This window comes from Hyaena hyaena, unplaced genomic scaffold (assembly GCF_003009895.1).
Source record: "Hyaena hyaena isolate Hyena2069 unplaced genomic scaffold, ASM300989v1 scaffold_814, whole genome shotgun sequence".
In the NCBI taxonomy this organism is placed as follows: domain Eukaryota; kingdom Metazoa; phylum Chordata; class Mammalia; order Carnivora; family Hyaenidae; genus Hyaena; species Hyaena hyaena.
The window spans coordinates 563,708-697,091 of record NW_024081445.1 but is presented as its reverse complement, the minus strand read 5'-3'; the positions used below and the strand labels follow the sequence as shown (position 1 = coordinate 697,091).

The window sequence follows — 133,384 nt, the reverse complement described above, 5'->3', positions numbered from 1 at the left end:
GAATGCTGACAAAAACTGAGGACTGATGGATGTGGGGGGGAGGGGGGATGGGCATAGAGGAGAACACTTATGGGGATGAGCACTTAGTGTTATGTGGAAACTAATTTGACAATAAACTATTTGTAAAAAAAAAAAACAAAAATAGATAATCAGCATAATAATAACTCTTGAATGCTGACAAAAACTGAGGACTGATGGATGTGGGGGGGAGGGGGGATGGGCATAGAGGAGAACACTTATGGGGATGAGCACTTAGTGTTATGTGGAAACTAATTTGACAATAAACTATTTGTAAAAAAAAAAAACAAAAATAGATAATCAGCATAATAATAACTCTTTATTACATATGCACCATGCACCAAGAACAGTGCTAAGTGGTTTTATGAATGATCCTTGGTCTACACAGCACCATAAAAAATACGGTAAGATCATTCCCTCAATTTTTCATTGAGGGGACTTGGCACTATAAGAATTTAGTAATTTAAAAAGACCTGCTACTAATAAATGGCAGAGCCAGGCTTATGCTTTGGTCTGTTTGGAGACTTGAATGGTTATAAATAGAAGAAATGTATCATGAGTATAATAGAGCTTTTGTTTATAACTAATTAAGAGAATGTGAGCACAGAAGGACACATAAAGTTTCAACGGTGTTAGTAATGGTGTTCTTAAGCTATAAGAGGTTCTTATATTTTAAGATGCAAAATCTGACAGTGCTTGAAATAAAAATGCCTCAGTCTAGAATAAGTAAGATTAGACACAAAATAAATTAGATGTGTAATAATATTTAGTGACTTTTAACTATTTCTAATTCTTAATTAAAGAAAATTAGAGACCAAGTAAAATGTATAGTATGATGCTTTCAATCCATCATGAGTAGGGAATAAGAGGTATATAAAATGTGACCCCACCATTTTATTCCTACTCATTTGACCCAGAACCATTTAAGTCTCAGTTTATTAGAGAACAAGTTAACCAAATTATACCAATATTAATGAATTTTTATCAAAAGGTGTTTTCTGATATTAACACATTTAGTCAAATGTAATCCTATGATCAATATTATGAGTTGGACAATTTAGGCTTAAATGTTAAGAGGAATAGTTATTTTCAGATATTTTACAATGAAGATTTACTTAATTTCCTGAATTTTTATTTATTTTGAATCTTGCTAACTATAATTTCTTTGGTTTTGTTTCTTTTCAGGTCTTTGTATCATATATTCTAAAAATGAAATTGATAGGACAATCATCGGATAAGGAAACAAACCATAGAAAAGTCATGTTTTCAGATATAAGTTTTGTCAGCAAGATTCAAATCTTGATCCAATTTTAGGCAACAAAAATTTTACCAAATAATTTTAGAAACTAAGTTTTAGTCCCTAATTTCTTCTACAAGTTAATAACAAGCAAAAAATAGTTAATTTTTGCTATTAGTATAACTTCTAAGACATATTGAAATTTCTCATTTATATCAAATTGTAACTGCCTGCAGTGCTAGCTACTCTTTATTTTATTTTAGGTTGATGGTCTTATATAATTTTATGGCATTTGAACTGAGTAAAAGACTTATGAGTGGGATTTTCTTAGCTAATTTATAACATTTTGAGCAAATTATTTCAGTATTGAGATATGATTAAAGATAGATAAGTATTATAACTGTGATAACACTAACCTCATTCAGAGGGCCCTGCTTTCATGATGTCATCTAAACCTAACTATCTCTCAAAGGTCTCAACTCCAAATCCAATCATCTTAAGGGTTAGGGAGAGAGGCCGAGGGAAAGAGTGAGAGAATCCTAAGCAGGTTCCACACTCAACACAGAGCCTGACATGGGACTCTATCCCATGACCTTGGGATCTTGCCCTGAGCCAAAATCAACTTGAATGACACATTGGACCAGATGGGTTTGACAGATATATTTAGAACTCTAAATCCTGGGGCTATGAAATTCACCTTCTTCTCAAGTGTGCATGGCACATTCTCCAAGATAGATCACATACTGGGTCATAAAGCAGCCCCCTATAAATATAAACAAATCGAGATCATACCATGCACACTTTCAGATTACAGTGCTATGAAACTTGAAATCAATCACAGGAAAAAGTCTGGAAAACCTCCAAAAACATGGAGGTTAAAGAACACCCTACTAAAGAATGAATGGGCCAATCAGGCAATTAGAGAAGAAATTGAAAAATACAACAATCTACACTCTCTGGGATGCGGCAAAGGCAGTCCTAGGAGGAAAGTACATTGTACTCCAGGCCTATTACAAGAAATTAGAAAAAATGCAAGTACAAAATCTAACAACGCACCTAAAGGAACTAGAAGGAGAACAACCAGAACACCCAAAACCCAGTAAGAGAAGAGAAATAATAAAAATCAGGGCAGAAATAAACAATATAGAATCCAAAAACCCCCCAAAAAACAGTTGAACAGATCAATGAAACTCAATGTTGATTTAAAAAAAAAATAAAGAAAATTGATAAACCTCTAGCCAGACTTCTCAAAAAGAAAAGAGAGAGCACCCAAATAGACAAAATCATGAATGAAAAATGGATTTATTACTACCAATCCCTCAGAAATACAAACAATTATCAGGGAATACTATTAAAAATTATATGCCAACAAACTGGACAACTTAGAAGAAATGGACAAATTCCTAAACACACACACACTACCAAAATTCACAGGGGAAGAGATAGAAAATCTGAACAGACCCATAACTAGTGAAGAAATTGAATCGGTTATCAAAAATCTCCCAACAAATAAGAGCCCTGGGCCAGATGGCTTCCCTGGGGAATTCTACCAGACATTTAAATTAGATTTCATACACACTCTTAAGCTATTCCAAAAAAATAGAAATAGAAGAAAAACTTCCAGACTCATTCTACAAAGCCAGCATCACTTTGATTCCAAAGGCAGACAGAGACCAGGCAAAAACAAAAAAAAAAAACAAAAAAACCCTATAGGCCAATCGCCTTGATGAATACGGATGCAAAAATCCTCAACAAGATACTTGCAAATTGAATTCAACAGCACATAAACAGGATTATCCTCCATGATCAAGTTGAATTCATTCCTGGGTTACAGGGCTGGTTCCATATTCGCAAATCAATCAATGTGATACATCACATTAACGAAAGAAAAGATAAAAACCATATGATCTTGTCTATAGATGGAGAAAAAGCAATTGACAAAATATAGCATCCCTTCTTAATAAAGACCCTCGAGAAAGTCAGGACAGAAGGAACTTACTTAAACATCATAAAAGCCATTTCTGAGAAGCCCTCAGCTAACATTATCCTCAATGAGGAAAAACGGAGGACTTTCCCCCTGAGATCAGGAACACGACAGGGATATTCACTCTCACCAATGTTGTTTAACATAGTGCTGGAAGTTCTAGAATCAGCAATCAGACAACAAAAGGAAGTAAAAGACATCAGAATTGGCAAAGAAGTCAAACTTTTACTTTTTGCAAATGACATGATACTCTACATAGAAAACCTGACAGTCTCCAGGAGTCTACTAGAACTGATCCATGAATTCAGCAAAGTCGCAGGGTACAAAATCAACGTACAGAAATCAGTTGCATTCTTATACACCAATAATGAAGCAACAGAAAGAGAAATCAAGAAATGGATCCCATTCACAATTGCACAAAAAACTGTAAAATACCTTAGGAATAAACCTAATCAAGGATGCAAAAGATTTGTATGATGAAAATTATAGAAAACTTATGAAGGACATTGAAGAAGACACAAAGAATGGAAAAACATTCCATGCTCATGGAGCAGAAGAATAAATACTGTTAAAATGTCATTACTACCCAAAGCCATCTACATATTCAATGCGATCCCAATCAAAATTGTACCAGCATTCTTCTCAAAGGTAGAACAAACTATCCTAAAATTTTATGGAACCACAAAAGACCCCGAATAACCAAAGTAATATTGAAGAAGAAAACCAAAACAGGAGGCATCACCATCCCAGACTTTAGCCTCTACTACAAAGCTGTCATCATCAAGACAGTATGGTATTGGCACAAAAACAGATACATAGATCAGTGGAATAGAATTGAGAACACAGAATTAGACCCAAAAGTATACAGCTAACTAATCTTTGACAAAGCAGGAAAGAGGATCCAATGGAAAAAAGACAGCCTATTTAACAGATGGTGCTGGGAGAACTGGAAAGTAACATGCAGAAGGATGAAACTAGATCACTTTCTCATATCATACACAAACATAAACTCAAAATGGATAAAGGACCTAAATATGAGACAGGAAACCATCAAAACCCTAAAGGAGAAAGCAAGAAACAACCTCCTTGACCTCAACCACAATAATTTCTTACTTGACACATCCCCAAAGGCAAGGGAATCAACAGCAAAAATGAACTATTGGGACCTCTTCAAGATAAAAAGCTTCTGAATGGCAAAGGAAACAATTAACAAAACTAATAGGCAACTGACGGAATGGGAAAAGATAGCTGCAAATGACATATCAGATAAAGGGCTAGTATTCAAAATCTATAAACAACTCACCAAAGTCCACACCTGAAAGACAAATAATCCAGTGAAGAAATGGGCAAGAAGACATGAACAGACACTTCTCCAAAGAGGACATCCAGATGGCCAACAGACACATGAAACGATGCTCAGCATCCCTCATCATCAGGGAAATGCTGATCAAAACTACACTGAGATATCACCTCTCGCCAGTCAGAATGGCTAAAATGAACAAATCAGGAGGCTATAGATGTTGGTGAGGATATGGAGAAACAGGCATCCTCCTACACTGTTGGTGGAAATGTAAACTGGTGGAGCTCCTCTGGAAAACAGTGTAGAGGTTCCTCAAAAACTTAGCAATAGAACTCCCCTATGACACTGCTAGGAATTTACCCAAGGGATATAGGAGTGCTGATGCAGAGGGGCACATGTACCCCAATGTTCATAGCAGCACTCTCAACAATAGCCAAAATATGGAAACAGCCTAAGTGTCGATCACCTGATGAATGGATCAAGAAGATGTGGTTTATCTATACAATGGAATACTACATGGCAATGAAAAAGAATGAAATCTGGCCATTTGTAGCAATGTGGATGGAACTTGAGGGTGTTATGCTGAGCTAAATAAGTCAGGCAGAGAAAGACAGATACCATATGTTTTCACTTATGAGTGGGTCAGGAGAAACTTGACAGAGGACCATAGGGGAGGAGAAGGGGAAAAAATCGTTGGGGAGAGGGAGGGAGGCAAACCATGAGAGACTCTTGAATACTGAGAACAAACTGAGGGCTGATGGTGGTTGAGGAGAGAGGAAAGGGGGTGATGGGCATGGAGGAGGGCATTTGTTGGGATGAGCACTGGGTGTTATATGGACACCAACTTGTCAATAAACTATGAAAGAAAAAAAAAAGAGTCTTTTGCTCAACCAACTGAGCCACCCAGCTGCCCCAAGACTAAAAACTTTAATATCTTCCTTTAGAAGATTAGGAAATTTTTGAGAGAGAAAGAGAAAGACAGAGAGAGAGAGAGAGAGAGAGAGAGAGGGAGAGACGGAGAATCCCAAGCTAGCTCCATACTCAGTGCAGAGGCTGACAAAGGCTCCAACCCATGACCCCGGGATCATGACTTGAGTTGAGATCAAGAGTCAGACGCTCAGCCAACTGGGTCACTCTGGCATCCCAGAAAATGAGAAAACTGAGACAAAGAAAAGTGTAGTAATTCACCCTAGGTCAACCCAGTAGGAAAATGTGTATTCAAAAATGCAAATTACAGAACTCACATTATTAACCACTGTGCTATACAGTTGTGATTGATTATATGTTGCAGCTACTCAGAAAAAAAGTTAAATCTGTATCTTTCACATTAGGATTGTACTGTTTTATTCAATTTAGCAATTGGCTAATTTCTGGGACTAGACTGTTCCTAGATGTAGAGTATGTCGTGACCATAAAATCTAATTCTTACCCTATGTTTTGTGCTTTTCTGAGATACTCAGATAAATTTTTAACAATAACATTTTACAAAAGCAATATTTGTTATATGAGAACATCAAGCTCAAAAATGATAAATATCACCTCTAATGCCACCATTTAGGAGAAAAATCACTGTAATTAATTGTGTATTAAAAATAAATAAACAAATGACATCCTACTAGCTAAAAAGCATTTAATCTTTTTGCACTTTAGGAAATATCAACAAACAGATTTTTTATTTTAAATCTATTTAGTAAATATTTGTTCTTGTTTCTTACTGCATCCATCGCTTATTTTAGTGGTAGATCTAAATACTCCAAACCTCAGCTTCATGAGAGTCTGTATTAGAAAAACCTTTTATTATTAACTAATATTTTATTAGTTTCATTCTATTATTTCTCTTTCCCACCTTTTTTTCACTTGCTGTTGCTCTCTACATATCTCTTTGTCTGTCTTTCCCTCTTTTTCCCCAAGAATATTTTTAATGGTATTTTATTAATTCCCAGATCATTCAGCCTGACAACATTTTCTTCTAAGGAAAGTGTTGAAATTACATAATTTTATCCACTGATTTCTAGAAAATATTCAGAAATAACTTATAAGTATAAAATGTTCTTTCGAAACATTATAACTAATAATGGAATCTGAGGCCCTAGAGTAAGATCTTGATGATAATATAAGCAATGAGGAGTCAACATTTAAGCTCATAATAAAGCAACTTGTCTTCAGATTCTTGAGTCTAGGCTCTCCATCTTTAAACCTGTATAGAATATAGAGGAATTAAACAAAATAAAGTTTTCAAAAAATAATGAAGGCAAAATCTTAGTAAAAGAAATTATGTTAGATAATTTGATAAGAACTGAACATTTTATATTAATATGTAGTAATGTAATTTGGTTTTAGTATCCATATCTGGTAAAACTACAAGGATATGTGTTCATGGCTAGAAAGGGAGTCTGTAAATGTGAAATATGCTTGAAACCTATGCTGGTAATAAGTCTTATTACTTTAGAGGTGGAACTATAAACATGATTGCTGCTGGGCTTGGCAGATACAATGAGCAAATGAATTAGGTCCACTGTAAGAAAAACTGTAAGTTTATATGCTTATCGTTTGTTTTTTTTTTTTTACTTTTCATTAAGACATGAAGAATTACAATTTTAAGATAAAACCCCAGTATACTGAACCATTAAAATAAAATAACATAAACATCTGTGACTCAACACATCGTTTACAAAATGTGACATTATCCAATGTACTTCAAAGGTATGTCAAAGATAAAAGCAAAAATAAATGTTGAAAATTAAAATTCCCTGCATAACTTTCCCAGTTATATCAAACCAGGCATTGTTCTAAGACTTTACATATATTACATATATTAACTGATCTAATGCTATTGTTTTTATGAAGTAGCTTTATTCATTATCCTCACCTTACAATAAGGACACAAATGTTTATAATAATTAGATAAGAAGGATTTGAACCCAGCCTATCTAACTGTGTCACTGTGTGCATAGGTCACTGGGGTCAGCATACCCTAAATCTACCAGATATTGTCAACAGCTGTTGTATCAATTGACACTCCTACATCCTATGTACAAAATATGATTCTCCACATCCTTGTCTACAGTTGGTATTTTCAGACATTTTAATTTTTGCAAATTTGATTATGGCATATTATTGCATTTCCTCTAAATCCCAGTAAAGTTTAAATTTTTTTTTCATATGCATATCTGCTATATAATATTTCTCTAGTTTTTTCATCATTGCATTTTAATTAACTATATTAAGGTATAGCTTAAAAACAACAGAAGTATGTGGTTTCAACACATTATGAAACAATTTGCCTGTTTAACCTCAATGAAGCTCATTTTCTATCAATGTCTCACATACTTGGACCCAGGCAAATACTAATCTGCTTTCTGTCACTCTTAATTAGATTTTTTCTTCTAGAATTTCATGTAACTGAAATCACACAGTACCCTGTCTATCTTTTTTCACTCAGCATATCTTTGACTTTTATTCATGATGTTATGTACATTAGTACTTTGTTCCATTTATTTGTAAATAATACTGTATTGAATAAATATGTTACAACTATTTATCCATTCATTGTACAACATTTGGGTTGTTTCTATTTTTTATGATTACAAAGAAAGCTTCTATAAAGTCGTGTACAAGTCTTTACGTGGACATGTTTTCATTTTTCTTGGGTAAATACCTAGGAGGGTAATTGCTAGATCATATGGTAAGTCCACATCCTTCAATATTTCTATTATTTTTAAAAAGCATTTTAAAATTTAGTTACCTATTTTGAGAAAGAGAGAGAGAATGTGAGAGAGGGTCAGAGAGACAGGGAGAAAGAGAATCCCAAGCAGGTCCCTCAATGTCAGTGGAGAGCCCAATGTTGGACTCAATTTCACCAGCTGTGAGATCATGACCTGAGCCACTCAGACTCTCATTCAATATTTTTAATTTTAGCCACGTTGGTGGGTGTGTAGTGGTTGGTATTTGATGTGGTCATAATATGCATTTTCCTGGTCATTAATCATGTTGAGCATCACTTCAGCTCAGTGAGGCCACCATGCTTGCTGCACTTAGCATCACCCTTGCTGAAACATTAGGATATTGCACCTAGACCAACATCTGGGATGATCACAGGACTCACAGGGCTCACCTCACCTTTTCTCTGTGATCATAGTCCCTTTTGTCTGTCCTTTAATGTCTGAACACTGAATACTGAATACTGAATACTATTCCAGTTTTCCAATTGTTTGCAATGAGAGGGTAAGTTTGATCTCAGCTACTCCATTATAGCCAGAAGCTGACTATTGTCCTTTTACAAAATAAATCTAAAAATATTATTTTTAAACAATTTGGAGTTTATTGAACTTAGCTTTGCTAATGAAAGTAAATTGAATTAAGTAGAGTTTAGGAGTTTCTGTTTGTTCATTCCTTATATTCTGGATTCTGGATTACAATGATTAATCACTACTTTAGTAAAGTTAATTTGGTGGTAAACTCCCACATTCTTTATAAGTGTGAAATGTCTTTAATTTTTCTCTCACTTCAAAATGATAATTTAGGTGCACACTAAATTCTAGTCTGTCGGTATTTTTTTTTTCAGTGTTTCACAGATAATAATAGTTTCCTGTCTTATATTTATTTCTGCTGATACCTGTTTTATCTTTTTCTTAGGTTTTAATCATTTCATTAGCCTCAATATTGAGTAGACTGAGAGCAGAGCACAGAATGGTAGCTTTTTATAATATATAACATATAGCTCAATAATAAAAAAAAGAGAAGAGGAGAGACTAACAGGGGAAGAAAAGGAGAGGTTTACTGGCAGATTGATCAGTGAGATTCTTTTAAATTTGAAGTGTTCATTTGAATTGCAACATTGTGCCAAAACTGCCCTTACAATCATATTCCCTTAATCAAGAGTAAGCCCGGGTTATGAGAACAGATCATTTTTTCCCCTTTTGAGGTCAACTTGTTACAGATGGAACAGCATGGCACTGTGTTTATACTGAAATGGGTTTTTGAGCTGTGCAAGAGCAGAGGTGGTAATACATGGCATGATTACATTTAATTTATATTTCAATTCTAACTCTCTTGAGCCTTGGCTCTGCTTTCTCATTTTCCTCTTTTTGTGACAGTGGTGAATATGGTGATGACTATAGATTTTCATCAGTAACTCCCAAATCCCTACTGGAGTCAGTGTGCTACAGCAAATTTCTCTCTAGAATGGTTTCCTTTTGTTTTGTTTTGGAACTTTGGAGACTTTCTTTTTCCTTTGCTCATCTCTCTGTTCCAGAAACATAAAATTATCTTCAGTTTGGGCTGCCATTATACCAACTTAATAAGTAAAACTCTTTAATTAATTTATATCAGATTATATCAAAACATTAACATCCATATCTTCCAATTAATTGCTGTTAATTTCCATGTGCAAAGTCTGTTATGTTTAGGGTATATTTACTATCTTAAATTTCTAGAATATTTATCACAATTATTCTTACATGTCCTCTGACTAAGGTTTTCTACTTTCTTGCATTTTAAGCAATGCCCACAGTTTAGGAATACGATTTTTTCCTAAATGTTCCTTTTTCTTCGCAAATGAGATTCTCATTCAAATGAGATAATTGTATTCTCCCCATGAACAAGTATATATTTACTTATCAGTCAGCAAAACTATAAAATGGTGGAATTAAAAATAATTATTGTAAGTGATGTGAGAAATGAAGAACACTTTGGAAAAATATAGATATTGTGATGCATAGAATGTGTATAAACGCACAGAGTTCTGCATTGAAGTCACATCGGTAGATATTTGCTGAGCTCCTGCTTTGTTCCTGGAAATATGCTAGCTTTCAATACATATAATACCCTCTTGCCCTTTACATTCTATAGGATTAATGTCTCTTGAACCAATTTTCCTCTCTCTGTCCTTCCCACGTCTTTGTACAAATTTCCTTCAAATCTCCTGTACGAATTTCCTGTACAAATCTCCATACATCATCTCACACACAGATGTCTGTAGTCCCAAGGACTGTCCACCCCTGCTCCATTCTTCTTTATGCTTATCCTTGATACAGCCCTGCTCATATTAATCTCCTGTATTAACTGTTCAGTGTCACCCTTTTGCCCTCAGTTTAGCATTCACACTTGATACAGTGAATGCATCATGATATAAAAAGCATCCCTTCAGTTTGTTGCCTTTTATCTATTGCAGCCCCTTTTGCCAACATGGCGCCCCCCAACCATGCATCCTTGTTTTGGAAAACACTGCCTCCAATTTCACTGTTAGAACTGGCAACTACACAGTGTCTCTTAAAGGAGTAAGTACGTGACTCAGGCTAGACCAATCAAATTCTCCCAAGCATTGAATTCACAGTTGAATGCCTATAAGAACCTGAGGTGGTTGGAGTTGAGTTAACGCAGTGACTGAGTCTTAAAGAAAATACCATGAATTGCTGCCACCGAGTTTCCTGGGAATCTCTTAATTCCTGTACTTCTTAAGATCTAGCTAAACAGCTCCTCCAACAATTATGTGATTTAACCAGTTCAATGAGCTTCCTTTCTAAAAAGTTATCCACTATTGATTTTGATTGCTTTCAAAATCGTTTATTAGGAGCACCTTGGTGGCTTAGTCCTTAAGCAGCCAACTTTGGCTTAGGTCATGATCTCGCGATTTGTGGGTTCAAGCCCCACATCTGGCTCTGTGTTGACACCTCAGAGCCTAAAGCCTGCTTCCAATTCTGTGTCTCCCTCTCTCTCTGAGCCTCCCCCATTTGCACTTTGTCTCTCGCTTTCAAAATAATAAATAAACATCTAAAAGAACTTTTAAAAAATAGCATTTATTAATAGACCCTTTCAAAACCTTCAACCCTGTCTTTTACAATGGTCCACCTTGCGTCTGAAACTCATTGAATTCTCTTTCCTTTATTAATTCCCCAGCCTGTTTTCCCCATTGTTTTTATAAAGTGTCCCAGTTGTTTTTCATCTGGCTCTAGATATTTGCTCCCCTTCCCCCCCTTTTTTGGTGGAAACTCAATTCCTCTTATCTATACTTTTCTATTTCCTACATATCCTCTATATTCAACTTGCATTTTGTCCAGAAATTCTTCTTTTATATCCTAGGTGTTTCTACTCTATGCTTCTAGGACCTATTTATTATGCTTTTCAGTTGCTGCTTATCTGCTGTGAAAGAGGAAGTTCCATAAGTAGAGAATCTGTGTCTATCTTCTTCATATTTTATTCATAGTGCCTAGATCAGTGTGTAGCACATAAAAAGTAGTAAATATTTGTTGAATAATGAGTGAATGGATGAATGTAATAAAAACTTATTATGTTTCCAACTGAATATAATCAAGGTCCAGGCAGTAAGTTTTCTGGCTACTAGGGAGAGGGAGAGAGAGAGAGAGAGAGAGAGAGAATATCTGTGCTAGGTCAGGTTACTGGGGAAGGATGAGAGAAGTTCATGGGGAGAATATTTTGGCCCTAGCATTGCAACCTTTCATTCAAAATGGTGCTTGTAAAATACGCAGCTTTTTGTAAGTTAGCATTTCAGTGCCATGTAGATATGTTGACAGATAAGTTTTATCTCACATGTCAGTCTGGTTTTTTGTAAAAATGAGGTCTCATCCAGTCTTGCTTGTCATGAATGAATATGGTGATTGATTAGCAATATCTGCCTTAGGAAGAGGAATGAGAAAGTTTGAACAGGAGTGATACTATTTTCCATTCATAGGCTGGTATGATCCATTATTCTCTTCTTGCGTTTTTGAATTAAATGATTCCAAGAATTTCTTAGGGTGATGTATAAAATGTCAGTTTGAGCAATCTATTGAGGGCTCATATAAAATTATAGAAACATAAAATTGTTTAAGATGTCTCAAATGTATGTATTCATATTACAGATTTGGACGTTAATGGCTGGAGAGAAGAGTGCTTGCCCAAGAACACACACCAACCGATCAGCAAGAAACTTATTTTTTCTATTTTCTGGTTTGGAGTTTTCAGTTTACATAACTGAATTTAAGGGTTTGTTTGTTATCAAATACTCTGAATTAATAAAAGTTGTGATGACACTCCCAGTTTACTTCAGTGCCTCCATCTTTATGTAAGATATAGTTAACGGTTGAATCACGTCATACTATATGCAAAGTTGTTAGCCAATACTTGTCACATACTAACAAATAAAGTGTTATCTGATTTTTCTATTGTGACATTTTAGTTCAAAAATAACATTTAAATGACTCAACTTACAAATTTCTTGAAGAAACTTTGTGTCAGTTTTCAAACCTTGATAAAATTAGCTGTGGGGTCCCATATCAGAAAGGGCTACCCATTCCATTGTGACTTCTTTTTTAAGTTTATTTCCTTATTTTGAGAGAGAGAGGGAGAAAGAGAGAGACAGAGCTATTAGGGGAAAGGCAGAGAGAGGGAGAGAGAGAATCTCAAGCAGTTTCTTGAAGACAATCTTAACCTGAAGCATGACTCAATCACAGAAATTGTGAGATCACGACCTGAGCAGAAATTAAGAGTCAGGGACATAACAGACTGAGCCACCCAGGTGCTCCCCCCTCATTGTGTCTTCTTTATATGACCTTTTCCTGTACTTCATACAGTACAGGGATGAAGACAGCCTAGAAAATTGTGAGCAGGACGTGGATCCTGAAAGAAAGTGGAGAGGAGAACTGCGTTGCAGAAACAAGTCTAGAGAAGGAAACATGGAAGAAAAACCAAAGTATCATGCATGATCTTTTAAGCAAAGTTTTCTACAATTCCATCTCTTTTATAATCTGGTGTTCTATTTTCAGCGTTAAATTCTCCTTTTTTCAATATAAATTTCATGAATTATTACATTTCATTTACATAAGCAGAGGTGGTGACAGCAGCAGGCATGGCTTTGGAACTCTGCCTGACACTCTTAACTCAAAGTTATTATCATTAATAAAATAATCAGCTATCAGCAGAGCTAGCAAACATAGTCTTTGTTATATACTAGCCCCTGGGCTAACTGCTTACACACAATACCTCAGTTAACCACCATAGCAACTCTATGAGAAGAATTGTCCCCATCTTATGGATAAGGAAAATGAGGTTTGCAGCAGTTAAGGTGCTCAGAGTCACAAAAGTAACAGCCAAGTACAAAAATACAAAACCTTAGTGTTTCTAAAGTCTGTGCCTTTAGCAGTTACAGCAAACTAAATGAAATACTCACCTACCTCTTTCTCTTTGTGATTTTCACACAGGAGGCAACATAGTCCACCATCTGCATTTGCATTAATGTGAATAAAAGGTAGATCCTTGGGGGACACCTGGGTGGTTCAGTCTGTTGAGGCACTACTCTTGATTTCAGCTTAGGTCATGACTTCAGGGTTGTGGGATCAAGCCCCACATTGGGCTCCACACTGAGCATGGGCCCTGCTTAAGATTCTCTCTCTCCCTTTGCCTCTCTCCTCTGCTTGTGTGCGCTGTCTCTCTCTCTCTCTCTCTCAAATAAAAAAAAAAAAGCAGATCCTTGGGAAACCCTCCAGCCCCATCTGCCTGGCTGGGTGTGCTCCAGCTAAATTGTTTGGCGGGCTTCTCTGAACTCTGTGAGGCCTCTGCACCTGCTGTTGCCTCGGCTTGGAAGATCCTTCCTGGATCTTATTAGCTCATCACTTTTAAATCTTGGAAATCTTACCTGACCTCCCAAGTATGAATCAGGTATTCTCTTCAACTGCTCAGACCAAGTGGCTGCTCACTCCACAGCAGGAGACCCAGAGTTTTTGTACTTACCTGAATCACATTGTGTATTATATGGTATTGAAACTGTTGGTTGAATTTCCATTTCCTTCAATAGATAATAAGGTGAGAACAGAAAATCAGTTTTACTCATTCTTCTATGCTTAGTGCCCAACAAAGCAAATGGAGCCCAATAGGTGCTCCAAAAACAGTATTGGATAAAGTGAATAACTAAAATAATATGCATTAATTATTAATATAACATACATTAATATAGTTCCTGAAAAAAATCTTTGTGCTTGGTGTTGTACTTAGTATTTCCTTGCATCATCTCATTTGATTTTTCTAGTCAATCTGGTAGCTAAATAATATTATTCTCACTCTAAATTAGGAAAACAAGGCCTAAAGAGGATATGGAATTTACCCTTGTTCACACAGATAGTGCCAGGGGAAATTTGAATTTTGATCTTTCAAAGGGGAATCTGTACTCATAAGCACTGCACTTTAGTAGATCCCATCATGAATGAAAATAAATCAAACATCAAGACACGTGATTTGAGAAGATGGTCTTACAATCTCTTACATGGTCTTACGATGCAAGCTTCCATTATTTTTCTCCCATTTAAAATGAAAATAGCCTAAAAACAGCCTGTTTTCTCACTGCTCTTGTAATATGCCTCAGATGTTGCTGGATTGGCACCTTTGTCCTGTAATACTCTCTTGTGATGTTCCCTACCTCTGGTCTGTTAATTCAGACACTATCCATTTGGGGTGGTTGAAGTCACATTCTTCCCTAATTTTCTGAACTCAAACTGATACACTCACCTCTGAACTCACAGTGCATTTTGTCCCTTCCCTTCATTCATTCTTTTTCTCGTGGTTTTAGTGAAATTCTGCTAAGGTTAAGAACACAGTCTTTGGAGTCAATCAGGGCTGAATTTGTGGGTGATTCAACAGTATGCTAACTTTACCTTTGGTGTAATGCTGATTTTGCATGTTGGATGCTTCCACAGTAGGCCGATTGGCCAGTAAGTCTCGGGATCTACCGACAGACAGAGCCTGAGGCTGTGACCACTGGGCAAGTCAAATGGAAGCTGCGTTACCAGTGAAGAGAATAAGGAGAATTAGGAAGGGAAAACCTGCTATTCAATGGGAGGAAATAAGACCTAGAAATTGATCTAAAACCAAGTTCCACCACAGAGGTTGGAGAAGACTTTGCAGGGGTTGAGGTATACCCTGTAAGGTAAATATTCCCAGGGAGGTTATGTTTTTGGTCTAGGAAATTGACCAAGCTCATGCAGGAGATAATCCTCTTGAGGACAGGGAAAGGTTAAAACGACACATTCTATCTGTAGAAATCTTTGACCTTGTGGTTATCTCTGCCCTTTCCCTCCTTTTTCTGACAAATAAGATTTTTTCGTTGTTACAGTTTTATTTTGCTTTTCCTTAGGTTTGCATTTATTTTTTATTCTTATGGATAAAAAGGGAGGATATTTGACCTCTCTTTTAAAGCAGGTCCTCTTTGCTCCTGAGGATATTTGTATCGAATGAAGAGCCAAATGGAACAGGTGGAAGGAAATATTCACTATTTCTTCTGCATTATACGAGGGTGTCCTGATCTCCAGGCCACCTGCATCCTCCAGCAGTCCTGATGAAGGAAAGAGCACAGGGCCTGGCAGTCTGTTGAAGGTTTGCTCCCTGGTGCTGTCTGGACTGCCGTGGGCTGCTATCAGCCTTATGGTCTCCAGACAATCTGTCATTTCTGCTTTGTCCCAATAACCTTTGGCAACAACAAAAGCAAACAGGTACCCGAAAGCCAGAGATGCCAATATAGAGAATTTGCCCTTTCTTTATTTAAAAAATGTAGGTGTCATTGGCAGTGTAAGAAGTCATTAGCTCTTAAGAAGGTTCATTTAGAATCAAGGTCACCTATGGGCTTGTTATAATTCTAGACCAAAAAACCATGTGGTCATCATCTTTGTTATGCATTGTATGCTCTTTATATCAGGTTTTGCAAATAGGAGGAAATATGTGAAGAGATAATAATTATGTATGTATACATGTGTTATTATCCTTTATTTATTTATCTATTGAGAGAGAGATACAGATACACACATATCACTCACACACACACACACACACACACACACAAAGAGCTATTGTTTTCCCAAATATAAGAAAGAGAGGGAGAGTGAAATACCCAGATATATGAAGAAAGTACTGTATCAGAGAGTCTAACAGCTCATTTTCCACTGAAATTTCAGTGTTATAGAGTAGGAGCCTCCAAATGCCTACATTGAGTATGATAATATCAATGAGTGAAATAACGTGTGTGTGCTGGTTACACACAACATAGTAGAGGGTGTTGGGGTTGTAAAGGACTGGAAGGTCCAGGCCCAATTGGGAAGGGGCACAGACACTCACCTTTAGTTCACTGTTTCCTTGCACGATGCAGTTCTACTGTTGGCAGATTTTCATATCTCAATAAAACTGTAAAAACGTATATACAAAAATTTTTACAAATTAAAACCACACTGAGATACCACCTCATGCCGGTCACAGTGGCTACAATGAAGAAATCAGGAGATTCTAGATGCTGGCGAAGATGTGGAGAAATGGGCACCCTCCTACACTGTTGGTGGGAATGTAAACTGGTGCAGACCCTCTGGAAAACAGGGTAGAGATTCCTCAATAAATTAACAATAGAACTCCCCTATGACCCAGCAATAGCACTGCTAGGAATTTACCCAAGGGATACAGGAGTGGTGATGCATAGGGGCACATGTACCCCAATGTTCATAGCAGCACTCTCNCCCATCTAGCCTTTAAAGTGGGCCCACAGAATGCAAACTGGTGCAGCCACTCTGGAAAACAGTGTGGAGGTTCCCCAAAAAACTAACAATAGAACTCCCCTAGGACCCAGCAATAGCACTGCTAGGAATTTACCCAAGGGATACAGGAGTGGTGATGCATAGGGGCACATGTACCCCAATGTTCATAGCAGCACTCTCCACAATAGCTAAAACATGGAAAGAGCCTAAGTGTCCATCAACTGACAATGGATCAAGAAGATGTGGTTTATCTATACAATGGAATACTCCATGGCAATGAGAAAGAATGAAATTTGGCCATGTGTAGAAACATGGATGGACCTTGAGGGTGTTATGCTGAGCGAAATAAGTCAGGCAGACAAAGACAGACACCATATGTTTTCACTTATAGGAGGATTAGGAGAAACATAATGGAGGGCCATGGGAGAGAAGAAGGGGGAAAATAGTTGGGGAGAGGGAGGCAGGCAAACCATGAGAGACTCTTGAATACTGAGAACAAACTGATGGAGGGGGGAGAAGGAATAGGGTGTGATGGGCATGGAGGAGGGCACTTTTTGGGATAAGTACTGGGTTAAATGGAATCCAACTTGACAGTAAACTACAAAAAAATTTAAAAAACGTATATACAAAAAATTTTAAATTCTTTTATTTTTTATGTTTATTTTTGAGAAAGAGCATGAGCAAGCAAGAGAGAGAGTGAGCACACAAGTGGGCGAAGGGCAAATAGGGGGTACAGAGTCTCCAAAGCAGGCTCTTCTCTGACAGTAGTGAGTCCAATGTATAGCTCGAACTCACAAACTGTGAGGTCATGACCTGAGCCAAAGTCAGATGCTTAAGGACCTGAGCCACCCAGGTGCCCCTAATTTTTTTTAATTTAAAAATAATTGTGGATGTTGAATTTTCCTATCCCAACCTCGGCTTCATCTGTTGCTCATTATTCAATTGGCCCTTTCTCATTTACTGTTGGCAGGCTTCCTTTACATGTCTAACTTTACAACAAATTCCAACCTGTACCTACTATTTTTCGTATTTCCTTTCTTTTTGTGCATTACCTGATCAATAAAAACATAAATAAAATGCATATATAAATACATACCCAAGCAGAAGACATACTGTTTAAATCTGTAAACAATTTAAAGGCCTAATAATCTCATTGCTAGGTTTTCTAACCTTCTCAACTGGAGAAACATGCTTTCTTTTCCTTCTTTCTTTTTTTAAAATCTTTTTGTCCCCCAAAATCTATGTGACATGTGATAATGCATTTTTTCCGGAAGCAATTCTTATCTATTTTCTTTTTTTTTTTTAATTTTAATGTGCATTTATTTTTCAGAGAAAGGTAATGCACGCACAAGGCAGAGAATGGCAGAGAGAGAGACAGAGAGACAGAGGATCCAAAGTGGGCTCCACACTGTTAACATAGAGCCCGATGTAGGGCTCCAATTCATGGAACCACAGGATCTTGATCTGATCTCTATATGAACTCTATATGGTATCTCTATCTAATCAACCCTATATCCTTTTTTTCTGGCTCTCTTATGAAAAAGGTGTGGAGGTATAATATTGTTAGAGTTGAAAGGACTGGAATTTTTAATTCAGACAAAGCAGACTGACCACTATCATTTGATTAACTGCAATAGCTTCTCATAAACTTAAAATTAATTCAGCCTCTTATTAACGGTCTACAGCACACTCCAAGGTATGGTCCCTGCATACCTGTCCACCGTCTCCTACTCTTGAGCAAATATACTTTATCTATCCTCTAGAATTTTTCCCAGTGTATCCCAGCCATACAGCCTTCTGTCTGGCTTGGGTAGATTATCAGTTTCTGGCTTCTCCTTGTCACTCATTTCTCAGAACGTATGTTGACTTCCCACAGAGATCAACCACAGGTGTTATCTATACTGGTTTATGTTCTTCATTGTATTTATTATCGTAATAAGTACAATTAATGATTTCACTTTATTGAGGTATGATTGACATGCAAAATGCTGTACATATTTAATGTATAAACTTGATGAGTTTGGAGATAAGTATATATCTGTTAAATCATCATACTCAAGTCCATAAACAATCTCATTATTTTGTGTGTAAATATCAGTTAGGGGTTTTTGTTTGTTTGTTTTGTTTTGTGTGTAGAGAAGAGAGGATGTTTGGTGTTAGTTACATAAAACTTAACTATTTGCAAGGCTGCTTTAGAAGCTTACCTAGATCATCCCCCTTTCTAAAAGAAAATAGTAATTTTTTTTTTCAGATCCATCCTGCCCTCTGCTCTAGTAAACTGACTTTTCACAAGAAAAAATGGCATAAAAGTTTTTACTGATGGGTGTAATATTTGTATTCTTAGAAGTATAGTTTGAGTAATTATTTTCATGTTAAGGATATTGCTAGCATTGTAATTCTTACTTTTGACAGAATGTATAAAAGAATCAAACCTCTATATGACTTGACAAGGATGTGTAGTTCAAATAAATAATACCATAATAGCCTGGTAGGCATTAGGAGATAAGACCTGTGTTTTGACTAGAAACCCTTCTATGTGTTTTCGATGGGTCAGTAAGAGAATTTAGTAATATCCTAATGCCATCTATTAGAAAATACTGCTATTAAGACATCGTATTATTTTTAACCCATCAAAATAATTTTCAGATATCCATGATTGCTAAATATAATTTGGGCCACTCTTTGCATGTGAATTTTATTGTAATTAGATGACATTTGTTGACACTTAGAATAGAAGGCTCTTCTCTAGCTTCTTCTCCCTAAACCAATACCTGCAATAAACTTTCAGTTGTCTATGTAACACTGATACTGCAATAGTTTACACAGGAACATAAAAATAGGGCATCTTCGAAACAGTATTGGCCAGGGAGTTGAAATAACATTTCAGATATTGCCTCTGCTATAAACTGCGCAAATTGGGTAATTCATGTCTCTGTGCTTTAGTGACTTTGTCTATGAAATGAGGCTATTGGCCAAGATGTAGCTTTCAAGTTTCACATCCTGCATTTTCATTCTTAAAGTAAGTGGATCTAATTTCTGGTATTTCAATGTTTAAAAATAACCAATTCAAGTTTATTTATAATCTTTGGGTTTTTTTCCTTCATTTTTTTCTTACAATTTAATGGTACTTCTGTGTTTTGTAATTTTTTAAATGCTTATTTATTTTTGAGAGAGTATAAGTGGAGAAGGGGTAGAAAGAGGGACAGAGGATCCTAAGTAGACTCTGCACTAACAAGCTGACAGCAGCGAGCCTGATGTGGGGCTAAGTAATACTTGCTTGTGTGGTTTAGGATATTAATTATATGGCTTCAAATGGTGGCATATGGAAGAGCTACTATACACCATTAAATAGGTTATTAAACCATTGTATATTACTGTGATAAAATTTTGGAAATATATTATGGTTCATAGTCAATAGTAGTCAAACTTCAAGAATCTGTCCTGGGGCTTCTGGGTAGCTCAGTTGACTAAGTGTCACTCTTGCTTGAGACTCAGGTCATAGTGTATCAGTTTTGTGAGTTTGAGCCCCACGTCGGGCTCTGTACTGACTGCAAAATGTCTCCATAAGATTCTCCCTTTCTCTTTCTGTCCCTTCCCCACTCCCCTCCATGTTCTCTCTGTCTCTCTCAAAATAAATAAACTTAAAAAAAAAAAAAAGACTCAGTCACTTGCATCATAGATAATTGGGAAAATTTATCAAATTGGAAGCTTTAAATATTGCTTGATATAAGGAAGGTCTCTATCTGTTCTGTTTAGGAGCTTAATGACAAATGTATTTTTTAAAATGTTGCTTAGGGGCTCCTGGGTGGCTCATTAGGTTAAGTGTTCGACTTTGGTTCAGGTCATGATCTCATGGTGTGTGAGTTCGAGCCCCACATCAGGCTCTGTGCTGACAGCTCAGAGCCTGGATCCTGCTTCAGATTGTGCGTCTCCCTTTCTCTCTCTGCCCCTCCCTGCTTGTTCTCTGTCTCTCTGAAAAATAAACATTAAAAAAATGAGATTATAATCATTGAATCTAGGACCAGATAATCCAGAATGACCTCATCTTGAGATCCTTAACTTAATTACATCTGCAAAGACCCTTTTTCCAAATAAGATCATATTCACAGGTTCCAGGGATTAGGAAGTGGACATATCTTTTTGGAGATCATCATTCAACCCATTACAGTTCCCCTCATATATGTTCATACAAAATCCTCTTTATTCTATTACTGTGTATGCTATGCCTATTTCTTAAAGCAGAAATGTTTTGGGAGAACACTTTTGTGATCTCAGTGTCTAGAGCAGTTCCTGTCACATAACAACTCATACGTGTATCTGCTTAAAGATGTATCTCTGAATACCCACAGCCTTCAACATCTTGATTGAACTAAACATTTTATGGTATCATTTTGGTTAAATATCTCTCTTCTCTTTAAATATAATAGATAAAGGTTAAGACAATAATACAGTGGGGTGGCTGGGTGGCTCAGTCAGTTAAGTGGCCAACTTCATCTCAGGTCATGGTCACACGTTCGTGGGTTCGAGCCCCGCATCGGGCTCTGTTCTGACAGCTGGCACAGAGCCTGGAGTCTGTTTCAGATTCTGTGTTTCCCTCTCTCTCTGACCCTTTCCCACTCTCACTTTCTCTCTTTCAAAAATGAATAAATGTTAAAAATTTTTTAAAGAGACAGTAGTACAGTGGAAAGCCCAACAGAGAAGAACAAGTTTATATTTTCATTTCTTATTAGAAAGCAAGAAATGTAGGGGCACCTTGGTGGCTCAGTCGGTTGAGCTTCTGACTTCAACTCAGGTCATGATCTCGTGGTTCAGGAGTTCAAGCCCCATGTCAGCTCTGTGCTGACAGCTCAGAGCCTGGAGCCTGCTTGGGATTCTGTGTCTTCCTCTCTCTCTGCCCTTCCCCTGCTCGTGCTCTGTCTCTGTCTCTCTCAAAAATAAAGAAACATTAAAAAATTTAAAAAAAGAAATGTGTATTATAGTCTTGAATCTGCCTTAAATAGGAAGCTTATCCATTAAGACTTCCATATTTTGGGGGTGCCTGGGTGGCTCAGTTGGTTAAGCATCTGACTTTGGCTCAGGTCACGATCTCATAGTTCATGGGTTTAAGCCCCACATCAGGCTCTGTGCTGACGGCTCGGCTTCAGATTCTGTGTCTCCCTCTCTCTCTGCCCTTTACTACTCACACTCTGTCTCTCTCTCTCTCAAAGATGAATAAACATTTTTTTAAAAAAAGACTTCCCTATTTTTATTTATAAAATAAAGAAATTAATTTAGATTACCTTACAAGACTTTTTAAACTCAAAAAAAGTGACCTAGTTCTAATGCTGATTTGGCATTTTATAGTTTCAAAACAATTGGTGAATTCAATAATCTTTTTGAGCCTTAGTTTTCTCATCTGTAAAATGAGAATTGTCATAAGTTCATCACAGGAATATGAGAATTAAATGAAAATAATATAGTGTAATCTCTGACACTTAGAAAGCAATACATTATTGGAAACTATTAATTAGTGATTATTATCCCTGTCATACCATACAATGGCTTATTTTCCTATGGGAGTTTTGTTTAGGGTCCATGGAATATACAGATATGACTGAACATCAAGATTTAACTTTCTCCTGGGGCACTGGCTAAAACTTGTTGAAAAGAAAAAATCTCTCCTTTTTGGGCCACATAACACTTTGAATAATCTCTTACTCAAGGGAATTGTTTTTGAATAAAGAATGCTCCTGAGAGCACTTCTTTACTGGCTACTACCTAAGGCTTGAATTTAAAAACAGTTTTGGTATGTTATTTCTGTTTCTTCTATTTTTGCAGTGGCCATGAAGGGAAGAAGCAGAACATATGTGGACAGCTGACCTCCAAATACATGGATTCAGTTTCCACATGTCAACTCCAACTCTCAGTGGTAATCTGTGCAGAAATAGTACTGCTGAGGAAGAGACAGTGACCAATTTTAATAAAACTAAATTCAAATATTTAACCTTTTAGTACTTGAGTAACTTTTTAAGGTGTTTATTTATTTATTTGGAGAAAGAAAGAATGGGGGAGGGCCAGAGAGAGAGAGAGAGAGAGAAGAAGGGAATCCCAAGCAGGTTCCACACTGTCAGCACAGAACCTGATGCAGGACTCAGTGTCACCAACAGGGAGATCATGACCTGAGCTGAAATCAAGAGTCTGATGCTTAACCAACTGAGCCACCCAGGAGCCCCATGTACTTGAATAATTTTGTTAAAGAGAAGTGCTCAACAATATTTTGAAGAGACCCTTAATGAACCCCTCACCTTGAGATCATTGTGATGCCAGAAAATTCTAATTATATTCAACAATGTGGTTTCACAAACTTCAGTGTTGGGAATATCTAGGCAGTGTGTCATTATCACGTGCAAGTTTGCAACCCTCTAAAACTGTATCATTCTGGAGTAAATTATATTTCACCTCTCAAGATTATAAAAATTTATCGTAATTATAATAGCCACGGACAGTTCCCTGCACTTACATCAGTTGAAAACTTCAGCTGGGCAAGTGGATACAGCTACCAACGGGAGGAGCAAATGTTACTGAATGACCTACAAACAGCTGTACTACAATGAAGAGATGAAAATATCATCTCATTTATAATGTCTGAAATTGAATTTTTTCGTTAAAGGACAAAGTAATTTAATTTTCAAAAATACTTGAATTGTATTACTGAGAAAAAAAACCCTTTATTTTAACAGGTTCATTGAATTTTATTTCTTCATTTTAATTGTACTCACTTTTCCATGTGTAGGTGGAATTTATTAAAGTTTCCAGTTTTATACCGAATGAGACAAAAATTTCTAAGACTTATCTCAATAAAATTTTTAAGGTCTCATTTACAGTAAAATGTATATGCTTTCCCTAGTAAAGCCATGCTTTATTGTTTAAACATCAGTCTCCCCTCCTTCTTTACCTCCAGGTATTGTTACTTTAGTTTCTGGACTAAACCCAATGAACCCATAAACATAGGCTGTTGGTAATGTGGATACCACATGCAAATAATAAAATAATAGCTCACATTTGTTTTTGAGCTCCTCTGGTAACTGTACTACTTCAGTTATTCTTATTTCCAAGACCTGATTTTCCTTTTAGGTTTACCTTTTTAATTGACTTATCACTTTATTGAGATTCTCTATGCAATGTGTTATTGTCCTAATACTTTCACTACTTGAACATAGCTTTTTGATCCTTCAAACACACTGATTATATTGCTTTGAAGTCAGCTCACTCTGGATGCCTTATTATCCTCATCTTCCTGTGAAATTTTTGTTTCTGGTCCTCTGCCAGTCTTTGGTCTTCTCTAACCAGGATTGTAATTTCTGGTTACCTTCAGAATTAGTTTTCTTTTCCATTGGCTTATAAAATTGCTACTCTTTCTAACAGTATTCATGGGTTTGGAATTTTTGCATATGTTGCCCTAAATTAAATAAGAACCTCTTCACGTGGGAAGGTGTTTATTAACACAGCCTGTCCTTCTCTGGTCGCATTTTTGCAGAGATGTAGGCAAAGAGATCATGAGTGTAATTCTGGGTTAAAACATGACATTGTATACATTCTTACAAAAGTTTCAGCCCTATTATGCTTTTGCTTTTGTTTAATTCCTTACTTTGTTGTGTGGCTTTGGTTGGTTTCTAGAATCCTGAAATTATTGTTTTAGAAAACCTGTCAAATTTCATTTGTCTAGGGAAAGTCGATTTGCTTGGTCCTTCCTCGACCATTCTAGCAACGTTCACATTTATTATCATTATTCTTGTTTCCTGCATAAATAAGGCTCAGCAAGAACTGCCCAATGGGCAGTGTCAATATTAAATGTGAGATCTCTGACTTCAGTGGCTCTTTATGCTATGATGGATTCCAAAGTGCCCAGTATAAGCCACCCTCATCATCTCTAGCTTACTTAAAATGACCTTTCCTTTCAATATGAAATGACTATTTGTGGTATTTGTAATATTTTATAAGATATTAATTTTGGGGGCACCTGGATGGCTCAGTCAGTTGAGTGTCCGACTTCAGCTCAGGTCATGATCTCACGGTTCGTGGGTTCGAGCCTCGCGTTGGGCTCTGTGCTGACAGCTAGCTCAGAGCCTGGAGCCTGCTTCATATTCTGTACCTCCCTCTCTCTCTGACCATCCCCTGCTCACGTTATCTCTCTCTCTCTCTCTCTCTCTCTCAGAAATAAATAAAACATTACAAAATTTTTAAAAAATATTAATTTTTCAAACAAGCAGACCATTAGTCAAGGAGATCCAGTGTAAATTTGTTTTTAAAAGATTAGTTTTCAAAATATCAGCTTTATAATGAAGGCAATATTACTTACACAGCAAATCAACAGACCTATACAAATTTCTTAATTTATAACTACACTGTTTATGGTAAGAATAAAAAAAAGTAATATCCATAATATTACTTTGATGGACTATTAAAGAAGAAATCATACCTTCCAAAATAAAATGTGCTACATGATACAGTTAGAGAAAGACAGGTAAATTACCAATGAAAACCAGAAAGGACCTTACTATTTACAGTCCCATGCAGATATTGATTTTTCTTTACACCATAAAATATTTTGTTGAAAAATAATATGACTTTAGAAAATGTCGGTAATTAGCATTCTTTTAAAAAATATTTTTAATGTTTTATTTATTTCTGAGAGAGAGAGAGGCAGCGTGAACAGGGAATAGTCAGAGAGAGAGGGAGATACAGAATCTGAAACAGGCTCCAGGTTCAGAGCTAGCTGTCAGCACAGAGCCCAATGCGGGGCTCGAACCCACGAACCATGTGATCATGACCTGAGCCCAAGTCAGACGCTTAACCGACTGAGCCACCCAGGTACCCTGGTAATTAGCATTCTTTCAAATACGATTTTAAAGCTTGCTCACTAATAATGAGGAACACCTTCCCTTTCTCTGTGAAATAATTCTCACACCATAGTATAAGCTGCTCAATTAATGATTATCAAATGAATGTATTAATCTGCATAGATTTTCTGAAAAACAGAGATTACACTGATCAGTTGAAGTAGCCAAATTCAACTGGCTCATATTTGACAAATGTAGTCGTTTCAAAATTGGAGTTAAAAAGAATTTCAGTATTGTTTTTGTGTAAATTGGAATATATGCAGCAATACACAGACTCTTTCCCCACATGGCACAAAATAACTGGGTCTGAGGCTAAATAAAATGGGCATGTGGATTGTTTTTCATAGTCTTGAGTGCTTCCTTCAGTGTCATTTTTGGTATACTTCACACACATGTGTCAGTTCCCTGGCAATAGACTTTGCAACTCTCTAAGTTTTAATGTGTTACTATCATCTTTGAATGAAAGGTCTGTCCCTCATTACCATTGGCCATCCAATGAATCATCTTTTAAAAACCAGCTCAGCTAACACTTTGATTTGAAGCCTCCCTCATACACTTCCCAAGTATAAATGCCCTATAGTGTGTACATTTAATGGTAGATGTATATCTTGTTTAAAGTGTTGTAACTTTAGGTTCCCTTGGATTCTCTGTGAATTACGAACTTTCCAAGATCCCACAATCATCTTCATTTTTGTAATCTCAGTACTTACCATAGTAGCTGAAGGTTTGTAAGAGGTCTGAAATGTTAAATGGTGGTTAAATGGCTAACAATGCATACAGCTGCCATTATATCCCTATTCCACTGACAAACTGTCCAGGACCACTAAAATTCTTCTTACATCTTAAGTTTTATCTGGGATATTATTAGTTCCACTAGATACAACTATGTAACTTATGAAGAGTGCCCTGCTATTTGCTTAGCACCCTCTACTTTTCTCACAGCATTTATATTATTATTTTTGCCTGATTCTCTGTCTTCCTCCCCTATCATACTTGCAATTTCCTACAGGAAAAAGTCATGAAATATTTATGCCTCCCTCCCTATCATGTAGCACAATACTTAACACAGGTTAGAGACTCAGCAAATGTTAGAGAATTTAGTTTAATTAAATTAACATTTGGAGTTTATTTGACTGAAACGTGGCTATAATGTACTGAGTCAGATGATTGTTCTTCTGGTCATCAGAGTTGGATACGTTTTAGAAAACTCCAACAGAAGGTATTAACAAACAGGTATAATGAAATTCAAACAGATGGCCAACTATTATGCCAAGTTCATTCTTCTCTTGATACCTTAGATAATTATTATGGTGAGCCCTGACATGGATGTTTTTTGATAGCCAAAATTGTCATCATTCACTACATTCATTTTTGTGAGAGAGAGCCAAGAAATCAATGAATGTAAAGGTTTACTTTGTACATTTGGATTGAATAAGTAATTTGACTGGAGGATTTAAAAATGATTAATTTTTGCTAAACCCTGAATCATTTTTAGGAAGATTATTTATAAAAATACAATTTATTTTGTTTTTGCCTGGCCACTACCTGACACAGAAAGATTGTGCCTCACATGGTCTTGTCGGTAGAAACCAAGGATAGTTTTATGCCTATCAATGATATAATTTTTCTATTGTCTTTCAAGTGGTTTTATTTTGTACTTTAATCTGATTTTGTGGTTAGAGAAATATTGAGGAATGTAATAGCTCCAGGACAGATTTAAAAATACAATGCTCAGACTCCTCCCTCCAAAAACTGAAACCAGTCTCTATGCAGCAGATTAGAAAACAAATGTGCTGTATTGACAATCGATACTCCACTATCAGTTCACCATTTTGATTCTGTTCTATTTATGTTTTATAAATTTTAAATTGAAGGGCAACTGGAAGCACCAGATTCCAGGTGTTTAATAATTCCTCTTTGTAAAAGTGATTCATTTAAAATCATAGTTTAGGGTCATACTATTGATACATCTTCAAAAATCTTCTCTGTACCCTAGATTTTTGCTAGCACTTGGCACTTTTAGGTGCTCCTATGTAAAAATGTTTAAAACGAGTCAATGGTAGGTCCTATTGCTAATACGAAAAGAGAGTCAAGTATTCCATTTTGTTATTGAATAATGTTAGCTTTATTATTATAATAGAATACAGTATGACATAAAATTAAGAGCTTTTGCTAAACTCTGTAAAGCAATACATGCATCTGCCATAAACAACCTCGATTCATGTTAGGTTTTATTGCCACTTCACTGCACTAAGGTGCAATAAACATTCAGTGTCATCTTTTAAAAAATGTTCCTGGGAGTAAACAGGAACTGTCCTCTATAAGAGTGTATCTTTATTTTCAAGGAAGACTTAACTAGTATTACATGGTTTAGCAAAGCACTGTAGAAAAGCTACATAGAATAATTTGTCTTTGATAAATTGTGCAATCAACTTATACAATAGAATACTATCCACACACACTAACAAACTAAGAAATGATAGAAATGCAATCATTGCATAGCAGAAAGCAGACTAATAAGAAATATTCACATCTAATGAGCAAAATACAGACCAAATGTTAGGCATGAGGAGTCTGGAAGATAAAATGCTCTTAATAAACACATTAAGTTAACGCCGAAAAATAACAGATATAAACAGCAACACAGAGGTTAGAGCCATATTTTATTTTATTTTCTATACATGATATCTACACATGATACCAGAGGATGAAACGTCCTTGGTTCAGTCTTTATTATTGGCCTAGCTCATTGAATTTAGGCAGGACCAAATCAAACAATAAAGCACATTTAAAAAGAAAACCAGAGTTTGCTTAGGAAAACACAAACTGTGTTTTTTCCTACATCATTGGATAGCAGCTTTTTGAAAGAAACATTGCTCAAAAGTTGGATATGGATCCCAACGGACTTATTTGGCAATTATGCTGATAGGTTTATGTCATAGCATTTTAAGTGTGGTTAAACTATGACCTGTGGATTCTGGATGCTAATTTTAAACATCTCTGAAATTCTATTAGACAAAAGGAGACTTCAAAAATACCTTCTGCATAAATATTCATCTCTAAAACTTCTGGGAAGTAATGAAACAGACCAGAATTTTTATAGGGAGTATTAATGGACCTCCTGTAGTTAAAGCCCTTACATAGTATACCTACAAATATATTGCTACAGTATAAATGAAATGTAGTAACATTACTCAATAAAAGCTATTTCCTGTACATTCTTTCATGTATTTTTATATTTAATGCTACATATGGTACAACACTTATTGAAATAATTGGTATCAGCAAATATAGTGATAATATACAGTTGATCTTCTAGCTCCAACTAATGCTTTTCCATTTTCTTTCTATTTTATAAGAGCCTAAAATAGGGAAATGTGGCATGACTTGAGCAGATAGCAACTGATTTACTACCATACACCAGACAATAGCTTGAAATTATAAGCTTTCTCTATATAAGTGGACTTTATATTTTAAATTCCATCTGATTCCCACAGGCTGTTCTGTTTTTAACGCAGGCTCTAAAGGTATTTCCATATAGCACTTAACAACATTCTAACAGCTAAGAGCGGTGAGTCCTACACAATATTTTAAGAACACAACTTTAAAAAAGTAAAAAATGTACAATCTCATGCTGTATATTTACATATATAATTTGTTTATATATTCTATATTTGTTTACTAGTCATAAATTTCAGTCTAAAGCTTTTGATGTACTGTTATATAAAATAATACATTCAACAATTCTAGAGCTTGCAAAATATGTTTGCCTCTCTAAAAACATCTTCATAATGAGAATCAAGTGATTATTGGACCCATGTGCTATCTGGATATAGACAAAGTGGCAAAGGGAATATTTTTAAATGTTTTATTTCGTTTTTATTATTTTTTTAAATTTTTAGTTTTTACTGAGTGTATGTCTCTGTTAAAATGATTTCTCATTGAACCAAGTGGTAGAAGCTCAGATGATGATGAAGTAGCCTATTTAAAGCATTTCTCTCTTTTGGATTAAATGTGCTTAAGGAACTGTACGTTTGCTTATGCAATCTCCATGGATTCTAAAATAGCATCTAACAGCAAAATAATGCACTAGCCATTTCTAAAAGGAGGAAAAAATGGGGATCTTTAGCTTTGGAAACAAAGTGTTAAAGCTATACATCCGTTTAAAAAATAAAACAAAATGTAAGCACACTGTGGTTTGTGCAATAAAGACATAGATTTTTAAAATTGTTGTCCTTAAACATTTATAATGTACTCTTTGAAACACCTCCACATAAAAATATTTTTGACATATACAATATCTTTTTTTAGAATATTTGGAAATAAATATCTACACATGACCTGGAGTTATAGAGTTACATTTTATTCCTTCTACTTTCCCTCATAGCTTGGATCTCATCCCCTACCTTCCCTCTCTCTTTCATTCTGTCTCCTTCTGTCATGATTTTTCTCTTGCTTCCTTTCTCAGAATCCTGTCTCTCAGCTGTATGCTCTGCTTTGCTCTGGACTGCTGGACAGGGGTCTGTTGTTCTTGTATGAATAATGGAAATAAGGAAACCTTCAAATTCTTTAAGACAGAGGCAAGAAAGCAGATGGGAATCACCACATTGAGAACAGAAAGCAATTCCCAGTGCAGAAGACTGAACAACAGAATGTGAATAGAAGGACTTATTGATGTGGGGTAGGGGCTTTCAGCTGAGGCTCTCTGTTTAAATATGTAGCCCAGTAGACCAAGTTAAAGATTCCGAATAGCAGCGGGAAGGCTATTCTTGACAGTCGGTCAATTTTGCTGACACTGTTAAAGGTTTTCTTGGGTTCTGGTGGTTTTGTTTCCGGCTTGACTTCTTTGGGTTCTATGGTTGCACTTTTAGCAATTGTGGCTAAGCCGGGGTCACCCCTGGCCAAATTCGGAGTATAGCTGGTTGCTGTTGGAGCATAAGTGTTGTTTTTCTTAATGAGAGGATCCTTCACTTTCTTTGGCTGTTGAAGGAAAGAGTAAAAGCAGTTTGTTCAGTAAACTGTGGGAAGGAAGTTTATAAGTTGCTGAGCAAAACCTATGCTTTGCTTAACATGTAAAAAATGGAATGTATACCTGCTTTATTGAGACAAATTAAAAAATGCAGACACAAATGCCCAGTTATGCAGTTGACAAATTTGGGCATCTACAGCACAGGATGGTGATTACACCTAAATACATATATATACTTGTACATATCATATACTATGATATAGTAAATACATATCATATACATGAATGTTGCTAAGGCTGTCTTAAATGTTCTCACCACAAAAAAACAGAAATGGTAATTTTGTGATGGGACGGCGATAGTAACTAATGCTAGGGTAGTAATCACTTCACAATATATGAACATATCATATCAGCCACAGAGTGTACCTTAAAAGTTACACAATATCATATGTCATATATCTCAATAAAGCTGGGAAAAAAATGCCAGACATGGTATTTTCCAGGCTTCCCCATCAAGAGGTAGAGCGATGTTATACCAGGTTAAGAGCCTATCCTCAAGAAGGTTTGTAGCCTCAGCCCTTACCCCGTAGAAACATATCACTGCCTCATGAACTAGCTTGGACTAGACAACTGAGTGACCAGAGATCATGCACAGTGAGAGGCCCAGGCCCAGTGTCAGGTCCCAGACAAGTGAGAGGCCACTGTGGACCCTCTGCCCCTGATGGAGCCTCCAGTTTACTGCAACCATGTTAGTGAGCCCATATCCTCCCAATAGAAGTACCACCAGGCTGCTCCCAGTCCCAAATGACAGGTGGTTGTTGCAGGGCACTAAGTCTTGGAGTGGTTCATTTTGCAGCAATGAGTTGCTGAGACAACTATTATTTGCTTTTTTCCCCCAGGTTGCAAGTGGGCAAATGATAAAGCAGAGGTATCTGGGGAATAATGATGCGAATTTCTTGTTTAATGTCAACTGCTTGTCAATGTTACCTGCACAGTGAGTCACAACTGCTGCACTTCTTGGGGTTTCAATCATAGAGACATTTCCAAAACATGACATGGATCACTGTTTACAGTTATGTGGTCTGATACGCTTGCCACTAGCCACTCGTGTCTATTGAGCACTTGAAACATTACTACTCTGAGATGCGTGTAAGTATAAAAATGCATACATAACATTAAAAATTAAAAAAAAAAGGGGGGGGCGCCTAGGTGGCTCAGTCGGCTAAGTGTCTGACTTTGGCTCAGGTCATGATTTCATGGTTCGTGGGTTCAAGACCTGCGTTGGGCTCTGTGATGACACCTAGCTCAGAGCCTGGAGCCTGCTTCTGATTCTGTGTCTCCCTCTCTCTCTGACCTTCTCCTGCTCATGCTGCCTATCTCTCTCTCTCTCAGAAATAAACAAAACATTTTAAAAAATCTAAATAAATAAATAAGTAAATAAAAATGCATACAAGATTTTGAAGGCCTAGTATAAAAAAGAAAAAGAATGCAATATATCTCCTTAAAAATGTTTTTATTGTTTTTACATTATAAAGATACTACACTATTTTTGATATATTTGTATAAACATATTACTAAATCACTAAATTCTACAACTCAAACTAGTATTACACTATTACACTATATGTTAACTAACTGGAAATTAAATAGAAACTTGAAAAAGACAACAGAAAGAAAAAAATTAATTTCCATGGTTTGTACTTTTGAAACAAAGATAGTAAAATATTTTAAATTATATACATCATTCACATTTGTGACTCACATGTTTCTGCTGGACAGCACTAGTCTAGAAGAGTATTTCTCATTCTTTTGTGCAAACTAAATCACTAGTTAAAAACTTTTAAAGGGCAAATATCTTGGGCACAATCTCCTATTTTGAATCAAAATTCATCAGAAGTGGAGTCTGGTTACTGATGTTGCAAGAGTATACAGAGAATACTGATGAGCAGCTAAACTTGACCAGACTCAATGCTCTCTGAATAATCTGTATTTTTATTATTGAATCAGAATAAAATTTCACTATCAAAAGACCTGATGCTTTTCACAAGGAATACTAGTTAAGAATTTTAACACGTTAATTTCTTTATTATTCAGCCCTGTGCCCTCTCTGTTACCTTTTTCCCTCCTCCAAATCCGTGAGCATTACATTAGGATAACAACAGAAAGCCCTGAAAATTTTTCTTTCTAGTATTACATCATAAGAAATAAGACCTTTCACTCTAATTGTACTCCTGTTTTATAGTGAAGGCAGATTTGGTTAAGCTTTATGAAGAACAATAGAAATTTCCATAATTATTAGTACAAAAGTAAAGCAAGTAAAAGTAATTCTCTCTTTCAATGTCAAAATAACTACAGGTCATGCATAAACAAACACAAAGCAAAAACAGACCCATAAATACAGAGTAGGGTAGGCAAATACAGAGGGGGGTAGGCGAAATGGGGCAAGGGGAGTAGGAGATACATGCTTCCACTTATGGAATGAGTAAGTCATGGAAATAAAAGGCACAGCATAGGAAATATGGTCAATGGTATGATAATGGCATTGTATGGTGACATGGTAGCTACACATGTGGTGAGCATAGGATTAAGGTATAGAGTTGCTAAATCACTACTTGTGCACCTGAAACTAATGTAAAATTTTGTGTCAACATACTGGAATAAAAAAAAAAAAGATATGGTTTGTTTCAACACAGTTAAACAGCCAAACTGAACATGTGATAGTTCATTTCTCAAAAAATAAGAGTTCTAATATTATAGGATACAACCATGCAAGTCCTTTAGAGAAAATGTATATGTACTCTGATCTTGAAGAGAAGCAATTGGTTCCAATCTAACCAAAACTTGTCAAATGACAGAGACCCTATTAGATAAGCTGAAATGAATAATCAGCAACAAGAATATTTCTTGGAAGAGAGTTTATATTATTGATAGGCTTCATTTCTCCCAATGCCAAATTATTATAGTACTGCAGCCCTAGAATACTAAAATTTCTCAAGTTAAGTGCTTTTATTTGCAACATCAAGTTGAATAACATATTGAGAAATATCTGATTGGCTTATCAAGAAAGAATACTTAACAATTTTTTTTTAATTTTTGAGAACATTGAGCTCTCCATATTCTCTAAGAAGTTAGTATTTCTTTCAGCAATTTACTATATGAGAATGGATCTTAAGCAGGCTACTGAATCTCGACTTGATAATGTGATGATTTATGGAAATTTTATTTTTATTTTCAAGTTATACCATGTTAGAGATTGAAATTTAACTCTCTTGATCATAGAATACACTCATCTGGTCATACAAAAAATATTTTACTCATCCTCTCTGAATGTCAAAATGAGACTGGATCAAACTGTGATCACACTCCCTGTAATAAGCAAATCGAACTATCAAATTCCTGTGGAAGATTTTACAGAGGCATAGATAATTTACAGAAAATATTGTCTTCTCATTAGGATGACAGATGTAGATCTGTTGCTGATAAGTATATATGTGCATATTTATAGGTAAGATACAACTATACCTATATCTTTATTTGTATACTGAATAACATAGACTGTAGATTGATAGAGATTAGAATATCTCCGTTAAGACACAGGACTTGAAAAACGAATACAGCATCAGACTGAGAGAAATATAAAGTTAACTGTGAGCTCAACCAATGCTGCAACCTAAATTCTGTTTTCCAGGCCAAATTCATATAACAAGTTGCTAACAACCAATACTGAAGAGCCAGAATCAGGGAGACACTGGTCTTGTGCAACAAAGTATTGAGATAGAAAAGCAATTTTTCCCAATGTTTGAACATCACTTCAGTTGCATATCACCCACGTATGCATATCATTAATTCTGAAAAACTTGAGTAGACGATTCCAGTGATTCTAAGATGTGCATTTAAAAATTGTTCACATTTATGACTGGGCTACGTCTTAGGCTTGGTAGTGTCTTATGAACCCATTTCCATGTCTGGCTCTCTCTCATTCGAGCTGCCCTTCTTTTCTAAGACAAGTGGAGGCCATCAGTGACTAAAGTGACAATTCCTCTGTCTTCACTCTTTCACTCCTCTTCCCAACTAGTAAATGCAATCCCTTTGTATTATCTCCTCTCTTTACTGAATGTGAGCCAAGGTTCTTGGTTTGAAAATTTAGAAAAAAATTTTTTTATACTTGCCAAGAATGTTTCAAGGCAAGGTGAATACTGAGGGTGTGGTTCAGGTACTGTTGGCCGCCATAGTGCATTCTACACAGAACCTCCATTTGCTTTTACCTGTAGGAGATCATTGGGGTGTTCAGTTGATTCATCTGAGGTAGATCTAACAGGGCTTTTACTTGGCAGCATATTTTCTAGTATGCAGATATTAATGACTCATAACCAATACACTTTAAATTCATTTAAGTATGGTAGTTTTTTCCAAACACAAAGGATTCCTTTTTTAGTATATCTGTGGAGCTATGAGGAAAATACCATTAAATTAATTTCTTTACTATTGACCCTTTCAGGTTCTTGAATATACTGTGACTCTGTGATATAGTATGCAGCATTATTCAAGTGTGTTCAACCACACGACTTTATTTTTAGGACTATCTCATGAGACTAGTACTCTGAGGAACAGAATTTTGGGAAAACTGCTATTGAGTGATTTCTTCTAAATTATTTCTAGATGTCTTACAATCTCTGTATCTCTGACTTTGACCTTCTTTACACCATTTGAAGGTCCACCTGCATTTTGACATACTTTTATTTCAAGCCACAGAAGCAGAAATATCCTCCTCACATGTGCTTTACAGTATACTCTAAAATAAGTTCTAATTTAGAAAAACAGTAATGAGCTTGACTAATAATTTTCTACAATGGAGAATTTTTCTGTGTTTTCTGTGTCTGATCCTTAAAGCAAACCTCTAGTTTGGGAAAGAAATATATTTACTGCCCTTTGCTTCACTGAAAATTGGAGACAATGCATTTTACAAACTCAATTCCACTAAGGCATTATAGTCATAATATTTATAAACAAAGTGATTAGGCTCAGAAAACAAGCAAAAGGCTATGATTTTCAAAACTCTATAAATTATAATGGCATAGCTTTATTTGCTCCTAATATCAAGTTGATTAAAACTATTCTCAAATCGATGGAGAGCACAGGAAAGCATATTTGAGCAGAAATGTTTTCCTTCATCTCTCTGTGATCTCCTTTCTTTGCTCTGTACATCTGCACACTCAAGCAACCTCTCTCTTTAGCACTACCAAAATTACCATAGTACATAGTCATTGATGACTTAAGAAACAAAGAATCCTCATCACCCTGTGTCTGCATTCTTCAGCCATTTCTCGAAGTCCAAACATGCCATCTCAAAGGGGTTAATAAGACATACCAGTGATGCATCACAAGGGAGGTTAAAGCATTTACCTTTTCTGGAACCACACTTTTGCCATCCCATGCATAGCCTCTCTTGGTGAAATAGTTTACTGTGGCAAACTCGATCAGAGCTGAGAACACGAAGGCATAGCACACTGCAATGAACCAATCCATAGCAGTTGCATAAGCTACCTTCGGGAGGGAATTTCTGGCACTGATACTCAAAGTTGTCATGGTGAGCACAGTTGTTACTCCTGTAAAGAGAGAAATTAAGTGAATTTGTTGGTTCACACTACAAAATCTGATCACTGGAGGCCAGCCTACTCGTGCAAAGGGAAACCAACAGTGCCATAGATACAGTGGGTTATTGTTGTTGTTGTTGTTAATCATCTTGTGTTGGTCTGGGATGAATGAGTTTTCATATAACCCCAGTGTAGTGTGCAGTTCATGGTATGGCAGTATTGAGGAGGCTCTCTTGGAGAGATAAACTGCTTTGCTGCTGAGAAGCTGTTAATAAGATCATGAATTCCCTTAAATGGGCACCTTGAACAAAGTGTCCTCAGCAGGGAAGGAAATAATAGTGTCTCACTACCCCCACTCTTTGAAACAGAAAGTACAGATCTTCATTGTCTCTGATCCACAGAAATTGTTGGATCCTCGGCTCTGTTTAATATTCCATCTGTGTATCCTAAATGTATAAACCAAGAAGCTAGTAGCTTCTTGTTAATCAGTAATTGATAGATAACTGAATTATTTTACAATAATATTTTGTTGCATTATTAACTCTTCTGCCTCTATAGATTTCCCCCTAATTCTAAAATAGCTACTCTTTGGGGAGCCTGGGTAGCTCAGTTTGTTGAGCATCCTACCCTTGATTTTGGTTTGGGTCATGATAAAACGGTTCGTGATTTCAAGTTCCACACTGGGCTCTGTGCTGACAGTGTGGAGTCTACTTGGGATTCTCTGTCTCCCTCTTTCTCCCTCTCCTACCCACTCTCTCTCTCAAAAATAAATAAACATTAATAAAACAAAATAAAATGTCTCCTCTTTTGAAGAGATTCCTGAAATAAGTGCATGTCATCTTCTTGATGTTACATAGCTGAGAAGTGGCAAAACAAATATTTAATCACAAGTTTGTCTGATTCAAATGTCCACAATCTCCCCCCCCCTTTTTTTGTTAATGCTGCCTTATCTGCCTCAGTCTGTGAATCCATTCCTAATGATTAAAGTCACCTATATTCAAAGCGGTCTTCAAGCCAGTTGTTGTTAGCTTATTTAGATAATTATGATTTGGTATATGAATGATATCCATTAATGCTCATTTAATAAATTCATGCAATCAACCTACTACATGTAATGTAATGCACTATATAACAGAAGCATTGTAATATGCCTTTTAAGCCATTTGAAAATGTATTACAAATTCACAGTAGTCCCACAGGGGTGGCTCAGGCTGCATGGTATGGAAAGACTTCTAACCTCATTCAGTGTCTAGTCCCAACCTTACCACTTACTACTTCTGTGGCCTCAAGTAGGCAAATTCACTTGTAGGGACCTCAGTCTCTACTTCTGTAAAAGGGGTGATTTAGATCTCATTCTCTCAACTCTCTCTCATTGTTAAAATTATCAGAGAAGCTTCTGTACAGGTTTTCACAAGATTATTTGAGGATTAAATGTAATAATATGTAAAATAATTTTAAAGATGATATTATTTCCATGGAAAATACTGTCATCTCATGTGTCTGAAACTCATATCTATGATTATCCCTTTTGATTAATATTTGGAGAATCAGCTGTGTCACACAGTTGGTAGGTGGCTCATTTTCTAAGCTGCTTTAAACCATCCAGTATTCCCTAGTTCCAATGAACTTTAAGGTAGATTATCTTTGTAACTATGTTAGGGAGTGATAAGATTAAAAAGAAATATTGAGACTTTTATGAAATCATTTTTTTTTTTGATACATGGTCACAGATGTAGGGAATAGACTTACTTTAAACTTTGGAGGTGTTACAGAAAGTTCTGGGACATTATCTGTATTATATAACCAACAAATGGTTTAAGAAATATTGGCTGGTAAACAGCTCTTAAATTTACATATCAATATTAACTTGCTCTAAGAGCAAAGTAATTAAATGTCAGTATTTGAGGAACTGAACAACCCAATTTCAAATCCCAACTCTATAATTGCTGAATAACCTTGAGAAAACTGCCCAATTCTGAACTTCTATTTTTTAAAAAAAATTAATGCTTATTAATTTTTGAGAGAGAGACAGAGCACAGTGGTGGAGGGGCAGAAAGACAGAGAGAGGGAGACACAGAATCTGAAGCAGGCTCCACGTTCTGAGCTGTCAGCACAGAACTCGATGCGGTGCTCGAACTCACAGAGAGCAAGATCATGACCTGAGCTGAAGTCAGACACTTAACAGACTGAGCCACCAGATGCCCCTGTTGTCTTTTTTTTTTTTTTTTTAATTATCTCTTTGTGGAGCACCTTGGGTGGTTCAGTCTGTTGGGCATCTGACTTTGGTTCAAGATGTGATCTCAGACTTCATGAGTTCAAGTCCCACATCAGTCTGGCTGCTGTCAGCATGGGGCCTGTTTGGATCCTCTGTACCCCCTCTTCCTTTGTTCCTCCCCCATTCGTGCTCTCTCTCTCTCTCAAAAATAATAAATACACATTAAAAATTATGTCTTTGTAAAGTAATTTAAATAAGTCTAACTCAGAGGGTTATTATGAGTATTAAATAAAATACTGTAATAAAATGTTAGCATTGAGCCTGATGCCAAGAACAAAGTTAATGACTATTAAAATTGACTTCACTCCTGTTAGTAAATCTCTGCTGCAGTGAATTCCATTATTTTTTTCAAATTTTGGTTCATGTAAGCAACTGTCAGAAGTAATTTGGGAATGGGTGTTCTTAAACTAAATGTATCTATAAATTAAAAGTGAAGACTAGCATAAAGACAAGTGTGTGTATGTGTGTGTGTGTGTGTCTGTGTGTGTGTGTCTGTGTGTGTGTCTGTGTCTGTGTGGCCTTACAGTACTTGCTACTGGGGCAGAGACTGGAACAAAAATGTGTTAAGCATCTATTAAGTTCCAAGAACTCAATCTGACAATGTACATATTTTATTTTTTTCAATCTTTTAAACAGCAGTATTTTACCTTAATTGCATTCTCATTTTACAGGCAACTGAGTCTTTGAAAAATGAAGATTGGATCTAAAACTTGGATCTATCTGGCAGCAAAATTACATGACCACACTGCCTCTAAATGACAGAGAGCATGGACCATCAAGAAGATGATATTTTCAGACATAAAACAGGCTTTAGATTTGCTGCATTCTTCAACCTCATACTAAACTGTTAGAAAGAACGACTTTTATTTTATTTTTTTTTCTCTTTCCTTTGTGTATTTTTTCTTTAAATATCCATCACCCTCTCTGGCATCTGACACAGCACAGAGGAATGTGCTGAGTTGAGACTAAAAACAATAGAAACATGTGTATTAAGTAAATGTTAAAAGGCTAAAGGTCTTGGGATATTGTATTTGTGATTGTACTGAACTTAAAACGTTAGAAACATATAACTTGATGCATGGAAATACTTGCCACAGCTGAATTTACAGATACGTAGTTATGTTCACCCAAAGGGCATGAGTTGGTTGAGATATCACCTTGTTGAAAATGTTAAGAGCAAGGGTTTTGACTTATAAAACATCCCAAAATGCTTTAGAGAATTTCCAAAAAGGAAGGGTAGGATTTATTAGGGTGAAAAGGAGGGAGAATGAGCATTAAAAAATTTCACTATACTGCTGGGTTCATTCTACAAAAATAAACATAAATATTAAAATATTTTCTCTATTTTTTTCAATTTGCAGTGAATAAAGGGCTCAAACTAAGTATGCATATAGAAATAAGCATGAATCTTGACAAGAGTTCAATCTTCAGTTCTAGTAAATGGCTCCAACTCTAGTTAATATTAACAAATGGTAATAAATGAAAGAATTTGAAATGAGTTACTCTTGTGTTCTGGAGCTGGAATCTTCTGGGATCTTTTTTTTAATGTTTCTTTATTTATTTTTAGAGAGTAGAGAGGGGCAGAGAAAGGGAGAGAGAGAGAATCCTAAGCAGGCTCTGCACTGTCAGCACAGAGCCTGACATGGGGCTCTGGGCTCAAGCCCACAAACAGCAAGATCACAAACTGAACTGAAGCCAAGACTCAGACGCTCAACTGACTGAACCACCCAGGCGCTTCCATCCCAGACTTGAATACAGCCCCATTCCTAGGCTATAATCAGAGCAAAGATTTGGTCATTTGCAGCCTGGAAGCACTTCACTGAGTTCAGAAGAAAAGACCCTTTTCTGGGCACTTGTAGCCCAGTCTCTTTTTTTGTGAGATAACAGATTTTTCATCCCTTGCCTGTTATTGAAGATTGATACCATATGGATCTCTGCACATGAATAATCCTCAGTTTAGATTAAAGCTTCTTAAATCTTTTTATTCTGTAGTAAAGATTCTTAAATATAGCACGTGCCTAAGTTGATAGGTTTAGAATAAACCTTGATAATTTCACATTTCACCAATAAATGTGTGATTGTTATTTCCAAATGAATGATGTTGCCCACAACAACCTGATTTCATGTCTTATCATTGCATCTATATAATATATTGGTAATGGTACAGAATGGTCATTAAGGGCACTGACTCTACAGCAAAAAGCGTCTGGATCTTACTACAGACACCTTTACCTAATAGCTTCTGGCCTTGGGCAGGTTACCCAATTTCTTATTCTTTAACTTTCTCTTCTATAACACAGGGATAATTTAGCATTAAATAAGAGAATGTATATAGGTTTATATAAGAATTCCACTGAATCAATGTATGAATCAATCAATAAGTTTTTTGAAATCATATATTTTGTTTTCATCAGTCTTAAAAGTAAAATTAATACAGTGTACTACAATATAGGCAGGAAATCTCTCTTCATATGAAGTTTCTAAAATAATAAGTTAGGGGGTAAGTTTTCCTATAAGTAAAAAGGTTGTTACCATTTAAACAATATTGCAATTAGATCCTCTTAACTTGCAGCACATAGAGAATTAAAACATATTAATAGGAACAAAAAAGTGTATTTGGAACTCTTCAGAATTCACATGGGGTAAAATGAGGTATTTCTGTACTGATGATGGTCATTCATGAGCTCTCCCTGCCTAAGGAATCTCTGCTTTCATAAATGTGAGGAAATACTTCTGCTGATATTTTCTCAGATTCTCCAAAAATACACTGATACATGATTATACATTCTAAGTATATGATCTAAATATTAATATTCCTATATTTGTTTTTAATCTATCACAATGTATTTTATGCTTGCTTCATTCCACATCTCTCCCAAAACATCAGATCAAATGTTCATTAATTCCATCTATCTACATGCACTAAAAACAGTTTGCTATTTAAAGGAAAAGTTTTTAAAAGTCACACTAGAATGAGAATGGTAATCCTTTGAATGTTTATATTGTGCTAACTTCATATTTTAATGTACAATTATTTTTCATTCCATTAGCAATGTCACCAGTATGATACAACTGGCCCTCTAGACCCTTGCATGCATGTCTTGATTGGCACTCACCAAAGACGGTCCTTGCTGGTACAGACTCTCTGTTGAGCCAGAAGGAAACTTGGGAAAGAATAACTGTCATTATACATGGCAGGTATGTTTGAATAACAAAATAGCCAATCTTTCTCTTCAGGTGGAAATGAGTGGTCATAACAACATATTCTCCTGGAGGGTAAAGTAGAGAGTAAGGTGAAGAAATTTGACCTTGAAAATAAGTTATCTTTAAATTTTCCATCCTGTTCTTCAGACCTATCCTGTCTCCAGGTGACATTTGGTTCCCAAAGAGAAAAGCTTTTATCCAAGAAAGAAAAGGGATATTACAAAAACACACCAAGATGGGTCTCAAGAGGAGACTGAGGTGCCAGAGATGTCATGGATGTTGTCACAACCTTATCCCGGTACCTCACACATTTCAAATACATATCTGATCAGCTATTTACAGATTGGCTTTAATGACCATGAAGGTAATGTGCAAGATCCTGATGACACATACTAATGGGTTAGAACAGATCAGATCCCCCGTTTACCACTGTAGAAGACATTCAGGATGTCTAATGAAGACGCTTTGGTGTCCAACTTGGACGACTTCCTTGTAGCACCAGCACTTCCTTTCAGCAGCTCTGTGACCTTGGGTAAGTCATTTAGCTTAGCCTGATATTTGAAATAGGAGAGTGGGCTATCTCCTGGATTCTATACCCAGGGTTTCTCAATATTTATTTTGAGGAATACATTCATTAGAATCACGTGGGAAGGTTTTGACATTCAGTTCTTCAGTTCCTAACTAGATACACAAACCACTCTTAAAAAATATTTTTTAATGTTTATTTTTGAGAGAGAGAGAGGGAGGGAGAGGGAGAGAGACAGAGTATGAGTGGGGGAGAAGCAGAGAGAGAGGACCACAGAATCTGAAGCAGGCTCCAGTCTCTGAGCTGTCAGCACAGAGCCTGATGCAGGGCTCAAACCCATGAAATGTGAGATCATGACCTGAGAGAAAATCAGATGCTTAACAGACTGAACCCCCACAAACCATTCTTTAGGGAAGCCCAGGAAGATCCATTCCAATATAGCTTTTGAACTTGTCCCAGTTCCTAGCCTAGACTAGGAAACAGTAGAATAGGTAGGCACAATTCATGGTCTTGGTATACATCAAAATCTGATTTCAATTAGAGATTGAAAGCGATAGACATAAAACCCAAATTGTAGGATATATTCTCAAGTATTAACCTTTAAAATCCATTCTGAATATATATACTTAGCTATCTGTCACTGGGTAGAAGAGAACTAGATGTATTCTTACCAAGAAACCATCACTTCCTTTGGTATTCACATTTCTCCAATTTTCTCCTTCCCTTCAACTCCAAATTTTCCCATGGCGGAGAAGAAGGGGAAAAATAGTGGGACAAATCATGAGAGACTCTTGAATGCTGACTGAGAACAAACTGAGGGCTGATGGGGGGGGAGGTCAAGGGGGGTGATGGGCATGGAGGAGGGCACTTGTGCGGATGAGCACTGGTGTTATATGGAAACCAACTTGACAATAAACTATTTTTTAAAAAATAAAATAAAATCAACCTGTATCCCCAAATATCTACTAGACATCTCAGAGATTCTGATGTTTTATTGACTACACCAAATAAATACATTTAAAAAACCAGACATTAGTTACTCTTTCTGTAAAAAATAATGACCAGCATATAGCTGTGTTGAATTCCCACTTAGAGTCCATCTTTAAATTCATGGCACTCTCATCTGTCTACTCATTCACGCTAAACCCCTGGAATTGATCCATGAATGTGAAGTAGGGTTTCAGAGGGAGAGAGAAAGGAATAAGTTAAACATCACAATTTTAATTTCTCCTGTGCAGTATCTCAGTCTATCTTTTACCCCATGGTCACAGCTCTTATCTCTTTGTAGATCTATTAATTGCATTCATCATCTCCAGTCACTCCAGTTTTCCCTAAATTTTGATCAGAGTAATCTTTTTAAAGCGTATGTAGGTGTACCTGGGTGGCTCAGTTGGTTGAGCGTCCAACTCTTGATTTCAGCTTAGGTCATGATCTCATGGTTGGGAGATCAAGTCCCATGTCAGACTCTGCACTGTGCATGGAGTAATCTTAAGATTCTCTTTCCCTCTGCCCCCTCCCCTCCTTGTGATCTCTCTTTCTCTAAAATGATAATAAAAAAGGATATGTAAAATCTTAAAATACCTTAATGGATTCCCATTGTCTATATTAAGGTTTCTCAGTCTCAGCACTATTAACATTTCTGACCAGATAATTGTTTGTCATGAGGGCTGTCCTATATGTTGCTGGATAGTCAGCCTGACCTCTAGCCACTATATGCCACTAGCAAACACTCCACTCTTCCCCTGTGTCACAGTCAATGGTGTCTCCAGTATTACATACAGACAAGCAAACTCCCTAATCTGTATTTAAGACTCTCCCTGTCACATCATGTCTCATTTCTCAGCACTCATTCTCACATCTCAATATATTGAGATACTGACACAAAATTCTCCACTTCACATATATTACTGCTGAATATTCTCTTCATCTATGGGTTGGGCTGAATCCATAGCAGAATAGGAAGAAATATACTGTAAAGAAAAGTTTATTAGCTTTGGAAGCAAATGGATTTGGGTTCAAAACCTAGACACCCTATTTTCTTTCTGTATAGCTTTGGGCAACTCACAGTCTCCGATCTTCAGTTTCCTAATCTACAAAATAGTGAGAAGTACATTGTGGGGAGAATGAAGACAAATGGCTCTAATTAAGATCGTGCTGTGTAAGAGTTTTAAAATAAATTTTAGTCCCTTTCCCCACTTTCTTCTCTTTTCCCTCCAATCAGAATTGGTAAAAGTATTAGTAAAATAAATGCACTTATTCTTCATAGTAGGAAATCATTAAAAGTTCAAGTATGCATTCACTAATTGTTAATAATGATACAATTGCCATTTACTGATCATTAGTAATTTCAAATTTATTTACAGCTTCTGTTTACATTTATAATAATATCTTATACTTTTTATTTTGTCAAATTTATACACTTATATCTCTCTCAACAAACTGAAAGCTAATTGGAAGAGGGATAGTTCTTTGAATATACCATGGTTTTACATATTTTAAGTATTCAAATATCTGTGTATGGTGAAAAGGGACATACTACGATTTAAGGGCACTCACTCAAAATCCATCAGAATCTCTCTTTGGAAGGGTAAATACAATGCTTACTAATTTCTTTTCATTTTTCTATAGATACATTGGGTGACATCTCCAAGGTCATCTGAAAGAATTAAATGATTCAAATTTGAGAAACATGCAGAAAACCAGTTTTTCCAGCGCCACTAAAATGTAGTCTTATATGGACATGGCCATGTTACATTTTACCCTCCCAGGAGCATGCATTATTATTCCTAACCATTTATTCAACTGCAGTTTACAAAATGTTGTCAGCCCAAAGAAAAAATTCCATCTTTCATATAATACAGAAAGATGAGTATCTATACATATTCCATTATCATCTTTTGTTGTTCACAATGTAACATTTTAGGAAGATTCTGAAGATAGTATTATTTTGGAGGAACTATTATTTGACATATTTGTTATATAAACTATTTTCTCACTAACAAATTAGAATAAGAGGATTTCAAATCTTTTGAAATAATTTTCCTAAATTGAACAAAATCTGAGAAGTTTTGGCACAAAACATTAAGTAAGGAACAGAAAAGGCAGGAAAATTGGAATCATGTTGTAACAGTTTAAAAATAAAAGAAAAATACAACAACAAAAAATCAGTCTCCTAAATCAAGTGCTTATGCACTTAGCATGTCAAATTCTTTTCCTCTAATTCAACAATCTAGAAGAATTGTAATTCAAATATCCTTGCATATCATGTAACCCTCAGGGAAGCTTGTAAATTAGATGTGACAATATTTCTGATACATTAGCATACAAAATTAAGGGGAATGAAGAAAAGAAGCAGGGATATAAGTCTATAAAGCAGCTTTGAGGGTTTGTTTAAAACTGGCTTCCATTTATTTGAAAAGCAAATTCCTTGCTTAACCATATTTGACTTCAGTTTCCTCATTTGTTCAATTAAACTGATAGTGCTTTACTTATTTCCTAGGATGCTTTGAGGATAAAATGAAATGGTAGATATGGAAGTTATTTTTAAAAATTGAGTCAGATGAATATTTATAGTGTGCAGACAAAAAGGATAGAAAGGTATTCTTTCCAGATCTAGAAAGCAACCATTCACTTCAATAAAGTTGTAGTGAACATTAGGTCCATATAAAGCTGTCCCTTTCCTCCCAAGTACTCTAAAATTTGTGTTTTCTAAGCTGTGTGTTTCCTAAGTTTCCATGATACCTTTTTAATGGGAATGAAGAATGAAAAATATCATTGAGGGAAGAATTGGTATTTTAATATCTGCTTCAAAGAGTAATGAAATAGAAATAAGGAAAAAAGTGGTTAGAGTTCTAGGCCACTTAGCCTCTCTAGACCTGTCTCTTCATCTGAAATAAGAATAGGTTGATCAGATGACTATAGAAGTCTTTGTTCCCCATCCCCAACTCCCAGGCTTTACATTTTATGGCTACAATTATTCCTCTGGACATCATGTACTAGGCTTCATAAATGGGAGCCTTGAGGCTCCTTGGGTGAAGGTTGATCACCACTGTTGCCTCCGGTCTGGGAAAATGGTTGCTTTCCTCATTCATTTTGACCCTGCAGGGTCATCCTAAAATCAACTCATCCAGAGAAGACTTTCAGAATCTCACAATTTCTTTTGTTCAGATGTTTTAGAAACAAGAGATAGTCATTCATAAAGAAGAAATATTCATATTCAGCAATGCTAACTTAAATTTCCTTTGATCAAATCTGTTTGGTGACTTAGGTAAATATGAAAGTTTTAGTCATCACTGTGTACTTTAAAAAGGCATTACATATTATTTTATCCTTGTTTTCTGGCCATGATATTATCATTACACCTATGACTAATTTAACTATTATACTTCTCTGTATAAGTCATATTTCTATGCCCTTTAATTGCTACTGTAATTTTTGCATGGGCTCTTCTTAAAGAATTTCTTGGGAAACATAATGTGGTAAAGTAGATTGAGATAAGGGGCCATGTCTGTGGTCCAGTTCCAAACTGCCTTCCCTGATATGTCAAACAGAAATGACCTCTTCTTCATGGCATGTGACTCTCTTGCACTAACTCTGCCATTACTATTAATAGCAATATCTAATATTTATTACACAGTTTTTACATGTCTGATACTCTGCTAAGGAGGTTGCATGAGGTTTTCTCATTTCAATCTCAGAGTAGCTCATGAAGTATATCCTCTTATTATCTCCAAATAGCACAAGAGAAAAATGAACAGAGAAATGCTTTGCCAAAGGTCAGGAAGTTAATAAGTGGTAAAAGCAGCATTCAAAACTTCACAGTATAATCCCTGAGCCCACACTCTTAAATCCATGCTGCACCACATAATTGCATTTCACACATGTCTACATTGCCTGTTGCTAGTCATGTGGTTGAGAGTGCTCTGCAGCTAGACTACCCACGTTCGAATCCCAACTCTGTAACTGCCTTGCTGTATGACCTAAGAAGACTAATTAAGTCTCCCTTAATTCAATTATCTCCCATCTGTAAAGCAGATATAATAATACTAATACCTATATCCTGGGATTGCCATGAGGATTTAAACAATGCCAAGTTCATGTTAGTTACTTATTATCAATCAACTATGAGTTTCTTGAAGGCAGGAATTATGTATCCTTCATCTATCTTTTCCAGGCCCAATTACAATGTCAAACACACTAAGTGAGCAAATGGTTGAAGGAATTAGTGGATAAATAAATGAATAACATAGAATTGTATTGGATTTGAGAGCTCACTGGTCTTATCCGTCAATGAGCCTTTGAAGGTTTTTCTCTGCCAGGTGAATAGGTGCACTTCAAACTAAATCTAAACTAAATTAAAACTTCAAACTTCAAACTAAACTTCAACATACTTTCTTCTCCCAAATTTTATGACAGACTCCAAGAAAGAGATTGTGCCTTTAGTGTTTTTGTACTGAATTTAAAAATCCAGGCAATGAATTGAACCTCATATTTACCCCTCCTAGGTTACTGAAGTGATCTGGATGTATTTGACCTGAAAGAGATCACTAGTAGTATGTATGAAGGTCTGTTCACATGTAAGTTGGCTCAGGCAAGTGGGGCAACCCCTTCTAAGAGGTGATTTGAATAGCTTCTCTCCATACAGAGAAATTTAACGTAGAAGATTGTTTTTATCTAATCATTCTCAATGTGCGTGCTCTTTCTTGCTATCATTCCTAGTTTTTTGGCAAAAACAGGGAGATAATAGCACTCAATGCCATTTAACTTAATGTTTTTAGGGTTCCACAAGGATATGTGAAATGTGAGATAGAAGACCTTAAAAAAGATCTTTGTTTCTTCCCCAGAAATCAGTCAAGGTGAGATTTTTTTTATGAGCTCAAGTGGACCCAGAAGGAGCATAGTTCAGTGTCTTACTGTGGAGATGAAAATGTACACAAACTGAGTTCCTACATTGAAGAATTTGCACACTATTTTCCTTGCCTCCCATTCCCTCATCCCCCAAACTATATCCAACATGGGAATAACAAGAAAAAGCTTTTATTTGTGCAGATAAACTTGCTGCTCTAGCACAGAGTGAGTACTTTTAATGCACTCAACTTAAGAGGTCCAGCCAGCTTGGTGATGGTGGGTTGGGCCACTGATCTCATCTCCTAGCCCTAATTTGTGCATGTGTATCATTTCTGAATAAATAGAATCTACATAGGCTAAATCCTGATGAAGCCAGAGAAGTCTCCAAGTTCATCAGACTAAGCCTCATAAAGAGGGATGCAGAGACAAGTCTAGGTCACTAGCATTACAAGTAGAGTGGAGACACACCTTTCTCTGAGTAATCCTCATGCCTTGTATATACTTCTACTATTGAAGACCTGCATGTCATTGCATTTCAATTATTGTTTCCTTCACATCTCTCAGCCTCCATTCCAATGATATCAGATGAAGAATTTCTAGAAGGAAATTTCTGTGTCTGTTATTTTCAATGTTCTGGGCTTAAAACAGTGATTATTTGGTTTCCAGTAAATACAGATTAACAACATGGAAGTCAAACCTTGCAGTTGTTCTTTCTTGATTATTCTAGGCTGGATATGCTTCTTTTCTTATTCATTAATTCAAAATATTTAGTGTCTCCTCTGTTTCAGCTACTATAGTAAATAATAGGGATACAGAAGACAGATATGGTCCCTGCCTTCACAAAAATGTTAATCACAGCACTTACTACCCATTTTGATAATTACAGTTTATGTGTTTGTCTTCCTTTAGATTTCAGATTCCATGACAGCAAGATCTATGCCTTGTCTATCATTGACTCTCCAGGGCTTGCCACAATATCCAGGTAGCATTCGAGTTTTAAAAGTAAACACTGCTCATTTTAGTATATTTTCCCACTTAACTTGTGAGGAAGAAACATTTTCAGTATTTTCAGTATTTTTCCTATTCTGGAATATCTTCAGGACTATCACAACAACTACTACATACCATTTTGAGTATTTACTGTAGGTAACACTCTGTTTAGTGTTTTGTATTATCTCATATATTATCTCATTATCTCATATAGTGCAAAATTATAGAATCACCACTTCTTGGAAGCCACCAGAGCTTCTAACTGGATAGAGGACTTTCCCAAAGTCACAAGGCTTCTATGTGGCAGGGCCAGGACTTGAGTTTACATATTTCTCACTGCAAAGTTGAAAACTTTATATGATGCCACATGTATTTTTAATATGGACAAAACTGAGGAACAATTTTCTCCATTTTTCAAAACAAGAAACCTAAATATTTGAATTTACAGAGTCGCCATGGTTACTATAAACTAAGCCAAAGACAGATCACATTAAGCAGGAATTTTCCAAAAACCAGAGTAAGATATATTGACCTATTCCTTGAACAAGGCTAGAATTATCAGGGTCCTAATATAAAGCCTGAAATATAAGGAAGAATTTTTTTCTTAGAAAAATAGTGCTCCTACCCTTATTAATTACCAAACTATACCTTTTTAGAAATTACAAATCCAAGTGAATGAGTTAATTTAAAACTTTAAAGACAATTATAAACTTGTTAAGCTTTCAATAGTTGAACATAATTAAAAGTATTGGGATTGAAGGAAGGTTAAAATCCAAATTTTATTTATAATTTTCCAGCCTGATGATCACATTACATTGTCACAAAATGGCTCTTTATATAAATAAACTAATTTCTTGAAGCAACTTCAAAAGTTTAAAATTTAGGGTCCAGCTCCTTAATAGTATCTCACCTAGTTCTCAGTATTCTGTTGGTAAAGCAATTACAACATTAAGAAGAATGGCACCTCACCTATTTTTAATTCCAAGTGAAGTGGTCAGTATGTAATTATGTTTCTGTAGGATTTAGCTGTGGAAGACCCATCCTTGGAGATACGAATGGGTACATTTATGTTGATGGAACTGGCTTTTGGTATCATTATGTATAATAATCACTGCTACAAATTCACCAAGATTCATTGAATCATGGCAATAAATTGGGTCTAGATGATATTAATAACTAACATTTATGAAGAAGTTTTTTATGAGGCGCCTGGGTAGCTCAGTCAGTTAAGAGTCCAATGTTGGCTCAGGTCATGATTTCATGGTTCGTGAGTTCGAGCCTCAAGTTGGGGTCTGTGCTGACTGCTCAGGGTCTGGAGCCTGCTTCAGATTCTGTGACTCCTTCTCACCCTGTGACCCTAACCTGCTCTCAAAAAATAAACATACATTAAAAATTTTTTTTTTAATTTATGTGCCAGAAACTATCATAAGCACTTTTCATGGTTTTAATTTATTTCTTCCACAATCAACAGATAAGGTAGAGGAGTAATAATTTACTCTATATATTCTTCCCTAGAAGTTCACATTCTTAAATACTATGCTACCCTGATCACATAAGACCTGTACCTCATTTTGCAAACAAAGAAACAGAGACCAAAAGACATTAAATGATGAATCCAAGGGCACAACTCCATAGAGTTTACACTAGTTCCTAGCTGAATCTAGCTCAGTTTAGCAAAATTTTCTTTTTCTACTTGTTATTGAAGATCTTACTGATTCTCATATTCTCATAAAAACTGCTTATATTTCTTCTGAAATATCTGGAATAATAAAATGGCACTTACCTGTACTAGACTGAACAATTCCAGAATCTACTGTTTGCCCAAGAAGATCATACTGATTTAGGCGTGACCCATCTTCTGCCACAACCACTGAGCGTGCTGGCTCTCTGGTCCACTCATAAACAACTTCTGCTCTGGTGTAGGCATCTGAAAGGAGAGAAAGGAAAATGGTCCATGTGTTACACTACTTTGATTTTCCTAATTAGTTGATGAGTCCTATCAGTTTTATATTTTCTATTGCATGGTTCCAGAGGCAGGCCAGGAAAGGAGAGCGTATATCCCTTAGTGTAGAAAACTAAAATACATTTTCCTGATTTGTTCAGTCATTTGTTCACTCTTACACCAAATGGTCATTAAGCATCTACAAAAGCCAAAGTGTCTTGCTGAAAATATGCTAGTGAACATAATTAACAAGGTTCCCTACTGCTGTGACAGTAATGGGGACAAAAACAGATAAGCTAATAAACATTTAATTTCAAGTAGTGTTAAATGCAATAAAGCCATTCATGATAGGTAAGAGGGTAGAGAATGAAGGACATCAGCTTATTTTAAGTGAAGGATTCAGAGAGGATCATTGTGGAAATGACAATTATATGCATGACAGAAATGAGAGTAGGCTATATACATCTTGGGGAAGAGTTTGATAGATAAATGAACAATCACATTTTTTCCTCCAGTGTAGATAAAAGCTTGATATATTTGAGAAAGAACAGGAATACTAATATGGCCAGAGCTGAAACCCATCAGAGATTAAATAAGGCTAGAGGTAATAGCCTGGGTCCAGTTTATTTTTGGCCAGCAGAAGGTTATGATAAATGTGAAAAGTAACACTGGAAATTTTACTGAACATCTGTTTTTAAAACAAGTTTGCCTTTACTTCTTTTTAAATTAATTCTCCTTTTTATAGATATTTACTCTCACAATGATAAGTTTGATGAGTTACAGCATTTAGCTTATTTAACTTCTCAATCGTTTTCATTTACCTAGTCATCCTTCTATATGAGAGGTTAGGTCATAATCCTGATTCATAACTCAGGAAAATTGGGGGGAGAATTCTATAGAATGAGTGAGAAGGAGAAGAAGAGATTCCACAGCTTTTCTGGTGGTCACAGAAACCCACTCTACATCGGGTGGAACGATAGTACACACTTTCCTCTCTTTAGATGTAGAGTGATATTAAAAGTTGAAAGAGTTAAGGGGCGCCTGGGTGGCTTAGTCAGTTAAGCATCCGACTTTCGCTTAGGTCATGATCTCGCGGTTCGTGGGTTCGAGCCCCACGTCGGGCTCTGTGCTGACTGCCAGCTCAGAGCCTGGAGCCTGTTTCAGAGTCTGTGACTCTCTCTCTGACCCTCCCCTGTTCACGCTGTCTCTCTCTCTCTCTTTCTCTCTCTCTCCAAGAAATAAATAAAACATTAAAAAAAAAGTTGAAAGAGTTAAATTAGCAAAAGGAAAGTGTTTCCAAAGTGTTTGAGAGGCAGATCTGATAGCAAAAATTGGTTTTACTGTTAAAGCTCTACCCCTTGACCAACTTCTGCATTAGGCCCAGTAGACAAAGTGCTCAGGGTCCACAATAATTTTAAGCGGCTAAATAATGTTTTTCCTTTATTTAAAAATCAGAAAAAGGTGACTATAACCCCTTTGGATTATATTAATCTTTATACCAACATAGTCATAAAATATGCAAGTTAAAAATAAAAAATTATCAATCAAAGTTTTAACATATATTTTTGAGCAATTATACACAAAGGCAAAAGTGCCTAGAGCCCATAAAATTTATAATGCATCCTTGCCTCACGCACCCCCCATCCCAAGGTAACCAAGCTTGGGTGTTTTGGTCAAATCTGTATCTGTCCAAGCTGAAATATTATGAGATGTGAAGTCATCGCTGCATTTTTACACACACGTGAAGCTGCTGTAAAAATCCGAGCCATGCCCTTCATTCTCTGACCCAAAGCTTCTTGCTATCTCTGGGATGAGTTTTGCAGAAAAGTACACCCAGTATTAGTATTAGTATTCTCCTAATTTTACATGGGTACCCCATCTGCTCCAGCATCACTTCTGGACAGATTTATAGTCAGGTATCTTTTTGACCAAATTTTCCAAGAGTTTGGGAGAATATACTAGGATTGAATTCAGTGGTAATTGCTTCTTTTATAAACATGTAAGACTCCTAAATGAATAGCTTTGGAATTTGTTCTCACTGAGTTTTCTTTTTTAATTGTGGCTGTCCTCACTGATTTTTTTCCATGCTAGTCATGTATGTATGTGTGTACGTGTATGTGTGTGTGTATTTATTCACAGCTTTATTAAGGTATAATCAACAAAATTGTAAGACATTTTTTTTTAATTTTTTTTTTAATGTTTTATTTATTTCTAGGAGAGAGAGAGAGAGAGACAGCGTGAGCAGGGGAGGGTCAGAGAGAGGGAGTCACAGACTGAAACAGGCTCCAGGCTCTGAGCTGGCAGTCAGCACAGAGCCTGACGCGGGGCTCAAACCCACGAACTGCGAGATCATGACCTAAGCGAAAGTTGGACGCTTAACCGACTATGCCACCCAGGCACCCCCAAAATTCTAAGATATTTAAAGTATACAACATGGGGATTTGATATACATATGCACTGTAAAATAATTCCTACCACTGAGTTAACACATCTCGTTGACTTAAAAACATTTTGAATCATTTTAGCATTTCATTTGTTAGAGGAGGAGTTCATTTGTTAATAGCATCTAAAACAAGATTTATTTTTATAAAATCCCTTAAAGAGTACAGAACACATGAGTTTGAAAACCATATTGCTTACAATTTGTAGGTACCTACCTTCAGTAAAATATTTCTCTGATCATAATTTTTTTAATGGAAGGGTCTTATCTAAGAAGACATGTCAGGTTTATGATAACATAGAATCACTGATTGTTAATATGGAAGGACTTTAGAGGTCATAAAGTGTATCTCATTTTACAGATGATAGATTGAAGTGCAGAAACTTTGAATGACTTATTTAAGCGTGCATAGCTATTTAGTGGGAAACCAGGTAAGAGCATAGCATGACCTCCATTCTACTCCACTGCTATTATTAAAGATTTCTAGGCAAAAACTGTATATTATATGCTCAAATTCCAAGCAAGCATACTTAGTAGTCAAGTAATTAGGGATGAAGCCAATCCTACACCTTCTGTCATCTCATAACAAATAAAAGACTCTTGCTACTTTTTTACACTTTCATTAGCAACAGTGCCTGGACTCCCTATCTTTTTGCACCTCGTTATGTGTTGCCAGTGGGTTGCTAATATAGTTTTAGAGGAAAAGATCTGTTACCATCAACTTCTAATTTCATGCAATTACATGTCTCATTCATGTAATTTCTTAGAAACTCCATCGTGCACAAAATCTACAATAAACATAACATTGTTGTGAAAGTGGAGATTACTCATTGTTCATGTCTCTCAGTGAAAATCTCCCAAAATGCAGAGTAGATCCACATGGTTAAATGGGTGATGGGGATTAAGAAGGGCCCTTGTGAGGAGCACTGATTGTTTAATGAAGGTGACTATATTGTATATCTGAAAATATTACACTGTATGTTACCTAACTAGAATTTAAGTAAAAATTTAAAAGAAAAGAAAATTGGTGTCTTAAGATGTTAAAGACAGATATACCTAAGGCACCACAATAGGTGATATGCTTATTTCTTCATTTCAGTATCTAGGAGAAAGTAGGTCTGTGAAAACTTCCTTCATTTGAGACTATTCAGCATAGAGAAAAGAAGATTACAGAGAATCTTCAGCTATTTAGTCAAAATGTTAAGCTCAGATTTCAAATAAATCAGCAGATTACCTAAGAAAAATTTTAAATATAAGACAAAAAGTTTTGGTTGGGGTTATGAAAAAACTTTGTGGGGCTACAGCACTAGAAGCATAGACTTGGTATTGGAAGAGCATCTGCTTAGAGACACTATCACTGTACTTTTAAGGGCCTTTGTCTTTCCATTTGTATGAATTAGGTGCACTGAATAATTTCTAAAGTTATTTATTGTTCAGAATTCATTTACATTTCTACTTATGCCTCTCTCCTTATTTATAAAGGACTGTCCTTGATAATCGGAGAACCATCACTTATCAAGTCCTTCCTGGACCTAGCACTTGCCTAAATCTTGCTGTCAGAACATAACTTGAATCTCTATTTTATTTTTGTAAAGGTTTATTTATATTTGAGAGAGAGAGAGTGCCAGCCGGGGTGGGGCGGGGTGCAGAGTATCCAAACCCGACTCTAAACTGACAGTGCAGAGCCTGATGTGGTACTCGAACTCATGAATCATGAAATCCTGACCTAAGCCAAAGTCAGAAGCTCAACCAACTGAGCCACCCAAGCATCCCTGAATCTCTTCTTTTAGTGTCAAAGCCCTATTTGTATTTTCCTCCACATTTAGTTAAAAGATGTCAGCTGAAGCACGCCCGTTGTCTTCTGGTTATCTGACCTTATGAAGAGGGCTTTATCCCTAATAAGCAAAAAGTGTGATATAACACTAGCAATCAGGGTCTGATGGAGAGTGGTTAGGAAAACATTTGCTTTTCTGAGTTTAGTTCTTATCAACATATGGATGAGGCTGCCTCAGTTGCTTCATAAACATTGATTACTTAGTGTTCTACTAAATTATTATAATTTCCTGTAGCTTGTCTCTTGCTTATTCTCTTCTCGAATACTTTGGTAAGACGTTTGCTTCAAAAATGGGGTCAAAGCATTTTTAGCACACTTTTGCCTCAGTTTCTTCCTTTTGGAAGTGTGCTAATTAGGCCAGGTCAGAGAACTAACTACATGATAAATCAACAACTGCTGCTTCTTCTTGAGCCAATGGCAGGCAATGGTAATTAGTCATGGTGCTTTCCCACTGAGCTCAGATGTCTTACCTTTCAGTGTCAATTCTTCTCTGTTTCTTTAATTCCCCGTAGGCCTTAAGTCGTCTATCTTTTCTGAGACTTAAACATTGAAGGGACATTTCAAATCTGATTATTATAATTTTTATCCATTCAATAAATATTTATTGAGTGTCTCCATTATATTAGACTCTGTGTTAGGAAACACTGAACAAAATAGACTGTGCTCTCATGGAGTTTTCAGTCTCCAGATAATAAAAATGTCAACCAATAAACAAAACTAATAATTATTGTTATAATACATCTAAATTAAACATATACTGTAATCAAGAAGATTGGAGGGACTGTATGTAAATTTAGATAAGGTCATTAGGGAAATCCCTAGGAAATGAAATTTATACTGAGAAGTGGAAAAATAAAAGAAGCCAGTCCCACTCAGAACCAAGGGAAGAGTAACTCAAATAGAGAGAAGAGTATGTATAAAGGCTCTGAGGTGAAAAACAGATTTGTATTTGAGTTTTCTTACAAAAGACACTATTTGTTTTCTACTCACTATCCATTTCCCCCTTCCTAGAATACCTCCTATTTTCTTGTTAAGTAGGCTGACAATGCGCCTACTTAAGAACATTTCTTCCCAGCCTCATTTGCAGTTAGCACTGGCAATGGGACACATCTTTAATTAATGAGATGTGAGTAAATGTCTGCTAAGATTTTAAGGAAAGTTTTTATCTTTTTTATATGGCCCTAGTTCTTTCTTTTTTGTCCACTGTTCTTTATTTTGAAAACAGATGCAATGGCTGAAGTTGCAGCAGCCATTTTGTGATCAGGAAGAGTATCTAAGGACTTCTTAAAACATCATCCTTATTGAGATACTGACTAACCAACAATCAACCAACAATCACCTTCATTCATCTCATATAAAAATAAAAACTCGTTTTTTCAGCTATACAAATTGCTTGAAAGCATTACTAATATACTAACCAAGTAATTTGTTGTCCAAGACAAGGTATTTCTGAAGGTAAAAGGGGACACTATTAATAGTTATGCCAGGATATTAGGCATAAATAAGTAGAGTCCCAGGCAAACTGTAATGTATGATCTTCCTAACTATAAGGAAGATATAATATATAATATTATGTTATAATATATAAACATATTCAAATGTTTAATATACTGTCCAGCATACAAGTAACACATAATACATAATATTATTGTTAAAGATGAAAGTGGTAATCAAGAGAAATTGATTACTATGCATAGTAGTCCATAACGTAGAGTACACATTAAACTGGGGAAAGAGTGGGGAGGTGGGAGTTATCACCAAAGTCCTGTTTGGCTGACAATTTTTGAAGTAGTCTGTCCTTGGGTTTCAGGATGGAATTAGATTTATAAATAGAGACACTTGTCTCTCCATGACTGCTTCTGCCAGGAGCCTGAAGGCCCTTTGCTATTTTCTTTGCTTGCTGTCTTCCTACACTACCACTATTTTTTTCTATGAATCATACCTTCACCAAAATAGTTGCTTAGACTGTCTGTCTAGTGGGAACAGAAAGCTGGTTAGGTAGTCCAGTAGTTGACTCAGTATTTGTAAGTAACTCTCCTGCAGGAAACCAGGAATACATTGGTCACTTTCTGTGTGCATGCTAGTCAAAGCAGAAGGATTGAGGAGGGCCAAAGAACCTGACTCCACGGGCCAAGGTTCTCTTGGCTTCTCTGATATGTGCCTGCATATTTTCAAACAGCAGAAGCCCAGACCATTATCATAAAGGTAGCTAGGATACCTTCAAAAGCATTAATAGATACATGAATTTCATGGGATATCAAAACAGACCTAGAACTTTTCTAAACACTACAATTAGGGTAAATTCTTTTCTGGCAATATCTTTTTTAGGTGTAGGCTTCATTATTAAGAAAAACGTATCATCTGCTGCTGCCACCTGCCAATATTTCCATCTGATAAACAACTTGCAATATTGGTTTTTAAAGAAAATTTTTTAATGTTTATTTATTTTTGAAAGAGAGATGGAGAGAGACAGAGCATGAGTAGGGGAGGGGCAGAGAGACAGGGAGACACAGAATCCGAGGCAGAATGCAGGACACGAACTCACAAACCCTGAGATCATGACCTGAAGCTAAGTCGAACATTTAACCAACTAAGCCACCCAGATGCCCCACAATTTGCAATATCCTTAAGGTTAAACAAATGTCAGCAATGATACAAAATAAACACAATGATCTCCATTTATTGGAGGAAAGATAGTATCTATGGAGTAAAAACATCCATACCCCACTTGTTTTTCTATGAATACAACTTTAACAAAAGTAGAATTTTTCTACTAATTAATTAAATCCATTCTTTCTCATTGAGGAAATAGGGAATACTCTCTTCCTGAAATAACATTAAAATGATATAAAAGATTATTACTTATAGAAAGTACTTGCAGCAAATCACTATACAAATTTTATTCATGCTCTTTACCTTTCTAACAGACATTACTAACTGGAGCTTTCTTTTTAAAGATGTAGGTCTCTCATAAGAAAAAAGAAAAATTAAAATAAATTTACTCACAGCTTCCAAATTTTAGTGGGCAGGCATGGGCATCCATAGGGAAGTCCTCTAAATGCATTGGACACTCAGCTCTTACCGTCAGCCTTATCAATTAAGGAAAACAACAGAAATAAACAAGAGTCCCATAGATTAGAAACTTTCTGATAAATACAACTGGTGTGTTACTAACTATAGCTAATATATTAACAAAGCAAGAGAAGCCCACACAAACTACAGCACTCTTCTGAGCTGTTAATCAAAAGATCTAGAAGGAATTGTTTACAACAATGACTGGATTCTATCCGTTTTTTGGTTTTGAGAAAATAGACGACACTAGATTTTGTATGATGGGCAAGCCTTGTTACTGTTTCCAGAGACAAGGATCATCACCTCATCTACATAGATCCAGCAAATCTTTGGAGACTAAAATTAATTGTAAGCAAATAAATACTTGTATAAAGACTTGGTGGAGAAGAAGACATGGGTGGCATGGAAGAGAAGAGAACGCTTTCTCTCCCCAGGGCAGCTCTTCCTATCTCCTTCCATCTCCTTCCCTAAAATAGCACCAGATGCATAAAATGACAAAGGAGTAGGTGAAGGAGGAACTGTCCTCAGGCTTTGTGAGATTGAGAATAACGTAAATTCTCCTCTGAAAGTTTGTGTGTGATCTCACTATGTTCTAACCATTTCATTTTCTTTACAAATCTACTGCCTAATTGAAGCCTGGACTCTACAGTGCTTCTCTTTAGTTCCTGTCTTTAGGGAATATGAGTTCTATTTATGTTTGAAAAAGGATAAAAGGAAAAAATTTCACTGAAATACGTTTGATCTTGTTTGGTGGGAATAATGAAGTGATGTATACCAAATTGCCCACATGGTTTTTATAAAATATGTTTACTCATATTCTAAGTAGCTCAAGAAATGTGGTCAGGATGGCTTTATGGCCAGTAAACTCATTAAGTGATTATAATACTGATTGAAGCAAATATGAAATGGGTAAATTAATGATTAAACTCACATTTTAAAACTAAAATGTGAAAAAACTAAAATATTAAGGAAAGTGATAACATATTAGCAAAGGTGGTGAGAAATTTAGAAGATGGGAGATACAGTCTAGTTATTGATTAACACTGCATACATCAGAAAGCATTAGTCGGTAAACTTACCAGATATGCAAGTCCTGTATCCAAAAAAGTGCCACTTAGGAGAAATAAATACTGAACTTACACTCAAAAACAAGATATTTTACAAGGGGAGAATATTTCAAGTTTCAATTATAAATAGATCCTACTTGGATAATCTGGAAAGGTCTCAACACATCTGTCCACTGATCTATTTTCTCTCTTTTCTTTTTTTTTGAAAATTTTTCATTCTTTAAGTCCTATTATAAACTTACTAGTTGAATCCAACATCTAAAATGGCTCTTGAAGCATTTTTTCCCTTCTTTTACACTTGGATATTTTTGTATAAAAAGGTAGGAATTCTGGAGGCTTTTTTTAAAGCAAAATATCACTCTATTCCCATGCTAAACAAACTCTAGCAAGTCTAGGTTTTTACCTCAATTACCTTTTCTTGCCAAAGGAATAATTGGACAGGTATGAATTACCAAGTACTGTGCAGATCTACGAAAATAACATTCTAACAAGTCACTTGGGTATGAAATAACTCCTTCCCTTAAGAACAAATTCTGGACAATTTTTCATTTCTTATCAATTAATGATATTTTAAACATTTTTTCTTTAAAAATATTCACAACCTTTTTGATTCATGTTTCCTTCATTCAACCACAAATGAATCAATGGTATCTAGCTGCTAGATTTTCTAGTAATCTGAGGGAAACATTCATAAAGCTGCTAGATTTTCCAGTAATCTGAGGGAAACATTCATAAAGCAGAAACACATGCATATATATGTGCATGTATTCTTCAATTTAAGCAAAACTAAGAATATTTTTTCCTCAGTATAGCTAATAATATCATTATAAATCCTTCTAAATGTATACTTCCACATGAATCTATGGTTTTTACGACTTGTGCTGTTCTAATTTTTCCCCTTCGCTTTATTCCACCCCTTCCTTGTAAAGTAGAAGCATTTTCAGATACATACTTTGAGATAGCTTATAGAAATTTAATCTAGACCTTATTGGTATGCAGGAATATATGGGGTTAATAGTAAGGGGAAGAAGTTCATCATACTGAATTAGAGTATGTTGGAGAGATATGTTACTTAATATACATTATAAACTTTTTTTCCATTTTGTCTAATCATTTTACTTAACACCTCAATACTTGCATAATATTTCAGTCAATTTATTTTTCACAGCAGAGTAATTACTAAAGTTGTAAAACAGGACATACAGGAAACCAGACACTCTACCGTGGCCCATTGGCTTCATGATCACATGTATATGGAAGAGAAAGAATTTCAGAAAGATTCCCAAACAGAACACAGTCATCCTTACCTCATGGTATACAACAAGGTACCATCCTCTGTGATCCTCAGGAGTTTGTTGGGCATGGTCATGTTGTGTGCCACTGACTTCTTTCCATTATGAAAAAAGGTATCTGGAGTCCAGATCTTACTTGCCATTAGGTTATTCAACCGGAGAACTGTCATGGGTCCTTTAAATTTTAATCTTTCATCCTTCCAGCTTTGACGGAAAAATACATCTATTGTATATTCCTAGGTAATTTTGGAAAAAGGCAAAGAGTACACTGAGCTGTATTTTGCAATGCAAATAGCTTACACAGACCATGCATAATTTCTGTAACCTAGAAGCAAAATATGAGCTAGGTGATGTTTCCAGAAGTAAACTCGTGGTGGCCTGTACATATTGGTGGCAGGTGAATCACTGGCTGGCATAATCCTTTTTTTAAAAACACCTAGATGACTGACATATTTCTTGGCGAGAAAAATACCAATGATTATCTCCTGAGATATGTGAAAGGAAAATCATGGCCTACTTCCCAAACCTCCACATCAGCATTCAAAAAAAAAAAAAAAAAAAAAACAGAATATAGTACAAATAAATAAAATTTATGTTAGAGCTTCCTACATGTAGGAAAATGTTTAAATTGGGTAATTCCAGTTATGATAAAGCATAGTATTTGGGACAGAGGAGAGAGGAGGGGAAGGCTTCCATAGTTTCTGAAAATCCCACAGCAAACTTAAATCATCCACTATGGCTTCTATGGTTGTGCTTTCCTCTCTCTTCTTCTAGCTTCTAATAAGAGTGTGACAATACCATACCCTTTTTGGCTAAGTAATCTTTTTTCTTTTTTCACATATAATGTGCAGAGACTTTCAATTCTTTACAACAAAGAACATCATGAGAATTAAGAATCTGTTTCACTGTTAATTGGGATCTTTGCCAAACAAAACAAAACAAAACAAAAAAATACCCCAGAATATGTGAGTGTGTGTGAGTGTGTGTTTGTGTGATTATGTGTGTATAAGACACATGAGAAATGTGTGAAGCTCATCATCATTCACGGCCAGGGAATCTATTTATTTGAATAAACACAGCATTCCTTATGGCAATACCCAGAAACAAACATCTGCTAATCTGAAAACAAGCAATGTGACTTACCAGCTCCTAAAATTGAAAAGGGTAATATCCATCTTCCTTGCAGCAGTTGCTACACTGACACTAAATTTGGAACTTAATGGTTTGAAATAAAGATTACCACGTTCTCCATTAATCTTAGTGTGCTCCAAATTGGAAGGAAGACAAACTTGAAAACATCATGTTACATTTTCTTAAACCCCTAAACCTTGACGCATCAGAAAGCTGTTGTGTTTTTTTAAATCTTATACATTATCATCTTTAGAACATGTAGAATAAATAATGTCTGTGTCTAGGCATTTTGTGCATGACTTTAACCACCTGTCTCTTTCTCAGGGTTTAAGTAAGATTGGGTAAAGACTGAATAAAGTTTTATCCTTCTGCCACACGTTTGGCATTGCTCAGCTCTCACTGATCAAGTAGCTAACAATGATTTTTGGATAGTTTACAGTGGATCAGGCTTAGTGCTAAATACTGACAGAGATAGCAAGAAGGAAGTGTAGCATAATGCCAGTTTATTTTTGTGGGCAAGATAAACTACCTTGATCATTGCTTAGGTTTTTCTGTGTCTGCAAGTGTGAGGTTTTGAAATGGCACTGGGATACATGACATAGGCATTTACTCACCAAGAAACATTTCTTAAGCATCTTTTAATTTAGCAGAGGGAGAAACTGTCTAGACTTGGATGCTGTAAGGAAAACTCATGGAGTACGACAGGCTTGGAATGGCATTTTTCCATGAGGAGAGAAATGGGGAGGGAGCCTATGGGCTTTGTGGGGAAGTAATATGGAGTAGCAGTGCTAGTGATACAGAGTAGCAGTGCTTACTCAGGAAGCAAATGGAAGGATTTAGCCTGAGCTGTGTGTATTCTCATCTCTGGACAACAGACAAGCTTATGAGATGGGGATATGATAATGATGATATTTCTATTACTCAGGAATCAGCCACATAAGCTCTATTTTCTGTCCAACTGAACTACTTTAGCCTGATCAAACAGGAGAGGGAATAGTCACTTGTGAATCAAGATTTCAAGGATGCCTAAACTGACCATATTCTCATGAATCCAAAAACTTTGTTCATTTGTTTGCTCACTCCAAGGAGATTTTTGAAAATGAACTAAATGTTAAATATTTTAAAAACCTTAAAATCTTTGACAAGCTACATACAAAGTCAATGATTCCAAAAAACTTAGGTCAAAACTTGCCAAATTGCTCATGTTTATGTCTTTGTCATGTTTACAACCAGTTTTACTTACCTGTGCTAATAGCATACATTTAAATGCCTGAATTCATTTACGATATTCTCCCTTCTAATATTGTACTGGTGGCACAGGCAGGCACACACACATACACTACAAAATTAACTGGATAAGCTTTCACTCCCATGTTCCCTTCAGTTTGAAGTAGAAATGAAAACTGAAATAAAAGCACTCAGTAATGATCAAATCCTGTCTAGTGAAGAGTGTAAATATTTGGTTTCTCATTTTCTGAGAATGGCCCCTGCAATATTGCCCTGGGAGAAGCATGACCTCCCCTTCAGGGACAGATTTCATTAGGCCGGGATGGGCCAGAGCTCTTTCTTCAGGAAGGTGGAATGAGTGAGAGGAAAGGAGACCTATGGGTCTGTCTTCCAGATATATGACTTGAAGTCACTTTCTTACCTTTCTAAACTCTAATTTCCAAACTAGAAAGTGGAGATCATGGCAGTACTGATTTCACTGGCCTATTGTGAGAAGTGAGTTAATGTAAGTTAACAGTTTGCAAGAATGTCTAAAACATAGGAAGTTCTCAGTAAACCCTGGAAGTATTTGTCTCCCGATTTTATTTTTGTTTTAAATCAACAAGATTTAGATTAGATTTCAATGTCACTGGGAATGAAAAAGTGTTATTTGGATGAGTAGCTGGATAGGAAACCTGAGGAAAGTGAGGTGGTACTAAGCAAGCAAAGCAAAATCAGAAGGCACAAGAAAAGATTATAGAGAAAACTGTCTTAACAAAGAGGAAGCTCTGGTGAAGAATCTGTTCGAGGTCCGGTGTTCCAGCCCCCACCACTCAAGTGAAAAGTCTCTCCAAGTGACCCTGTTCAATACAGCGGGTCCCTGGAGAATGTGAGCCTTATTCTGAAGACTGGGACAAAACATTCGTGATGTTTCTAAATACATATTGTATGGAAGTGTTCCCACTTGCACCATCTATTACCATCTGTGTGTTCTCTGACTTCCTACATTTTAAGTACCAAGGAAAACAGGGCTCTGTGATTGTGCTGCCTGGATATTTCTGTCAGAACCTAGTGCCCTGGGAATGTGCTGTTTGATTGCCAATTAATGGTTTTTAAAATAAAGCTAAGGAGTTGTCCTAATTTTGTTTTCTATTCCAGATGAAGTCAGATGCCTTGGGAGCTGCAGAGTCTCTAGGGACACAGAGCCTGAGTTCAAGTTGCTACCTAGATAGGTAGGTCACTTTCTTCCTCTAGAAACTGTGGGTAATAGTAATATGTAGGTAAAATGCATTGTATGAGTACTAGATGAAATATGATCTATAAAACTGTTATCATGGTGCATCATATAGTATAAACATTCAATAATGTTGAATGTTGTTATGGCTACTCTTATTAATTAGATATTTTAGTAGTTCTCATTTTAAAAACTAGGAAGGTTTTCTTGTTTGAAAAATAGCTCTTTAATTTGGCCTTCTAATTTTGATAGCCTCTAAATCATACTACACTGCTCTTTATGCATAATTCTCCCATAATATGGATTAAAGTTTTTTTTAAGTTTATTTACTTATTTTGAAAGAAGGTGAGTAAATGAGGGGCAGAGAGAGAAGAGAGAGAGAATCCCAAGCAAGCTCAGCACTTTAAGTGGAGAGCCCGATTTAGGGTTTGATCCCATCAACTGAACTGTGATATCATGACCTGAGCTGAAGTCCAGAGTCAGACACTTAACCTACTGAGACATCGAGGCACCCCTCCCATAATGTGGTTTTAATGAGTAATCCTCCCAGAAGAATTGGCCAGGTATAATTTCCACTAGCCACTTAACATATCAGTTGTAGACCTGACTAATTTGGTCCTTGACAGAACAATTCAAACATTGTCTGGTTCAGGAATTTTAGGCAATCGGAAGTATAACTGGCTTAGACACTCTGTTCCTTCTTCCTATCTGATATTTGACCCAAGGCCATGTATGAAAAAAGTCACAATAATCATAGGACAGACATATGTACCTTTAGTCCAAGACAAACAAAACAAAACTGTCATCCCTTAAATCACAATCAAAACCAATGACTCAAAAGTATATCAAATATTTTCAAGAGAAGTTTTTGATTGCATTGGCCTTTATTTGAACACTCTTTCTTAACAACTCCCATACGGCATCTACTCTTTGTGAGGCATTATGAAAGATGCCAGAGATAGAGAATATTCATTTTTAATTATGATGATGATAGTTATAATATTGAGGAGGAGGAGGAGAAATAATATCATTATTAGTGTGTGATGTTTGTAATGCCTCATCCCCTCTCAATGTTTCCACTGATGAGAAGAGAGCTTTAGCAGTGCAAAACTTCTAAATGCTCCTCATTCCCTTCCACCCTTCTATTTGGGGAGGGGAGGAGGAAGAATAATTTAATTTGATGGGTAAATTTGGAAGGAGAAATCTATCTTGCCTATCTCAGCTTCCTCCTGCTGTGTGCTGCCCATAAGACTCACAAATTCTGCTATGTTTCTCCATGTTAGAAGTTTCACATGGACAGTCTATGCCCTAACAGAAGGAGTCCAAAGTGTTGCCTATTGACTGGGTGGTAATCTGATTCTGATGTTCACTGTCTGCAAACCCACTTTTCTGCAGATATATGCCACTTTCTGCAGTACCATCATTATTAGTAATAAAGATCATATTCTCATTTTCCAAATCCATTACTCTATTATTTCTAAAAAGGCTCAGAACTCACACAGGAAAGAGGGTATTATTTACTAAGCCCCATAAGACTTTATTTTTTTAAAGACAATATAGACTCGTTAACCAATCACTAAATAAGTAGTAAGTCAACACACAGCCCAGTGATACAGTGATACTGTGAGGGATATGAAACAAATGTGTCTTTTATATTTCTTGGCATCACTTGAGGAAAATAAGGCATTTATATAAAAGAGATAACTTTACAAAGCATTGTTATAAATGAAGTCAAAAGCTAAATTGTTATTTTACTGTCAATAAATGTGACTAGAATGCAGAAAGGGAAACTTAATCCATTATTGGATTCATTAAAAAAAAAAGTGTTCATTAAGCTTTTGGGTTTTTATTTGGGCCTTTATAGAAACGTAGGATTTAGATGGGTATAATATAGAGGGAATTTCCATGAAGGGTACATGGCATGGTAAGACATTCAGAGACAAAAATAACAACTATCTTTTTTTAGCACTGTCTATAAACACTTTACTTATATAGGTCATATAAAATTCCTAACTATCATATAAGGAAAGGCAATTACAATAACATACCCATTTTAGTATTTTGAGACTTACACACTCATCAAGGTTATGCTATTGGTAGTGGTGAGATCTGAATTTACCTGACTGAATCCTTGACAAGTTCACCCACTCCAAGTGGTATTGCCTCACAGAAAGTAGTACGTAAGCAAATAACTAAAGTAAGTAGTCAGTAGTAGGAACAAGTGAGGATGAGTAGTAACATCATCTACGGAGTATATGAAATACTGGAAGAGAAGTTTAAATCTGACCTTAAACCTCACTTGGATCTTTTAAATGTTTTTCATTAGAGTAGTAACATGAAAGAATAGTGTTGTAAGACAGGATTCCAACATGGGAGAATTGGGGCACCTGGGTGTCTCAGTTGGTTAAGCGTCCAACTTCAGCTCAGGTCATGATCTCACAGTTTGTGGGTTCAAGCCCCGTGTCGGGTTCTGTGCTGACAGCCATCTCAGAGCCTGGAGCCTGCTTCAGATTCTGTATCTCCCTCTCTCTCTGACCCTCCCCTGCTCATGTTGCCTCTCTTTCTCAGAAATAAATAAAACATTTAAAAAGTGTTTAAAAAACATAGGAGAATCACGAGAGGTCCTCAGAGAGTGATCAGGTTAGCAAAAACTACTGTGGAACTCAGTATTTCAATAAATGGTCTATAGACCAACCACTATAACAAGTTGTCAAAGGAATAAATCCACAATTATGGCTACTTTTATATCTCTACTTCTTGCATAGTAATAATGTCTGACATTCATTGAGTGCTTGCTATATGCGAGAATTTTTTAAGTGCTTTCACATATGAATTGATTTAATGTTTGTGATAACCCCATGAGGTATTGTTATTACTCCCATCTTACATGTAAAGAAACTGAGGCAAACAGATATTAAAGAACTTCCCAAGAATACAACAATATACAATATAACTGTGGAAGCTCGGATTATAAACTCAGGCAACATTCTGGTTCAGAAATCTGTATTCTTATCTATCACTTTGCTGTCTCTCTTATGCTCTGCTAACTCTGATTGGCATAGTTGGTACATTTCATAACCTGTGTTAACATCTAAAATATCTAATTATCCTGAGCCAGCACTTCCCAGTGTTTGACTCACAGAGTACTAGCTCTACAGAACATCAACAGGTATCATATAAAAGGTTTTGGGCAAATATGATTGGAAAACACTAGCTTAAATGTAGTTAAACAGGTTATCTTACATCAGTATTTGTCAGAGCTTTTACCCTGCCAAACTGTGAGCTTCTACACTTTGGGAAATGCTGGTCTAAACTAATATTTTCTGTAACTTTTATTTGAATCATTTGAACTACTATGAAATCAGAGGACTTTTATGTAAAGATGGTGTCAACAAAAAGGCATTTCAAAAATATTCAATACATAGATCTTTGAAATATTCATAATGATACGTCTTTATAGGCTCTTTATGATTATTTTTGCTTCTATAGGAGCTTGGCTGTTATCAGTTCACAAATATTACATAATACCTTGAAAGCTCTACAGATTTACCAATTCCCATCAGACAGAAGAGAAATCCATGTTAATTTATTGGGTTTGGAACAGAAAACAACAGGTATGTATTAATTTTATTTTCATTCTTGGCAATAATTTAATGAATGCCTTTTGCAGTGAAGCTACATATTTCCCACCAATATGTTTTAACTATTTCTCTGTTTAATATATTCCTATTATATAAATATTATATATTATATATAAGTATATATTACATATTACACATATGGAAAGACACAAAAATACAGCCAAGCTATTTGAAGTTGCTCTCTAAATACTTGGTCTGTATTTTTCTTTCCAAAGTAAAGTTTAGAAAATATACCAAGAAAACCAAAAATGCAGTGTCACTTACCATATCATGGTCTGAAACAGGGCCGAAACTGGTGACGAAGATGTCAGTCTTCACTTCAGTTACACGCTCTGATGAAGCAGGAAATTGGGACAGTGAATATCCATCAATAGTCCTTATTAGATCTCACCACCACATACTCACACCCAAATGGGAAATTTATTGGCTTTGATTAGCTATTTCTAAAATTGGTCCACTGTGTAGTCCTGATAATTTGCTGCTTACACAAGAAATTTCACACTTAATATTTTTCAATGGAGAATGGAGCCTAACTATGCCACTTTGGGAGGCTGACTCTATGGAGGACTCAGCTGCTGGTTAATGAATTCTTCAATAATGGACACACTTTCCTAAATGATACGAAGCCATTTCACATTGTAATAACAATGTTAGCATATGGGTATGATTTCAGCTTCAACATTCTTACAGAGCTCGCCAGATCCTCCAGGTATTTAGGATACTCTTGGGAAGCATATAGTATACTGCAGCAAGCTTTATTAACTCTTTAAGGACTCAAGGGTATGTTTTACAAATGACTGCTTTCTGGCACTAAATCATAACTGAACTATCCAAATTACTCCCTGGGGAAAGCTGACAACCTATACAAATATTTTCAATTTTGAGGATAAGAAGGATATATATTGGCACAGAAAAAAAGTTCATTTAATAAATTCCATTTCAAGTTCAATGTGATCTTATTTTACTAGTCTCTGAGGCATATATCAATCAATAAAACAAATTTATTGTAGTTTGGTGACAACTCAACACATTTTCAAGTATATACAGTCTCCCCCCACCCCAAAATAGAGAAATGTTGCTTTCATATAAGGACACAGTTTGTTTGAAGGTGAGAATGAAAAAGATGGCTTTTTCATTTTCAACTGTAGCTCTGAGAAATAACAGCCCAGTATCTTAAGCAATTCGTTTTATTTATCAGGACATTTGTGTCTCTGAGGTAGGATATTAAAAATGTTATCCAATATATTCAATAATGAATTCTTTTGAAAATCAAGAATTTTATCTCTGAGCAACTCAATTGTAAACAGTAAATACACAGTATAAGTTTCTCTCAAGAAGGTCATGTTACATACTACACATACTATGTACCACAAATGGTAATCTAAGTTGGAGGTTGAGATAATCCCTTCAACCACCAATCCAATATTTCTTCTTTTTTTCCTTTTTTTTTTCATTTCTTTTTTTTGGATAACAATTTCATTGGCTCCAAAATGCTTAAATGAGTCCCTTGACATAAGAATTATCTGGGAATTACCCTTTAAAAACTTCAAAATGGAGGACATTGAGACAAAGAAAATACAGCAGTGTTTTTAGAACTCACTTCCAACATCAGTGTTAACATTCTACAGCAACTGTGTCACTTGGAAGGAGCAGCCATCAGCGACATCTCAGCTGCAATAACCATTTGCCTTTTCTACCTGCCCCCACCCTCTCCCCTTCTGCAGTTATCTTCCCAGTGCATACATTTCTCTCTTTTTATTGCACTCTCTTTCCATATGTATTTTTTACTACACTAATCCTTTTTCTCAGTTTAAACATCTGTTATTTCTTAAGACTCCATCTAGAGTTCGTACTTTATTGGAATATCATGGCCTGACTTTCAATTAAAACAATAATAAAAAGAGAATGTATGCTATCTATTCACAAAAACCAGAATTTATTTTATTAATTGAGCTCACTTTGGCCTTTCTCTTTCAGCATTATCTTTTCTAGTTCAAGCAAAGGAGCCATCACTACTTTTTGGTATGATAAAATATGCACTTCTTGTCATGAAAAAAATACAAAAAAGACAACAGATAATAGAAAATTGGGCATATTTGCATCCTAATTCCTTGTGTACCAGGTATGCTCCTTGTAGGCAATAATTTTATCTATGATTTACAGATTAATTTCTTGCTATTAAAAGCACTACAAATTGTGTAATCAGAAAAAATTAATATCTGTATTTTCTTTCTACATAATTCTTGAAATAGTTAGATCATCCTGTTATTTTATTTATTTTTCTAACTGAATGGCTCAATCTAATTTTGTTTCCAAGGCTGTTTTAATTCTCTGCAGGTTATAAGCTGTAAGACTTACAGTGAATATCTTATAGATCTGAGTGACATCTGCAGCATTAAAATGCTTTTATTTTTGTGGCAGGGATCTACTATTAAATGCATGTTCATTTGGGAAATATATATGAATCCCTGTCTGCACACTTGCAACTGCTTGACAGTGTGGGACAGCTTTCCTGAACTCCTTTATCACCATTATCTATTTCTTGGGTGCAGGCAGGGCATAATTTCTGCACTTCAAGGTAATTCCCCAAGGTAGCTAGCTTTACAAAAGTTGGCTTAGCAGATGTTTTAGGAACAACCAATCTGTTTAATCTAGCATGATAAAGCACTCCAAAGAAGTGAGATATCCACTTTCCAAATATATGGGCTCTTTCCCTCTGCTATTTTAGATTGTTAGTAAATGACGATGCTATATAACTAACAAATTATAAAGACCAAATAATCTATTCATAAAGATTACTGTACCAATAAAATAGAATGTAAAACATGGTTAAATTTATATACCTTTATTGCCACACATAATTTTTAGGGTGCCATATAGACAGTAAGCATAAATGCAAAGCAGTTCACACAAATGGCTGTAATCACACTTAAGAAGTTTATTTCTTTAATCTTTTATCTTTTAAGTATATTACATAACTAGTCCATCATCTTCAAGTGCTTCATTTATTTTCCACTAACTACCTCCCTCTGATATTTCCCAAGAGTCACCACTGTAATATTCCCAGGTATGTACCCCGACCGAGAGCCCTCAGCTCATGAGTCTCCCAAATGACCTTCTCACCCTGCTCTCTAATCATATAGATATCCTTAAAGAGTTTCTGATTTTTGCTCTCTGTTCATCCTGTTTCCCCTCCAAACATATTCACAAACCGTAAGGTTAAGGTAACAAAATTTCCAAGTCCCCAAACTGAAGGTTGCCTGCGGGTAAGGGGAAGGTCCTGCAGTGACCACTCAACTACTAAATGGAACAGGTGGGTGATGGCACCAAGCACAATGCAGTGAAATCCAGGAAGCTGTCTGGAACTTGGGATAAGATTAACTAGAGAAAAGGAGCAACACTTTTTATGTTTTCCCCTCTAAAATATTTTCCTTACCACATACCCAGTTTTCTTTGATTTGTCATCAGCTGTTTGTGATGGTCCAGTTCCCACTGCTAAAAACCTCTGCTTATTATGTATGCCTCTGGAAGATTCATCATGAAGATTAGCATGCTAATGTCTCTAAGAATCATGTTTTAAATAAATGTGATCAACCTTGTTTACCACTGTACTTCCCAAACTTATCTGGAAATGCTACTCTAAAATGTTATAAAAGCTTTCAGGTAAACATATGGCCAATATAATGCATTATGTTGTTTATTTAACTTTTTAAATCTTCATACTATGTTTGGAAATTTCAAAAAAATGAAGAAAAATTTAACTCCCTAAAATACTACCATTCACATAAATCCACTGCTAACATCTTATGTTTTCTTCTCCCTCTTTTTTTCAAAAATACATACCTAATGATTACCCTCAAACCACATTCTCATTAATTGAGTACAATTTCAGTGATAAGAAATAGGTTCCTTTGACCAAAAGTATGTCTTTCACTCCAGCTCACTAGCAATTTCCTTAGTGATAAGTGAAGTCATTCTTCTTTAAGACAGAAGATTTATAATTCAGAGTGCAAGTTTTCAAGATAGAGGACTGTTATGAATGTACTTTAGTCAAACTTTAAAAAGTGAGATGGTTAACTTGCCTATTTGGCAAAGAAATGATGGTTTGAAATCAAAACCTCTTTAGATCCAGGACCAGGCTTAAATGAAAGATTTGCTCCTAGGTATGTGCTTTGGCTGAGATATAGGAGCATTGTTGAGGAACCTTCCTTTTCTCAATATTGGAACCTCTTTTCCAACTTGAAACCCTCATAAATTCCCATGAAGGGTGTTTATATATACATAATAGTAACTTTAGAATATTAGAATCCAAGTCATATGCTTTAGTGCTGGACTTCTTTTTTTAAAAAAAATTATTAAATTATTAATTTTTACTTATTTCTGAGAGACAGAGACAAACACAAGTGGGGGAGGGGCAGAAAGAGAGAGGGAGACACAGAATCTGAAGCAGGCTCCAGGCTCTGAGCTGTCAGCACAGAGCCCAACATGGGGCTCAAGCCCGTAAACCAGTGAGATCATGACCTGAGCCCAAGTCGAATGCTTAACTGACTGAACTGCCCAGGAGCTCCATGGACTTTATTGACTTAGCACTCACCTCTAAAGTGTTGTTGGAAATATTGAGAAAATACTCAAGGCCTTTCTATGGATCTCATGAGAAAAAGTGAAGATAATTTTGTTTCACATATTCTCTTTAAAAATGCACAACATGAGTCAGGAACTTCTAATGAAGTTCAGCTGGAATGATTTTACAGCTAGTCAAAGTTAAACATGAATGGACCCCTTATGTAATCAGGAAATTGTCTGAAAATTGAAATCGATTAAAATAAGTCAATTGGAGGAAACGTTCAAAGAGTAGATTAATTAACAAATAAATATTTTAAAGTATATTCTTCACAATAACCCATTCCTGTCTATTGTAAAAAAAAAAGATCAACAGTCTTTAAAATTTGTATAAATTTATATGCATGTTCAAGTGTCAAAGGGATAATCATGGAATCGTGTAAAATGAGATTATGATGATGGTGGTGATTATTATTACAGTGATTGGGGGTATCTTTTTTAACATTTATTTATTTATTTTGAAAGAGAGAGAGAAAGCACGTGTGTGTGAGTGGGAGTGGGGCAGAGAGAGGGGAGAGAGAGAGAATTCCAAGTAGGCTCAGTCCTGTCAGTGTAGAGCCTGACACAGGGCTTGATCCCATGAATGTGAAATCATGAAATCATGAGCTGAAATGAAGAGTCAGATGTTTCATCCACTGAGCCTCCCAGGTGCTCTGGGGATATCTTAAAATAGTACATCAATGTAAATAAAATTTATAATAAGTAAACCAATTAAAATCAGTCTTTGAAGAAGCATAACCTTCAAAGATATGCTTTAGACACATACATATAAGTACTTTATGTGCTTTATATTTATGATTTATATATATTTATATGCTTTATATATATACACACATACAAATACACACACACACACACACACACACACTAGAGTATATACTCTATAGCTGCTAGACAACAGTAAATTTGTTTTTACCAGGGATTTCTTACAATGTTGATATCCTGCTGATAAGTATTGAAATAACATGTTTTGAAGTGATAATTCAAAAAGATGATTAGTGCTTGAGGCAGAAATGAGGAAAGCAGTGTAGTATAGTAAGAAGTAAGCACATTGGATTAAAAGTGAAAACACTCAGATTTTAACTCTGATACTCCTGGAGAACCAGCTGTGTGATGTTAGGTACAATCTTTTAATCTCTCTGAGCCTGTTTTCTTGCCTTTTCAGTGGAGAAATAATACCTGTACAGTGGACTGCATCACACTGGAATTATGGTGGAATAAGATTTGATGACAAGAACACTTTGAGGTGTGTTTTTTGGGTACATTAACTAGCAAATGTTTATTGAGCATTTTCTATATGTCAGGCAGGCACTGTTCTAAGTTGTAGAAATACTATGAAGAAAAGTACAAATGTTCCTGTTCTGTAGCTTATCTTTTAGTCTTGGGGAAAACATTTATCTAGATTAGAAACATGGATGGGAAATATAAGTAGATGATAGATTAGAAACATAGATTGGTAGATCATTGGAAGGCAATAGATAAAATTACATATATAGTTATATACAAACACATACATAAAGTATGCAAATTAATTTCAGATCATTATACATGCTCTGAAAGAATGGCTTTTGAAGAGATAACTTTGAACTGAGATCTCAATAATGAGAAACATTCAAGGATGAGCAAAAGGGAAAGACAAAGGAGATTTTGGAAAGAACAAGATCTAAGGCAAGAATAAATGTGTGAAGTTTAAGAAACAGAAAATCGAGTAATATAACTGGAGTCTGGTGATGCTGATGGTCATGGTACAAGATGACACTCTACTGCAAGTGGGGCCACACCTAAAGAGATCTGTGCATTTCACCAAGCAGTTGGCATTTATTCTAATGCAATAAGAAGACTTTGGGTAATGAGTTGAAATTATGTTACTTGCAGTTTAAGAAGAAAGTTGATGCTGTGTGAATAATGCATTATAAGAGTGTAATAAAAAAAATAGAAGGAAGAAGGAATCAACAGTGAAGAATTACAGGTGGTGGTTTATTAGTAATGCCTATCTCAACAATTTATTTAATACAGTATTGGCCATATTTTTCCTGGAAATGCTGTCTGCTGAAGAACTCAGAGTAATATTCACTAGGCCCTGTTCTGTGGACTTATAACTTATGAGGGAGGTTTATTGCCTCCTTTAAGTTATTTTCTGTCTATTAATTCAGAGAGGCAGTCACTATATGGAGACTAAATGGACTAACATTAGTCATCATAATAAAGTATATCTTAAAATCCCACTTGGAAATAGTCCTGTTTGGAAATTGAAAATATTCTGGGCTCTCTACATAACTATCAGCGTGTACTCTTGGAATGGGCAATGTTTCAACTCCCTGCCAATACGCCTGGGGCAATACTTTTTGCTCCCTATCCTTCATTTTCATTCCTTAAATTCTTTAGAATAGTTGGCAACTTTCCCTAGCTGATATGCAGAGCTACTTAATTGTGGCTGCCTACAGCCTCTATATCTGGATATGGGTTATAAATTCCCATTTCAAGATATCTAATCAATCCCTAATCCTTTTGTGTTTTCAGGTTCTAAGTACTCAAATGATACAGGTATCTTCCAGGACAAAAAAAAAAAAAAAAAAAAAAAAGGTAAATTTTATTGTGGCAGAGATTAATCTCATTTCCACTGAGAAATTCCCTCCTTCTTCCTTATATTATATGCAGTTTCTACTGGGAGAGGGTAACTGTTAGAGAAGAATATGATGGCTGTGTTGGAGAAATGAGTTTCTTTTGGTCTATATTAAGTCTTGATCAAAACTGTATAACCTATAACAGCTTTGAGGCATACTTCCTGTTACCTTCATACCATTTTAGTTACATGAGATTAAACTAAACTATGGCACTCTTGGAGGAATACGGCATCCACTTAGAATTTTATTTTCTCTCAAATTTTCCAAACTGCAGTCTCTCATCTCAGAAACACTACAGGATTATTTTTCAAAGAAGAGGTTCAGATTCTACCTGGAAAAAGCACACTCATTTACAGAAAACATTTTTTAAAAATATTCTACATTGGTTCTATAATGAAGATGAGAAATAAAAACTATAAAAATTTCAAAAATAACTGCACAAAAAATAAACTGCACTTGTTCACTAATAATTTGGTCTTTATAATTTGAGCATAATCTCATTGGCTACATTTTATCTCAGGAACTTGGCACTGATAGGAAGATGATTTATATACTACAGGAAAAGATGAGAGTAGAAAGTTTCTAAACATGCTATAACATTCCTTTGGGTATCTAGGTTGTATTCATTAGACAAGCTGGCTTCAAGAGCTGACTGGAGATCTCAGCCAGTAAAGGTTAAAAGGTGCTCTCTGTTCATTTTAACAATTCCTCTTGGGTTTCTTGGTAACTGTTTTTTCTCGAAAATTCAGCTGAATTATGGGATGTCTAGATACAGTATTTCTGTGGAAATGGTTACATTATGCCACAGTCTGAGCATTGGCTTCAGACCTCACATTAAAAGCACCAAATAAAACTACAGCAAATTCAGAAAGAAGGATCCCAGAGACCAATTTCAAATGACAATACTCAAGACCATTATCTGGCAAAGTAAATAACACCACTACCACCAACAAAAAATATTGGATGAATCAAACCTTTTAAACTGTTTTGGATATTGTCAGTAACTTAGAATCTTTTTATTCTGCCAAAAGCCATCACATTGTCCTCTTAATATCTCAGCCTCTTAAGTTTTGCAATCCTGGCTGTTTAATATAAATTTTAAATGTATGTGTTAGCTTCCATTGAACATGAATAAAATGGTTGCTTCTGATCTCAACATCACACAGGATACAAATAATAATACAAATAATACGAAGTTGAATTTTGACAAAGATGTAAATGATACTGCTTTCTTGATCCCCACTCATCTAAACTTTACAAAGTTAACAAAATTTCACAAAAGTCAATCTGCTTTTTTTCCAGAGCACTTAGTTTTCCACCTTTACTTATTTTGATGCAAAATGAACCATAACTGAAGATCCCAAACTAATTCCCCAAGGAGTCAACACCATTTTGCCAGCTTCGCACATATCCAAGCCATTCACCTTCCTTAGTTGGAGATGTTTACATCATAAAGCTGAGATCTCTTGCAATAATTGGGCCAAAAGAAGTCTAAAAGGTCTTATATAGCATAACAAATCCAAAACTGGGAAAATTAGGAAGATAAGGAGAAAGTTTGCTTTGAAACATAAGATTGTTCCTTAAGTATTATGTTAGTGCTTAACAAGGTTACCTTGAGAGAAAACCCTAATTATATTCCAGCTCCAAATATTCATCTAAATGATAGATTCAAGTAAGCTATGAGAGAAATAAATAAAAAGTCCAAATCTATAAGACTTACAGGAAAAAGGAGAAAATCTTAACTAAATATCTGTTAAGAGTGTAGTAGGAACAAATAAAGTACATTATCTACCCACATTCTTAACTACTCATTTAGCTATCTACTTTTCCTCCAATCCACCTGGGTTTATCATGTGATGAGTATACATTCACTCTCTTTCCTTTACCATCTTCATCTTTTTGGCTTAATGATAAAATCTTTGAGAGGCATCCATCACCCTAGATGTTATTTATTGAGGTTAAACTTAAGGCAATATTAAGAAATTATAATATTTCTAGAAGCTACTGTTACAGGGAGGGCGAGAGTGAAAAGTTCTGTAATCCCTTGAAAATGTGCCTCAACCAAGATATCATTCCTTTGGCACTATCCTGTTTGAGTTTCATTTAAAAATGGTTTTACCCTGGGGCACCTGGGTGGCTCACTCAGGTGAGCAGTTGAGCAGGCTTGCTATGGAGTTTGGTTCAGGTCTTGATCTCACATTTCTTGGGATGGAGCCCAGCGCGTTAGGCTCTGAGCTGACTGCATGGAGCCCACTTAAGATTTTTCTGGTCTCGGGGTACCTGGGTGGCTCAGTTGGTTAAGTGTCTGACTTTGGCTCAGGTCACAATCTTATGGTTCGTCGGTTTGAGCCCCCCGTCGGACTCTATGCTGACAGCCAGCTCAGAGCCTGGAGCCTGTTTCGGATTCTGTGTCTCCCTCTCTCTCTGACCCTCCCCTGTTCATGCTATCTCTCTCTCTCTCAGAAATAAATTTTTTTTAAAAAAGATTTTTCTTCTCTCCCTATCTCACTCTGCCTTTCCCTTGCTTGTGCTCATGCTCTCGCTCTCGCTCTCAAAATAAATAAATAAGCTTTTAAAAAAACGGTTTTACCGTAATCAGTTTTCCAAGGAATGAAATAAAATTGTTTATAGAAGAAAAGGTCTTTCATAAGCAAGAAGCTTAAGAACACTGTGAACAGGGGGAAGGGCAACCCTTCAGCCTGGTGGTATTTTCCAGACAACAAACTGCAAACAGCAGCCCTGTTCACCCTGGGATTTTGTCCTATCATTGATAAAATGTAGCCTGTATAGAAGGCTGGGCAAAAGGAAAGGATGTCACTGGAAGGGCATTACCTATCCTTAAAAACTGAAACCTCCCTTCAGAATTGAGTTTGGGATCTATGTGTATGGGCTGTTTTTGTCCGCCATCAAGAGCTCAGGAGAAACCAATGTGATACTGGCTGAAATTTAACTCAGATGGTAGCAATTCAGGGACTGTATCACTTAACTCTTTAGGAAGTTGGAGAAAATTCAGGCTTCTTTAATATAATTTAATCATGGTCAATGAGGAGAAACCTCTGGAAAGTGAACCGTTTCAGAATGTGTTCAGTTTGGTCCTCATTTAAAAAGAAAAGAGGAATCTTGATTAATCAAGGAACACCTGAGCCTACCCATCTTCGTGACAGAGAGTCCTTTCTTTTACCATCTTCTCTGTTTTTCTCCTTTACTTTCTCTATCCCTATCACTTGCCTCTTCTTACTTGCATTGATTGATTGATTGATTGAGAGGCAGGGGTAGGGAAGAGGAGGCGGAGAGAGAAAATCTTAAGTAGGGTCCATGCTCAGGCCAGACATGGGGCTCCATCCCACAACCCTGAGATCATGACCTGAGACAAGTCAAGTGTGGGATGCTTACTAAGTGAGCCACCCAGGTGCCCTTCCTCTCCTTATTTTCAATACCCTCTTTTGCTTACCTTTCTTCTGTAACCTTTCCTTTCTCATCTTGCCATTCTTTCTGGCTTTTACCTTCTCCTCTCCCCAACCATTGTATTCTGTAATGACCTGGCTTTAGGCAAGAGCCTTTCAAAAACATTCTTTAGTCCCTAGTTGCAAAGAAGAAACAGCCCTCTACACCTTGCCTCATAAAAAGAGATTTTTATATAAAATGAATTCCACAATTTCTGGCAGTTTTGTTTTGTGTTTTATGGCTACTGATTATTTCAATTTGAGTCTATTTAAAGATTTCTTCATTAACTTTGTATTTAAAACATGAACATGGCTAGGGCGCCTGAGTGGCTCAGTCCTTTGAGCGTCCGACTTCTGGCTAAGGTCATAATTTTACAGTTTGTGGATTGGAGCTCCATGTCAGGCTCTGGTCAGACAGCTCAGAGCCTGAAGCCTGCTTGAGATTCTGTGCCTCCCTCTCTCTCTGCCCCTCCCTTGCTCACACTATCTCTCTCTGTCTCTCAAAAAATAAATAAACGTTAAAAGTTTAAAAAATAAAATATAAACATAGCCAGCTTATTGTTCTCTTTTTTTCCTGAATACAGTACATTCTATCATTAGAATTCCACATATTATATTCCTTTTTATTTCTTCTGTTGCAAATGAAAGGAAGGAAGGAAGGAACAAAAGAAGAGAGGAAAGAAGGGAGGGAGGGAGGGAGGAAGGAAGGAAGGAAGGAAGGAAGGAAGGAAGGAAGGAAGGAAGGAAGAGAAAAGTTCTTTCCAGGTTATCTTTCTTTATGTGACCCTACCATTTTCTCAGGATTGCTCTCTGGGCTCTGAAAAGGTAGATTTTTTTATACAGTGTAACAATATCTGCAAACTGGTTTCTATTATCTAGACGAACCAAGCTACATATCTAGACGAACCAAGCTACATATTTAGTTTCTTAGTTATTAGATCCACTGTGTGTATCTCCAAAGACTATTGCTATACCTTTGGATGGCAGTGTATTTTTCTGATAAACAGGTCATGATGAATTTGCACATACAAGAATTTCTTACATTTGTCTCCAGTCTCAGCTTATCACTTTTCTATACCTTCAGAGGGCATTCAGAATAAATTATCTCTGCCTTCTGCATAATGTTATTCTTTTCATAAAACCAGACTTTTGTTCTAATAGAGAGGAGAGTGGGCCCATTTCTCTTGCAAGAGATTTTCTCGGTTGTGATCATAAAGCTATTAAGAGGAAACTTTAACCCTCTCAGAAGCTAATGATAATCTTTCAAGTATTGCTCTACATGGACTTCTCATCTGTAAAAATGGGTAGATAAAGAAGCAAACGGATCATGTAACAACAACAACAAAGGTACACCTTTTTTCAATGGAGATCTACTGCAATGTATGTCATACTTAGTACAAATCTATGCCCAAGAAATGAAAGTAAATAACTACAGAGAAAAATGTATTCAGTAATTTCAGCTAATAGCATCCAGAAATCATGGGGGTAATATTTTTCTAATTCTGTAGCTGATTGTGTCTTTGAAAAAAATCTAAAACTACATTTAATATTTAAGGTGTAGTTTTCTAAAGACAGAGAGACATTTTCAAGATGTACTTAAAAATATTGATGACTCTGGAGATACACGTAATAAACACATGCCGGTATATCCCTATGACTAAAAACTGCATTCCAAGAAAATTAATAAAAATTAAGTGAGTCAGTATTAAAGCTTCCTCATAACTCTCAAGTTTATCAGATTTAATTATAGTACATTTCAGGATGATATATAAAATAGAAACAGAAGCAAAAACTTGAGCTACTTTTCAATTTGTTTTGTCTATCATAGCCTTAAAATCATTGCTTCCAGGAATCATAAATATCAGAAAAGTTATCTTTAGCAAAGATTAAAGCATATGCATTCTTTCAAGTTTTCTTGAATCCTTTAATTCTCTACTATTATAGCACATTTTATCCATTTCAATTAAAAAGAATATATCTTGACTACATTTGGCTACCTATGATTTCTGTTCTTTAAATACACATTTTTTTTGTTATTAGAGGCATTAAATAGGTATTAAAAATAAATTCTAACAAAGCAGTAATGTTGCAATGTGAGTCAATGTAGCTGTTTCTGTTAATAAATCTACCATATCTCAGTTCTTGAAAATTAGCTTTTCAAATCATTCTTAGTCTACCTTATACATCCTCAAGTTCTGTGTCTCTATAAGACCCGGGTGTGCAATAAGAAGTAGGTAAAATACTTCCTGCTTACACTATATTTGATTAAAGAGTTAACATACACATTTATATAAGAGTTATGATATGTAATTAAACATCAATGAGCAGTCAGGGTCTATTACTTATACTCCAAACAACAATACAACCATACAGCTGATCATTAAAGGTGTGTGTGTGTATACACATTTGTGTGTATTTAAAATCCTTTAACAAACTGAAAATTATGCACATAGAGCTTACAGAGACTAGTCATATTTACATGTTGAAGTATTAGATGGAATTTCTTAAACCAGAATGAAAATGTTTTCTAGATGCATTATAAAACTCTGATGATTTAGTAAGGATTGATATCATGGAGCAGGAAGTAAAGGAATCAGATGCATGCCCATTAATACTTCAGAAGTCTTACTTTCTAAAAGTTCTATCACTATCCTGCTTCTTCATTTTGTACATTCATCCCCTACTTGCACTCTTTGTGATTTATTTCAAATTTTATGATTTAAGAACAATTTTCCTGAAGCCAACTGAGATGTTTAGATATACACAAACATTATTGCAATACATTACATACACAGCTATGCACTCCATTTTCTGAACGATATATCTTTGTTCCTCAAGATTTTTTCCCTAAGAATGCAGAAAAGGAAAACTAGGTGGAATTTACACCTGGAGGAATTTGCACAGTGTGTCCAAGATTGAATGTTTGAAATTGACAAGAAAAAAACACCTGGTAAGACCTCTGAGATATATGCGAGTGTTGTCTTTGACACAGCAGTTCCTCTTAAGCCTCTGAGACACTAATGGCATTTGGCAGCCTCAAAACAGACCCATGATCCCCATCCATGTGATTATACTATCCAAAATATTAAAAGATTGACTCTAAATCCAGGCTACCATTCAGTTTTAAAATCAAAATTTGTATGCTTAAGCTTCTTATTTTTTGTATATGTTGGCTATCTAAGTGAAGAAAAGATGACTTTCTTAATATTGCCACTTAATTCTTATTTAAATATTGCTATTAAATAGTTGCTAACACATGCTTCAGAGGAGGTGCAGCATTAGCTATAGCTGGAAATCATAGATTCTCACCTAGGTTTCCTATGTAAATTTAAACAATAATGTGCTTCCTTGCTTCCCTTGTTTTACTCTGAGGTCAATATTTTGTTTTGGCTTCATTAGTCTTTGTTTAACTAAATAAGATTGGTTGATTATCTTACTCAAAGGTTATTCAAATAAGTGTGTAACATCTATCACTATTTACTCTCATTTTTATAAATATTCTATTATTAAGTGCTATTTTCTTCCTAAGCAGAAACTCATTAGTGTAACCAATTAATTGGTAAATAGAGAAAAATATATTTATATATTTTTACTACAAAAAATTAAGGCTTAAGGTCAAATGCATGCTTAAAAATATTACCATCTATCACATTTACGTTTTATCCCACAGTTGGTGCCAATCTAATGCAAAATAGTGGATCAATATGTAATATTCCAAAATAAATGTTTAGAGCATTAGGCTCAGAGATAATCTACTTGAATTCAATGCAAACATAGCAATGTCAAATGAAGTAGATGTAGTCTTTGGGCTGGGAGAATATTATCTTCATTTTCCCCTGGATAATCAAGTCATTGCACAGAAAACATTATGATTGCTAAGTAAACGTAACATTTTAATGTAATTATGAGGAGTTTGTATCTATCTTTTACTACATATAGGTTTGTGCACAGAACTACCATAGTAAATTGAATTAACATTGAGCCATCTATTAAAAATAGGATTAGTCCATTAAGCTACATACTGCCATTCTTATTACTCTACCATTTAGAAGGAAAGCAAGGCTTCATTAGTAACAATTTAAAATCTCTAAAATAAAAACACAACAGTGTGACCCACCTCCCAATCCTGGTCGCAGACGATTGTCATAACCATCTAGGAGTCGGTCCAAAATCCTGGTGAAGACTGTGGTATTGTCTTTAAGTTCATCTTGTAATGAGGGTTGTCCATAGCTGAAAAAAGCATAAAGGAAGGTATTAATCTAAATTACACATTTCTATTAAAACCTTTTCCCAAATAAAGCCTTTCTTGGATTTTCCTACCTTATTTTCTATTGAATCTTAATTTGAAAATTCCTTCTAGTAACGTAAAAAAAAAGTAATATTTTAATTTCTACCATTTTCTCATATTTGTTCTCACAGATGATAAGTTCTTTATTCTAATATTTCTGCTATGGAAGTAAAATTACAGGAAATGCCTTTTGTCTCTTTATATGTATAAATTTCAGCATATATACAATGCTTAATGCATGTTTTCTCTGAGCAAGCAAAAATCTTAATGCATGCTAGGGACAGAAAAACAAATCTGTCAAACCTCTTCCAAAATTAAAAAAATGTGTGTATGAGCTACCAAATTAATAATTTTGTTTTCATTTAATTAGCATGCAGCATTAGTCTAAGATTTCACCTAACAACATACTCTTCCTTCAGTCTGCTTTTTTTATATCTATCTTTGTCCTTCTGATGTTCTTTCAGGGTATTTAGATGAGACAAATAGTTTAAACTTGTTTCTTAGGATAATTATAGTTTCAAATCAGTGTGTAATTTCCATTCCCCTAAGGTCTATGTACCAATTCTTATAATGTGTCTATTCAAACCTCTAATTGAATTTTTGTCATTTCTGTCTTAAAAGAGATACCTTGAAAAAAGATGTGTTCCAATATTCTTAATTTATGGTTCAGTAAACTGTAGTGTGGACAATATTAGCATTTTGTTTAAGAAAACACAGCTATTTGTGAGCAGAGCTTAAACTCGAACTCAGTTTTCTTCAACTTTTAGTCTAAAATTTAATTCTATTCTTCTATACTGGTATATTGTTTCTATTTCAATCTTTTCAGTTGCAAGTATAGTTCTTACCCCTTACCACTAATCTTTTAGTTTCAACCACATAGTGACCACGGTTCAAATACCATGTGTATTTCTTATATCAATCACATTATCATTTATGCTCATTGAATTAGTATTTTATGTAATGATTAGGATGACACCTCCAGAATCCTTTGAGAGAAGAATTTTCAATCTTAGGGTGGATCACAGTCACTGACATATTTCAATAATAGCTCTGACCTTGAGTAAAGGAAAATGAATACAGAGTGTAAACTAAAAAATGCTACAAAAATATTACTTTCATACTTTCAACCTAATATGCTTTTGCCTTCACTGTTGTGTGTTTTTATTACTACTCAATGTAAAAAAAAAAAAAAAAGTAACATTTGAAACCAGGATTCATTTATTTGAGCAGAACTAGAAATATAATCAAAGTATCATTTCAAAAACAAACACTATTTTTTAAAAAAAATTAATCTTATACTGGCAAAATTCAATGGCCGTTTCTCTGATAAAATTTTAATGTAATGAAGCTATTATAACTAAAAGCTCTGCAAGATATTCAGTATATGAAATGCACCTCTATGAAACAATTTCTCATTCTCCTAAATTTGACATTACTACCATACAGATTGAGTTTACTCTCCTTTGGCAAAATTAAACTTCTTACTAGTTTTTTAAATCAAATTTTTACTGAGCTCTGTGTCTTCCAGGATATCTCATTAGTAGGTAACACCAATAAAGCATAAAATAGTTGTCTGAATGCAATTATTTATAAAAACTTGTCACAAACGAACTGACATGCATGCATCTTTCAAGGATATTGGAAGGTCATCTTGATAAAGGTGGGAAAGAAATGCTAGTACACTTTAAGTTGTGAAGAGGGCCTGATCAAGGAGTCAAAGGAAGAAAGCAGTGAAATAGGAAGAGAAAAATATGAGACAGGGTGACGTGACAGAGCACAATTAGATTGCTGATAGGATTCCTAAAATATGCAGTTATTACCTTTTCCTGCATTCTCTTTGTGTTTAAGCTTATACCAAATTCAGGAAATGTTTTTATGTCTGGTTTTATCTTATAAATGTCATTTCCAGCAATTGCATTCATTGAAATACAAATGCCAAAAGAGACTTTTCCCTCCCTCCCAGAAAACTAGTTCTGCTATCCCAAACGGAAAAGTAATCTTTATTTCTTGTGATTTTTCTAATCAGGTTTTTCTTTATCTCTACTTCTAATTTACCGTGTCCAGTTGTAATTGTCAGAAAATAACCCCAGGATAAAGATCAAGGTTGTTTACTGCTCTTAAACACTTATGCCAAGGTAAGCTTTCCTAAACTGAAAATATAATTTGAAGAGAAATGTCAGTTACAGTACCTGATTTTGATTCCATATGAACCACTATATAATAAAACACTGTGCACTAACTCCATCTACAGGTCATTACAATAGTAACACTTATAATTTTTCAAAAGCAATGAAGAACATTTAACTCCTCAGATTAAGAGTATCTGGTAATAGTGAATCTCTTCTTCATCTGGTAGTCATTATTTACCACACAAAATAGCAAAAAATAAAAACACAACTTCTCAATGCAAAAAATCCTCCTAAATTCTTATCTTTCCAGACCAGTCCTTTTCTCCACCTTAATTCATGAGAGTTCACTTTCCATCACATTTTGAAGAACCTTAGGTGTTTATAATGCGTCTAAGACTTTCTTATGGGCCATCGGAGTAGACTACGGAAGAAATATAAAGGCATATAAAGAAGAATCTTTCGTTCTTCTTGGTTCTTTGGTCATTTATGTCATTGCTTCTATAAAATGTTTATATGCTTGATTTGATCATTAGCAAATATTTTGAATATGGTTAAGCACATTACTAAATTTTTATCATTACTTGTCTCCATAGTAGTTATGCTTAAAGAGAGAAGTTCAATTTTACTTAATGTTCTCAAATATTTGTTTGGTCAATTCTGCCTTAATTGATGATACAAATAATGGTTTCAAAACAGAATATGCACATGCATTTATGGAGACGTATGACTTTCAAATTACAAATATTATTTTAAACTTTACACTTTTATATAGTCACAAGTTACTCTATGATCTTTATAACTGGCTAGAAATGGTCTTGCTGGAAAATCAACTCACATAGCACAGAGACGTTAATTGGAGTAACTTTTTCTATGAACTAGGAAACCATTTATTTTGTTCTGTTACAACTGAACAGTAAAAAGTTCAATTTAAGATTTAAATGTTGAATGAATACATTCCTTTAACAAAAGCGTGTTAAGTGTATTCTAACTATCACGCAAATAAGGTGGTTATTTTTTCATAGTGTTCTTCTTTATTCTTAGTTGGAATTTTATTGCAGTTAAGTTTTTTGAATTCCCTTAGTCATGAATTCATCCAAGGACAATTTTCTTTCCCCTGAAAGAATAAGTGAAAAGTTACAGAAATTCTCATGCAGATTTAAAATAAGGTGCCCCCACCTTCTTCCAGTCAATGTGCTCAGAAGGAGGGTCCAGGCCCAAAGATAGTCAGAGAGACCCGGACTTTTCTTCATCGTGGGCTTGTGCAGCTGAAAAGTAGAACAAGTAGAGATCAATGTCTCTTGCAAGAAACATCAGGTTATAACCACTAGGGCTGACTGAGGCAGTTCAGATGAATGCTTTGAAGTCAGGAAATGACCTCACTGGGATATGACACCTCATTGGAAGCAATGGAAACCTGGACCATCCATTCTCTACTTTTCCTTCCATTTTTCCATTCAGAAATATATCAGTGCCTTAATTTCTCCTGTAAAAGAATACAAGTTGAAATGTTTTCAGGTGACAATACTGCTCAACATGAAAACTGAGTTTTTTTTTCCTCCAGGGTTTATATTTCCAATATAGTTTGAATTACTCTCTTCTTGTTTATCATCTGAGAATGTTGACCTTTCTGATTTGAGTTTCCATGCCTGAACTGTGCATTGAAAATTTTAAGCTGATGTCTGTAACGGGGAGAATATACTTAGGTGCTGAAATGGGGTAGGTTAATATGTTTCAATGGCTGAATTCACCTTTGAATTCTGGATTTAATTCGGTTTCAGAAGCAACTGTATTTATCTTTTTAAAAAAAAAACACAAGAAACACACTGTTGAATGCCGAAGTCGTGCTTATATTCTCTGCCTGTGATTGCCTTGTTAAATATGCTCACTAATGCTTCTGTGAGGCTAAAGGACACACTTTACAGTCAAGCCATGTGCTGATCTCTCTCATACACACAAACCACACTCACGTAAATGCATACAAACATGCCCACACATATCTTTTAAGCCCTCTTGAATTCTGCCAGGTTGCTGCTAGAAAATGTTTCATCTCAGACAGATGGGAGCTAGAGTGCTCTGCTTTGCATGAATAAGGGAATCTTTTTTCCCTCTTAGGTAAAGTGCAATCAATCACCATCTGATTGTCGAATTTTAGACTTGATAGTGGGATGCTGGAGGAAAGGAAGAGTATGGAAAGCTTAGAGAATTTTGAAAAACTAGGATCTATCTGAGGCGACAATTTTTAAAAATCAGTGCACTACCTGGGTAAGGGGCAGATGTGGTAACACTTTATTTAATTAGCTATAATTAATGGCAACTATAGCATGAGAAATGTTAAAGGTATTTATTAGCACCTCCCTGAATCTATACTCCTTAGTACAGTGAGTGATTAATGGATTGCATGTCTTTTAAAGCATGTTTTTCATTAAGCACTCTATAGTTTAATGTGGTATGCCTTTAAGTACATCTACACAAATGCTTTCCACACTCTTGGGGATCATTTATATCAGTAAAAACCATTACAAACAGGCATGTAAGCAATGAAACATAATTAATGTGTTTAGAGTGAAATGGTCTAGATCCAGAGATAAGAGCTATGAGCTTCATAGTTCCTACTCAATTTAGTCACCGGTTTTGGCATAGATGACAAGAAATATTGGGTAAATATCGTTACGTTAAAATATAGCATCTAAATTGCACAGTTATAATTCATCCTTGCGTTAATCTTCAACATCGGTTATGAAGAAAAACAATTTGTCTTATCCATTAATAATTGTTGGTCTTGATATATATTTTTAAAAAGGTGATTCCTAAAGGGGCAAATGAAACAAAACAAAACCCCAAGGCAAGGTACCATAGCTTTTCCTCCTCCTCTGGCATTTCAAAGAAAAACAAACCTATCATGGCACTTGAGTTGTTGAGCAAGAAAGTTTCTTGCAAATACAAACATAATAGTTTAAAAGAAATGCTAAGCCGCCTCCCTACCCTTTTCCACCTTCAACCTCCCCCCTGCCAAACACACACCCGCCAAACACCTATATCCCATGCCGCCTATATCAAATGAGAAGTTGAGTTTTCCAGGTTCAGAACCAGAAAGACCCCTGCACCAGAGGGCATTTTAGCAGCGTCCACTGGAAAGGAGAAAAGAGGCATTTTTGCAGCCAGAATGAAAGAGTGCCTTCCCAAGGATGGAATATTAACACAGGTTTTCTGTCCCAGCGTCTTAACTTTAGACGATACCCCCCAAAGCCCCTCCCCACCTCATCCCAGCTCCCTCTTGGAAAAAAAAAAAAAAATGAAAACAACATGTCACCACCCACCCCGCGGGATACATTCACATCTGCCTAAGAAAGGGGGGAAAGAAAAGAAGAGGTACAGAGAGAGGGCAAAAAATAATGCTTCTCTATCGCTGCGGTTTTCGCCCTGAAAGAAAAACTTTCGCGGTTTCTACCTGCTGTGGGATCAGGCTCTTGACCTGTTCCCTCTTTCTCTTTTTTTCTCTAGCATTCCCGTCTCTCGAGCCACGAAAAGCCACGTTCAGAGCTGCGCGTGCAGCGGTCCGAAGCCGCACTTACCTCGGGCCCCCTCTGGGCTCAGGATCGCTCCAGACCCGGGAAAAGTGTGCGAGAGGCAACGGCCGGGAGCCCGCAGCCGGCGCGAGTCCGCCGGTCCCCGCGCGCCGGGAGCGGAGCGGCGTCCGCGCGCTGCCTCGCGCTCACTCGGTCTGAGCCATCATGGACTCTGCGTGCTCCTTCGCTGAAGATTTCACACCCAAATTTGCTTCCCAGTATCCGATCTGCAGCTATACAACAAAAGATTTCTCTTTACCAAGACAGTAGTAATACGTCCCAGGGCAAACCGGATGTGAAATAGGCGGTGACTTCATGCCAGAGAGATTTTATTTTAGAAAGGAAGGTGGTACCAGCCTCTGGATCTGGAGACCAATCCGCCCATTTTTTATATGCAGCACAATTTAACTTGCATCGCTCTGGCCCTAATCCCCTTCTCTCTGGCTGCAGACTCAAATCCTTCCACAATCTGCTGCAAGCTTTCCCTTTTTGGTGGGGAGTAGAAATGAGGCAGGAAAGGGTATAAAGGGTTAGAGGCATAGGGACTCCTCTCAGAACCTTTTCACACTTTCAATTCATGAACACCGTTTTAAGGTGTGCCCATTAGAAAAACAAAACAAACAGCTGATCAGTATAACTAGTCCAGCTTTGATCAACGATTCAGCCGCTGTGTGCATATGAATGGACGCAGGGAGCCGCAGGGTTGCACGTGTGGAGAGCCGCTGCCCCCTCGCCCGCCTCCCTCGCACGCACTCCCACACACATGTCTGAGTCCCTGTGTCTTGCAGAGTCACGAATGAGGAGGGATGGCGGGGAAGAGTTCCGTCCAGTAGGGAAGTGGCCACCGGTTTCTCGAGGCTCTCGCACTTTCACAGGTTGTGAGCGCTTTCCACCCCACCTTGGTCTGTAGCTTAGAGGACAGCAAGAAACGCGCTCCGGATCCGGGTTCTCAATCTCTGGAGGCAACTGTTTGTCTGTTTACGTTACGTAGGAGAAAACACAAGCTCCTTTAAATAAGAATTGTGCTGGGTTCCCGGAGCGAGGAGTATTTAACTTTAAATAAATCACCCAGATCATTTCTAGGTTTGGGAGTCATATCTCCATTTCCGGAATCATTCCCTTGCCTCGAACTCCATCATTCTCCGGATTAGGAAAATGGGACTGGGGGAGGAGAGAAGATTAACAAGATTTTTAGAAGTCAGGATAAAACAGTCTTTGACTTTTTTTCCCCCCTCTGTGCCCTCTTCTATTACTCTCCCTGGTAGCTCTCCACCCACGAGTAATTATACACTTAGGGAAGGAGGGTGTGTTCCAACATCAGTTTAACTAAATCTCCAAGGAACTAGGGGAGACTGTAGTTCTCTCTTCGGATTTTGTGAATGGGTGTTTGTAGCAGAGAGGAGTTGGCTACTCTCTTCCTGGGAGTGCTTTCTGAAACGACCTGAAATTCTGGAAGCTGTCCCTTCAACCCTTGCTCCCAACTAGGTATGGAGGTGCTGAAAAGGTGGGGTGCCTCCATGTAATGCTTCTAGTGAGTAAGGTCCGGACTTTGATGGGCTCCCTAGTCATTTTGTCCAAGACTTCTAGCATGGGAGACGTTTTGGATAGGGGCGGAGCTTGGCCAAGTGAATTTTAAAAAACCCTAACTGGTCAGTCTATACTCTTCAGGGCTTTATGATTCTACAAGCGTTCCTTGACCATGTGCTGCAATGCAATCAGGTTACATGGTTACAATTTAAGACAGGGGATTGAGATGATCAGGAATATAAAATTGAAAACCACCGTCAGAATCAGGCTTGGTTATCTTGAGCTTTGAAAGGGAAATGTTAGTGAGAAATGACTTCAGAAATAAATTTTCAAGGAAGAGAGATTTGAAGATCATCTTATATTGCCTCCTCTGTTCAGACACAACAAAGGTCAAGATATCCTTAAAGATATCCTTTGAGAATCATCATAGCTTCCCTATGTGATATTACTCAACTTTTAAAATTTATGTGCTTATCCATTAATTCATTTATTGATTGAGCAGTTCTGAGAATAAAACTCACTTTAGTTAACAACTGTGTTAACTAAAAAACACTGTTTTCTTACCTGACAATGTATAATGCAATTCCATAGTTATGTTTTGATTCAGCAAAGACTAATACTCCCAGAAATGTAATCTTTTCATCTCTTTTTTTTTTTCCCCTGGTAAAATTGTCACAGCTGCTTTTACTCGTCTACTCTGTTCTGCAAATGGGAATAGCTTTCTGTCCTATATCTAATGCCACACAACCAAATCATTCTACTGATTGTTTTTTTTCAACCAGTTACTGAAATGTTACCATTTGCACAATAATCGTGTTGAGAAAAATGCCAATCACATCTTTCTTTAGGCTGAAAGTATTATGTGACAATTGTGCAGCATTTCCATACATTTTAAAACAAATAAATATTTATAAATAATTATTGGGTTTATCTTAAAACTACAATGCACATATGGAAATGGAAATGTCCATACTATGATTTTCTATTTAAAATACAACACTCACAGGGCAGGTTTTACTAGATGTCATTTGTATAATTTGCTTTTGGGCATATATATTTTTAATAAATCAATTTAATAAATTGTAGCCATTTAAGCATTGATAATTTGACTACTCCAAAAACAACAGTTGCAACTCTAAATTATCAGTGTGTTTATTACTTCCCATCTAGATATCATTAACATATGCACATAACACCAAGGAATCTAGGAATATAAGAAACTAAGAGTAATTAAGTAATTTACTTTATATTGTCTTGTTATATGGATCTTTTATTTATTTATTTTATTTTAGAGAGAGAGTGTGTGAGCAGGGGAGAGGGGCAAAGGGTGAGTGAGAATCTTAAGTAGGCTCTATGCTCAGCATGAAGCACTCCCATGGAGCTCGATCCCAAGATCCTGGGATCATGACCTGAACCAAAATCAAGGGCAGGATGCTCAACAAACTGAGCCACCCAGGTGCCCCTTGAATATTATAGATAATTGTTGACATCTTGTTTTTTTCTTCTACCCAGGGGAATAAATCCCTTCAAAGTGTGTATGCACCTGATTGAAGTAAGTTCTTGAAATAGTAAAAACCATGGTATTTAATATTCTTAAAGTGTTTACTTGGAGCCAAGTAATGTGCTAACAAATTTGCATTAAACTGACAAAACTTAATTCTCAAAACATGTCTGTAAGAGATAATTTTAATATACCTGTTTTACAAACCATTCAAAAAGTGATAGATTAGAGAGAGTGAGAGATCTGCCGAAGGTCATGTGGGTAAGGAATGTTCATCATAGAATGCAAACTCAGATCTTCTGATTCCAGAGCTTAGTTTCTCAACCACACTCCCACAGTACTTTATGTTCTTGATTACTCTGTGGTTGTAAGCTCATGTTAAAATCTGTTGTATTCATTTCACTCTATGTTTAACCATCTTCTTATCAGTTACCTAAAACCTACTTCTGTACATTTTTAAAAAATATTTATTCACAGGGTGCCTGGGTGGCCCAGTCAGTTAAGCATCCCACTTCAGCTCAAGTCATGATCTCACAGTTTGTGAGTTCGAGCCCCATGACGAGCTCTTTGCTCTCAGTGTGGAGCTCACTTACGATCCTCTGTCTCCCTCTCACTCTGCCCCTCCTGCGCATGTATGCACACCTCTCTCAAAAATAAATCTTTAAAAAATAATATTTATTCATGACAAGATTCTTCCTTTTGCTGGTCTAGTGCATCAAACTGCAGCACAGCATCAGGCTTATGTTAGTGTCTCAGAGTTCCTCCTATTTCCCTTCTGTCTTACGAGGCCACTCCCTCAAAGGACCTCCAAATAGTCACTGGTTCTGGGCGGAAGGGATTTGAGGTCAAACCTAGGACCACAGATCCTGGGGAGGCCTGATAGCTCTATTTCCAGTGTAGCAGTCTGGTACATTTTGCTTTTTCTGTCAATTTTAAATGGCAGGAAGCCCTGACCTAATTGAAGAAGTGGTACTGATTCTTTTCAACAGAAATGTTTTTAGTTTCTCCCACTAAAAGTGAACCAAATGAGAAAAAAAAAAAAAAAAAAGAAAAAGCAAGAGTGTTCTCATTAATTCACTGTGGCTTTTTATCTTTTACAAAATAATTTGTGTGAGGGAGAAGAGACCAGTAAAAATAATGAAATATCAAATAAGCTTCAACTGAAATCTAGAATAAAGTGGTCTTTTTAAATGCCTTTGCATAGTTTAGACATGTACACTGAAAATATGTTTTAACATATATGAAACATGGTTATCAATCTGCAACAGTAAATGTACATGTTGCAGTTAAACATGATGCCACCTACATTTATGCATATAATCTTAGATATTTATGTGGACTTTTTATACTCACTAAGCTAGTCCCCCTTTTCTAATTTCCCTGTATACAATACAGACCATCTTGCTAACCAACTATACTAGTACATCCAGAGGGTGATGATTTCTTTTTTTTATTTATTATTATTATTATTATTATTATTATTTTAAAGAGAGGGAGAGAGAGCAGGGCAGGGGCACAGAGAGAGGGAGAGAGAGAATCCTAAGCAGGGCTCAAACCCATAACTGTGAGATCATGACCTGAGCTGAAATCAAGAGGCAGTCGCTTAACTGACTGAGCCAACCCGGAGTCCCTAGAGGTCCACACCTTCTTTTATAATTGGTATTGAAATAGTGGCTCAATAGGAAGAAGAACTGGGATTTAATGATAGACCACGTTTTGAACCTTAACCTAGACACATTTATCATCTGGGTTACTTAGACAAATTCTTTCTCCCATGCTGGAAGGCTAGTTTGACATCTCAGCATGGTGAAAGACATGGTGTGTATAATAAAAACAAAATCAGAATTTTCTATTTGAGTCATACATGCTTAACACTCTAAAAGGACTTAGAGATTGTTTGCCCTCACCAATTTGACAGATCACAAAAATTATGTAATTCTTCCTATGAGCTTTGTAGAAGTAAAACTCAGGTTAGCACAGCAGTGATTGCTCACACATGAATAGATATCTGAAGCCACTGGTATCTAAAAGCTACATGACCATTGGCATATTGCTGAACTTTTCTGAACCTCATTTCTGAAGTTTTAAAATGAGGTACTGTTACCTCATTAGTTGATTGTGGCACTATATAGGAAAACAAATGTGACACACATAGTCCTCTTGCATAACACCTAGTAGATATCCAATGAATGCACTTTCCTTCTCTTTCAGCTCAATACAGATTCATTATTTTTCAAGCATTGTTGTACATTCTGTATAGCGTATTTATATAGCTCAAAATAATGATTATATTGTCCACTATACACATTAGACTTAACTGAAACATAAAATTCCCAGTTAATAGACAGGATACCAGATAACTAGCTTGTTCACCAGGCTTAATCCTAGGCCCATATTCTTATTTCTAGAGTGTTCTGAGAAAAAGAATGCTTCCGACTATACCTGTCTTAGACACTGAATACTTTACATATACTCTAAACCAGGAGGATTTGAAGAATCTGCTCCAAGGTAGAGCTAATCACAGTTTCTACAGTAGGCCATAGATCCCCTCAAAGGTACATTTTACAACATTTCCTCAAGATTTAAGAAAAACCCAACAAATACCCCTTAGGAATAAAACATAGATATGAGATCCAGGCTCTTTTGAATTGTCTTATAAGTAGGACAGTATCCAATCTTCTTTTGTGGCAGTTTTCAGTTTATTAGCAAATCATGTGTAACCCAGATTCATCTCCCATTTTCTTTCAAAATCTTTTCACAGATGTCAAACCCATCAACCCAAGCAGGAAAATGCAGATTTATTCAAGATTCAGAGGAATGGTATTAAGCTGCTAGTTAAATCATTTATTTTCAAATATCAAATAAATATCAATAACTTTCAAAATTTTGAAGACTGTAGATGCCATTAGCAACATGAAGATTGCAGTGTAAGTCTGGAGGGAGGTAAGAACATGAGCAGTCTTTAAAGGTTTGTCACAATTCTAGGTTATATATTTTATTATTTTGGGGTTTTTTTAATTTATTTATTTTTGAGAGAGAGATAGAGTGCGCGCACATGCACAGGGAAAGGGCAGAGAGAGAGGCGGAAAGAGAGAATCCCAGTCTACACACTGAGAGTTACACATGAGGCTCAACCTCACAAATCGTGAGACCATGACCTGAGCTGAAACCAAGTGTCAGATGTTTAACTGACTGTACCACCCAGGCGCCCCTAGACTACATATTTTAAAATATATGACTTGATTGAGGAAACACAGAGTGTCTATTTTTATGGTAATATTAAGGCATTCAGGTGGTGTTTCCTTTGGTAAACTTAGAGAGAGTGTGTGTGTATACATATATAAATAATCTCTGTGTAAAGTCCTTTAACCCATTAGAATGCTTATTTTTCCTTATTTTTATTTTTTCAGGCGAACATAATGAATAGATATTTAATAAATATCAATTATTAAATATTTAGCATGCAGAAAGGAAAATAAAGATCTGAGTTGGGGAATCAATTTAGAAAGATTACTCATCAAAAATAGTAGATGAATAAATAAATAAGTAAATAAGCTTCTTGTTACCAAGAAACTGCATTTAGTTGTTGCAGAATCTTCTGACATGATAAAGATCACCTAGTTTAGAATATACGAGGATTTTAATGTGGCCTCATTATCCTGTTGGGCAGTTGCATTCACATATTTATTTGAAATCATAAAACACAAAAAGTGATGTAGACAAAAAGGAGTATTTAAAAAAAATCCCTCATCATGCCCTGAATGGCCATAGCATTTGTGGAGTAGGGATTTAGTCCAGAAAGCATTGCTCTGGAAAGGCAGAGAGATACAATATCAGAAACCATATAGTCCAATACCAACTTAGCATAAAGGATCAAGATGACAACTGAAGATATATTTACTTGTTTCACATTTCATCTGTTTATAAAGATGACAGCACATGGGGCGCCTGGATGGCTCAATTGGTTAAGCATCCGACTTGTCTCAGGTCATGATTTCAACAGTTAGTGGATTCAACTACCATGTTGGGCTCTGTGCTGACAGCTTAGAGCCTGGAGCCTGCTTTGGGTTCTGTGTCTCCCTCTCTCTCTGCCTTCCTTCACTCATTCTCTGTCTCTCTCTGTCCCCCTCTGTCTCGAAAATAAACAAACATTAAAAATGAAAAAAAAAAAAAAGATGACAGCACATAATTGCCTTTAAAAGATGGAAGTGTGATTCTGAAAGCAAAGGAGTAGATTTACTGTTTGTCACTATTCACTTTAAGTGTTGAATTTCAACATATAAAGAAGACCATTCTTAAATTTCATTTAAGGAGATGAGGAAATCAACTCCAAAATGCCACTCCCACCCCACATAAAACAGATGGTCTCCTATTTAGTAGCTAAAGTATACCAGACACCGTACTGGATTTTTCCACCAACATAATCTTTGCAATTGCATTTTCATAACAATGCTGTTTACAGACAGAAAATCTAGGTTCAAAAGAATAGGGGACATTCCCAGACACACATGGCTCATAAGTCAGAGCCAGGTTTGAACCTGAAGACATTGATTTTGTGACTTCCAAAAATTCGTGATTACAAGGTAAGTGAGGGTAACTCCCTTCCTTGTATGCTGGGTGTAGAAATGTCATGAGAGACTGATGAAAGTATTTCTGCTTGCAAATTTGTGATTTGTGAAGAAATATAATTACATGGATTTAAAAATTTTAAATGTTTAGTAGAGGGAAGCAGAAGGACATATTTAAGAAAGTGAAACTTGGAGTCAAATGTTTTTTTTCCTTCAGTTACTTACTGTTAAGCCACTTCTCTAAATTTCTGTTTCCTTTTTTTTTTGTAGTAGACAATTAATAATTTTGTTTTACATGGAACATTGCTAACATAATAAAATTGGTAATATGTACAACTGGTAGTTATGGTTATTATTACACAATTTTTACACTGCAAACAATCTGTGATAACATGTAACGTACCCTAGAACATATCCTAGCTTTTCAAGTATTGAAATTATGTTTTTATATATGGCAACCAATTAAGTTAAGGCTTTGCAGTTGGAACAACTCACTCAGTCAAAAATTTATTAAATATCAGATTGACCATTTGATTTTTTTTTCATCATGGAGTTATAGCTTGAAGCAAGAAAGCATTGGCTTTGACAAGGAAAGTGAATTCATTATTTCAGAGAAATCCGACTCAGCAGGTGGTAGAACATAAGACATAAAATGCTTAAGGCAGAATCAAGACTCAACTATAACCCCACAACAGGAGGTGAAAAATCCTCTATCCAACTTCTGCTCAACTATTTTGCTAATAAGATAATATATGTTTAGTCAAAGCATAGGATGGCTTAATATTAAAGTCAGATAAAATGGAATACAAAATAAATGGGATGAAAATTAATAAATAAGAAGTTAAAAAGAATTACTTACTCTTATTCTTTTTTTGATAATTGTAGTAGATACTTCTGAAGGAGGAAGCAGTTCAGCAATTACAGTAGGGAACGTTGAAATATATTATTTATTATGGCTTCAGTAAATTCTGAAATTGAAAAGTAACTTTCACTAAACCAAGAAAGGATCAGAAAAAAAACTCTTGCAGAAATTTATTTTTATACCATGATTTTAACTTGTGTGGGAATATTTTATTTTATCAGGGAAGTTAATTCCATAACAGATGTGAATATCAATGTTTTAGAATTCAGATAAAACACAGATATCAATTACTATTGAATTGCAAATCAAAGCATTTTGTTTGTTTTAAGATTCTTTCTATAAGCTAATTTCGGTTAAAGTGTGCTTTTCTAAACTGCCAAAGTAGGGGTTCCTGGGTGGCTCTGTAGGTTAAATATCAGACTCCTGATTTCAGCTTACTTCATGATCTCAAGGTTCCTGGGTTCAAGCCCAGTATCAGGCTCTACACTGACTGACAATGCAGAGACTGCTCCAGATTCTGTCTCCCTCTCTTTCTCCCCCTCCCCATCCCTCTCTCTCAAAAATAAATACAACATTTTAAAAAATTAAACTGCCAAAGTAGAATAAAGACAGAACTTAGAAACACTGTTTGAAAAGCAGCTTCACTAGACTAATGTTCTGTTCTTAGTCTTAATTATTAAGTTTTGTGAACTATGTTAAAAGATTATAGTTACTCTTTGGGTGACCTTGAGAGATTTGATACCTCTAGGAAAACTAGCTATTTCAGGGATTGAACTGTTCTAAGTTAGTCTGACAGCCATATGTTTAAATCATGATTTCAGTGCCTGGAGAAATTTTTGTCAGGCTCCCAAGCAAGTCAGCGAATTCAGGAGAATTGCCTTGTGGCTTTGGAAGAACATGGTTGGGGAAGGTCAGTCAAGGTTCAGAAGCCTTTGTCAAAGGCTTAAGGAGGGTGCAAATACAAGCCCTGTTCTCAGACAGAACAGCATCTGTCTCCCCATTATACTCCCATGGAAGGCTCTATACATTACCAATAAATAAATAAATAAATAAATAAATAGAAATCCATTACAAATTGTGGCCACCTCTCCTCACACTTTTTAAAATTAATGCATGATTTCACTCTAAGCAACATATAAGAACCAAAGAAAATTAAAAAAGAAAAAGCAGAAATATAAGATGGGCTAATATTTTCCTTAAGAAGACTTGTGAGTCACCAGAAAACTTTAAGACAAAACCCAAATATTTTAGGACTAGATTCATTTAAACTGTATAGTAGTTCCTCTACTATAATGTATTGGTACAGATAGAGAAAGTGCTGGTAATATTTGAAATTGTAGGCCCACATTTTATCATTCTTTCCTTTTATAGTATCATGCTAACTTTAAAGTTGCTTAACTCCTTTCTCTTTCAAAGCACATTGATTAAGACATAAAGTGAAATATAGTCTTCAGAGCTCAGAACATCAAATATCATGTGAAAATAAAATTTTATATAAAAATCTTAACAAAAAGACTCCTGGACAATAATAGTTTTTTGTTCATGCCATTTTTATTTATAGAGGCCTCATTAACCATCATTTGTATAGATCCTTATTTTTATCTAGTTTCCAAATCCAAATCCAATTGTGAGATTTCCTCTTTTAAAAACGTACTGTATTCAAAGACTCACTTGCTCAGGCTAACTACTTTCACGGTCTCATACCCATTTGCAGAATTCCTATCTATAGTTATTGCTGCCTTAGAGTTTCCAGAATGTGTTTCATGCAAAATCTTTACAAACACACCAAATAATCTAATCATATTATTTTTAGAACTGTTTACAAGGTCAATTCAAAAGTCCCTCTGAGGAGTGAATATGAACAAAACCATCAGAAGGTTTTTGGGGAAAGAAATGTATGCACAGGGATTGTTTTACCAGATATAAAAATGTGTGTAAGGAAATTCTAATAAATAAATTTTAAATAGCTCTAGCCCAGATGCAGATGGAAGCTTAATTTAGGGTTACCTGTAAATGCCTCTAAAATTAGAGGCATCTTAAATGTCTACAAATAGGGAAGGAGTTGAATAAATTTTGTTATGTTCATATCATGAAATTATACTTTAAAAAATGAAGTAAAGTTTTGCCCAGTTATATCAAATGTTGCTTGCAGTGTATTGCTACATCAAAAAATGCAAACATGTAAATAGTATGATTACTGTTTTGCAAAATACATTTAATAACAAGATAAAATCTACATCTGAAATGGTACACAGTTTAGATACATAAAGCTGTCAAAGATCACACCTTTTCATTTTATCCTTTCCTTAACATGATTAAAAAAATTAATGTTTATTTATTTCAGAGAGAGAAAGAGCATGAGCAGGGGAGGGGCAGAGAGAGAAGGAGGCATAGAATCCAAACCAGGCTCCAGAATCCAAGCTGTCAGCACAGAGCCCAATGCCAGGCTTGAACTCACAAACTCTGAGATCATGACCTGAGCCAAAGTTGGACGTTTAACTGACTGAGCCACCCAAGCACCGCTGTAGCATAATTTTTTGTGTGTGTATGTATATCTTTTGTTAAACTTTTTATATAAGACAATAACAAAAAGAAAAGTATATGATTTAGCATCCTGGATACAGAAGAAATGAGGCAGTGACACTAGAGTTCATTTAAAACCCCAGAAGTCTGACTCTAGGTTTACAGAGAAAGGTTTGTTATTATAATTATCACCCTGGAAGAGTTGGATTCTCAGAACTGCTGAGATTTCATTCACTTATCTTAGAAGTTGAAGACAAAGTGGCAGCATAGTGCTAGAAAGTCATACTCACTTTCTTCCTCTTTCTAATTATATAGTGATCCAGGAGTAAAACTTCCCTGGAGAAATAAGACACTTTGTTCAGAGTCTGAGGAACTGCTCCAAATGAAATGTTCATAGATTTACTGTGAACTCAACAGTAAGTGATCAAAAAATAAAAGCTATCAACTGGACAGACATGCTTGAATACGAAAGATGCTCTGATGCATACTATAAATCCCAGATTTTTTTAATGTTACCAATGTAGAGACTTACAGTCACTTTTTAAATTTTTTATTTTTCATTTTTTAATTTTTTGGTTACAGGCAGAATTCATTTTATGCCTGCTTAATACCCTAGGGAGCATATGTTTAAATGTGTTAGCATCACATTGATGGGAACTAGAGCTCTTCGCCTAACTCTCTGCCTATAGACCTTGGAACTGTTCTCCAGTCACTTAATTCTTATCATCCTATTGTTAAATGAATCATTTCCTATCCCTTATGTTGAAGGATGTGTAAGCTTTGCTGTGCAGTTTTGCACAGCAGTTATGTAAGTAAACATCTCTAAATCCCTATCAACCATGCTCTTTTCTCTCATTTGAAAGGTTCTTTCCCTACCCCCTGCCCTGCCCCCTGACACATATAGCCTTAGTAAGAAGAGCAAGTTTTAAACAAAGAGAAATTTTAAATGACTTAAATTTATTTGTTTTCACTCCTAAAAATACCATAAGTTAGTGTTTTTAAAAACAAGGAAGAAACAGTTAACCTCATGGTCAAGAGAAAAGTATAATTCTCTTTGCATCTTTGAAAAAAGAAAAACAACTTTTTCATATATGACTAGCATTGGACTTTGGACATCTGTTTTCCTATGGGTTGAAAACATAGCTTTCTATCTAAAGGATAAAAAGATCAGACTTAATCATTGATGAATATATCTGTGTGATTTTATTAAAAGGCTTTTACATTTAAAACTCTGCTCAGTACAGTTTACTATTAAGTTGTTAGCATTTCTGACCTCTCACCTAGCTTAGACAGGTTTACTTTTCAGATGAGCATGGAAGCAAAGACAGACTTAGCCATGTAGTATGGGGCCAGGGAAGTATGGTGTGCATTAGTCTCCAGATTGGTTGTAAAAAGATGTCCTTTCTTTTCTTGAGATCAAAGGAGGGTAGATATTGAAAGTAGGGGCTAAGTATCCGGTCTTGGATGGGCATAAAATGGCAGAAACATTCTGTTGAAAACAATGAAATAGAGGGCTAAGTGGATGTACAGCAGAGCAGTTTCAGGGAAATATGGGTCATGTCCTGGCTCAGCTAATTACTGAGCTGAGACAAGTTACTTAACTTTTTCGAATTTCTGATTTTTCACCTAAATATTAGGAAAAAAGACCATTTTTTCTTAAGAAACCTAAATTAGATAACTTAAAGTGCTTAGCACAGTGTTTCGCACATGATGAAGCTCAATGAACATTTTTAATGTTACTGATATTATTTCTACTCATTAATATTATATATGGGCACATGGGTGGCTCAGTTGGTTAAGTGTCGACTTCGGCTCAGGTCATGATCTCACAGTTCGTGGGTTCAAGCCCCATGTCAGGCTCTGTGCTGACAGCTAGCTCAAAGCCTGGAGCCTGTTTCAGATTCTGTGTCTCCCTCTCTCTCTGACCATCCCCTGCTCATGCTCTCTCTCTCCCTCAGAAATAACTAAAACATTAAAACAAATTTTAAAAATATTATAGCATGACTATTATAATAAAATCTTTCTGATATTCAGTTTCTAAATTTATGGATTGTGATTCATATTTCTTCCTCACATTGCAGTCCAAAGGAAATTGTACTATAGATACTATTACTGGAAACAATGACATTATAACATTTTTATATAGGAAATACCTTATGTCACCATCACTTGAGAATTTCCAAAATAGCCATGTAAATGCCACACATCATGGAACACGTCTCTCAGAATGCACTGTACAACTTAGGATTTAATGGATGAATTCAAGACTCCTAGAAAAAGTGATGCCAATGTATATTAGCATAAGCAGTCACTATAGTCTTTAGATAATCTTACCTTAAATACTGTACTCTCTAGCCATAGAGCTTTAAAAAGATTCAGCGTATAGGAACACTCATGTTAGATTAGTCAGAATGCACAATTACCTCTCCTTGTCTCCATGAATCTATGCGTAGGTAACAATATTTTATGTTGCATTTTGCAAATTGTTTATGCCCCCATCCTCTTCCCTGTTTCTTTTTATTGTTATTGTTTAAATTTAAAGTTTATTTATTTTGGTAGAGACAGAGAAAGAGAGAGAGAGAGAATGAGAATTCCAAGCAGGTTCTGCACTGTCAGTGCAGAGTCCAACATGGAGCTGGAAACCATGAAATGTGAGATCATGACCTGAGCCAGAACCAAGAGTTGGATGCTCAAGAGACTGAGCCACCCAGGCACGCCTTCCCGGTTTCTTTTTGAATACTGAATCTTATATCTCTTATCACAATAATTAAGCAAGAAAATTGTTACCCTGCATATCAGCCCATATATCTCTTATACATAAGGCAAAGACCTTACTGAACATTTGCAAAAATTTGACGGCTCAGGTATTGATGCCTAGATTCTACTGGACTAAAAACTTCTGTCCCTTAATCCTGACCCTATAAATATAGACTGATTGTATTCCCAAGCTATGACAGACACATTGCCAGCTCCAAAGTATTGGAGACACGCTGATTAGGGATATTCTGGTTATTAAATATTCCAATAATAATGATTCACATGAAGGGGTTGTCATGCTTGAACTTCTCCTGCTGGGTTTAATATTTCTGAGTGCTTCAGAGGAGGCCCAACCCTTCATTCTCAGTGGAAAGTATCAGTTGACTACCTCCTGTCCACTATACTTAGGGAGATAGCTCCAAAAAACAGTGTCAATGACTCCAACTATTTATGAGGCTGTGATCACAGGAGTGAGATGAGGTAGGGAATGCTGGTTTTGGAGCTGGAAAATCTGGATTTTCTTATTCACAGACATTAGACTATAGGCTCCCTGGGAACCAGGAACATTCAGAGGAAACACATAGATTGAATAAGTCATATATAAAGTAGAATCTAGCAAAGCAAAATAGACATTGGGGTAAATTGTGAGTAAGAGTTAGAGAGACTTATTGGGAGGTAATTCTCTGTTGTTTTCTAGCATTTCTGCACACGTTATGAACTGAGAAAATGATTGCTTTGTTCCAGATTATTTTTTCAAATATGTTTCTGTAGTAAAGAGCCTTGAAAGGTAGAGATACCATGTATGTTTCTCATAACAAGAGATATGGGTTCCTGGGGCTTCTGGCTGGCTCAGTAGGTAGAGCATGCAACTCTTGATCTCAAGGCCATCAGCTCAAACCCCATATTGGGCATGAGGTCTACTTAAAATAAAATAAGATAAAATAAAATGAATCAAATCAAATCAAATCTTGAAAATTAAAAGAGAGATGTGGGTCCCCTATAATCTGGGTTCTTCTCCTGTGATGCACTATGCTCCATATGCAGGTGCCATCTGGCCCTTCTCACGTTGTCCTGTGGAAGCTGGGGTGCAGGGCACTGATGCAAATATTACGTTGCTGGTTGTGCTTTGAATAATAAAGTCCTTTGTCTTTGACCCAGGTGTCTTATGTCCTCTGCCTGCATCCAAGAAACTGCAGCAGAGTTAAATGTTAGCTTGCAAGCAAGGTGCAGTATTAGACACCTCATAGCTCTTAACAGAATATAGCAAAATAAAAGGATGCAGCATATAAAAGAAATCTAGAAAGGTGAATGAGCAAACACTAGCCTGCAATTCCTTTCCTTCATGTTTAATAAAGTTTCACTTAGCATTAATTCATTTATTCATATACTGGGGACCTTCCAGTGGGGCAGTTATTATTTGAGGCACCAGGGATACAGTACTGACTATGACTGACAATTTCTCTTCCCTCTTGCTGCATGCCTGCTCAGAAGCAGAAACAAATACAAGTAGGTGAACAAATACTCTTTAAAATTTCAGATTCTCATAAATAAATAAACAAATAAATAAAGCTAAATAAAAATGATAATATAATTAGGAACAGCTTCTTTCATTAGAGTGGTCAAGGAAGGCCTTTCTGAAATGACAACATTTGGTATACAGTCTGTCATGCAGAATTTTGGGGGAAGAATATTCCATGGGGATAGAGGAAGAGAGAAGGAGGAAAAGAGACTTAGGAAGGAAAAAGAAGAGAGACACAGACAACATGAGTAGAGACACAGAAACCTGAACAAGGAAAAGAAAAGCAGTGTTGATGGAACATGGGTTATGAAAGAGAGGAAAAGTGATATTAGATGATTTTAGCAATTTGTGCAGGAGCCAGATCATATGGGAAATTATAGACTATGGTAGGCAATCAGATGAGATTGATGCCCTTTTCCTTTATGCAGTTAAATTGGCTCAATTTCTTCATTATTTTAAAAAAGATACAAAGTTTACTGATGCTATGAGTATTCATAAAATAAGGAATACATTTGTGCTCTGTAAGGCAGGTGTTTGGATTTATTTAGAAAAATGGAAAGAAAGCTTTTGCCTAGAAACTTTTGGAGAACAGAGCTAACTACTATTGTTGCTATTAAAACACTAGTACAGTATTTCTATTACTACTAAAACAATACAAAAATAAGAATGAAGAAGGCAAGAAGAAAAACAGAAAATTATAGAGACAACCATGTGCCAAGAATTATGCTCAAAGCTTTACGTACTTTTTTAAAACATCAATATTAAGCTGCAAAATGCTTTAACACTTCTTTCAGAGATGGAAATTCAGGCTCAGAGATTAAGAGTTCTTTGCTGAGATTTTCCAGCTTTCCTGTGCCTGAGCCAGGATTTGAACCTTGGAACTCTCTGGCTCCAAAGCTAGGAACTTTGCAGAATATGCAGCCTGTATGCTAATGCAGCATCTCTATGCTGAAGATGTTCCTTCCTTATAAAGCAGGCAGCTTTGTCATCAGCTGATAGAGAACTGTAGTATCCCAGAGATTGTTAGGTTTAGACATGGAACAAAATGATTGTTTGTTTTTATCTGCATTGTTTCAAAAGTCTGTTTCTATACAGAGGCTGAAATATAGCCTCTTTTCCATTGGATGCCATAGCAGACAACAGATGTACCATGTCTACACAATAAGATGGGCAAAAATGCCTAAATCGATCATCTAGCATGAGAATGTAGCTGACCCATGCTTTATTCCAGGTGCTTCTAGACTTTAGTGCTTTGGAAGAAAAATGGTGAGCTTCTGGAAACTATCTCTAAAGAGAAAGGATTATTATAATCCTAGAGAAAATGCATCATAAATGCACAGATTCAAAGGTACGAGAACAGAAAAAAAGTATCTGAACTAAAAAGGCAGGTCTTGATCTAATAAAATAATAGAATATCAAATCTAAGGGGATCTGAAGTTTACTTCTCAGGTAATCATCAACTAATAACTTGTTATGAAGAGGAAAAATGGAAACAGATTGTATAGACAGGGGTTTCCAAAACGTTGCAAAGAATACATGTTTCTATAAATGGCAACATTTTGTGAAACTAAGATTCCATTGTTTGAAAAACCTCTAGCAAAATTTATCCAAATTTCTTCTTTCTTGATAACAGAAAAAACTCCATTTAGTTTTATTTGGGTTTGAAGGTGGAGGCTCATGGTTTGGGGAATTTAAAACATTAAGAGTGGGAATTTAAAGCAAGGAAAAAAGGAAAAAAAAAAAAAAAACAACAACAAGCAGCCAGATGGTCCGTTATTGAAATCAACCAAGCTCTCTAAAACAAAGGAATATGGAGAGAGTGCCCAGGCTCCTTCTCTAGTCCTGTGGCTGGCATGTGTTTATTGGAGATAGCCATCTTTAAAGATGATGCCCCTTTGAAACGGATGTCACAGCAATCAAAGCGTATGTCAGGCACTTGCATCACAAAAAGAAAAGCCAACTGTCGTGATTTACACTACAAAAAGCTGTAGAAGAAACTTAAATATACTCTGTAGCATGGCCACATCAGCCCTAGTGTACCTATATCTTAACTATTTTTTGGTGAAACTATAAACTTTAATATGTTTAAATGACTGTGAACAGATTTGTATTACTTACCAGCAATTAGGTGCAATTCTTGACACTCCCCATGTATTGCACATTTCTCTTAAAGGTTTACAGGCACATTTACTCATAAAAGATCCTGAAAACTAATGTCAGAAATAATACATTCATAAATAAAACAACTAATAAGAAATTACCATGTGCCAGTCACTGTCCAAAATGCTGAGAGTGTGGGAAACTAAAAGACAGAGTGATTGAGTATGTCATGGAAGACTTTTCAAAAGAAAGTTAAGGTTTAAGAGGTGAATAGGAGTTTTCTAAATAGAGAAGAAATTGAAACACCAGACAGGGAGGGAATGTAATAAATGCAAAGAGATAACATTATGAGGTTTTCCCAAGAACTTCAGTATCTTTGAGAACAGCTGAGGAATAAAAGGGTGTTGGTGTTTTGGGTGGACATGTGGTCCTGTGACAGAATAACACATTTGGAGAGGTAGACAAATGCCAAACTCCACATGCCTTTTATGCCAGTCTAAGGCACTTATGTATTATACTCTAGGCTATTTGGCACTATTAAGCAATTTTAGGCAAGAAGAGACAAAATCATGTTTGTGTTCTTGAGTGACCTCTCTAGCATTAATGCGGAGAATGGGTAAGGGAGGTGGATTATGGAAAGTTGGCAAGGTGGGGCATGAAACCAGTTATGAGAAAGCCAAATTGGAGTATATTATAGAGGACACAAACCAGTGCAGTAGTCACTTCTTCGACTGACTAGCAAAAGGCCACTAATATTTATTCACAGAACAATGCCAATTCCATGAATCTACCAAAGGTCATAGTAGATGGTGACGCTTAACGCCATTAGAAAGCCCACATTTGAGGAAACTGATTCCATGAATTAAAATTAAAAATAAAACAACTTCCCATTCTCCAATTTGTTAAAGAACTACTTTTTTTTTAAGAGCACAAAAGTGGACACACTTCTTTGATCTACTCTATTTTCCCACTAACACTCAGCTCCATGCTGAAGATGGTTTTGCCAACTTTGCCACTTTGCAGACATCCCACTACACCAGGATAAGAGTACAGAGTCTACTCATCTCTTGATATCTATAATCAAGGAGATTTCCACTTTCCCAAGGCCCACTTTTCCTGGCAGTGAGAAGATACTGATGAACGGTCCACTGTGGTGTTTAGCATTACTCTTGCTTGGAGCACTGTGACTGAAGCCAGTATCATCTTCACTGATACGCTACCATTGATACTAAAGAACCAATGGCTGCACCATCATTAAAGACCTGCACAGTCCTAATTTCAGAGTCCTTTCTGTGGGAGATAATAACAACTCTAGGATTCCTTATCATCCCTCAAATGAAAACAATTACAACACTGCGTATCTATCCTCATGAGTTTTTGTAACACCTTTCTACCACACCAAATTTGGAGGAGATTCTGAACTTTGAACGACCTCTCTTCTGACTTCTTGAGTGTTTACTTTGCAACCTTTGTGGAAGAGTTGTAAAAGATTTCTAAATGGGATTTCTAGATTAGCATTTTTTTTTATCAGTCTCTTCCTCTTGAGGTAGTTATAGGTAGATTATCTTCTTTATTATAATAGTGGCTTTTTATCATTTCTATCCCATCAACAACTCTCATCACCCCCACACTGCCAACTAGATTTCTGGGAGGAATCAGTCCATGTGTGAAGAATTAGAATTCAAGTTCATCCACACTGCTTTTGCCTATCATCTGTAAAGACTCCTGCCTCAGACTTCACTCCATTAGGAAATTTTTTCCTTTCAAACACATGAAATGTATCACCTCATCAAGAGACTGTATCCAAGAACATGTACTGAAAGGGATTTTTGTCAGAAAGTATCACTACCCCATCAAAATTATTACTATATGGTATGCTCCCATGCAATGTATTCTATGATGAAAACCCTGGGCTAGGACTCTACTTTTGTCCCTTCCACAAAGTAGATAGGCATGCATATAACTTAGGACACATCTATTAAGTTTATTTGCTTGTTTGTTTTGAGAGAGAGAGAGAGAGGGAGAGAGAGAGAGAGAGAGAGAGAGAGAGAGAGAGAGAGAGAGAGAGAGAGAGAGAGATGGAGAGATCTCACAAGCAGGGGAGGAGCAGAGAGAGTGGCACAGAAGATCTGAAGTGGGCTCTGCATGGACAGCAGAGAGCCAGTTATGGGTTTTGAACTCATGAACCATGAGATCATGACCTGAGCTGAAGGCAGATGCTTAACTGACTGAGCCACCCAGCTGCTTCTAGGAAACATCTATTTTCTGAATTTTTGTTAGAGGGCACAATCTTGATTTTTAAGAAACTAACAAGAACCACCTAATGTAACAACATTTGAACCAGTGTCTAAGATCAAAGGCTGAAAGATGCCTTGTTTTAGAAAGTAAATGTGACATATTTCAAATCAGATTTTTAAAACTAGGTAGAGCATTTTATGTAATTATTTCTTTTAAGGAAAAGAGACTTGACAACACCTTGTTTCAAATAATAATAATAATAATAATAATAATAATAAAAAGGCTTATGTTTTATTCAGTTGAGGCTTCCCCAATTAAAAGATTAAAGAAACTTCCTAAGGTTTCTGGAAATACTTAGTAACCCAGTTTCGTAAGATCCCATCACATCCCAGCAGGATGCATGTTTGAGAGCTCTTCGAAATAAAAGTTTAGACTAGATAAAAAGAAGAGCCAATCTAGTGGAGGGAAAGTATTCTTTTGGGGGGGAGTGTTACCTTTAGTAATTAAATTAATCAAATAGATATTTTTCACTTTTCTTCCATAAAATACACATTTAAAGACTATTCAAATATAAATTGCTCTCAAAATCATGCTAATTGGCTCTCTGGTAATTCAAGAGATAACTTCTTGATGAAGAAAATAATGATGAACTCTCAAGGAAATGTAAGGAAATTTGATTTTTAAGAGTAGTCCTACTTATAGTTTGTTCAAGTTACAAATAAGAAGAAAACACTTTAAAATGGAAGCTTTAAGAAGGGTTTCTGAAACAGATAGTAACGCTGATATTCATGATCTCTAATCCTCAGGGTAAAAAGGAGGGAAACCTCTGAATTATAACATTACAAGTTGAGTAAGAAGACAAACTCAGCTAATAGGATAAAGCTCTGTGTTCCACTTAGCTTCACATTTGTGGTTTTCCCAAAATGTAAAGACTGTGTAATTGCTCATATTCCATTATTGTGTGTGAAAGACAAAGACCATTTTCCACCTCTGTGCTGCAAAAGAAATGCTTAAAATTTATAGAGTAGAGAAGTAGAAATGTTCCTGGAATCTAGGACCCTGGCAGTCTCAGTTGGTTGCCCAGTGTGGCTTCTTCTTTGCCGTAGAGCCTCCATTTGTTTCGATATTCCCTCTCACATAGTTCAGGAAAAAAAAATAGAGGCGAAAATTATGATAGGTCTCAAACTCCTTGATAGTGATTGATTAGGCATGAATGCATGACCCAATCCTGACCAAAGGGATAGAAAGGTAAACCTAGCATTATGGCTTCACAAGTAAACAAAAGTAAAGTGATGCAAGAGTAGAAATATGTATTTCTTTCACTAGATATGGCCATATGTCAAGATAACACAAAACTGCTGTAAATATCTCTCAACCATAAGTAAAAACATTTCCAACTTGCAAAGGATAACAGAGTACTAAGCTACAGAGCATCTGGGTCCATGATGATTTTGCTGACTTGCAAAACCAATTCTGGACTCAATCTTTGACTGAGCAGTGCAAGAAAATTCTACATTGGTCTCTTGCATTTCTGCATATCAGTACTGCAAGCAGGAGTTCTGACTGCCTTTGTCTATGATTACATTTTCAAGGATGTTTGTATAACAAAGAAGCTTGGATGATAGAGAGTGTCTCCCTCAGTAACACAGAGGCAGTTTGTTTACCTTTTAGTATGATAAAGTTAATGTTTGCCTCCAAGACAAGTGTAGGCAAGCTTACAAGTCTATTCAATGAAAAAAGATTCTATTTTCCTGAGTTCAGAGTTCTTCTCTCATACAATGCAACCAACTTTATGGGCAGATGTCACCTGGTCCTTTTAACCACTATATGGAAATAAGACTAATGGAACCAGTGCAAAAACTGAACCCCCTCTGTTGTTACTGTTGTGAGTAATAAAGCCTTTATATCTGACCAAGAGTCTGGTCTTCAGATGTACTTGTGAAACTGTTACAGGCTAATTATTTTAGCTACAGCCAGAGTAAAATCTCAGACCATTCACACTTATTGACGTTAGACTTTCTGTTTTGTGAGATTATATATATTCCTAATAATTAATCTATTTTTAATGTGATGTTCTACTGTTTATGGATAAAATCATCCATTGAAATATCACAATACTGTATATTTTTGGAAGAGGAGTGCAAAATATCCTCTAGGTGTATGTTTCATGTCACCTCGAAGCCCGTGGCCTGATAGAGTGAAGTTGGATGAACTGGATACTTATGAGATCTTAGGAAATTATGTGATCCTTTGGCCTCAGTATTCTTTTTCATTAAATGGTGACAATAAATATGTTCTACCTACATATGCTCTTATGTGAGAGCTGTGCTTTGCAGAAAATACATATAGTTGCTTTACTGAATCAAAAAAGTCACAAAATTTTACATGACTATTCTCTAGAAATAAACCTAGAACTATTTATATAATTAGTATTATAGTACAACATGTTTTAACACTAGGCTTTATAAATGGCAGATATCTTAAATTCTACAATAAACACCTTTAATTTTTTGGGGGGTAGAACTGCAAAGAGATTATCTTAGGTACAAGTGTAGAGTCATTTCTTCAGATAAATTTAAATATGTAACCCAAAAACAACCAGAAAGAGCTAAGAACCTTCCCTCTTCTCTTCCTTTCTTTTTTCATGTTGGTATAACATGGATTGTCTTTTTAAAAAAAGTTTTAATTTTTTTTATTTATGAGAGAGAGAGAGCAAGTAGGAGAGGGGCAGAGAGAGAGGGAGACATAGAATCCAAAGCAGGCTCCAGGCTCTGAGCTGCTAGCATAGAGCCTAAAGTGGGCCTTGAACTCATGAACCTGAGATCACGACATGACCTGAGCTGAGATTGTATGCTTAACCAACTAAGCCACCCAGGTGGCCCATAACATGGATTCATTAAAGAATATTGTGCAAAGTACCTTTCAGTGGACAGAAATTCTGTTAAAAATTCTTTACAGTTGTTGAGACAGAGGCAAGATGGCAGAGAAGTAGGGAGCTCCATACATTTCGCTCACCCGCATCTCTCAAATAGAGAAGACCTGAAGCCATAGGACACTGAACTGCAGGAGTCTGGGAGGAAAAGAGACAGAGTACACTAAGTAGACAACGTCATAGGTGCATGATTGTGAACTGGAGAAGATAAAAATAGGCCGGACATGGACACATGGAGGGAGAGGAGGGAGGAGGAGGGAGTAGACACAGAGAGTTGAGGGGAAGTGAAAGAGTGGCTGAAACTGCTCATAGGACTGTCCCTGGAGAAGCAAAAAACTTTAGCCTGGGATGAAGAGGGTCCTAACATCCCATCCCTAACTGCAGGGCATTCAGAGAGTGATCCTATTTCTAGCTGTGGGGCTGACTTTGGGCTGGATGTCGAGGTCCCAGGCAGCGCCAGGAGAAACTGCTCCACTGCTCTCCTGGTTCAATCCCCTGCTGGGAAGCGGCCCGGACTGGGGGATTACATTACGGAAGGTATTAATAAAGCGCGAGGACGAAGACCTGGAAATGAGGTGGGGCTTGGGACATAGAGTACATCCACCTTGACTACGCCCATGGCACAGGGAGATTGGACCCAAAAGAGTGGTTTGTAATGTTTGGTTTGAAAAGGGACTGGGGCGCAGCCATTTTTCTCCCCACAACCTCCAAGGCAGGACCTCAAGGGGCTGCCCATGGGACTCAGTGGAGGCTAGAACTGCCTACACCAAATCACGTCCATCCCCGCTCGAGAGCTGCTTTTTAAAAAAAATTTTTATGGGAGCCCAGGGCAAAACCAACATAGATGCACTGCCATGACTAATTCTAGATCAATTCTTTCTATTCAGATCTATTTTTGCTTGTCTCATTCATACCCCTCCCCTCTGCTGGACTGGGCACTTTGGTCATTGTTTTGCTTAAACAGTCACATTTAATCCATTCTCTAGATGGATATTCTACACCTGCACTGTTACCTTCCTATCTCTCTCTCTCTCTGGATTAATATAACTATACAGTTTCTTTAGATAACATTATCTTCTTTCTTTATCCTTGCCTCCTACCATGTTCTCCTTTTTCTCTCTGAATTAAGCCTCTTAGTCTATCTGCCTGGTCATTGTCCAATTTTGCTTTCTCCCTGCTCTTGTCATTTCTCTCTTTGTATATGTTCTTCCATCAGCACTGCATACACCCTGATCTTTATTGGTAGCTGGGAATTCTGGTTTTATGCTTTTAGACTGTCCTTGGTCTTTTGGGTTTTTCATTTTTTCTTTTTTCTTTTTCTTTTTCCCTTTCAGTTTTCTTGTTTGTTAGATTTGTCTGTCCATTTGTGTGCATTTGTTCCCTGTTTGTCTGTCTCTTTTCCTTTCCAGGGCCACCTCAAGAAACAAGCCAAAGTACACATGGTGGAGAGTCCCAAATACCACTGTGAGTAGGGAAATAAAATAAACAAAGTCGCAACAAGAGAGACCAAGAGACACCATTCAAAGAACACTTCCTGAATGGACAGGCCCTGGACAGTCAAAGAGTCTTCTTTAATATAGCAGTACTCACAGGTGCATAGTGCATAACAAACTTTTAAAACTGACAAGAGGGGCACTTGGGTGGCTTAGTCTGATGAGCATCTGACTTTGGCTCAGGTCATGATCTCATGGTTTGTGGGTTCAAGCCTTGTGCCGGGCTCTGTGCTGACAGCTCGGAGCCTGGATCCTGCTTTGGATTCTGTCTTTTCCTCTCTCTCTGGTCCTCTTCCGCTTGTGCTCTGTCTCTCTTTGTGTCTTTGTGAAGAGGAAGAGAGGAGAAAAGGTGAATTAGAAGGCACAATTATAGAAGAAGAGGAAGCTGAAAAAAAGAGATAAAGTGATCCAGGAACACGAAAGAAGAGTTCAAGAACTGAGTGATACAATCAAATGGAATAATAGCCACATCACAGGAATTCCAGAAGACGAAGAGAGAGGGAAAGGCACTGAAGGAGTACCTGAACAAATTATAGAGAACTTCCCCAATCTGGGGAAGGAAACAGACATTGAAATCCGAGAGGCACTGAGAACTCCCCTCAGACGTAACTTAAATTGACCTTCTCCGTGACATATCATAGTAAAACTGGCAAAATATAAGGACAAAGAAAGAATCCTAAAAGCAACTAGGGATAAAAGACCCCTAACATACAAAGGGAGACCTATCAGAGTGGTGACAGACCTATCTACTGAAACTTGGCAGGCCAGAAAGAATGCCAGGAAATCTTCAATGTGATGAACAGAAAAAATATGCAGCCAAGAATCCTCTATCCAGCAAGCCTGTCATTTAGACTAGAAGGAGAGATAAAAGTCTTCCCAAATAAACAAAAATTGAAAGAATTCATCACCACTAAACCAGCCCTACAAGAAATCCTGAGGGGGACTCTATGAGGGAAACGTTGCAAGGAACACAAGGTACCAGAGACACCACCCAAGCATGAATCCTACAGAGAACACAGTGACTCTAAACCTGTATTTTTCAATAATAACACTGACTGTAAATGGACTAAATGCTCCAACCAAAAGACATAGGGTAGCAGAATGAATAAAAAAGAAACAAAATCCATCTATTTGCTGTCTATAAGAGACACATTTTAGACCTGAGGACACCATCAGATTGAAAGTAAGGGGATAGAAAATGTCTATCATGCTACTGGAAGTCAAAAGAAAGCCAGAGTAACCATACTTATATCAGAAAAACTGGACTTTAAAGTTAAGGCAGTAACAAGGGGTGAAGAAGGGCATTATATAATAATTACAGGGTCTATCCATCAGGAAGAGCTAACAATTATAAATGTCTACACACCGAATTTGGGAGCACCCAAATACATATAACAATCACGAACAATCTTATGGATAAGAATGTGCTAGTAGCAGGGGACTTTAATACTCCACTTACAGCAATGAATAGATCAACTGGACAGAAAATCACTAAATAAACAATGGACTTGAATGGCACATTGAATCAGATGGAATTCTACATCCTGAGGCTATGGAATTCACTTTCTTCTTAAGTGCTCATGGCACATTCTCTAAAATAGATTACATACTGGGTCACTAAGCAGCCCTCAATAAATATAAACAAATCGAGATCCTATCATGCACACTTTCAGATCACAATGCTATGAAACTTGAAATCAATCACAGAAAAGTCTGGAAAACCTCCAAAAATATGGAGGTTAAAGAACACCCTACTAAAGAATGAATGGGCCAATCAGGCAATTAGAGAAGAAATTTAAAAATATATGGAAACAAATGAAAATTAAAATACAACAATCCAAACTCTTTGGGATGTGGCAAAGGCAGTCCTAAAAGGAAAGTACATTGCATGCACTCCAGGCCTATTTCAAGAAATTAGAAAAAGTGCAAGTACAAAATCTAATAATGCACCTAAAGGAACTAAAAAAAAGAGCAACCAGAGCCCCCCAAAGCCAGTAGGAGAAGAGGAATAATAAAAATCAGGGCAGATATAAACAATATAGAATCCAAAAAACAGTTGAACAGATCAATGAAACCAAGAGTTGTTTTTTTTGAAAAAATAAAAAAAATTGATAAACCTCTAGCCAGACTTCTCAAAAGGAAAAAGAGAGAGCACCCAAATAGACAAAATCATGAATGAAAATGGATTTATTACACCCAATCCCTCAGAAATACAAGCAATTATCAGGTAATACTATGAAAAATTATATACCAACAAACTGGACAACTTAGAAGAAATGGACAAATTCCAAAACACACATGCACTATCAAAATTCACACAGGAAGAGATAGAAAATCTGAACAGACCCAGAACTACTGACGAAATTGAATCGGTTATCAAAAATCTCCCAAGAAATAAGAGGCTGGGCCAGATGGCTTCCCTGGGGAATTCTACAAGACATTTAAATCAGAGTTCATACCCACTCTTCTCAAGCTGTTCCAAAAAATAGAAATGGAAGGAAAACTTCCGGACTCATTCTACAAAGCCAGCATCACTTTGATTCCTAAGCCAGACAAAGAACCAACAAAAAAAGAGAATTACAGGCCAATATCCTTGATGAATATAGATGCAAAAACCCTCACCAAATTCTTGGAAATTGAATTCAACAGCACATAAAAAGAATTATCCACCATAATCAAGTGGAATTCATTCCTGTGTTTCAGGGCTGGTTCAATATTTGCAAATCAATCAATGTGATACATCACACTAATGAAAGAAAAGATAAAAACCATATGATTCTGTAGATAGATGCAGAAAAAGCATTTGACAAAATACAGCATCCCTTCTTAATAAAGACTCTAGAGAAAGTTGGGATAGATGGCTTTTATGATGTTTAAGTAAGTTCCATCTATGAGAAGCCTTCAGCTAACATCATCCTCAATGGGGAAAAACTGAGAGTTTTCCCCCTGAAATCAGGAACATGACAGGAAGTCTACTCTCACCACTGTTGTTTAACATAGTGCTGGAAGTCCTAGCATCAGCCATCAGACAACAAAAGGAAATAAAAGGCATCAGAACTGGCAAAGGCCAAGTCAAACTTTCACTTTTTACAGTCAACATGATACTCTATATAGAAAACCCAGCAGACTCCATCAGAAGCCTCCTAGAACTGATCCATGATTCAGCAAAGTCGCAGGGTACAAAATCAACATACAGAAATCGGTTTCATTTTTATACACCAATAATGAAGCAACAGAAAGAGATATCAAGAAACGGATCCCATTCATAATTTCACACACACACACACAAAAAAAACATAAAATACCTAGGAATAAATCTAATCAAAGATGCAAAAGATCTATATGATGAAAACTATAGAAAACTTATGAAAGAAATTGAAGACAACACAAAGAAATGGAAAAGCATTCCATGCTCATGGAGCAGAAGAATAAATACTATTAAAATGTCATTACTACCCAAAGCCATCTACACATTCAATGCAATCCCAATCAAAATTGTACTAACATTCTTCGCAAAGGTAGAGGAAGCTATCCTAAAATCTGTATGGAACCACAAAAGACCCCAAATAGCCAAAGTAATATTGAAGAAGAAAACCAAAATCAAAAGTAGACTTTAGCCTCTACTACAAAGCTGTCATCATCAAGACAGTATGGTATTGGCACCAATACAGACACCTAGACCAATGGAATAGAATAGAGAACTCAGAATTGGACCCACAAATGTATGGCCAACTAATCTTTGACAAAGCAGGAAAGAGTATCCAATGGAAAAAAGACAGCCTCCTTAACAGATGGTGCTGAGACAACTGGACAGCAACGTGCAAAAGAATGAATCTAGATCACTTTCTCACACCATACACAAAAACAAACTCAAAATGGAGAAAGGAACTGCATGTGAGGCAGGAAACCATCAAAACCCTAGAGGAGAAAGCAGGAAACAACCTCCTTGACCTCAACGGCAGCAATTTCTTAGATACATCCCCAAAGGCAAGGGAATCAAGAACAGAAATGAACTATTGGGACCTCATCAAGATAAAAAGCTTCTGCATGGCAAGGGACACAATCAATAGAACTAATAGGCAATTGAGGGAATGGGAAAAGATAGTTGCAAATGGCATATCAGATAAAGGGCTAGCATCCAAAATCTATAAGGAACTCACCAAAGTCCACACCTGAAAAACAAACAATCCAGTGAACAAACAGGCAGAAGACATAAACAGACACTTCTCCAAAGAGCATCTCCAAATGGCCAACAGACACATGAAACGATGCTCAGCATCCCTCCTCATCAGGGAAATACAGATCAAAACCACACTGAGATATCACCTCATGCCAGTCAGAGTGGCTAAAATGAACAAATCAGGTGGCTCTAGATGTTGGTGAGGATGTGTAGAAATGGGCACCCTCCTACACTGTTGGTGGGAATGTAAACTGGTGGAGCCCCTCTGGAAAACAGGGTGGAGGTTCATCAAAATATTAACAATAGAACTCCCTTATGATCCAGAAATAGCACTGTTAGGAATGCATAGGGGCACATGTACCTCAATGTTTTTAGCAGCACTTTCAACAGTAGCCAAATCATGGAAAGAGCCTAAATGTCCATCAACTGATGAATGGATCAAGAAGATGTGGCTTATCTTTACAATGGAATACTACATGGCCATGAGAAAGAATGAAATCTGGCCATTTGTAGCAACGTGGATGGAACTTGAGGGTTTTATGCTGAGAGAAATAAGTCAGGCAGACAAAGACAGACACCATATGTTTTCACTTATAAGTGGATCATGAGAGACTTGACAGAGGACCATGGAGGAGGAGAAGGGGAAAAAATCGTTGGGGAGAGGGATGGAGGCAAACCATGAGAGACTCTTGAATACTGAGAACAAACTGAGGGCTGATGGGGGTGGGGAAGAGGGGAAGGGGGGTGATGGGCATGGAGGAGGCACACATTGGGATGAACCCTGGGTATCATATGGAAACCAACTTGACAATAAACTATGAAAATAAAAATAAAATTATACAATACTTTAGTAGGGAAAATTTCTTTACAGTTTTCTTTCTTTTCCCTTCACCTTGTAGACGAGAACATTGGCCCTTGGAACTGAGGTGGAGAAAAGGGAGAGTTGAGAACTGCATGGAGGTGCAGAATGGCAGGGCTGATGGTGTCCAAGGATACAGGGCAAACCAGAGATGTGATGACAAACACGGAAGTAATGACAAGAAGATTAGGGATGACAGAAGAGATGGCTAGCATGGCTAGAGTTCGGTTACACTGAGCAAATGAGCAAATGTTTTGAGAATAATAGAAACCTCTGGAAACAAGAGATGATATTAACAAAGAAAGATAAAATGATGGAAGAAAACATGAGGTGTTGGACTAAAATTAAAGATTTTAATATAGACTCATGATTTTGTAATATACATACACAGGTATACATGTAAGGGTAGTAGCTGTATATGCATTATCTACATATACTTCCGAGGTCTGTCCATTGATACTAGAGTAGCATTACCCTAACAATAAGTACAGTGAGTGCCAACACACTGCTTTTCCAAATGCTGACTTCACTAAAAGGAACCAATTGCCATTTGGCAACTATCAGAGATCATGGTTAATTGAGTAGTTGCTATCAATAGACACTAAAATCATTTGGTGGTGGTTTGATGAGGAATGGGTTTATAGAACCAGTTTGAAATACTTCCTTACATGACTCTAGTCAACTAAACTGAGAAAATGGTGACTGTAAAATGGAAAAACTTGACAAAGCCCATTACTACTAGGTAATTCAGTCAAAGTCACCAAAGGAGGGATCATTCCACAAGTGTCTCTTGAGGTGATACACCAAGAAACACAGAACAAAATTTCTGTGACATGTCTGCCAAAAGTGCATGAATTGAATCAAGATAGGAAGAATCATCACACAGGCTATATAGAACGCAAGGCCTCCTCCCTTTAAACTTGTCACAGATGCAAAAGACAGGAAAACTCTGAGGGACTGAATCAGAAAGGAAGAATCAGAAGAGACTTAACTATTAAATGCCACATGGTACCTTGGATAGGAACCAAACCAGAATGGAAAAGTTTCACTGTTGGGGCAACTGATAAAATTTGAATGCAAATTTGAGCTTTAATGGTCACATTGTACCAATTTTAAATTCCTGATTTGGAGGGTTGTATGATATTCAAGAAAGTATGTTTGTTTGGGGGACAGAAATAGTGTATTGTTTGGAGTGACGAGACACTATGTCCACATCTTACTCTTGAAACTTCAGGAAGAGATAAAGGTTAATAGCTATATATTATATACAGAGAGATAGATTGGGAGACAGAACACATGTGGAAAAATTTAACAAGTGGAAGATCTGGTGTATGTATGTATGTATGTATGTATAAATACACACACACACACACACACACACCAATATTAAAGCATACATGACTATTAGAAAAAAAATAATTATTTCAGCTTGAATTTAAGGTAGGTATTCAGTACATCATTTATTAGTCCAACAAATATTGAGATTCTGCATTTTTGTCCCACTATTTTGGGTGCTGGATTTAAAGAGGGAACAAAGATTCTGCCCATGAATATATAGATTCTAGTGGAATTCACATAACCACGGAGGTCTGTGATTCCTTTTCTGAAGTATTTACTTCATTACAACATTATTTTCATTTATGGTATTTTAGACATTTCAGTGGCCTTATGAAAGGAGGTGAGGAAATCTGAGCAGAAAATTGTAATATTTAATAGAATAATAAGTATATCCACCGAAGCCTGTACTTTATAGCAAACGTACTCTATTTCCTAATTTCTAGAATCTTGAATCAAGAAACTGTCATTTCCATTACTATTACCAGAATTATGAATAGAGACTTTGTTTTTGTTTTGTACCTTTGTTCAAGGACTTTCACAAATATGATCTTGTTTTCTGGGTTGAATGCAGTCTGGTAGTGCAGTGCTTCCTCAAATATAGAAATACTCTATTTCTTCCCTTCCAGCTCCTAGTTCCTTCCACTTCAAATGTCAGCAGTATTCTGAATAAAAGAGTAAAGACCAAAAACTTATGAATTGTGGTGGAGGCCCTCAGTAGAAACATTATTTTTAAAGTGCTTAAATCAAAACAATAAAGAAGGTAGTATCTACAACGTATTGACACATTTCCTCCAACTTCAATTGTTTAAACAGTAAAAATTTTATTGACTTTAATTTAATCTTTATTCTGTACTATATCTATCATAAATAGAGACTTCCACAACTGCAAAAATAAAAATTCTTAAGAATGTTTGCTATCTCACTAAGGATCTATATTTTACTTCTTTTTGTTAAGATCCAATACTTTTTGCCACTGAAATTTGACAAATGATGAATGATAATTATCCTGGTTTTCCTCTTACTGTATAGAGTGAATTTGCTTTATTTCTACATGAATAGTAGTTACTCATAATATCTGCATATATGAAAAGTAGATTTCAACCTAGAACATATTTGTCTAATGGCTAAACTATCTCAAGTCCAATGCTACTATACATATGAACCATAAAAGAAAAGTAATGCCTCAACAGGAAACTCATTTTGGTAATAAATGAATAAGAATCCAATATAGAAATTTATTAATATATTCATAAATATGGGACAGAGAAAATGTACAGAAAAGTATGACTGTCTCCAGTTAAAGAAGTACCAGTCATGGCTTTCTGGGGAAGAGGACAATAACCAAGATTTTAAGATTGAATAGAACTGTATGAGACCAAAACAATAAAAGTACCCAAAGATATGGAAGCATAGAAAAAATAATAGAATGTGATGAATATATTCAGGATGGCCACAGAATATCGGTGAGTGAGGACTGTTTATAAATATGAGAATGGAGAGGGATTTAGGGACCAGGTTGTGAAGAACTTTTAAAGTCTGCATTTTATCCTACAAAATAAAAGAAAATGGGGAGTTAATAAAGAACATTAGATGGAAGAATCACATGTTCCCAGAAAAAAATTAAAATCATACTTAATTGTATAGCACACAGAAATAAAATGCATCTTAACAAGAGAAAAGATATTGTTGTCACACACTGAATATTTTGCATATAAAGTTAAATGTAGTACAGTGTTCCATTCACATTAGAGTTTCTGTCTGTACATGAGGGTTTCATTCCATGAGAAGTTGCTCATGCTGCTGCAGAGGGCAGGCATGTGGACAGATAAAGAGGGAAGATGAATCATTTGGTGTTCAGAGACTTGGGATGCTATCATTAACTTCAGTGTCACCATGTGCCTAGTGCTATTCAAAATCATCCTTTCCCCCATCCCCTAAATCCAAAGGCAGTAGGTGGGGTGTAAAGTTATATATGCGTGTATATATTTGCCTATTTCTAGTTCATTCTCCACATAAAAAGTAGAGTGACAATTCAAACATTCAAATCAGATCATCTTACTCTTCTAGCTTAAAGCTTTCGGTGGCTTTCTACTGCATTTGGAATAAAATGTGAATTCCTTTACATAACCTAGAGCACCATGTAAGATCTAGACCTTACCTACTTCTCAAAACACTCTCTGTAAATCACTCACTGATTTCCAACCATGTGGGTGTTTTGTCAGCCTGTAGAATACCCATGTTCTTCCCTAACATATGCGCCTTTGAACTTACTGATCTTTTTTTACACAAGATATCTTTTATATTAGCAGAGTGGCTGCTTTATATACTTTATGTTACAGATTACATGCCACTCAACTCTGAAATGCAAATCCATGTGGTTCAAACTTATATTACGTAATGTTGCTTTTCATGGCCCTGATGACATTAAATGTTGGAAACAAGATGGAAACAGTTGGCACAATGGGATGCTCACAGGGTTTGGACTCAAATCTATAGTTAAGATTCCATTTGTAAACTTACAAGCTGTGAGTGTTTGGATAAATTCCTTACAAATCTCTTAGCCTCATTCATTCAATTTTGCATTCATATGTTCATTCATTTGTTCATTCAGGCACTGTTCTAGACAGTGGGGATTAAGAAGTGACCAAGACAGAGAATACTTCTGCATTTGTAATGCTTTCACTGGTGATAAGGGATAGAGTATAGATACAATCTATAATTGAGCCACCTAGCCACCCCTGTCTACATTTTTAAAAAAGTTTTAAGCCACAGTGGACTGTAGTTTCTCCAATAATGATAATTGCTGTCTTTGCAGAAAGGTCAGTGGAGGACTGTTCTTGAAGGTGGTAACACTCAAGGTTATTTATAGTTCAACCATATCATTTACTAATTAAGGATCACATGAGCTTATTCAACCAATTCCACCACACTCTCTCTAAATACACTTGGTGCCCATGTTAGCATTGCTTTGCAATGAATATCAATTGGTTATCTGGGGATTATCCTTTTTTTAAGGTCTTGAGAGTACACCCTATTCCTTTATCCTGATTTCCCCAGCACTGATGCCAATACCACTCAGGTGTTGGGATTTTTAATGATTTTCCTGTACCCACATAGCATTTCAGTGTTCATGGAAAGAGTTTACACCAAGGTTTGTTGTAAATATTGACTATGGATTTTGTTTGTTTTTTATGCTTATTTATTTTTGAGAGAGAGTCAGAGAGAGAGAGAGAGAGAGAGAGAGAGAGAGAGAGAGAGAGAGAAGAGTGGGAGAGAGGCAGAAACAGAGGGAGACACAGGATTGAAAGCAGGCTCCAGGCTCTGAGCATCAGCACAGAGCCCAATGCAGGGCCTGAACCCACGAGCTATGAGATCATGACCTGAGCTGAAGTTGGATGCTTAATGGACTGAGCCATCCAGGCACCCCATTATACAGGTTTCTAAGTGCTATTTCTTCTTTTTTAAATTTTATTTTTTGATAGAGACAGAGAGACAGAGCATGAGCAGGTAGGGGCAGATAGAGAGACACTGAATCTGAAGCAGCCTAGAGGCTCTAAGCTGTCAGCACAGAGTCTGATGCAGTGCTCAAAACCACGAACCATGAGATTATGACCTGAGCTGAAGTAGGACCCTTAACCAACTGAGCCACCCAGATGCCCCTCTAAGTGCTATTTCTATACTGAAATGTGAAACAAACATCTTTAGAATTTACTTTAGTCTAGACCTAAGGACAGGAGTGCCATCTGCTGAATTATTGCTCACATTTCCTATCTTGCCAAGATTAAAATGTGAAGACATCAAACTCTAGAATAAGATTATGTGGTATTTAAGTGTCCCATAAATCTCAAAGTCATGATGTATTGTTGCCACTTTTTAGTATAATTAAGCCACTCATTTTGTCATCTTTAATAAATGTTTCATTAAATTTAAGTTTATATTTTGTGGTATTTTTGTTTTACAAGGTGTCCTCAGACATTTTCTATCTGACTCTAAATTACATACAAGGGAAAAAAGATCTACCAAAGAATCGTCTTATAAATCAGTTGTTTTAAGTTCTGATGTTGTTTTGCCTGTTTTCAAGTCCTGGTTGTTTTCCCAAATAGATACAACACATACTAAACCTAACATAATGAAAAGTTTAGTAATTGAAACATGGAAAAAATATAATGATAATCTCACTGTTCAAGTATGTCTGCCATTAATATTTCTCATTCTCTATAACTTTTGTTGTAAATAGAAAAATAAACATACACATATAGAAATTTTTTTCCTCTTCATTAATGTCATGAAATAATGAACATTTCTGCAAATCCATATACAAGTGAGTAAACAGTGTGTCAATCTGACACTAAAGTTAATTCAATACCCCATAAACTAGATTTACATTTGAGGCTGGTAGCAATTTAATAAAAATTTTTAGTTAATCTTTCATGATGCTTCTGGATTTAAAGAATACTTTACCAGAACTAGAGTCTTTCAGAAACTCCATTAATATCATTTATAGTCCAGATTCATAGCTTTTTTCAAGAATGTAAATTGATTTGCTTAGTAAATGTTACCATTATTTTTCAAATGTCATTTTCATTGCAGTTTAATAGATATGTTCTAACTACTTGCCAAGGAAGATACATGTTACTAAGTAGAAAACATTGTCAGTTTTTGTATGTCTATTATATTGTAAACAAGGTAAGTTACACATACACACAGCAGTGAAATAATATAAGATTGCTTAGATTGGGTGAAAATAAATAAGCAAAGCAGAAACCACATTGTTCCCTTTATCTACAGCAGTATATTCTATGTGTTTGAGATCAGAAATGGGAAATTTCTTGTCTGGAGTCAGTGATAATATTTAAAGTGTCATTATTCACATGGTTTCTGGGTCTGGGGCACTGTACTTCACATTGTATCCTTATGTGGAATAATGAGGGACAGAAAACGTAATTTTGCAATATGGAGATTGGTTACCTAAGGAGTGAGCCAAAGTTGCATTTAGAGACAAATGGATGAAAATGAAGGAAGGATGCCAGGTGTATATGGTAAAGAGATCCCTATAAGTACTCCATTGTACACTCTGTGCCTACTCTTTGGTATAGATCATCAACAGTATTTATTGAATGAGTTAATGAGTCAGGTTTAAAATGTTCTTGATGACTGGAAAGAAAAGCTGGCATTATTGATGGATATCATTTACATTGAGCTGATGAAATTTTTACTCTAACATACATGTGCCTATAGAAAAAAGCACTCTCAACACCTAGTAAGTAACAAAGGTAAATGTAAGCTCAAGATTCAGTGGCTATTTATCTGCAGGCTGCAGAGTATGGACTCTTTAATTAAAAAGGTGATTTGAATGTATTTAATTTTATGAGTATTTTTTCAGTTATAAGCAAATAATACTTCAATCCCATAGCTTTTTCCTAATAGAGCCATTGTGTGGAAGGAGAGGAGGGATAAGAACAGAAATGGAACTCAAATCAAGCAGGTACATTTTCCAACTTTTGCTCCTCTGATGAAGACTCTACTGGCTAATTCATTTCATTACAGAAGTCTTAAAATATTTAAAAATATTCTTAGTTTTGTTGGAAATAGTTTCTCACAATCTCTAAATATATTAATCCCCTTCAGTATTACTATGATGTGCTATTTCTGCAATGGTTACATTTTTTTTAAGCATAAGAGAAACTAAACTAATTATTCTGTGTTTTTTAAAATTCATGTAGTGAAGGAAAACTGCCTGTAGATTTTTAAAGTCTTTTTTCTTAAAGAAATTTTTATCAAACATATATAAAAGTTTGCCATATTATAACACATTGCAATTCCCTTATGCTTGATCCAAGACCACTTTAATAATCAAAAGATTGATAGAACGATTCTCATTTTAAAGAATAAAGGAACATTCCAGATTGAAAATAAAAATATGTGGAAATAACAGCTAATAAATGAAGTTAGAATTCTGTACTTACATTAAACCTGTTGTTTAATGTAAGTTTGAGCACATCACTTCCTTTCTCTGAACCTCAGTTTCCTGATGAATAAAACAAAGATATTGAAATAGAAATGATATATGAAATCTCTTCAATCTTTCATTTCCAATTACTCTAACAGTCTACTTAAACCAAATATTCTATCTGACTTTAGAAAAAAAAATCCCAGAACACCACTTGTAATTTCTGCCACCCCTTTTCTCATTCTGTAGTCTTTGAGTCAGAATAAACGATCACAGAGCACACTGATCACACCTCTCTAATAGCACTTAAGGGCTCTTGCCTTATTTGACAAATTGTTTCCATGACAGCCAATACTTAATGGATACTTATGACCACTTGTGCACTTCACAGTTGTAGGAATCATTAGAGAGTAATACTGTGAAGCACTGCCTCTTCACCCCAAGTGTCAGGGTATCACTCCACAAATCCTGAATTGTCAAGTTGTTATCTCCCATGGACTGTAAGTTCCTTGAGGATCAAGACTGTGTTTTAATATCCTTTAATATAATAGAAAGCCTAGCTCAATCTTCCATACATACTGAATGAATACATGAATGATGGATTAAATGTGTTATCCTCTATTGAGCAATTAATTCCTACTTAGTCTTAGGGTGGAAAACAAACATATATCAGGTTTGATGGTTAATGTCTTTTGGAAAACAGATCTATTAAAGCTAAATCCTCTGCCAGTGAATGCAGGCAGATAAGTAGGAGAAAAAAGGTGAAAAGAAAAAAAAGGCCATGAATTCTGAAACTACTATGCTGTTATATTTTTCAGGATGTGATTTTTGTTTGTTTTCCATCTTTATCTTTTCTGATGTTTTGAGCTAAGCATTGAAACTAGGTAAAACTCATAATTTCTTTTGGGTCTTTCTAAAATATAACTAAAAAATCCTCTTTTGTTATTGGTAAAATATTTTGAAAGCAATAATATTCTCTAAGCTAAAATGTACAGAGACTTTAAAAGATTTCAGGAACTGAGGACCAAATCAATGATAAATTATTCAGTTTAAAATTGATGCAGCCTGCTTAATTTTTAAATAATTGTCTAAATATGGAATTATAATATTCTGAGTATTTAGATAAATATCCTTGGTTGTTGCTGCCACTAAAGACTCTGTTTACATGTAGTTTACTAAAATAAATATAAGTCTGTAGTTATATTCATCCATTTAAAATTTCTGATATCGATAGCATTCACTGAACATATTGGCATATATTCTTATTATGTGTAAGACAGTGTTCTAGGTCCTGGTTAGTTTCAGTAAAAAAAAAAAAAAAAAAAAAAGCAGGTGAAATTCTCTCCCCACATGGCACTTTCATCCTAGTGGAAGGAGATCACATAAGCAATATAAAAATTCTATACTTGGTTAAAAGATATTAATTATTAAAGAGAAAAATAAAGCAAAAAGGGGTATAGGAAGTGTAGATATGAAGATGACATTTTAAATAGAGTGACCATAGAAGATCTCACTGAGCAGATGATATCTGAGCAACATCTTGCAGTAAGTGAGGAAGAAGGTACTGTGGTGGTTTGAGGAAGTGTTCCAGACAGAAAGAACAGTGAGGGCAGTTATAGCACACAATGCCCCATGTGGTAAATATGTTACGGTGGCTTGTGAAAAATTAGTGACTTTAAAAATAGTTTTAAAGATTATTTACAAATAAAAAAATCTTTCTCTTAAATTCTCACACATTGCACAAATATGAAATCAATAAGTCATGTGTCATATTCCAAATTTTACATTGGAATATTGCAGGAATAGAAAATAGGCACTTTTTTTTTTTGAGCGAGATAATCCCAAGCAAGCTTCACACTGTCAGTACCTAGCCCAGCTCACAAACTCTGACATCATGATCTCAACCAAAATCAGGAGTCTGAAGCTCAACTGACTGAGGCACCCAACTGCCCTGAGAACAGGTACTTTCTAATCATAACTGATGAAGAAGCAGAGCTGGGATTATGCCCATAGAACATATGTTCAAAACAAAGGCTTATAAATGAGACCAAGGACCAAAAAGTTTTTTGCATCAACTCTTCTCTCCCTCTCTCTATATGGCATGAAATAATGTGTCTCTGTATTAACCTATATAGAACCCAGCCACAGAAAACATATGTGATTCTTTATTTTTTTGACATTGCTCCTTGTTTGAAAAATAAAGCAGACCATTATGATGTTATCTGTATAATAAAAGCAAGCAGAAATCCCATTAGTCTGAGTTGCCAAGATAACTTTGCCAGGTGATTGCATCAGCAGTTTCCCTGTCAGCTATAAAACTAAGTGGTGCCAAGCCTTTGTTTCTTCTCTCCTCCTCTTTTCTTTATGACAAGTCTATAGACAATAAATCATTTACGTGGAATCCACGTTCTCAAACATACCTGAAGAGATTACCAGATCACCATGCTTTGTTAAGACCAAAGTTGCAGCCCCCTTACAGGCTCTCAGTGGACCCCCCCCCCCACCATTGCATGTTACCTTTGGATTGCACCCCCTCACTTTTTTTGTCCTTTCAGCTCTGCTCTCTCAGGTAGACATCTAAATCTATCCCCTGAAAATTCATTCAGAATGAAATGATGAAGAGCTTCAAATAGTATTCTCCTAAGGGAAGAAGTTTGCAGGGTAGAGTCTATTTTCTAGTCAGCTGTAAGGCAGGCTGACTTTCTTACCTGTCTGTTATTTTCTGTCACCTGGGCATTCTCTAAATGAAGCCAGGTCCCTGGATAAAAGGAACAGAAAGCATTAACCCAACCCACTGTTCTTTCTTATGCTTTATATCACAGACCCTTAAACAAGGAAACAGAGGATGTCAGTATTTTCTAGGAAAGACATAGATAAATATTAATCTATAAACAGATATATGAGTATACAATATGATGCAATGGCATGAAAACATTTAAAATTGAACTTTGGAAAACCTAATTTGGCAAGAAAAATTTTACTTATAAAAATAAGTGAAGAAAGCATGATATGTGGCATGTGTTTATAAATTGGTGTATTCATGCATCTGCATACAAACACATATATAGGAATGTACAAAGTTAGAGGAAAACATATGTGCATACGGAAATAAAACAAAACATTATCTCTAGTAGTAAAATTATAGGTAACTCTTTTGGATTTTTAACAATATGCTTCTGTATTTTCCAAATATATATAGTTCATCTATAGAACTAGTTTTACTTCTTCCTTTACTTAAAGACTCCACACAAAAAACAAACATTTAAATCAATAAAAAATGGTTACAACTAATAAGTGAGTCAGTAAAGTTGCATGATACAAAATTAACACAAGAATTAGTCATGTTTCTGTACACTAACAACAACCAATGTGAAAATAAAACCAAGAAAACAATTCCATTTACATTAATTAGTATTAAAAATAATAAAATATGTAGGAATAAACTTAACAGAGGTGAAAAGAACTGAGCATTGAAAACTAAAAAACACTGATGAAAAAATTTAAAACAAAAAACAAAAAACAAAAATAAGTAGAAGAACATCTCCTGTTCATGGATTGAAAGGTTAATATTTTTTAAATATCCATATTTCCCAAAGTGACTTGTAGATTCAGTGCACTCCTCATCAAAATCCCAAGGACATTTTTTTTTACATAAATAGAAAAAATGTCCCAAATTTCATAGAGAGCCACAAAAGACCTTGAATAGCTAAAGCAATTTTAAGCAAGAACAAAGTCAAAGTCATCACACTCCCAGGTTTCAAAACATATTACAGAGCTACACTAATTAAAACAGTATGGTTATAAGCAAAAAAAAAAAACCCCAAACATATTGATAGATCAATGGAAGAGAATTGAAAGCCCATAAATAAACCTGTTCATATATAGTAAGCTGATCTTTGACAAGGAAGCCAAGGACACACAGTGGGGTAAAGACAGTCTCTTCAATACGGTTTTGGGAAAACAAGATACCCACAGGCAAAATAAATTGAATCCTTACCTCACAGCATATACAAACATGAACTCAAAATGTGTTAAAGACATAAGGATAAAATCTGAAAGAATAAAACTCTTAGAAGAAAATTTAGGGAAAAACTCCTTGACATTGGACTGGGTAATTATTTCTTGGCTATGACACCAAAAGCACAGGCAACAAAAGCAAACATAGATAAGTGGGCTTACATCTCACAGAAAAAGGAAGGAAGGAAGGAAGGAAGGAAGGAAGGAAGGAAGGAAGGAAGGAAGGAAGGGCAATCTACAGAATGGGAGTAGGTTTTTGCAGATGAGTATCTCATAAGGAATTAATATGCAAAATATATAAGGGACTCCTCAATACCATAACAAAAACCAAATAACCCAATTAAAAAGTAAGATAATGATCTAAACAGACATTTATCTAAAGATTACATACAAATGGCCAATAACTACAACATCACTAATTCATCAGGGAAATACAAATCAAAACCATAGTGAGACATCACTTCACACCTATTAGGGTAACTATTTTTAGAAAAAAAAAAACAAGAAAACAAAAAACAACCAAATTAACACCAAGTGTTGGTAAGGAAGTGGAGAAAAAAAGAATCCTCATAGACTCTTGGTAGGAATGTAAATTGGTAGAGCCATTATGGAAAATAATATGGAGGTCTCTCAAAAAATAAATAAAAACAGAGTTAGCTTTTGATTCAGCAATCCCAATTTTGAGTACATATCCAGAGTGATTAGGATCTTGAAGAGATGCCTGCAGCCCCCGTTCATTGCAGCATTATTCACAATAGCAAGGTTCATAAATAATCTAAATGTGTATGAATGGATAAGAAAAATGTGGTATATGCATACAATGGAATACTATTAAGCCTTAAAAGAAAAGATCATACCATTTGCCACAACATGGATAGATTTGGAGGACATAATGCTGAGTAAAATAACCAGACAAAGAAAGACAAATACTTCATGATCTCACATATATATGGAATATAAATAGTCAAACACAAAGAAGCAGAAAATAGAATTAATAGATCAAAGAGGATAAATCTTATGTGAAGTATTCTAACCATATGAAGAAAACTAGAGGGGTGGCAAGACAAAACTTTTGGAAGTGATGGGTAAGTTTAAAGCATTGATAGTGATAATGTTTTACAGGTGTATACTTGTCTTCAAAAACATTGAGTTGTAGAAATTAAATATTTACAGCTTTTTGTATGTTAATCATGCCTCAGTAGGATAGATAAAATTATAGTGTTTACAATTTAAAATTTACAATCAGGGAAAATGATCTTTTCAAATTATATATTGTGTTATCTGTGTTATCTGTATTACAGTTTTGTTTTTGTCTTATTACTGTTTTGCTTTTTTTTTAACATAAAAAAACGTGTGTGTTAAGTAGGGACATCTCTTAAAGGCATAAATTCCTTCCAGGGGGGTGGAAAATCTTACAATCAAATAGTTTCTCTCAAGCCTCTATGACACAAAGTACAGAGATGCACAAGTAGCTAAGGTCAAGAAGTAGATTCCCTCTATTGTGTGTAAACTTTTCCCCAAGGGGGTAATTCTGAGGACACTCAGCCTCCTGAACATGGCACGCAAATGTCCTGTTTTCTTAGATTTTTGCAACATTTAAATGTATTTGGCAGTCCAAGCACATAGTTTCTTTCTGAAGGAGGTTTTCTGCTGAAGGTTATGCTGTGTATTCCACTAAAACATAAATCTGTTAACTATTTGTTAAACCTCTTGTACAACGAAATCAAAACAATCACCAATGGATATGGTTCACTGGAAAATGTAAACTGGCTTCTCTACCCCAAGAGAAATGGGTTAAGCTATGCAGTTGCACACACTTCTGTACATGCCATCTCTTTTTGTGGGGAAAAGCTTTAGTGCAACCCTTCTCATTGTACCTGCCAAGTCCCTCTTTTCTCCTGAAAGCACAAATTCCCATTCCACATAAAAGAATGACTAATGCCTCTCAGTGCCCAGAATGTGTTTGTAATAATTGATATTTTATCCTCTGGTGCCAGGGCTACATGGATAGAATGCTTTACGTTGAAGGGTTGGGAATATGCTTTGGTTTCTTCAGTATTGTAGTGGGAGAAATTCTTCCCGTCTAGTTTCTTTGGCTGGCCTAATGATTAAATTGACATCAGGCAGATGACAGGAGGAAAGTAAATTTAGTTTTGTGGGTACCTGAGTGCCATAAGGACAGGAGAGTTTCCCTGACAGGTAATTGAGGTTTATATGCCATCCTGAGCTAAGGAGAAGGGGCAGCCATCTCTTTAAAGCCTTATGCCTTTAAAGGGGAGGAAGGAAGACTAGAAGAGCAAAAGTTTGATAAACTAATGTTTGCCATGTCATGCTGAGAGGTCTTACACAAAACAAAAACAAAAAACAAAAAAAAAGCAAAAAGCAAAAACTTATCTTTGGTAATAACTCTCTTCAGGGTACAAGTTGTTATCTGAAATTCTTTCAGGAAGTTAAGGGGAAGGTAAAAAGCTCTTGCGTTTGTTGGACCCTAAGCATTTTCAGTTTGAATTAATTAACATGCAAATGTAGTACCTTCTGGGGTGGCCTTCCCTGAACCCCTTGGTATCCTGCTCAGATTAAGTATGCCCAAAATCTGCATAGGACCAATGCAACCCAAGCACATAAGACAGTTATCTTATAAAACATAGAAGCATCAGAGGCGTACATAATATATCAGAGATATTAAAGTTTTCTTTGAGGGAGGGAGATAAAAAATATAGAAACTACCTGGGGGAAGAAGAAGAACCTCAAGTTCTTATAAGTAAATCCTTATTAACGAGGATAACATGGCATGGAATTTAGACTCCAAAGCTTATCATTTCTCTAAACTTCCTTATTCAAATCAAGTATTGTAATTTATTTTTATAAATTATCTCTGCTCTTCACCCAAACTGTCTCCACTGCTATATTTTATATAAATGTTTAATTATAAAAGTAAATACCTCTTAATCTAAGTAATTTTACCACCATGATTAAGATTATCTACTTCAGTAACAAAAGAGAATAAGAGAGGAGAGAAAGTAAAAAATGACCTTGAAAATAATATAATGGTTGATAGGTGAAAAATCAAATTGTTTTCAAATACTGGGAGTATAGGAGAGAAAAAACTTCTACCATCACATGAATTTAATCTATTATTTTATGAATATAGCTTTATTAATTTAAGTTCTTATCTATTTAAGCTTCTCTTGGATATTCTTGACTGCAAAATATGAATTATTAGCATTGAGAACAAAAACTGATATCTGCCTCTGGGTAAATCTAAAAAATGCATAGTTGGTGATTAGTTATTGTGCAGTATTAATTGATAAATTATTAGCATTTTTAAAGTCTGGATGCTGTTTCACCTCACCTACCTATCCCATTCTCACACCTTCACAATGTATTCTTTTTGCCAAATCATGGAAAGGATAATCTGACCCTTACCCCAAAATGCCTCAAGTGAAAGTCAAAGTGCCCATTTCTCATCCTTTGAAGATAATCTCCAATTGTTATCCTTGGAGAGTTTGAAAGTACTTTTGGCAAAAGAAATGAGGTAGATAAAAATATCAACAGCAAACATGACTTCTTAGGTGTTTGTTATGTTTGTTTCTTCCTTAATAGAACATGCACATATTTTTAACTGACCACCACTGAGACTCTTCCAAGCTTCCCAATTTCAAGGGCTTGACTTTGTACCAGGGCCAAGGTTTTCAAATGCAGCTTCTCAGACGTTCCCAAAAGTAAAAACATTTGGACATCATGGATTATTTAACTTAAACATAGTTGAACACCAACAATGAAATAGCTGAAAAAGAAATGCTTGCATATTTAGTCAACTAATATTTGACAGGGGAGAAAGGATACTTAATGGGGAAAGAATAGTCTCTTCAACAAATAGGAATGGAAAATTGGGTAAGTACATGCAAAAGAATGAAGCTGAATTCTTATTTTACACCACTTACAAAAATTAATTCAAAATGCATTTGAGACCTAAACATAAGACCTAAAAATGTAAAACCTCTAAAATAAACCAGGGAAAAAGCTCCCAGACATTGGTTTTGGCAGTGATCTCCTGGATATGTCACAAAAAACCCCAAGCAAGAAATACAAAAATCACTAAGTGGGACTACCTGAAACTAAAAAGCTTCTGCATAGCAAAAAAAAAAAAAAAAAAAAAAAAAAA

At 35.9% G+C, this 133,384-nt stretch overlaps 1 protein-coding gene across 1 annotated transcript; it reads right to left on the bottom strand.

Moving 5' to 3' along the window:
* Nucleotides 1-28,022: 28,022 nt before the first annotated feature.
* On the bottom strand, nucleotides 28,023-89,012 carry GABRA1 (gamma-aminobutyric acid type A receptor subunit alpha1). Its single transcript, XM_039219358.1, has 10 exons — nucleotides 88,862-89,012; nucleotides 86,466-86,554; nucleotides 82,990-83,102; nucleotides 68,450-68,517; nucleotides 60,989-61,209; nucleotides 58,549-58,631; nucleotides 51,110-51,253; nucleotides 41,876-42,028; nucleotides 36,294-36,496; nucleotides 28,023-30,901 (listed from the first exon to the last, which is right to left on the bottom strand). Exons 2-10 carry the CDS (start codon nucleotides 86,537-86,539, stop codon nucleotides 30,590-30,592), a joined length of 1,371 nt encoding a protein of 456 aa, XP_039075289.1. The 5' UTR covers nucleotides 86,540-86,554; nucleotides 88,862-89,012; the 3' UTR covers nucleotides 28,023-30,589.
* Nucleotides 89,013-133,384: the final 44,372 nt, after the last annotated feature.

Bases quoted from the DNA above. Each gene is read 5' to 3' on its own strand.
- GABRA1 (XM_039219358.1), bottom strand. From the start codon at position 86,539: ATGAAGAAAAGTCCGGGTCTCTCTGACTATCTTTGGGCCTGGACCCTC. The intron at 83,103-86,465 runs GTGGGGGCACCT...TGCTTTTTTCAG, and splicing joins AGCACATTGACTGGAAGAAG to CTATGGACAACCCTCATTAC. The intron at 30,902-36,293 runs GTAAATGCTTTA...TTCCTTCAACAG, and splicing joins AAAGTGTGGTTCCAGAAAAG to CCAAAGAAAGTGAAGGATCC.